The 115,094-nt window shown below is 37.9% G+C and overlaps 5 protein-coding genes across 9 annotated transcripts; all 5 read left to right on the forward strand.

Moving 5' to 3' along the window:
* The first annotated feature begins 263 nt into the window (after window positions 1-263).
* On the forward strand, window positions 264-8,196 carry trabd (TraB domain containing). 3 transcript variants are annotated; one of them, XM_063004765.1, is made up of 10 exons: window positions 264-290; window positions 3,191-3,245; window positions 4,405-4,462; window positions 4,642-4,808; window positions 5,433-5,573; window positions 5,652-5,762; window positions 6,407-6,546; window positions 6,871-7,043; window positions 7,155-7,251; window positions 7,343-8,196. In XM_063004765.1, the coding sequence occupies exons 2-10, from the start codon at window positions 3,222-3,224 to the stop codon at window positions 7,512-7,514; spliced, it is 1,083 nt and encodes a 360-aa protein (XP_062860835.1). In that variant the 5' UTR covers window positions 264-290; window positions 3,191-3,221; the 3' UTR covers window positions 7,515-8,196. The 3 variants fall into 3 exon arrangements, with proteins under 3 accessions (XP_062860835.1, XP_062860836.1, XP_062860834.1); XM_063004766.1 differs by lacking the exon at window positions 264-290 and adding an exon at window positions 291-359; XM_063004764.1 differs by lacking the exon at window positions 264-290 and having other exon boundaries at window positions 3,079-3,245.
* A 5,505-nt stretch (window positions 8,197-13,701) lies between these two features.
* Window positions 13,702-19,522, forward strand: selenoo1 (selenoprotein O1). Its single transcript, XM_063004768.1, has 9 exons — window positions 13,702-14,253; window positions 14,917-15,120; window positions 15,486-15,663; window positions 15,751-15,881; window positions 16,160-16,437; window positions 16,599-16,767; window positions 17,593-17,778; window positions 18,032-18,188; window positions 18,320-19,522. The coding sequence occupies exons 1-9, from the start codon at window positions 13,703-13,705 to the stop codon at window positions 18,548-18,550; spliced, it is 2,085 nt and encodes a 694-aa protein (XP_062860838.1). The 5' UTR covers window position 13,702; the 3' UTR covers window positions 18,551-19,522.
* Window positions 19,523-21,176: 1,654 nt separating this feature from the next.
* Window positions 21,177-29,537, forward strand: mapk12a (mitogen-activated protein kinase 12a). Of its 2 annotated transcripts, none has more exons than XM_063004769.1 (12): window positions 21,177-21,357; window positions 23,443-23,572; window positions 23,677-23,735; window positions 24,316-24,427; window positions 25,140-25,169; window positions 25,355-25,402; window positions 25,484-25,598; window positions 27,187-27,258; window positions 27,535-27,614; window positions 27,729-27,807; window positions 27,937-28,110; window positions 29,035-29,537. In XM_063004769.1, exons 1-12 carry the CDS (start codon window positions 21,239-21,241, stop codon window positions 29,106-29,108), a joined length of 1,092 nt encoding a protein of 363 aa, XP_062860839.1. In that variant the 5' UTR covers window positions 21,177-21,238; the 3' UTR covers window positions 29,109-29,537. The 2 variants fall into 2 exon arrangements, with proteins under 2 accessions (XP_062860839.1, XP_062860840.1); XM_063004770.1 differs by lacking the exon at window positions 21,177-21,357 and adding an exon at window positions 21,616-21,649.
* Window positions 29,538-37,568: 8,031 nt separating this feature from the next.
* On the forward strand, window positions 37,569-72,720 carry mtss1la (MTSS I-BAR domain containing 2a). Of its 2 annotated transcripts, none has more exons than XM_063004213.1 (15): window positions 37,569-38,029; window positions 46,435-46,496; window positions 46,744-46,817; window positions 60,019-60,103; window positions 60,407-60,498; window positions 63,014-63,088; window positions 65,735-65,892; window positions 65,976-66,083; window positions 66,930-67,027; window positions 67,930-68,062; window positions 68,431-68,505; window positions 69,245-69,379; window positions 69,587-69,739; window positions 70,258-70,420; window positions 71,028-72,720. In XM_063004213.1, the coding sequence occupies exons 1-15, from the start codon at window positions 37,961-37,963 to the stop codon at window positions 71,792-71,794; spliced, it is 2,247 nt and encodes a 748-aa protein (XP_062860283.1). In that variant the 5' UTR covers window positions 37,569-37,960; the 3' UTR covers window positions 71,795-72,720. The 2 variants fall into 2 exon arrangements, with proteins under 2 accessions (XP_062860283.1, XP_062860285.1); XM_063004215.1 differs by having other exon boundaries at window positions 69,590-69,739.
* Window positions 72,721-82,259: 9,539 nt separating this feature from the next.
* tshz3a (teashirt zinc finger homeobox 3a) lies at window positions 82,260-100,420 on the forward strand. The gene is made up of 2 exons (XM_063004771.1): window positions 82,260-82,334; window positions 97,364-100,420. Exons 1-2 carry the CDS (start codon window positions 82,295-82,297, stop codon window positions 100,399-100,401), a joined length of 3,078 nt encoding a protein of 1,025 aa, XP_062860841.1. The 5' UTR covers window positions 82,260-82,294; the 3' UTR covers window positions 100,402-100,420.
* The last annotated feature ends 14,674 nt before the right edge of the window (window positions 100,421-115,094 follow it).

Raw genomic sequence — 115,094 nt, forward strand, 5'->3', positions numbered from 1 at the left:
AAAACAATAAAAACAATAAAAGAAATAGATGAAACCAATAAAACGGTAAAAACTAATAGGCAAATAAAACAAGGGCAAAGTCTCATGCTGGATTGAAAGCCAAGGAATAAAAATGGGTTTTAAGACTAGTTTTAAAAATAGCCAGTGAAGAGGCCTGTCTAATATGGAGATAATTATCATACTGGTTTGGGATTATTTGTTTGTTTTATGTTTAGTGTACAGTTTAGGAGTCCAGAATACTACAATACCCATAAACCACTGCAGGACTAGGAGGAACCTGAGAAGCTGCCGTAAGTTTAGTCGTTTCTTCTTTGTTACGGCTTTACATCTGTCATTGGTCGCGTTTTTTCTGTTCATTTGTGAGTGATCTGTCTGTGTAGTATTGTGATTATTAAGTTACAAACTCTGTAATCGGTAGGAAAACTTCGTAAACTCTGAATCTGGATAGCTGGTCTAACTAAGTCTGGTGACTGTGGATAGCTAACCCGCTACAGAGAGAACCATACGCTAGCGTTTACTGTCATAGCAAACTAGCTAAATGGGTGGCAGCAAAAATGTGAATCTAGAATTAGTGATTTTGAACTATGGCAGTAATAAAGCGATGGGTCAGTGTGTTGGCAATAGATAGATATTTTGGTTATTCGGGGCCAGCTGTTAACGAGATTCCAGTTAGCCATGTAGCTACTTTCCTGCTATTGACAGTACTTGGTTGACGCTAATACCAGTGCTATGACTCAACCCAGCCTGAGTCGATTCTCTACTGATAATTCTTTGAGGCAAAATGACACAAATTACATCACAAACAACAATAACACTGAAGAATTTTACTTTAGGGAACAATGGGTATATCTGTACAAGTTACACAAAATTATATAGGCTGTAAATTACAAGCCAGGTGAGGTTAATACATACGAGTTACTGTCATTTAATCTATAAATATTTTGTGTAATCTTGTCCAAATTAAGACATTTTAGCTGGTGATTAATTACAATTAACAGTTTGTTTTTTTTACTTTATGCCATAATGTTTTTGTTTATATACATGGAAAAATACGTAAGTCAAAATAGTGTACATACACTTTTAAGTGACATGAGCATTATGGCAGTTTTAACATTTCTGTAACTCACTCACTGGAGCACATACTTTTGTGCACAACTGTATGTCGTGGTTCATTGTGGGTGAAGAAAGTTCTATAATCCATGTAAATGTTTTGCATGGTCACCTAGTTAGTGATTACATCAAACTATGGTCAAGCAAACTTGACATCACCAAAGGCTCAGAGGCTGCTATGCAGAACTAAGCCCTGATGAGCAATTTGGAAAAACAAAAAACCCATAGTGGTGTAAAGCTGGCTTGATTGTGTCAGCCATGTTCCACTTTCTGGAATCAAATGACCATCCAGAATAATTTTCTTTCAGAATAAGTTACCAGTTTGGGTGGGCGGTACGGTAGCTCAGTGGGTAGCACTGCCGCCTCACAGCAAGAAGGTCCTGGGTTCGATCCCCAGGTGGAGCGTTCCGGGTCCTTTCTGTGTAGAGTTTGCATGTTCTCCCCGTGTCTGTGTGGGTTTCCTTCGGGAGCTCCGGTTTCCTCCCACAGTCCAAAAACATTGTCCATGACTTTGTTTGACTTTAAAAACTTGTGAATTGATGAATCTTGTGTAATGAGTAAATACTGTTTCTGTCATGACTGTAACCAAAGTGTGTAAAACATGACGTTAAAATCGTTAAAATTAATACATAATAAACCAGTTTGGGTTTTCTTTCTGACACTGGCAGGAGATCACTGTTACATGTGCTAATTTAGTTGTTATATATATTTTACCCATCTTATTAAAAAACCTTTATGCTAAAAGTGTTCTAGTTATTTACTAACAGTAAAAAAAACAGTTGCAAAAATAACAAACATTTCAAGACAATGTTGTGTACATAAGTGTATGTAAACTTTATCTGTATACACATACTGTATAAGAACAGTCATGTATGAACATAAAAATTACTTATATAAAGCCATCAAGGGAAAAAAACACAAATATGATACAAAACATGAAAAAGTTCAAAAAATGGAACAGCTGTCAGGACCAAAACCAAAACTGTCACCTTAGCCGGGGACGTAATTTGTCAGTGTGGTCAGATTACTTAAAAACAGGTCTGTCATAATTTAGAAACTGCTTGAACATTGTTAACACCCAAGTGAATTTAATATGAACATGAGCTTGGATCGTGTCTTAGAATGTTTTTGTTTTACATCTAATCATTTAGACAAATTTCCAATAAGCACAGAATAAAGCTGGTCGAAAGAAATAAAGACATCGAGGGAAAAAAAAACACAGATATGATACAAAACATGAAAAAGTTTAATATGATCAACTGTTAAACAATTACGAGTAATACGTAATGTTCTAACTGAGCATAATGAATTGCAAAGATGTCACGACAGTGATTTGTATATATAAAAAAAAAGAAGAAAAAACGTTAAAATAAAGAGTTGAGGATGAACGTAGTTTTTGTTAATGCATGACCATGTAGAATTGTGGAAGCTGCCTGTATCACTATTGTGTCGAATAGTTGCAATAAGGTCATTATGTAATAATTCCCAGTATTTCATGTTATCGCTAATCAGGTAAAAGTTATTTGAATCGACTCAGAAAATTGATTCATATGATTCCTAACACCTGTCTGCAGTCGGATAGCCTCGTAGGTTTTTACATTGGCCAGCCGGTGATAGTCAGTTTTGGTGTTTCTTGTACTTTAAGTACACTAAACTATAAATCAAAGTAATGATTTACAATACATGTACTAAACATTTTGCTTCAAATATTAAAGTGTGAAATGTTGTTTATTACTAACCATATTATTTTAACAGTAGTCAGTTTAACTGTTTATTTACCAAATTAACTTGAATCAGTTATTAGAAAACTTGGCTGTATTAGACGGGACGTTGAGGCTGAATTCCAAATTGCTCTATTTTTCCTATATAGCACACCTAGTGCACCTTATGCAATGTAGAAAGTGGTTTGGAATCCAGCCGTGGCTAAGCATACGTGGGCCTGTCCAAATTCCAGACTCATGAAAGACTTGGCATTACAGTGTTGACTCCTTGCCTGGATGTTTCAGACTTTATAGGTGGTAACTGTAACCATTTAACTTTACGATTTACATTGTGTATTGTGTTTTTTTCTTTGGCACAGAACTGAAGATTACTTGACTTATACTTGGAATATGGACCAAGACAACAATTCAGAGGTAAGACCAAGTGTAAATAGTATTTGTGTAATTAGTGCTCGCACTATGGAACAGGAATGTGACTTAAAATATATATCCAATTTGAAAAAATATAGTATTGTTCACACATGAAAATTTTGTTTTAAATAGCCACATGTATAATTTGACCTGTTTCATTTTTAAGTTCTTGGTTATATATTTTTTAGGTATAATAATTGTAACAGCCACACAGCTGTATTTTTGTACAGACTGCCCTAAATGCCCATGGCATTCTAGTTATTTTTCAAAAAATGGAACAGCTGTTACTGTCAGGACCAAAACCAAAACTGTCACCTTAGCCTGGGACGTAATTTGTCAGTGTGGTCAGATTACTTAAAAACAGGTCTGTCATAATTCAGAAACTGCTTGAACATTGTTAACACCCAAGTGAATTTGACATGAACATGAGCTTGGATTGTGACTTTGTTTTTGAATTACATCCAATCATTTAGACAAATTTCCAATAAGCACAGAATGAAGCTGGTCGAGAGAAATCCAACCAGTTTGCAAAGATAACCATGCAAAGTGGCCATTTAAAACAATTAAAATACAGTACATTTTTTGTCACTACATAATTCCACATTTTTTTGTATTTTGATGTCTTTCATTTTTACTATTTGGGTCTAAATTTTTTAACTGGTAGTCTATGTATTTTGACTCACAATAGACACAACAGAACTTAAGGTTTTTTTATTGAATTCAAACATTTTTTGCAACAAAGAAGTGTGTTGTCCATCCTTCAGCCATGGTTAGCAAAAATCTGCCAAGACATACATGTCCCATAATGGGACAAAAATAATGACAAAAAAACTTGTATACTGCAGCTTTAGCTTTATATAGCATTACATTCAAAATGTTCTTAAACCTTTAAAGAGCCTCCTTGATTAGTACATTGAATATTACTTGGATTCAAGTTTTATTTTGTGGGTGATGAAATACTGATTGATTTTAGGTAAAAATTTTATTTATTTTATGGTGCATATAACATTGTCTACAGTACGGATTTAAGAAAGGCTTTTCTGGTGTAACACTTGCTTAATTCTATTTTGAAATTCATTGTTATTCTGCTATTGCTTAATCCTATTTTATAATTGAATGTAATTTTGCTTTTATCTTTATTCTGTTTTCTTTTTGGTTGTAGGATGAATCTGTTGGCACATCAGAGGATGACACACAGTCTCGGTATTCACTTGGACTCTGTGAGTTTTTTGCGGTTTTAATTGAGGACATTCTATTTGCACACATGCATTAACCAAACTCACAGAGCAGCATTTACTTACAACACAACTACTTACTACACGACCACATTTAATTAAAAAGTACTGGTGTGTGTGCGTGCTGGAATCTCTTAGTGATTGCCTTGTGCTTCTCTGTGTAGCTGACTCGGAGGCGGTGGAGGTGCTGTGGCAAATGCGGGCTAAGCGAAGGCAGCCCCAACCTAATCTGCCTGAAACTGTGACTCGTCTTAGTACACCAGACGGCAGTGTTGTATACTTGGTGGGCACAGCTCACTTCAGTGACAGCAGCAAGAATGATGTAGCAACGGTGGGAGTCTTATTTACAACATATAAGTATTTATTGTAGGTTGGTTGATTACTAGTTAAAGGAAAAGCGCATATAATCTGGTTATACTGAACAAATTGAGTCAAACACAGTTTAGCTTGCTATTTAAACTGTTGAAGCTAAGAGAACACAGATGCTAGTCAACAAAGTTTGCATGTTCTCCCCATGTCTGGGGAGGCCAGTGATAGCTCAGTGGTTAAGGTGCTGGACTAGTAAACAGAAGGTTGCGGGTTCAAGCCCCGCCACCACTAAGTTGCCACTGTTGGGTCCCTGAGCAAGGCCCTTAACCCTCAATTGCTCATCGTGTTCAGCTCATTGTGTAAGTCGCTTTGGATAAAAGCGTCTGTTAAATGCGGAAAATGAAAATGAAATGAAAATGTCTGCGTGGGTTTCCCCCGGGAGCTCTGGTTTCCTTCCACAGCAAAGACATGCAAGTGAGGTGAATTGGAAATACAAAATTGTCCTTGACTGTGTTTGACATTAAAGACTTGAACTGATGAACCTTGTGTAACCAGTAATTACCTGTCCTGTCATGAATGTAACCAAAGTAAGTAAAACATGACGTTAAAATCCTAATAAATAAACAAATTTTGCACAATATCTTAGACAATCAGAGCAGTGCAGCCAGATGTGGTGGTGGTGGAGCTGTGCCAGTACAGAGTGTCCATGCTGAAGATGGATGAAAAAACACTGCTTAGGGAAGCCAAGGACATCAACCTGGAAAAGGTTCAGCAGGCCATCAAACAGGTAAGCCAAACTGCAGAACAGTCAAGACTGTTAATATAAATGACCGCATCTTTCTTATTCTCTACTTTGCTCTATCAGAATGGCATGATGTCTGGCCTCATGCAGATCCTGCTGCTAAAAGTCTCCGCTCACATCACTGAGCAGCTGGGCATGGCACCCGGTGGAGAGTTTAGGGAAGCCTTTAAAGAGGTTGGCATTAACACACTATCATGCACTCATCACTCATTCACATACAAGTTCCTGATTCTGAACATGAAAAAGCAAAGTGTGTTTTGGTATCTTGTTTGCAGCTTTGTGGTTCTTTTAGATTATTTATTATTATATTATAAAGGAGAAATTTGTGTTTCCATTGCAGTGCAGAGATAAGCCATTTGTAACATAACCGAATCAGAGACATTATAATTTAACTGATAACAGAAAAAGTAGCCATTGTTGGTTAAACAGGTTATTCAGATTCATATCCAACGGCTGATTGTTGAATAGAATTGAAAGTAGAGTTGCACTTAACTGTAGGATGTTCAGTACATTTGTTTTCCACTTCAGTATTGTATTGAATTATGTACCATGTCTAGAAACGCTTCCCTTTTGGGAGAGTGTGCTGGAATTCTAACCTGAACAGGAAAGCTATTTTCATTTCAAGAAAACTCATTTCTATTTCATCTATCATGGTCAGAGTCGAGGTGGGACCAAAAAAAGCATTCATGAGTTATATCTGAAAGGCTGTGTGTGGAACTCTGCTACAAAGACTGAAAAAAAGAGTGTAATCAGATACTGTAAAACAATGCACCTCATATCCTCAAAAATAAACTTAAGAATCTTCTTCTGTTCCACAGGCTGGTAAAGTTCCTTTCTGTAAGTTCCACCTTGGGGACAGGCCAATCCCAGTGACGTTCAAACGTGCCATTGCTGCTTTGAGCTTGTGGCAGAAAGCTCGGCTAGCCTGGGGCTTGTGCTTTCTGTCTGATCCCATCAGGTACGTCTAATACATCACTGTGGCTTATTTTAGATATATTTGTTTTGTTTAATAACAGTGATTAATAGTAACACTTTCAAACGTGGTTCTAAACAGCTTGTATACTTAGGTAAAAAAAACCCCAGTCCTTACATCACTGACAGGAGCCTTAATACTTGCTAAATGGATTCATTATCTCTTTTGTTGTCATATTTGTGCATTTTAGTTTCAAATGTTATATTAATAAACATGAATGCATTGGTGCAACCCACAAGACAACAACTGTGTACAACCACTGTGCTAAAACATTTGCTATAAGTGTGTTTATGTTTGTGCACTTGTCAGTAAAGAGGATGTAGAAAAGTGTAAACAGAAGGATCTGCTGGAACAGACCATGTCAGAAATGATTGGAGAGTTTCCTGCATTGCACCGCACCATTGTTGCAGAGAGAGACATCTACCTCACACATACCCTCAGACAGGCTGCCCGCTGTGTGGAGTCTCCACCTAATGGCCAGAGTGAGTAGTGAACAGTAATGAACACTAAAATTGCCAGTATTAAAAGTGTAAGGTACTCTACATTTTGTGGTGGTATTTTTAAGTATTTGATGTCCAAACGTATTTTTTCAGAGGTGCCTGCTGTGGTAGTGGGAGTGGTTGGAATGGGCCATGTTCCTGGTATTGAGAAAAACTGGGACAAGGAGCTCAATATTCATGAGATCATGAGGTGTGTGTTTTCAGCTCTATCGAATTTCTTTCTTGAACACATGTTCATTGCATCACACCTTACCTTATTTCATGTTGTATCTTTTCCTTAGTGTGGCACCACCATCTCAATTTGGCTGGGTGGTGTGTACTGTGTTAAAGGGAGCTGTACTTAGTACTCTGGGATATGCCTGTTACTGTGCTGGAAGACGCGTTGGAAGGGTCTTACTCTCCCTACCTAATGTCCAAACACTGCTGGCAAATATACGACCGCCCCCTGCCTGACCTAGATCCTCAGCAAAGACTTTTATTGGACAGTATGTTACACTGAACACCAGTTGCCTTAAATACAGAAGGATGAGAGCAGATGGCCATGGCTCATGTCTGAACAGAACTGGATTTTGTTTAGAGGTGCTAGGAACATCCGTCTGTCATCTTTTTTTTATTTTATTTTGTGCTCTTGCAGACAAGGAGCTGTACTGCCAAAGAAGTCAGACAGTACTCTTTCACTGTATTAAATTTTCTACAATTTAATACATGACACATTATATTGTAATATAATATAGCATGTGTCTTTATTTAGGTTAGGTTCCATATTTCATATAATATTATATGTAAAAACCCTGAAAAATTTACTGAATGCTTGCTGAATGAAATGTTAAACATCTGCATGTTCTAAAGTACCCCTGAACTCAAACCCATTCATTCGGATAGATGATTCTGGTTATGTAAAGTGGTATGAGTCTGATAACAGTCTAAGCATTATCATTCTTTTTTAGGAACCTCCCTGCTAAAAAATTTTTATTACAGTGTTCATGCTATGGACTGAAGTGATGGATGGTTGTGAACGGTACATTAATACTAAGGATTTTTGTTATTTGGATATCAGTTTTGTTCAATTAACAGTTTTTGAATATCTAGACAATTTATAGTTTCAAAAAATAATAAATAAAACCAGAAAAGATTTTATATTTGTTTATTGGGTGTAGCCAAGTGAGTTTATCATTTAAAACATGGACAATCTTAAGCATTGTCTGAATTTTCAACAGTAATAACTCCTTCAATGTATTAGTTTTAAGTAAAAATAGTCAGTTTATAAAATACTTACACTACTGTTGTATTTCTAAAAAACTGCATGTGCTTAAACATAAGTTCAGGTCACATTTGTCTCTAATTATATAAATATGCAATATTTAAATATGAAATTGGGTAAACAAATACTAGCATCGGTTCACATATTTATTTAGATGAATAAACACCCCCAACCCTACTTAACATGCATTCAGTGAGAGGTTAAGTTATACAGGTCCTTCTCAAAAAATTAGCATATTGTGATAAAGTTCATTATTTTCCATAATGTAATGATAAAAATTAAACTTTCATATATTTTAGATTCATTGCACACCAACTGAAATATTTCAGGTCTTTTATTGTTTTAATACTGATGATTTTGGCATACAGCTCATGAAAACCCAAAATTCCTATCTCAAAAAATTAGCATATTTCATCCGACCAATAAAAGAAAAGTGTTTTTAATACAAAAAAAGTCAACCTTCAAATAATTATGTTCAGTTATGCACTCAATACTTGGTCGGGAATCCTTTTGCAGAAATGACTGCTTCAATGCGGCGTGGCATGGAGGCAATCAGCCTGTGGCACTGCTGAGGTGTTATGGAGGCCCAGGATGCTTCGATAGCGGCCTTAAGCTCATCCAGAGTGTTGGGTCTTGTGTCTCTCAACTTTTTCTTCACAATATCCCACAGATTCTCTATGGGGTTCAGGTCAGGAGAGTTGGCAGGCCAATTGAGCACAGTAATACCATGGTCAGTAAACCATTCACCAGTGGTTTTGGCACTGTGAGCAGGTGCCAGGTCGTGCTGAAAAATGAAATCTTCATCTCCATAAAGCTTTTCAGCAGATGGAAGCATGAAGTGCTCCAAAATCTCCTGATAGCTAGCTGCATTGACCCTGCCCTTGATAAAACACAGTGGACCAACACCAGCAGCTGACATGGCACCCCAGACCATCACTGACTGTGGGTACTTGACACTGGACTTCAGGCATTTTGGCATTTCCTTCTCCCCAGTCTTCCTCCAGACTCTGGCACCTTGATTTCCGAATGACATGCAAAATTTGCTTTCATCCGAAAACAGTACTTTGGACCACTGAGCAACAGTCCAGTGCTGCTGTTTCTGGTTCAAAAGTGGCTTGACCTGGGGAATGCGGCACCTGTAGCCCATTTCCTGCACACGCCTGTGCACGGTGGCTCTGGATGTTTCTACTCCAGACTCAGTCCACTGCTTCCGCAGGTCCCCCAAGGTCTGGAATCGGCCCTTCTCCACAATCTTCCTCAGGGTCCGGTCACCTCTTCTCGTTGTGCAGCGTTTTCTGCCACACTTTTTCCTTCCCACAGACTTCCCACTGAGGTGCCTTGATACAGCACTCTGGGAACAGCCTATTCGTTCAGAAATTTCTTTCTGTGTCTTACCCTCTTGCTTGAGGGTGTCAATGATGGCCTTCTGGACAGCAGTCAGGTCGGCAGTCTTACCCATGATTGCAGTTTTGAGTAATGAACCAGGCTGGGAGTTTTTTAAAGCCTCAGGAATCTTTTGCAGGTGTTTAGAGTTAATTCGTTGATTCAGATGATTAGGTTAATAGCTCGTTTAGAGAACCTTTTCATGATATGCTAATTTTTTGAGATAGGAATTTTGGGTTTTCATGAGCTGTATGCCAAAATCATCAGTATTAAAACAATAAAAGACCTGAAATATTTCAGTTGGTGTGCAATGAATCTAAAATATATGAAAGTTTAATTTTTATCATTACATTATGGAAAATAATGAACTTTATCACAATATGCTAATTTTTTGAGAAGGACCTGTATATGTGGGCTGAAAAGTTGATTTCTTTGTCAATTAGTAAAAGGATTATCTGATACATTTTAGTGTAGTTTTCTTCTAATTTGCTGCTACTTAATTCTTTAACAAAAAAGTTACATACTGCATCTTTATAATAAAGACAATCTTAAAGCTCCCACCTTTTGAATTTGACATACTGCCGTTTGGAACACAAAATCACTGCTGTTCTGGTTGTTCTAAGCGTATTTGTTGAGATAAGACAGTCTACCAAATAACAAATGTACTGTATATGTTTAGTGGCAAATGTAAATACTGTAAAATTAATCTACTAGCTGTGACAAATCCAAGCTAACTGGACTAAAAGCTTGCTACTCAGCCTGTGTTTATTGCAAAAAGGCATGAGAATATTTATATACCCTGGTCTTCTTATTAAGATTTAAGATGTAGATACATTTCTATACCATTTTAGTGGTTTGCTGGGACTACATTATTTATCCCACATAGATTATTTTTATGTTTTATAATGACTTGTTCAGGGGTACTTTAAATCTAGATAGTAGAAACTGAAAGTGCCACAACCTGTTGATCTTCTGTTTATTATTTTCGTACTGTAATAATGAGTAATGCGACAGTGCTGAAGGACAAAACTGGCACATTGAATCCATTTTTCTGATTGCAATAAATTGAGAAAAAATTTAAACTCAGTGTTTTATTTTATAAAGTCCTATCTTAATTCAATTATAATAATATAATATATAATAATCACTGTGCAGTCGAGTGAGCCACTTGAAAGTGTTGGTTTTGAGGATGATATGCTGCCTGTCAGGCTTTCTGGAAGCTCTTACTTTACAGGAAAAAAAGAAATAGCCTTTACCAAGCTTTAATGTCTTTCATATAGTTAGTGTACTGCACACAGTGCACAACAAAGCAGACAACAGAGGATGCCATTTAGATTTATCTGCTTAAACCAGTGGTACTAAGTGCCACAGTGGCTGCAGGTTTTTTAGTGTTACAATAAGTAAAACACCCACTATTAAGTTTCCCTAAGTTTAACACGCTTTTGTACATTCTCAATGAGCTCCCTTCTCTTCAGTCGTCTGAAGGTAGCACGTCTTCTTCTCAAAGTCTGAAGCATTTTCGAGACGCCTTCAAAGTGCTTTTGGCATTCTGCTGATGTAGTTAAACCTGGTATATTTTCCAAATAATTACCACAGCAATAAACAAATGTCATATCTGCCGTTATTTCATGTTTACTTTTATATAAATGTGGGCGGTTTGATTCAAATATCGATAGTATCGATAGTATCCTGCTCTGCTGTGATTTGTTGTGGTACCGTCACGTGACTGAGCGGCACTGAGAGACCAACACATTGAGAGAGAATGACTGAGAGGAGCGCTGTGTGGGGACATTTCACGGCAGTAAATGAAAAAATTAAGATTTTAAGTTTCGGAATACTTTGCACATGCATAAATGGGGGCAATTTATGGAAATTATGGTGTAAATTCTACGTACGTGAAGTACAAACGCACCTTACGCACTTTGCGCAACCTACGCAAATTCACGAAACACGCAAATTACGTAGGTCAGGTTCGTGAATCGGAGCATGCGTAGTGAGGCTCTCATTCCATGTGTTTTGATGATTACATGCTCTTTTATTTTGACTTTGTGCTTATAAATGTAAACAGATGAGCATCTATTTATACATTTAAATAAACAATAACAAATATATTCGGCCTCTATTTAAAATGTACGTATTTATTCACCCAGCAAACACAACTACCTGGTATGAGTAAATCATCCAGAAACAAGTAATCTGATCGCTTTGAACATCTGAATTTATCTACAACTCTACTGAGAGCAGCTACTTACAAAAATGTATGTATTACAAAATTATTATGATGAAAAGTTATAAACACAGAGTGCTTATAGAAACAGAAATCACTGCCATTAGCATAGTAGCTAACACTAGGACTGAGCTAACAAGTACCACTGTTGTTGAGCTTGGATATTAACTCACAGCTGTAATGTGTTAAGTATAGTTAATGTACTGCACACAGTACACAAGTAACGTTTTACCTCAGAAGTGACGAGAAAGTAAAGCATCCAGGAATAAGAAATCTGACCGCTTTAAACACATGGATTTATCTACAACCCTACTGAGAGCAGCTGCTCAGTATAAATACAGAATGCTTTCAGAAACAGAAATCACTGCAAATAGCTTAGCAGCTAACAACTCACAGATGTAATGGCTGCGTCCGGAATCGCATACTTCCATACTCAATAGTACGCGAAATGAGGACGCGAGAGCGGTTAGTATGTCCGAATACATAGTATACACAAAGAGGTACGCGAGAAGTACCCGGATGACCTACTTATTGGGCAGCCATGTTGGCGTATGCAAGCGATGCACACTTGCGGTCCGTTAATGTATCCCATAATGCGTTCGAAGCGTAATAAGAAACAAGAAAGATAGCGGTCCTCTGTTTACAAGTGTAAGTAAGATAAATAAAATAAAACATTTTAAAGACGAATTAATAACAAAAACACGATAAATATCCAAAAGTTTGGCGAGTGGGGTTTGTAATGAGTCTGTAACCATGGTGATATTACGTCATCACGTCCCACGTCTTTGCTCCTGCCTCAGACACATCTGACCAATAAGCGAAGTGAAAGTTGTCACGTGGTGTGTTCCGCAATTTAAGATAAGATAAGATAAGATAGCCTTTTATTATCCCACAGGGGGAAATTTGTAGTGTTACAGCAGCTTTCAAGAATATAAAAAAATAGAAAATTACAAAGTGTTCACACATGTACACAAAAATTAAAAAGTAAGAATATGTAAAAAATATAAACAGTATTTATGAAGAAAGTTAACCAAATATTGCACAGTTATTAAAAAGTATTGCAGCAGGTACAGCAGGTATTGCACATAATTTAAAAGTAATTGCACAGAGAATATTAAAAACCATGTGAATTATTGTAATGGTGATTATCTACTTTTGGGGCGGTGCTGGTTGTACAGCCTGACAGCAGAAGGAAGAAAGGAGCTGTGGTATCTCTCCTTTGAGCAACGCAGGTGAAGAAGCCTGTCGCTAAAGGAGCTGCCCAGTGCAGCCCCAGTTTCATGCAGTGGGTGATCAGTGTTCTCCATTAAGGATGAAAGCTTGGCCATCATTCTTCAAACCAAACAAATTTGGTTTGTTTTTTATTTTTCTCTGAGTACCAAGAACCAAGGGGAAACTAAAAGTTACCGAACTCATCAGCTGATATGAACCGGAGCAAACGAACTGTGAGAGTTAAAAAACAAACAAAAAAAAGCTAATAAAATGGACTAAAGCCTTTAAATGCCTTGGTTCCGTCGTGTGTGCTTCTAGGGGGAACCAAAACAAGGATGCACCAGCTTTAGAAACGTTTGCGACATTTAATCGGCCGCATTACAAATAACAACCTTCTCCCTATACTTAAGTGCACAACATCAGGCATGGATTGACGGCTTATTCGCCCTATTTAGTGCACTCCATGTGGAATGTTAAGCCGTTTGGGCGGGCACGTAATCTGTTTTCTAAATTACGTAAACATAACCGCTGACGGGTTTAGCAGAATGTAAACTTTTGATGGCTACCAGTGTGTTTCGCCTGACTCGAGCTTACATTTCCTCCTCCAGTACAGGCGTGATCAGGTCTTCCTCTACCGTCAGCATGGGCACAGCTATGAAGACGAGCGGTTCCGCGCTGGAGCGGCTGGACTTTGATAATGTAGTGCTGAGGAAGCTGCCGGTTGAGGCCTCGGAGGCTGCGGGGGTGAGGACGGTCCGCGGTGCGTGTTTCTCCAGAGTGCAGCCGCAGCCGCTCCACAGGCCGCACATCGTAGCAGTGTCTGCCCCCGCCGTGGCTCTGCTCGGTCTCGGCGCGGAGGAGCTGCTCAGTGATCCCGTAGCTGCCGATTATCTAAGCGGATCCAGGGTCATGCCAGGCTCCGAGCCCGCTGCCCACTGCTACTGCGGTCACCAGTTTGGCCACTTCGCCGGGCAGCTGGGAGACGGGGCTGCCTGTTATTTAGGTGAAGTGAAAGCTCCGGCTGACCAGAGTCCAGATCTGCTGAAGGAAAACCCCAGCAAGCGCTGGGAGATCCAGCTGAAGGGTGCAGGACTTACCCCTTACTCCAGGTAGACACGCAGACATCCCATATATGCACTAATGGCCAGAAGTATGTGGACACCTCTCCTAATTGTTGATCTCTGGTGTTTTAGCCACACTCCTTGCTAAGTGGTGTTTTAAAATGTTCACATAAATGTATTTTAGGCTTTCAACTTTGTGGCAACAGTTTGAGGAAGGCCCTTTCCTGCTCCAGTTTGACTGTGCCCCTGTGCACAAAGTAAGGTTATTAAAGTCATGGTTTAATTAGTTTGGTGTAAAGAAACTTTGGTGACTTGCATAAAGCCCTGACCTCAATTCTACTAAACACTGTACTAAACACTGAGTAGAAGCTGCTAAACACTGGCTAAAGCTTTTCAAACCAACCAGGCATTAGCACACATGATTACACTTGTTTGGTCAGTTAGTCTTAATATTCCGATATTGCTGTTTAAATGTTTGAATAGTTCATCAGTCGTAGCTCCTACCTGAATAGTATGAAAACCTACTATAAGTCGACTGTGCTGTGTCCTTAATTTTGTCTGCTTTGTAGCAATGAGTGGGGCTGAAACAGCCAAGCTCACTAATTAGAAAGGGTGTCCACATACTTTTAAATATGTTAATAAGTTAATGAGAATGTTCCATGTAGTACATTAGCTTAGTACATGACTACACGTGTCCTCTTTCATCTTTAGGCAAGCGGATGGGCGTAAAGTGTTACGCTCCAGCATTCGTGAGTTCTTGTGCAGTGAAGCAGTCTTCGCTCTGGGGATTCCCACCACACGTGCTGGCTCAGTAGTGACCTCAGACTCCCGGGTCATGAGAGATGTGTTTTACAATGGCAACCCCGGCATGGAGAGATGTTCCGTTGTGTTACGCATTGCTCCGACCTTCATCAGGTAAGCAAAGTCCAGCCTTACTTGAACCACTAAATTTGTTTTTGCATTTTAAACCCCTTGTGACCTTTTTAGTACTGTTATGGTAGAAAATACAAGTAAAACCTTTAATTACAAATTAGCTGCTAGTTTTACCCATGTAAAGTATACCTAGAGTTGTGTTGTGTTGTGTTGGTGACTTGAGTTGGCAACTTGACTGGAAAAGAAACATCAGTAAATGAATGGAGAACATTAAAATGAAAAACTAAATTGTCACAATGTTTTGTTAGTTATGAACAATCACTCTGATCAACATTGACAGCACTACTCTTAATACCAGCAAATCTTTAATTTTTTGTGGGTAATATATCCATGTTGTTCTTTTGCAGATTTGGCTCATTTGAGATCTTTAAAGCAGTTGATGAACTCACTGGCCGGGAAGGACCCAGCTATGGATACAATGAAATTAGAACTCAGATGCTGGATTACGTAATTGAAACTTTTTATCCAGAGATCCAGCAAAGCTACTCTGACCCAGTGGAGAGGAACACTGCATTCTTTAGGGAGGTAAGCTACACCCAAAACAATGAATTTCAGAGATTTATTTTACTTTATATATGTAACCTCAACCCATCATTTCTTTCTGTTTTATAGGTGGTAGTAAGAACAGCCAGACTGGTGGCTCAGTGGCAGTGTGTGGGATTCTGTCATGGTGTACTTAATACTGATAATATGAGTATTCTGGGCCTTACATTGGACTATGGACCGTTTGGCTTTATGGACCGGTAAGTCCTACACAGTGAGGTTGGTAATATGAACCTACATGCTTCTATTTATTATTGGATTTCTCCTCTGATCTGATTATTAAAAGTTTTTTTTTCAAAAAGCCTTGTATACAACATCTACTACTGACATACACAACAACGTTACAGACTTTAAAGTTTTTTAGAGTGCTATTATCAAAATATAAACAGGCAGTTTTGTAATATCTGTGATTGGCTAATATTTATGGTTAACACACTCGGAGACTGACAAACTAATTAAAATATTTCTCCCTCTCCAGTTTTGACCCAGACTTCATTTGCAATGCCTCTGATAATTCTGGCCGGTACTCATATCAAGCTCAGCCGGACATTTGTCGCTGGAACCTGGCTCGGCTAGCTGAAGCTTTAAACCCAGACCTTCCCCCAGATCGGGCACAGGCTGTGCTAGAGGAGTACCAGTCCCTCTACAACAACTTCTACTTAAGCAACATGAGGAGGAAACTAGGCCTGCTGAGGAAAGAGGAGCCAGAGGATGCGGCGCTCATCACAGCCCTTATGCAGACTATGCACAACACAGGTCTGGACTACAAATATATGGGCTGGCTGTGAATCTAATAATTGTTGGAATAATCATTAGCTATAGATACAAAAAGCATTCACCTTTTATGACATAATGTATAAAGTTGAATATTTTGGATTGTCTTCAATAACAGAACATTTTGGTGTATTTTTTACCAGGGGCTGACTTCACCAACACGTTCCGCAGTTTGAGTCAGATCTCCTGTCCTGCAGAGGGAGAGGAGGTGGAGGATGCTGAGGTCGTTAAACAGGCCACAGAGCTCCTTATGCAGCAGTGTGCTTCTCTAGAGGAGCTAAAAGCTGCAAACAAACCTAGTATGGATCCACGGTAAGAAATTTTTTTTACTTGTTAATTCACTTACTCATGAGGTATTTTCTTCACAAAAAATTGACTCAGTCAAAAGAGCGTTGGTGAGATCATGCAGTGTTTTTTTGTGATGATAATATCAACAATCAAAATAGAAATTCTATCCGATATTTTCATTTCATTTTAATTTCTTGCAACCACTTCATCCTGGTCAGTGTTATGGTGGGTCTAGCTTCCTCGAAATCAATGGGCACAATGTAGTAACACACTTCAGATAGAATGCCAATCCATCGCAGGGTCTCACCCATCCCCTCTGTAGAAGCCCAGTCGGCTGATAGCACCACTGGAGGTATGAACACTCAGCAGTAGTGGGCTAGTGTAATTTACTGCGGCACCACCTGAGCGCATACATTTTTTAAAATGATTAATAAATAATTTTCATTAATATCTGAAAAAATTCTGGGGACCTAAAGCCACTTTAGTTTTTTAAAAATTATTTTGTATAATGTGCTAAAAAATACAAATACATTTCATACAGACTTAATCAACATAACAGTTACTTCATTATTGAAAATATATTACTAAAATATGCAAAAAGATTACTTGACTTTTAAAAAGTTCACACTTTAGAAAAAATTATTAAATTCTGGTGCAGTCAACCGATTTTAAATATCCTAAATTTTGTGTTTGCTCAACTGGTTTTAAGCCTAATTTTTAGAACTGTAATAGCATTACATCAAATAATCATAGATGGCTTAATTGATTGTGATCAGGTGAATATGTTATAATTGTAAAGTGTCTAGTGCAAGTCCACTTTTACATTTTCCATCTCTTGTTTCCCCACAGTGAGATAGCAATGCTGCTTTCTATAGCTCAGAGTAACAGTGCACTTTTTGGCATGTTGTCTGATCGGAAGACATTGGCCCGGCAACTGGAGAAGCTTTCTAATTTAAAAGATCTGATGGAAAGCACAGAAGAGCAGCTGAAGGCCAAGCAAACAGAGGACTGGACCGGCTGGATCAAACAGTACAGGTACAGATAAGAATAAGGCCATGTTCAGTCATACACAGCAGGGTTGATGCTAGGCAACAACAAATCGTTTAAAAGCCCAAGTGAAAAACACTTCATTAATTATTTATAGCAGATAGTAAAAAGCTCAAACAAACAAGCTTGTGGTCTTTAGAAAGGTCTCTCCAAGGTCTAACTTTTATACAAATTTTTACCAAGTCTTCTTAAATTGAATAAATATGAAATGCATTTACATGATGTTTGGGTTCGTCTTCAGACAGCGATTGGCTCGTGAATGTGAGGGAGAGTGTGATGTGAAGGCGGTGCAGGAGGAGAGAGTATGTGTAATGGACAGCACCAATCCGCGTGTAGTCCTTCGGAACTACATTGCCCAAAATGCAATAGAAGCAGCAGAGAATGGGGATTTCTCAGAGGTGAAGCATTTTTTAAAAGAAAATATATATATTTATTTTTTATCATATACCATACCATACTGGTATTATTAATAAACCAATTTGCAACATTACTGAAAGTAAACAAATTCTCCTCTCATTGATTTCCCAAGGTTCAGCGGGTTCGGAAAGTGCTGGAGAAACCGTTCTGTTTGCAGGAGGGTTTGGAGCTTCTAGGCTACACTGGAGGACAGAAATCAGCAGACACACGGGAGCGGAATGAAGAAGGAGAACAATTAGTCTCTGAAGAGGATCTTACTGGAGCAGAGAACAGGGTGCCTGTATCTTATGATAGCAAGCCTCCAGGCTGGGCAACTGAGATCTGTGTCACCTGATCATCATAGAGCCTTCACGACATGTTACCTTTCTGGGTTTCTGTCAGTGAAGGCAATTTAAAGTACGAACTCCTGTCAATCAGTTTACTTATATACAGAGGTAATGAAATGGCTGGTTTACACAATAGTCTGAGAGATTGTAACACACAATGATATATGATGTCATGACAATGCCTTTTAGAAACTAAGCTAATCACAGCCTGATACATTATCTATGTATGCTGAACTGGTTATAAATGATGACTTAGACCACCAGTCTTAAAGAGACAGGTCTAAGTCTGAAAGACAGATATTGTAGTACACGCACACAATAAACCAAAACGTGTTTAGTGTATTAGGGCTTGAGATAAAAAAATTTGCCATTTAGTTTTTGTTTTGTAAATGTATATCTTTTTTCAAATAACTTTATATTTTTATTTAATCTCATCGTAGCTTTTTCGAACTGTGGTCTTCAGTGCCTTTCACCACCAAAGACCGGTCATGGGCTCCACAAACACATTTGTTTGTGGTTGAGACATAAAAGATCAGATGGCAGTTTACCTCCTGTACACTGCAAAGACATCTCCTACATTCTGGTCAAGAGGTGGATGAATACAAGCATGCCATGCTTTTCTGTCTGCATAGGGATTGGTGTAGAAATCCGCTGCTATCTGGTTAAAAAGAAGCTGATGGTAGCTGCACATACAAGCATGCAGCAGAGTGCATAGGGGAATTGGATTCATTCAAATTAGAAAAAAGGATGGAGAGGGCAAAAATGTTTGATCTGCAGATGCACAAGTAGTATTTTTAATTATTGGTTACAAAGGTAATAATTGTTGTACTAAATCTAAAAACAATTATTTGAGCACTTAGTCATTGTAAAGTGATTTAGTGGGAGGGTGATTGCCTTTGTAATATTTATCAAATAAAAACTACCATCTGCTAAAGAAAATGCTGTAAATGTATATCAATTCATAAATAAAAAAAATCTAAGTTTTTTAATTCTTTGTTAATGTACATGCACACACTTCACTTAACATTTCTTTAATACTTGCCATGTTGATAGATAGATAGATAGATAGATAGATAGATAGATAGATAGATAGATAGATAGATAGATAGATTAGATTATTAATCCTGAAGGAAATTAAGGAATGCTTTATAAGAGCATTGTGGTTAAAATATTTGAAAAGATCAAGATATTTGTGTCTTTTTAAGCTTCTTTTTTATATTAATGTCATTTTAACTGTTTTAAACCCATTCTATGGAGGGGTGTAATTTTTGAAGCCCGCCCTGAATATACCCCATTAAAAGCAGAAAGGAATGTCTCTGCCTTGAGGCAAATGCATTCTTCACATGTTCACACAAGCCTGCTTGAACATAACATATAAGGTTGTGCATGAAGAAGCTGTATCAGACAGATTCAGTAAAAGATTGTGCTGATTAGAAAAGGAAATAAAATCTGTGGCATTTTAGCTTTTAATTACATGCTTCTTGAAATTCAGTTCTCAATTATGTCACATTTTTCTTTCTTTGTCAGTAAAAGTTTCATACTCCTATTTAAAAACATACAAGCATATGTATAGAACTGTAGCTATACATAGCTAGGATCTGTACTTTTATATCTGCATTTATTTTATTTACTCAAAATAAACTGCTGCTTACCACAGATTTTTCTATTTAAAACCAACCACATTTACATATTTATCCTAGTTTATCATTAATTTTGTAAAATGGTTATTTAAAGATTATATTTAAGACTCTTTGAATAATATGAGATGGGTGTTTGGAACTAAATGCAGGGATTAAAATAGACCCCTATTAGTATGGATTAAAAAAATACCACTTAGCATAAAGTTGGTGCTACCTTACTTTTTCTTTCATAGAAAACACTTAAATCAGGTAGGTTCCAGTCGTTACCCAGAGGCAATTCCAGAATAACAGAGCAGTTGGCTTTATAATCAATGTTACAGCTGACACTGTGAGTCTGTTGTAATGTCCTGGCATTTCACAAATACAAATTCATTATATCATAACAGTTAACATGCAGAATTGCACATGATGATGTTAGTGCAGCGGCTAATTTAGAAAAGGCAAATGTATAAAGCTGTTTACTACCAGTAAGTTTGCTCACATTAATTCCAGAGACACTTGCTATTAAGTGTTGCAACTGGACATTCTAAAAATGCTACATGGACTACAGCTTAAAAACAATTTGTCTAATTCTGGCTTACAAGTTTGGGAAAGTCACATTTTTATCTTTATACAGAAAAATGCAGTTTTATTCATGAATGCTCAGGAACTAGTTTAGTCTGGTCATTGTTGTGGTTGGAAATCTACCTAGTAACATGTTTTGCAACATATTTTGATAAGTGGAAAAATACCTGAGAACATCAGGCAGTCAACGAATTAATATATTTTGTCTATATTTAGCAGGACGAGGTCAAAGAGTTTATGTGTACAATTTTAAATTGGATATATACGCACTGAATGCATAAAATGGTTAAATACTTATTGTGCTGTATAAGCAAGCTACTACATAGTAGGAGAGTATGCGCTCCATGAAGGGCGTGGCTCTGTATTTGCTCACAGCGCAGGCGCGGTAGAGCGCCTCTCAGGTACTCTCACTCAGGTGATTCCTTACAGAGAGCTCAAAATCACGGACGATTTGCTTACAACAACCACTTTAGTTATTTTAGGAAAAACTTTTAACAAATAATGTCACATTACTCCAGGCTCAACTTTCGTCGCCAGGAGGTGAATAAAACCGTGTGGGAGGTAGCTGACCGGTATAAAGATTTGAAACCCGTTGGGTCAGGGGCGTATGGGACTGTGTGGTGAGTGGGTTTACTTTCACACTCCATTATTAATACGCCATGTTATTTCTTCAAAGGCTTTAAACAATTTTGATATTTCACTTTATTGTTAATGAGACTATACAACCTGAAGTGTTAAACGTTTTAAAACAATGCTGCTCTGTTAACTTAAGTATGACATTGATATATTTTTAAGCATGTTATAAAGTCTGCAGTGGTTTCCTGTTTCGACTGTGTGCAGTGTTCTGTCGTAAGCAGCTCAGTAAACCAGAAGTGTGCATAAGAATATACAGGACAGGTCATTGTTTTTATGGTGAGCATTAAGCCTCCAGTTGATGTTTTTAACTAAATGACTTTATTCATAAATTATAAATCAAATTTAATATTTCAATGTACAATAATTTAGTTATTAATAGCTGGCGCAGTGAGTAGGGCTATCCACTTTCAGTATATATATACACACTCACCTAGTACTTTATTGGGTACAGCTACAGAATATGGTCAGAAATTTGTGGACACCCGTCCTTGTTGTTCAGTTCAGGTATTTTAGCCACACCCATTGTAAACACAAAAAAAAAACTGTAAAATTGAGCAAAACCAATAAAGTGCTTCCAACCTTGTGGATACAGTTTGGTGAAGGCCCTTTACCGTTTGACTAGAGTCCTGACTTAAACCCAGTTAAACACGTTTGGCATATCTGTACCAGACCTTAAAATGTTTTTTTTTATTAAATGGTGTCACATTTCTATATACACACTTTTAGAACTTGTAGAAAGCCTTCCCAGAAGAATGGAGGCTTTTATAGCTGCAAATAGGGAACAGGAGATTACTTCATATTAATGTTCATGGTTTTGACATAGTATGTCCAACAAACCCGTGGTCAGGTTTCCACATACGTTTGGCTAAAATAAAAGTGAAAAGTTTGAACCAAATTGTGAGAAAATGGTATATTAGTTTAAAAAGAAGATTTCTCAGTGCAAGATTTCTCAGTGCAAATCATCTAGATTTTACTATCAACTGTACATTATATGGGCCAGCTGTAGCCTAGCGGTTAAGGTACTGGACCAGTAATCAGAGGGTCGCTGGTTCAAGCCCCACCACTGCCAGGTTTGGTTCTTGAGCAAGGTCCTTAACCCTCAATTGCTCAGACTGTATACTGTAACTGTAATGTAAGTCAATTTGGATAAAGGCGTCTGCTAAATGCTGAAAATGTAAATGTAAATTATATTGTAAGCAGATTCAGGAAATCTGGAGAAGTCTCACCCTGTGTATGACAAGTACAGAAACCAATGTTGAATGTGAGTGACTTTCAAGCCCTCGGATGGCATTGCATTAGATACCATTATGTTACTACTTTGCCACATGGGCTTAGAAGTACTTAGGAAACTGTTGTCACCTAAAACCAAAACATTGTTAATGTGCATAGTGTGGAATTGGACATTTAACAGGCAGGTATGGATGTCATGTTAGGGTGTATGCATTTTTTGCCATGTAGTGCATCATTAGTTTACAGATAAAAGTATTTGATCTGACTGTGTATGAACCAATAAAACAGATCCATGCTGTATTTAGATATATAAAATACTGCATAACTATTAGGCTTATTAACTAAATATATTTATGCAGTTAGGCAAACAAACTATGTGTTTAACTAAATTAAATTAGATATATTGAATTTTCATTTTGGCCTTTCGATAACAGGTCATAAATTTGAGAGCTCAAATATTTACTAAATTGTCCTTACCAAAAATAAGTCTAACACTGCAGTGAGTTATTAACAGAAACTCAATAAGGAAATAGACTTCAGGCAAATGTTGCATGGGAAATTAAAACTAAATACTGAGCAGGGAATTTAAAAACATTTTTCTTCTTTACAGAATTTATCCAGATCATACAGGGTCCTGAGTCCACTCTTGTGAACTCTCGTCACCTCACAGGTTTTCTTTAAGGTCTAGATTAGGAGACTGAGTTGGCCATGGTAGAAGCTTGATTTTGTGTTCAGTAAACTGTTTTTGTGCTGATGTGCTGATCTGGACACAATCTTTTGAATCATTGTCCTCTTGGAATATCTTTGTGTTACAATGAGATTTTATGTTCTTTTCCTAGCTCTGCTCAGGACCGTTGGACTGGAGCAAAAGTGGCTATCAAGAAGCTCAACCGGCCATTCCAATCAGAACTATTTGCCAAGAGAGCTTACAGGGAACTCCGACTGCTCAAACACATGAAGCATGACAATGTGAGTAAGTCTAGATGTGTACGGTGTGTTTTATTTAAGCTATGATTTTAATAGGAGGGTTTCGAACCGTATTAACATATCTCTCTTTGTTTTACTGAATTCAGGTTATCGGCCTGCTGGATGTTTTCACTGCAGATATTACAGTGGACAGATTTCAAGACTTGTGAGCTTAGTGTTTAATTTTCCTATTAAGTTTTTGTATGTGATGCTGACGTTGATCCTGTTTGTATTTTTGTTTTGCCTTGTCAAATTTTATACTCAGTTACTCATTTAATGTTTCAACAGAATTTGATTTTACAAAACACAGCTTGTGTAGAAAAGAATAAAAAACTGACCCCGTGGTAGCACTAAGACTTAAAACTCTGTCTAAGCTGTGGTGGGCTCATGCATTAATGTTGTTTACATTGCGAAATAAGTTTACAGGCTTTTTCTGATTTAAAAAAATTGTTGACTGCTCCCTTTTAACTACACCAAACCATGTCTCTCCAAGAAAGAAATAGTTTAATAAGGACAGAACTTCTGTAAATCACTCTGTTGTTTAATGAGGACAGAACTTCTGTAAATCGCTCTGTATTGAAAATATCAATATGTAAATATAAATAATTAACTAATGTACAGCTTAATTGCCTTGTCCTAGTATAAGTGTGTTTTGAATATTGCCAGATATTATCATGAGTTTACAGTATTTGTATATCAATATTTTTGTAGTGTCTTGGTCATTCAGACCTCTCTTTCTTCCACAGTTGCCTGGTAATGCCTTTTATGGGCACTGATCTTGGGAAACTAATGAAAATGGAGAAGCTTTCAGAGGAACGAATTCAGTACCTTGTCTATCAGATACTAAGGGGACTTAAGGTGTGGATCACACAGTTATAATACACATGACTTAATGAATCAATGCATTTTTACCCTTTTGATGTGATTTTAATGCGATTCTAATTTTTATGTTTTCTGTGGCATCAAAATAAAAGAGCAGCAGCGTGTCCCTGAATCACACTTGTTCGACTAGTTGACCCTAAACATGGCAGTTTATTTATTAAGGTTTTTTAACAACCTTCTTAACAGCTACTTTTTTGCCCCTGTGTGTAAGATCTACAGTAGATGTGAATTCCCATTGTGCTTCAGTAACAGCTGAAATTATTGCACTAGCATTAACTAAATACAGTGAGGTCAAGTTATAGGTAATAACTGCTTTAACATTATTTTGATGGTTGTATTACTGCCTAAAGTTAAGACATTATTTCAAAGGTTTTTTTTGGGGGGGCAGGTGAAGGGGGTGGGGGGTGTTGGTGCACGAAGCGGGGCAACCAAAGCTTATAAAAAGCTGTCACATGACCATGTGTGCTTAAAACATTTAATAGGTTTTCAATTAAGGTAATAATCTCCCTTAGATTCCCAGTTCTATTCATGTTTTATCTAAGATTTATTTAGATTTTTTGAATGATTTTGTGGCTCTGTCTGCTCTCCACATTGCCGATTTTAAAAAGCCCTAATAAAGATGTGTATTTCTTGTCGATTTTGCTGATTGTATGGTTGGAACTCACACCGTTTCTTCTTGAATTTACAGTATATTCATGCTGCTGGCATCATTCACAGGGTAAGCTAAATGTTTTTAAACAACTACAGTTGCTATCAAAATTATTTAACCCACATTTAAAAATTAGGTTTATTAGCAAAATGTGCAAACTTTCAGCTGTTTTCAATAAACCAATCAAATTCAACTGTACATAACATTGGACTAATGATTCATTGTTGCTCATTGCTTGTAGTTTTAACTTGCAGGACCTCAAGCCAGGTAATTTAGCCATCAATGAAGACTGTGAGCTCAAGGTAACACCCTACATATATGTGGTTTAGATCTGCCTGAATTAAAGTAGGTCGGAATGTTCATATGTATGTTCTCTGTGCTAGATTCTGGATTTTGGTCTGGCCCGTCAAACTGACAGTGAAATGACAGGATATGTGGTGACACGCTGGTACAGAGCCCCCGAGGTCATCCTCAACTGGATGCACTACACACAGACTGGTGAGTTGTGCAATTGTGGAAGTAATAAATGATCTTCAGACAGCACAGTAACTGCTCTAACGTCTTTATTGGCTGTAATTTGGCTTTATTAAGAACGTTTAGACTGGATATAGACCTAGTCTGTGACCTGGTCTGTCTTAATTAAATAGAGCTATTTGTCTGTACAAATGTATTTAAAGTGATGTTACATGAACAGAGAAAGAAATGGGTGTGTACATGATTTGTAAATTGTTCTCATGCCAAAAAGTTTAATTACGTAATGCACAGCTAGCACTTCCCACACAATAAAAATACTAAACTATTTTATGAGCTGTTATGATTTTGGATATCTGGCTAAATGTCACCTTCACAAGCTATAACTGTAATCCTGTGTTGTATATGCATTGTAAACGGCTTTGATTTGAATTGCATTGAAAATTCTTTTTTAGAACCAGAGTTGCTTGGTTACATGCCTTTAACATATCGTAATCATGCTTGGAACTTAGCAGCTTCAGTAAATATATCATTAATGACAGCCGTTTAACAAGCTCTTTTAAATGACTAGAAATGTTATTGCTCAATGTTATTCGACACATAACTACTTTTACTTTCTGACAAGTTTGACCATGCTGCAGTTAGTTTGAAGTGCTTGTTTTACAATACACCAGAATTGCTTCAGTAATGTGTGTATACAAAGTCACCATTCTTTTTTTAGCTGATCATTGCACACACACACATTCAAAACCACGTTGGGAATGTATGTACTGGTTATCTTTATTATTATTAAATAGCAATAATAAAATAGTATTATTTATAATAAACAATAGTATGTTTAAAACATGTTTTAGGTGCATCTGCACTATATGGCCAAAAATAGGACAGCTAACCATGTCCTTGTTGGACATCGTCTCAAAAACAAATTAAATGAAAATAGAGTTACCTCTATGTGATCTTTGCAGATACAACAGCTTTTCACAAGGTTTTTGAAGAATGTCTGTGGAAATTTTGTGCCCATTCCTCAAAAAAAAAACATGTATATGGCTTGGCAATGATGTTGGTTAAGAAAGCCTTAATTGATGTTACAGTTGTTCAGTAGGGCTGAGGTCAGGACACTGTTCAGGCCACTGGAGATTCTTTACTTTGTGCACAGCGGCACAGTAATGCTGAAACTGGATCAGGAGGCCTTCCCTGTAATGTTGCAACAAAGTTTGAAGCATACCATTTCCTTTGTATAACTGATTTATTACACCTGTTGGCGATTATTGTGGCTAAAACACATGCATTCAGTAATTAGAAGGAGTGTCCCAATACTTTTGTCCATATAGTGTATCTGACATAATGTATCTGGTTGTAAAAAAAATTTCACACTTGCTGGAAAAGGTAATCTAAGTGGCAGTGGTAGCTCAGTGGTTATGATACTGAACAGGTAATTGAAATGTTGCTGGATTGATTTCCATGGCTGTCAGGTTGCCACTGTTGGGCCCCTGAGTAAGGTCTTTAACCCCTAATAGCTTGGATTGTATTCAGTCACAATTGTAAGTCACTGAATAAAAAATGTGTCTGCTAAATGTCAAAAATATAAAATAAGTCTTTCTCTTTCTGTTTTTAGTGGACATCTGGTCTGTTGGCTGTATCATGGCAGAGATGCTCATGGGTAAACCACTTTTCAAGGGAAATGATCGTATCCTTCAATTTAACAACTGTAACATTGAGATCATTCTCTCAAAGGATCTCTACTGTAGGGTCGTAGTCTAGTACAGTCACACAAATTCATCAATGCTTTCTTGTAGTATTTTTTTTTATTTTGGGTTAAATTACTTTTCACCACCAATTTAATAAGCTTTGTAGTAATTCCTACCATATTATTAAATGTATTGACACCTCATTATTATGTTCTTTGATCCAGTCAAATGACAATAGCTTGTACCTTTTGACCCTTGACACACATTTGCTTCAGACCTGGATCAGTTGACAGAAATCATGAAGATCACTGGAACACCCACACAAGAGTTCATCTCTAAACTGCAGTCAGAAGATGTAAGTTATGCTGCGTATGTCAGTCAGATCAGTTGACATGGCCTTTTATTTTCTTATTTATCCATTTACAGAACAGTCCCTGAAAGCTAAATAACCCAGCCTAATTTTTTCCAGGCCAAAAGTTACATTCAGAGGCTGCCGAGACTTAAAAAGAGAGATATTCAAGTTCTGATGCCAGAGGCCAGTCCTCAAGGTACAAGCCCAGCATATGAGACATAATAAATGGTAGTCTGTAGTCACTAAATGTTATCAGTACAATAAATCAGTTGTTGAAGCCCAAAGTTCTTTGAATCTAAGTTGAGTGTTGTCTTATCGTCTGCAGCCATTGCTGTGCTGGAGTCCATGCTGCTTCTGGACCCGGACAGCAGGGTGACGGCTGATAAAGGTCTGGCTCTGCCCTACTTCGCCGACTTTAGGGAGCCAAACGAGGAAACTGAGGCTCAGCCATATGATCACTCGCTGGATAATGCTGTGCAGTCTTTAGAACAGTGGAAACGTAAGTGGTGTGCATTGATCACATGCTTGAGAATACACTGTTTTAAGGTGGCCAGGGCTTCTGAGTGGCACAGTGGAAAAAGCGCTTGTCCTATAAAATAAGCATTACGCGTCTGAGCACTGACCATGTTACAAGCTGTCAATAGCTCGAACATGGGAGCACTTCTTTTGGGCTGTGATGCCAGCCAGTTCCGTTCAACTGTGAGCTTGTGTGATTAAAAGTAAGTAAAAAGTGATCTCTACTATGAGTGTTCACATCCCATGGGTTTTAGCTCATAAAGATGCTATTTCCTGGCTACTGTTTCTAGGACGTTGGCATGATGTGGAGCCAATAACTATAAACCCTGCAAGTTGGCACCGTTTCTGCATTCCTGCTGAACTGTTACACTACCCACAATTCTTAAGTGGTATCTGCAAATTGGAGAAATTCATGGAAATATAAACAGAGACCATATGTTTTATTTAACGTATACAAAGTTCAAAAAGTAGGTCTTTAATTGCTTAGTTTGCTTGCCCTCTAGGTTCGTCTCTGGCAAAAAGCCCCAAGATTAAATTCAGTTCTTTTATATTATAGTTTTGCCTTCAATTTAATATAACTGAGGTGTGAACAGAGGCAATCAAGTGGCATAGCAGCGTATTATGCCAGCTCATCACTGCTGACACCTAAGTTTGAATCTCAGTGTTGCTTTTGGCCAGGCTGGCGTCTACACAGACATGATTGGCTATGTCTGAAGGGGAAGATGGCTGAAGCCTTGCGATGAATTGGCATCCTGTCCAGGGTGTTTTTGTCTTGCGCCTACTGTTTTCTAGTAAAGCTAGTAAAAGCTGCTGTGACCCTGACCAGGATAAAGCAGTTGATGTGTGCATGTCTCTTTTTATTATATCTTATATTTATCTGTTTTTCCACTCTTTCTTTTCTTCCCAGGAGTCACTTTAAAAGAGATTAATAGCTTCCAACCTCCTCCAACAGGACCAATTCCAAAAGAGACATCACTCTAGTGGGAAGGTTCCACATCAATCTCTTCCACATCGCAAACCAAGTGTGCCTTAGCAGTCATTACGTCTTGTGCGGTATAATGCGTAACTACCTGTATGTATGGAATGTGTATGTACTCAGTGCCATTATATGATCTATATGTGTCTTATGTGTATCAGTGTAAACTGCTGTTGTATTGAGTACAATAACAGTCAAAAATACCCGCCATCCACATGCTTTTATTTTTTATGTAGCTAATAAGAAAGAAAGTGTCATGATGCCTGCCATCCACAATAACATTGGCAGCAGTGGGCAGGCAGGATGCTGCAGGGTTAATCCATGTAAATACTGGAGAACTGGACCATAAATACATGCATTTTAAACCATGTCTTTGTGTTTATGCATATATGGTCTCAAGTCATTTTAAGTCCAGTAACATTTGGGACTTTTCATGTAGTAAATCAAACTTTATTTGATTTTTTTTATTAAAGACAGTTTGAATTAGGTGATGCATTGCAATTTTATTTGTGGAGAGATAATGTAAAATGTATTATTTATTTGAGGGATAAAAATTTAATTTGTATTAAATTTTTTCCATTAGAATGTTTAGATGAATTTCAATGCCAGGTCCAAAGGACACTTGTGCTGTTATAATGATAATAATAATGATGATGATAATAATAACTACAATAGCAATAGTAATAATAACTATAATGGTAATAATAATAAGTAATTTACATTTCCTTGTGAGTTTAACATTTTAAGCTTGTTGGCAGTCCGGAAGTATATTCATATTTAGTACCCTACCTCAATGATATATGAATGGAAGCAAATTACTACAGTCATGTTTCAAAATCGTGTAAAGCATTTTTAGTTTAGTTCGTGATTTTAGAGGAGCATGTGGGAGATTAGCAGTAATTATAATGTTTTTTTTTTTTTTTTTTTTTACCCCTTTTCTCCCCTTTTAGCGCATCCAATTGTTCAATTAGCATCATGCTTTCTCTCTGTCTATGCCGAACCCTGCCCTGACGGAGGTGATTGAAGCTAACCCGTATCCCCTCCGTAACACGACCAGCAGCCAGATGCATCTTTGCCACCCACACATTGATGAGTTTGGCGCCACCTAGCGTTGCATGCGGAGAGACACACCCTAAGGGCACCCTCTCCCATCCCTGTAGATTAGCAGTAATTAATTGTTGAAATGATTTTCAGGTGTCTACTTTATTCTGAACATACAGTATGTATCTGCTCATTTTAAATGGAACGTGAGGACCTATTGTGTTGGTGACACATAGTAGTAAGTTGTTTTAATAACCAGTAGAGGGCACAACATGCTCAAGTTCTTTTATACTGTATTGCCAATTTAGTTACAATAGCAGCTTTAGGATCGTTGTCGTGGTGGGCCCAGCACCCTCTGGAAACACGTACTGGAAGGCAGGAATCCATCCTGAGCATGGTGCCACTCTATTGCTCATTCACCCACATATTTAAGATTTGGACATCTGACCATGAGCTTGTTGGTCAGTCCATTTGAAAAACAAATGGTATTAAAATAGAGTGACCTCTAAGTGATCTATTTTAGCTATAACAACAGCCACGGCCACTTTCTTGACCAGACTTCTTAAAATATTTTAAGTATGTCTGTGGGAATTTAATTGACCCTGACTAAAAAGGGAATTTGTTACTATGAATAAATTAATTCCTCTAGATGTTTATTGGTAGGTAGAAGTAAATTAAACTACCAGAAAGAGTTCAGTGTGGACACGGACAGTGACCAAAGATGAGAAACAAACTCGGCACCACCCCTCCAATACCCCATTTCCATTGGACGTCACCCTGTACGTTTATCAATCTGTGATTCCACTTTTGGTAGTTGTTTCTAATGCAAGCCAAGTGACCTGTAATGTACCTGAGTACAGCAGTAAACTCAGCATTTGTTTACCTTTCTTGACCAGGGACCAAGTGTACCTAAGCGGGCTGAATGTGTGGTTTCAGAAACGATACACATGGTTGATTAGACAGATTTAATTAAAGCAGGGCAGGTCAAAAATAAAAAACTAAAACAGAGCTATGGAAAATTAAACAATACAGCAGGGCAAACTGAAAATGTGGCTGGTTTTGCTCTCAGTATTTGTTGGAGAATGCCATCACAGCCTTACCTTAATCTAGCTTTGCAAAGTGTCTTTGTGCAATCAAAAATGGATAATGGCACATACAGTACAGTATGAATAGTCCTGGATTTAAATGGGTACCATCCACATTAAAATGGTGCAAGTGTGCAGATCTGCCTAAAGAAGTAGTGTGCATGTGCTGCATTGCACAAAGAAGGTATTGGCTTCATGTCTCTCAGTAAGTTGTACTAGCCCCCACCGTCACAGGTAGGTAGCTGGCATGTAAAAGGTTTAGTTGTAGGTAACAACTAAATTGGGTACAAGTGGGTTAAAATAGTGCTGGAATAAATAAAATGTAAAGAATGTGTTACTTAAACTCTAGTCTCAGCCTCAGAAACTCTAGTCCCAGAATATTGGCTTTATCAGGGCTCAGTCCAATGAAAAACACGGTATTGTGGTCAGCTCACCTAACATTGCCCTCTTTCTAACATCTGCATACTGTGTCCTGTTACATAACAGGTCCAGAAATTGGTAACAAATCACCCAGTTTGCTTGTGTTTACATATTTTGCAAAGTCTTTGCAGAAGGTCTTTGAACTTTTGTGCTTTTGTATTGAAACTTGAACAAACAGACCCCTCTGTTTTTATCTATTATAGCCCAAGGCTGAGGATATTAGACATTTAGGGCTTTAACTGCACTGAAAGGTTTTAGAATTTGTAGTATTCATATTGAAATTGGCCATGTTCACAACTAAAGTGATGAATAAAATTATTTATATCACCAAGTTGGCCATAAAGCAGCTATTTAACATTCCTTAGCTGGAATTTGCTGGTAAACTGCTCTGTTACAGTCCTACTGTACCTACTTTACATATTAAAGTGTATTATTGTTATTTTCAAGATTAGGAACTAAATTTACAGGGATTTGAACATTCACAAACAGATGTATTAAAAATAGCATGCAACATACAGTATGTTAAGGTGGCAGTGACTAGCAAGGCAACTGTTTAAAATAATTATAGGGCAACTTAAGCAGTAAAGCACTACCCTTAAGATTACAGAAGAGTTTGGATAGATTCTGTTATTTAATGGGTAAAAACAACTAAATAGACAGTGGTTTTTCTGTTTGGTGCTTCATGGTTTCTTTAAATGTACTGTGCAGTAATAAAATTGTCCACAAAATTAATTTTTTTATTTTAAACAGGCCCTATTTGTTGCAATAATAATTTCATGCTGTCCTGCACTGACTTGTCCACTTTTTGTCATATCGTTTGCCTTTATTCCCCCTGCATTTTTTTCCACGTTATTTTCTGTCCATTTATCCTAAAGTAGCCACACATGCTTTCAGACTGTATAGTTTATCTGGAGGAGTCCCAATACTACCAGACAGGTCTAGAGGAAATTCCACCAGCTTAAGTGTTCCTGCTAAAAGTCTCAGTTTAATTCACAGATCATGGATTCATCCAGGTCCTTGATGGAGTAGGAAATATGGAAAATGATGCTTCAAGTCTATGGTAGGTTCCTCTCTAGGCTGGCAGCCAACGTTTGTAAGAGAAGCATTTTAAGTACCATGGTTGGAAAAATAAATGTTTTTCAGAAAGTTACACACATGTACAAATGCTTTAAACATAAGATCATTTGGTTGTTTCCCATCCACCACAGAATGTTATCTCAAAAGTTTAAGGTTTTTTCTTCTAAATATTAGAAACCAGATGAGATTTAATACCACCTGTATCATCCAGCTCAGGAATAGTTTCTGACTCAGCTTCCAAGAATTAGTGTAGTGGTATAAAAACATACCTGATTTATCTGAAATGTGATGAGTTTTGATTTCGACACTATAATGACAGTGGTCCGTTCTTGGCTCCATCTTAATAACGCTTTTGAGGAAAAACGTATTTTATTTTTCATAGCTCAGACATGAAACACCCTTTTTTAATATTAAAGAATAGACAGATGTGGTATTTCAATATGGTGCTAATACACCCTTTGCTGCTAAAAAAGCTTCCACTCTTTTTGCAGCGTTATAAGGCCTGCCTTGCAGATGGTATTTGAATTCATCTGAAAAATGTTGGCTAGGCCAGAACTTAGGGTCAATTTTAATTTACACCAGAGTCTGTATGAAGCAGGTAAGGGCATCCCTAAATGGTCACCACAGTTTTGAAAGCACAAAATTGCCTTTGTCCCAGACCATTACAAATGATATTAAAAGTAAAGTTGATGTAACACAGTTGTAAACATGTCTGTTTTTTGGGTATCCAATTTAAAATTTGTTGATATTAACAAATTATAATAGAGATTGCATAAATTAATTACTAATAAAAAAAATTGCAATTTTAATTGCATAAGTATTTACCCCTAAATTATTTGCCATTAGAGATCACATAGTTTAATGTGGTCCACTTGTGTGCAGTGTCACTTGATCTCAAAGTAAATACAGTGACATTTTTTTTAAATTATAGATCAGGGTTTAATAATAAAAATGCCCAACTTTTAACCTCCCGCAGAGCACTATATAATCCATTGTAAATACTGAAACAATATGGCCCAACAGCAACTCTGCCTTAAGGACAGTCCCACTGGCATTTCTCTTACAAGTGTATGTCAATATTTGACTTCAGCTGCACCTGAAAGGGTTGAAGTTCCTGACCTAAAAGAGTAAATGTTAAACATTTAGAGGGTTTTTCACTGCCTGGAACATAGCTGTTTAAAAGGTTTCCTGCCTTTGTCATTCTAAGATATCCTAACCTATGGTGTTGTGAACAGATTGTTTCAGATGTAAGTGGTGAAATGTGAGAGAAACAACAGCCCACACTTTCTGAATTGGATTATTTTAGCAATTTTCCAGGAAAATGTGGTCACTACAGAGTTTGTGGTCTGTTCACATCTACAGTCTGTTCATTAATCAAAACAGCACATGTTTATTTTAATTTAAAACAAGGGCAGCAACAATAATAATGAACGACTCCTTAATGACTACCTTGGAATTAAAGCAGATTAGTGTTTTTAGTCATTAGTGTTTCTACCACCATCAATACAACAGCTCAATAAATATTAAGTATTTCCAACTCTCTAGTTCAGTTCATGACTAAAGACACTTTATGCTGTTTTCCCCCTTAAATTTGTCACAATTTGTAGATTTAAAGGAAGTCCAGCCATGCAGCAAAGCAAATATGGGCCAACAGTGGGTCTTTGACACCCCTGGAATTTGAACTCAAGTCTTATTAGCGTCACTAACACAAAAAATGAAGCACGGAGCGAGCCCTGTCCAAATAGCTATTTATTACCAAACCTCCATGTGGCAATAGAATAATTCTCTCACCAACAACTAAAAAGCGCATTCTGTTCCTGGTATTAAGTGCTGGACTTGAAACCATGTGATGAAAAACAGGATCTTGTTTAGTTTTAGCCTTGTATACAGATTTAATACAGACTTAGACCTGGAGAATGTGTAGAACATTTTCCTTAATTTGAGGACTTAAGCGAATCAGAACTTCAATAGGTTTTACAGCAACGAGAGCTCTGACCCTGTAGCATCTGTTTTACTGCCTTGTTTGATCTGGATGGAGCACATGGTTGAAGATAGCAGGCCAGTGGGGCCATATGGCTGGAATGCAGAGCAGGTGAGAGGGCATCATGAATCACAGCTTTCAGATTTTCCGCTTTATGCCCAAACTATGATGTCCAATAGTTTACCTATCCAATGCACGGGGAAAATAAAAGAATACAGTTTTCTCCAACCTTCCAAAGCATACCAGTATGTGGATTTGCTGATCTAAATTGCCTCTATGTGTGAATAAGTGGATGGATGAGTGAGTGATGCCTTGCATTGGAGTGCCCACATGTCAAGGCTGCATTCCTCGCCTTCTAGATGACATGATGTTACTTTTAAACATGCCACACTAATAATGTCACTGAGAACTATAATAAGAGCTAGTCTGACTGCATCTATTAAAAAGTACATAAAAGGAAGGTCTCTGCCAAGGTTGAGAAAAGCACCAAACTGTTCAGATCTAATCCAAAAATTACTAGACTCGCCTATAGTAAATTGGAGGCTGCCGGAACATTGGTGACACTGTCCACAGTGAAGCTAGTAATGAGACTGCAGTTTAAAAACAGCTCTAATTCCTTGGCAAAATACCACTGTTCCCTTTGGCCTCGACCGTAATACAAGCATATGTTGATCGAGTAATTTTAAAAGGCGTCTTATTATTAAACAAAGGATTCTCTTTGGCGAGAGAAATGGTCAGTAAGTTAGACCAACACTTTAAACACCAGCTGTGCTATTAAGCTCATCTCTGCCATAAACAAAAGCACTTTCTTGAGCGAATACTTGAACAGAGGAGCGTCGCTCAATTGTCCTCGTCCCATACAAAACCAAGTTGCCATATGTCCACCCCGTAGTCCCTCCCTCCAAGGTTGCCAGAGGGCGTAAAAACCCCGGTTCCACTCTGAAACACTGGTGCAAGGCTGGAATACACCATAAGCAGGGTGCTAGTCCAACGCAGGACACGTGTCTTTTCACTTACTAACTTATCTGGGCTTAAGTGGGTAATCCATCTGCATGTTTTGGTAGGTGGGAGAAAACCCACACAGGCAGTGAAAAAATTTTCCAACAGTAATTATCTAAGGTGAGATTTAAACCCAAGTCCTCATGACAGTGGTACTATAAGGCAGCAAGTTGCATCACTGCCTAGTGGTTAATGTAGTTGATGTTGTTTATCTCCAGGGCCCATTGCTTAAAGGTCCAGGTTTTTATCTGTACCCAAAACACCTTACCAAGCCTTTCATACGCGTAATCATGTGCTGGTCGCAGAGAAAATGGGTCAGAAACCATGGATATAATTTATTTACATGCTGATATATTTATATGTTTACACTACTATCTAGGTGTGTAGTTAAGTATGCAGACTTAATTAATATAAAAGAGCTTTTAGAAAATTACTTTTAGTTTTAGCACAGTGGCACAGTGTGCGTCAGACAGAAGCTTAGGTCCTGTCCCAGTTCTGGGTTTGATCCTCATCTCTAATCACTGTTTCTAATTTGTTTTACATGTTCTTCTGTGCCTGTGCAGGATTCCTCCAGATTCTGCGTTTTTCTCTGGTTCTTTGGTTTCCTCCCTCCTTTCAAACCCCTGCAGAAGATGAACTAGATCCTCTGACCAGGATAATTCGTTTTAGTGAAATAAGTGAATGAATGCATTTAGGTATTAAAAGTTCTTAATGTTTTATTTTTTATCCACACCATCAAAAATCATTTTCAGCATAAAAAGCCAGCAGTCATTTAAAAAGAGTTGCAGGGTGACCTGAAAACAGCACAAACAACAGTTTTGCAATAAACAATAAGCAACAAATGTCATATTAAACTATTAGGCAGGATTAAACAAAAATCTATTTGCTACTAGAAAAAGTGTTAATACCATATTCACAGTAATGTATTTAGAACACAACTTGAAAAAAATGGGCAGCTGTGGTTACCCACAAACAGAACTTTATAATTAATTATAGTATGATAATTATAATTATTAATAATTAATTATTAATTATATCAAACATGCTAAAGATAGAGGCTTTATAAGCATTTTAGAGAAGAATAAAAAAATAACCTTGACCTTAACTTTAACAATATTAACCTTAAAAATACATAAATGTCTAAATAAAACATAATAATAAATCTAGATAATTTTTCATTGTTTATTTATCTACTGTAATTGCTCATTTCTTATCAGGGCTGTGGTGGATTATTAGCCACTTAGAAACACTGGATGCAAAGCGTGTGCATATGTGTTGCCATGCCCTGGATTGCTGCCCTGTACAGGGCATATTTCTCCCTTGACCCCCCACAAACTCAACTAGAATAATGCACTTAGTGAAAATGAATGAATGAAGCATTCTCAGTCACCATCATTAAAACACCAATAAATGTAACATTTTGAGTGATTGAGTAAGTTAATGTCTAAGTGTGAGATGCATTGCATTGAATTTAAGCCTTGTCCAAAGTTTATTACTGCTTAGTGTCTATGCTTAGTGTTTTCAAGTGGCTCTGGGCCAACTGTGACCTTGATGAATGAAGTAGTTATGGAAGGTAAATTATTGTTATTAGATTTACATTTGCTTAGAATTCACATTCACATTGCTTAACGTTCACAACTTTTCCTAAACTTTTTCCAAGCTTAATGTGCACATTTTCTGAAACAGACCCACTGTAAGCCTGACAAGGATAAAGCAGTTCATTAAAATGAACGAATGAATGAATGAATCTAGCGTTTTGCCCAATCAGCTGTATTTTCATCAATCTGGCAACCTGGTGTTCCTAAAGAAGCGCACCAGTCAATCCACCGCCTCCGAGTTTTCCAGTGTCCAATTTCAGCTGCTGCATCACTCAGTTCTGTTTATTATCGGGTAACTGGTAGTGCCTTACTGCTCAAACCTTCTATTCATATCAGGATCGGATTTTATCTTAAAACTGTGCTAATATGACAGAGCTTTTAGTCAGTGTGTCCGTTCACTTAGCCTACTTAGTCTAGACGGGGGGTTGGGAGGGCAGAACCAAATCTTTGACCCCGATCTTCAACATCCTGACAAACCGGAGCAATCGCGAACACACGAGAGCTCGGTTTTCTTTATGGACATCGAATAAAACCTAAATCCAGTCCGAATCCACTGGGTTTTAAACGGGATGTAACACATCAGTACCTGCCAGTGAAATCAGCTCGTTCCGATTCGGGTTTCGCGTCTTTCTCGTCATTCATTTCGCTTTGACAACATGGAGAGCGTGGAGAGAGAGTGTGGAGCTCTGGGTGGATTATTCCAGGCGATTGTGAACGATATGAAGGTAAGAAAATGTCCAAATCATGTCTAACATGCTGGAAACCAGTAGCCGTGTTTTACTGCCTTTGTCTGGCTTTGAGCTCCAGCTGCTGGACCATTGATGCTGAGATTAATGACAAGCAGAGTGGAGGCAGCCTGGCTGGGCTTTGTTATGAACCCTAAATCAGACTCAGCTAATCACAGACCTTATAAAACACTGTTTCTCTTACGGAATATGTGTTTTGATTGAGGCAGGGCACCACCAACCACCCACTGTAGAAGGGTGTATGTGGCTGGTGTCTATAGTGCTGTGAGAACCATGTGGGTGCAGTTATTGCTGATGTTCAGAAGCAGGTTGGATTAAAAGGCCATCCTAAATCTAATCCTACTTTTTTCTCCAAAAAACATCTAAATATGTTCCATATATTACAATAATCTACAGTACTACATTTAAACACACTTTGATGTAGCACAATCCTATTATTTGATACACTTACATGTGTGATGTGAAAGTTTGTCTCTATAGAGGATTTGTTACTTAATTCTCACTTTGAAAAGAATCAAAATCCAGTCCTGCATGAAATGCTGTTGGCGGATTGGTGAACACTAATAGCATCATTGGTGTTTACATACAGGTGGGTTTGTTATCCAGCAATGTGTTCACTGTTTTGGGGTGGTATCAGACACACCAAAACCTTGACCAGCATGAAGTGTTTGATTCAGATACATGTATAAATTAATGCTTTTATGTTTTAAAACCTTTACAGTTTGCTTTTGTCCATACATTCTGGCATGATGTGAAAAAAACACCTAAATGAAAGAATTTTGGTTTGCCTGTAGGAAAAAAGTGGACAGGGTAGCAGAACGAGAAGGCCAAATGGTATGGTATCAGGTGGAATATTTAAAAGTATTTAAAACTAGGAGGAATTTCTATGATACTATGTTTCTGATCTGATTTAGATCAGAAAGGATTAATAAATCAGTAATTACTAATGATACTATTGTACCAATATCTGCATAGTAACAGTGCTGACTCACTCTAAGCAGGTTATGGAAACATAAAATGTATGATGGTGTTATGCGTCATGATAGTTTGGATTCTGTGTTAATGTGGGTAATTTGTATCACACCAGTCTAAATTATACACATTTACAGCCTGAAAAGTGAAATCTAGTCAGATATCTGTCCCACATTTTAAGCTTGTATTGGCTTCAATACAGACACTCTAAATTTCGTTGGAACATCCCTAGTAATATCATGATATTAAATTATACATGTATTATACACTCTATTACTAATGGCCTTTTAGAAACCAAACAATTTACATCTGAGGGAATTTGAGAGATGAGTGAATAGTAGGTTTAGGTACATGTGGGTGATATTGTAATAGTGCGCTAGAATATATACCTGGATTGTTTTTCTGTATTGTTTGCCCACTGCTTTATTGTGGTCTTGTCCACAAAGCTTCAGTAGAAGTTGACATTGGGATTTATATTGTGTAGAGGAAAGATGTATACAAGTATGATAGATTTTTGTCTTATTACTCAAGAGTACAGTCTGTAATGAAAACATTCAATCAGGAGATCCTTATGTTTTATTTTGCATTGGAATTGTTACAGTGGAATAGTGTTGTTTAAATTGCATGTTAAAATCAGGCACATGCCAATTTGAATCTAAAGAAATTCAAATTGGCTACATGAATTCATACTAAAAGCATCTCTAGGTGCAAAAATTACCTTTGTTACCTTGTTGATTTGATGTTCTATTACTTTTAGTTTCATTTATACCAATGAGATGAAGCATTAGCAAATCTATTGATTATTGGACAGTCTGTTGTGACTTAAATTGCCACATAAAAGTAAAGTTGTTGGTCTATATTGTTTAGTATAGCATCAAAAGATACGCTATATGGCCAAAAGTTTGTGGACACATAACCATGAACTTGGTTGACATATTTTAAAACAATGAGCATCAATATTCAAATTGATCCTATTTGTAGCTATATTAGCCTCCAGTCTTTTGGAAAAGCTTTTAAACGATTTTAGAAAATATCTTTTGTGAGATTAGGCAATGCCTGGCTCACAGTTGATGATCCAATTCATCCATATTTCATCGTGTTGAAATCAGGGCTCTATGCAGGCCACTGCAGTTGCTTCAGAGACAAACCCGTCAGACCATGTTTTTTTGGACTTTGTGCTCAAGGGTCCAGTCTTGCTGATACAGAGAACTGCCTTTCCCAAACTGTTTCCACAAAATTGAAAACATAAATTTAGTTTTTTATTAGTTGATTTCCTAGTTAGTGTTGTATGAAGCTAAAAACACCTGAACTCAGTTATCAGTACTTCTTTTCATTTTTTTTACATTATAAAAATGACAAAAAAGTTTACTTTGTCTAAAATGAAGGTGTCTGTTAACAGATTGTTGCGAGTTTGTATTAAATGTCAAGAATTAACAAATACATAAGTAAAAATAGACTATACTGTCAGAGGTAAAAATAACTGTCCACTTGTTTAACTTACTTGTGGTTTGTGTTTGTTTTGTGGTGTTATTGGACTTGGTCAGAGGTCAGTCAGATCAAAATAGAATTAGTGCATCAGTTTTACCAATGATGACAATACGTGGTGATCAGAGGCTCCAAACAGAATGTTTAATAGCAATAGCACGTAGGCGAGTATATTTTAGGTACGAACCAGTATTACTTTGAAATGTTCCTCAAATCTGTGATGAGAGGAAGCCATGGGGGTGGTGTAGTGTATTGAGAGCTTCAGGTTATGGAAAGCTTATAAAAACAGCACTCAAAAGCGCAGACAGCTGCATTTTCCCCCCACTCTCCTCCTACTATCCAATTACATACTCAATACGTTATATTTAGTCATCCCTCCCACATGCCTGACTCTCCTGAGCACTTTTCAACTCTTCCAGTCTTTTGAAATGGTTTTCCCCAGAGCTTGGATCTGTCAGCGTACAGTAGTTTGCAACTTTTTGAAAGAAACTGCCAAGTCACTGCTTGGAGGAGAGTGAACCAACTGTGATCCATGGCTGCGGTTTCTGTACTGTAGATTATTTTTTCTGCTTGCAGAAAATATAGTATATAGAATATAGTAATGACTTTCTTAAACCTGATGGTGGTCCTGGCTCAGGTCCTGTTTTGCGTTTTTTTTACATGTGGCACATGAGTTTCCTGAGAGAAGCGGAGGAAAATTGTGGTGTTTTAAGTGATGCACAATATGTTGAATGCTGTTTCCTCTTTAGGAAGAGGAGTAACCAGTAGGAGATGTTGCCAGCTTCCTCCCCAGACTTATTGTGGTTATGACTGGTATAACATCCTGTCCTTGAAAAGGTTTGTGTTTAAGGCAAACAGTCACATTGCGGGGCCTCGGCCAAAACCCACCGCAGTCATTGCCAATCACGTCTGTATCTAGACGTCTGATATGCCGACAGCACCGCTGGGGTTTCAAGCCCTGGATTCCAACGGTAGTGGGTTAGCATAATTTACTGCTGTGCCACCTAAGCATCCTAAACTGATACTATTTTGTTACTTGCCTGTTGAATGACAGGGATGGTTAAATGTCACAGCAGATAATGCTATAATTGTACAGATAATTGCTCTGGGAAACTTGTTGGCTAATAGCCGCCAGGATGAATTCAAAGTGACTTCACTTGGCTAAAATGTACACTACATAGTGAAGAGAAGCAATAACTATCTAAAGCACAGGAATGCAATTAGGGAAGGAATTTGGCATTTGGACTATGTTAGAAAGACCAAGACAATTCATAAGCAATTGTACATTTAGTTGTGCTAGTATGTATAATATATAATAATATTATATAATAATATATGAGTAAACATATTACTCTGTGTGTTGTGTGTTTAGCTACATTTCTATTAAATACAGTATTTTTCAGGTACATTAAGTAATATTGTAATTATTATTAGCTAGCACACAGCAATAATAAATACTTTTGCCAACTATGTATAAACGTGAAACATGTGCTCTTCAGGACGTCAACACAGCACAACAGTTATTATCAATTAGCTGAGAATTTACAAGGTTTAACAAATTCTGAACACTAAATTCCAACTGGTTTCTCCAATAAATGTTGTTCACTCCAGAAATGGTCTTATTTCTTAAAACCTTTTTAAATAACTGCAGTTTTCCCCACAGGAACCTGGTGTGAGCACGTCTTTAAACTGCCTCAGACTGGCTTAGCATGGCAGGAAGTCTAATTACCCACCTGTGGCTATGCGAAAGGACATGGCACAAGAGGCAGAGTGTGTCTGATTCAAGACATTCTCACACCAAACACAGAGGACTGCCCTAATTAGTATATGGCAGAGAAAAAATAAAGAAATCCTTACAAAGAAATCTTTACAGTATATGGTCAAAAGTGTTTGGACACCTGGACATAGGCTTGTTGAACAGCCCGGATGTTTTCAGTTGGATTGATGTGGAGATGAGGACTCTGTGCAGGACACCAGTTTTTGTACATCAAACGTCACACCCTGTTTATGTATAATTGATTTTGCAGTTGCCGAGCACTTTATTAGGTACACCTATGTGGAATGAACATTCATTGATTATTTTATAAGCTGCACCTACTGTTCAGATGAACTTTATGGACATAGATTTACTGGGTGTAGCCTATCTGGTGCTCTGTACACGTCACCCCCTGTACCCCATCAATCAACGTGACCTCAATGTCAATGCTGGAAAGAGAGTAGTGCTGCAACAAAAGATGTCAATGATTAACTGGTTAACCGATAACCTACAAATAAATCTTTGTTTGATCAATTTATTCATTCATTCGTTCATAATTAATTTATATTATTTTAATAATAAATTATGGGACTATTAGGCAAAAATATGTTGATCTAAATTGAATATAGTAATTTGCTGAATTATTGACTTAGGGTATTTTTGTTTTGTTGTTTTTCCTGCCACTGGTTTCCTAACATCTCCTATAAATAATTTAATAGGTGAGTTGGGTACCCTAATTGCCCATAGGTATAAGTTGTGTAATTGGTACGTTTGGGATGTGTATAAAGTGCTTGTGCTGGTTGTTTTCCTGGCCTTGTGCCTAGTGTTTTTTTCTGGTGCTTTTCAGACCCAGCACAACCCTGTTTAGGATAAATGAATGAAAGGTTCGGATTTTCTTTATCCTACACTGTGAATAATTAATCGGCATAAGCTGGTAGTTTATTGGAAGACGTGTGTTGAGATGAGATCAGTCCAGATGCTGCAGATTCATGCTTTCTAAACCAACCTTTTCTTTTATTATGTAGCAAGTTTTGGCAGGGAACCAGACGATGCCTCTGCGCTTGTTGTTTGTTTGCAATGACCGTAACTGTATATGTATTTGTCAATTATAATGACTTCGACCAAGATGAGATCACATTTTCTGAGTAATTAATACACCCCCAAAAACCCTAAACAAACAAAAAAGAACAACATGTAATTCCCAAGGGCTTGTGAGCTTTTTGTAATGATTGCTTGTCTTCTACATTCACGTCTCCTACTTCACACCCTTTTAAAGCATGGATTAGCTTTGGAAAAACACAAAAAGTGTTTAGTTATGCTCCCAGATGTGTCCACTGCTAAAAAGCACACACATTTTATTTTATGATTTGCTACCATAAATAACTTTATTTCCTGTCTTTTTGGGAGTAACGTGTATGATCATTTATCTACTTAGCTCAACCAGTCTGCTACGGATCCTACAACAATACAAGAAAGTGTCTTTTGTGTATAGTTTCAACAAGGAACTGGGTGTGTTGAGCTTGTTTCCTTTTTCGTCGCCTGCAGGACAGAGATCTTATAAAATCTGCTGAAGATGTGCCACAATGTTCATGGCCAATAGAGAATTATTTCATTTATTTCTTGAATTAGTCACAATTCTCTGTGCCAGCCAGTTTTTTTACTTCTCATGTAAAAAACTTAATTAAAAACATATGTTTACTAACAGACGTGTTAAAACAAACCGCATTTCTAGAAAAAATTGAGGCATTTTGTAAAATGCAGTAAAACAGAAGTCTTGTGATTTGTCATCCTTTTATTTAACCTCCAAAAGTACAAACGTTTCTGGTAATACAAACAATTTTTTTTATTTGACTCCAGCAACACACACAAATTGTTGAGACGGAGGAACTGGGTATCTGTTTTTTCTGAAGACAAGCTGAAACATGGACTCAGTTGAACACAGCACATGTTTCAGCTCTTTCAGTCCATCTCAGATAAGCTTGTGCCCAAAAAAACTGATGTTTCACTTTTTTTTTATGTAATAGTAATTTTAGGATGCAGAAGTAAACTGTGTTACATTTACATTTTCAGCATTTAGCAGACGCTTTTATCCAAAAAAACTTACACAATGAGCAATTGAGGGTTAAGGGCCTTGCTCAGGGACCCAACAGTGGCAACTTGGTGGTGGCGGGGCTTGAACCGGCAACCTTCTGTTTACTAGTCCAGTACCTTAACCACTGAGCTTTCACTGGCCCTTAAGTTAAGTGTTAAGTGACAACGGTTTTCTGAAGTACTTCCAATCACATGTGGTTATACTTATCACTGTAGCATGGCTTTTTAGAAAACGCAAGTGTGTTTCTGCACACTGACTACAAACCAGCCACACACACACACACACACACACACATAAATGCACAGGTAACACACACTTAGGCATACACATAGGCATAGACCCTGAATTTGCACACTCTCTCATACCCATACAAACCGCCCCACCCCACACACACACACGTAGACAGAGTGAATACACACAAACACACACATGTCGTCTCTCTCATACACATGCCCTTACACATATAAGACATTGTCTTGACAGCAGCATGCGCCTCTCCAAAATACCAGTATAAGCCTCTGCATAAATAGTACCTTCACATATATGCAAATCACCCCTGACAGATACTGGTTTTTGCACTTTTTGTTGGTAACAGTCTGGATGGCATGTAGAATCTGACATCCACAAGATAAAATGTGTACTCATCTGACCACAGAACACATTTACACTCTTTTGGTCCATCTCAGATGACTTTGGGCTCAGTGAACTTGTCTGTGCAAAGTTAATATATAGCATTCTCCTTGCGGTAGGCTGTGTTAAGTGACAATGACTTCTCAAAGTACTCTAATACCCATGGGGCTATGTCCATCACAATACCATGACAGTTTCTTAAACAATACTGCATAAGAGCTCGATGGGCTCATGCACATTCAGCAGTGGTTTTCACTCTTGACATTAAAGAACTGAGATTTCCCCTGACTCCCTGAATCTTTTCATTATATTATACACTGTAGATGGTAAAAGATCTAAATTCTTTGCAATCTTTTGCTGAGAAATTGTCTTTCAACTGGCTGACAATTCTCTCAGTTTGGCAAGTCTTTAGTGGACTATGTCTTAATAACCTCACCTGTTACCAGTTTAACTGCTAATTATGGAAACTCCCAGAATAACGTTGCATGTATAATTCATTATTTGAACTCTGTCCCAATTGTTTTTGATTGTGTTACAAGCTTCACATTTGATTGTTTATTTTTACAAAATACCTTTAGATTTGCCAATAAAAACACTGAAAATGTTTTTTTTGTACTTTTATCAGTTGAACTTTTAAAAGTTTAAGCAGTTAAACAAATTTATTATGTTATTATTTTAATAAAGTGTCCAAACTTTTTTTTTTTTTTAGAAATTGAGTTTGTATTTGTCTCTAGATGGATAGGTAGATACTTTATTGATCCCAAAGGAAATTAAAGATTTTTTCTTTAATTTATTTTTCATGAGGGAATTGTCAGTCAGTTCAAAGATGAAAATAATTCTATTTTGACTTCCATCTGGGATCTTAGTCACACCCACAGTGGTTAAGAACCACTGCTTTACACAAGTATTATTTTTAGATCACGATTACTAAAGATATTGTTTCTGGGAAATGCCAGTAATATCTATTTTACCAGCACTGCCACTGTTCAGATGTTTAATCGGTAACTGTCTGTTCTCATCTTCTTGTTCTCTCTGTCTCAAGAGCATCTGCTGAGAAAGCCAGATCTGTTTTTCATTGGAGTCATAAAAGTGTCGTTCATTGCCTGCGGGGTCGGAGTTAAAAAGTATTATGGGAATTATTGGAAAATCTCAAAAAAAAATTTTAAGCAGCTTGGTTTTACTGTGATTTTGGGTGATTGACAGTCTTGGGGACACCGCTTCAAGCTTCAGTCACTTCAGCTGTATGAGATTTGTGTAGAATGTTACGAGTGAAGGTCTGTTTATGCCTGACTAAACATCTGTTCCTCATCTGAGGTGTTTTTATCTTTGTTATTGGGATGAAAGATGAAGTGTGTGCATAAAGGGTGTAAACCTGTGTACATAAAAAGAATTGTGTATGATGGTTTGATGTCTGTGGTGATTCTAACATAATTGTTGTTCTTTCTGTAGAATTCATACCCAGTGTGGGAGGACTTCAGTGCTAAGGCCACTAAGCTACACTCCCAACTTAGGTGAGTAAACTTTGTGGAGGACTTTTTAAAATATCCTTTTAATTTAGCATTATCTTGTAAGATATTACATCTACTATTGTAATGCATAGACATAAAAGGTTGTCTCAAGACCACCATTTACACTCTAATACCATGAATTATTTTGAAGTATATGGTATAGAATTATATATAAAAATATAGAAGTTTTATTTAGTGATTTATAGACTGTAACAAAACAGAACTGGTACATATTTTTGTCACACTTTAGGACCACAGTACTGGCGACAGCTGCTTTCCTGGATGCCTTTCAGAAGGTGGCGGACATGGCGACAAACACAAGAGGTACAGAAGACAAACCTAAAATTATCAATCATAACATCCGCCCCAGTCTCCCCTCTAGTGTTGGCACCTTCATAGCAACGTTCACTCAATTTTTTCCTCGTTCACTCAGTTTTGCTTTTAGTTTCTGTTTCCCCATCTTGTCTATGCCCCTGCTCTTAGTACCTGAGCTGTTGTTTAAGTGTGTGTGTTGCCCTGCAATAGCTTGTCATCCTGTCTTGTGAGAAGTGTTTCCAGATGGGTCCTGACCCATTGCCACACTGGTGATGATAAAGGGGTTCATAAATATGATGGTAAAGGCTGGACTTTTTATAATACTTACTGGAAACATGATCTTTATTATTTGTATTTTATATGGGCCAATTTTAATAGGCAAGCTCATGCTTTAAATGGATGACCTAAAGATGATGACCTCAAAGCTTTACTCAGAAAAAATCTGACCTTGGAGGTAGTTTCAATAGCCTAAATGGTTAACCCAGAAAATATGGAAAGCATAGCTTTTTAGCTTTGGTCTGTATACAGATAACTTTTTAACAGATTATTAGAAGTGATGTCACAGCTGGGATGCAGATTCTGGAAATGTGGCCCAGTTTACGCTTTAAATCCACTGGGGCTAACATGCTCCATCCTGCTTTTGAGTTCATTTCTAAAAATGATCAGCAGCTTGAGAAGCAGTGGATAAAATTCTGCAGATGTATTTGGTTCAAAGTATGTGGACACCCAAACTAACTATTGGGTTCAGGTGTTGTAGCCACACCCATCGCTAACATTGTAAAAGAACAATTCCATTAAATAAACAATCATTAGCTATTTCCTGTTCCAGCATGACTGTTTCCTCCCGTTGTTCTGCACAAAGCCCTGACCTCAACCCCAATAAACATGTCTGGGATGATTGAAAAGCCAGGCCTTCTTGTCAAACATCAGTGCCTGAACACACAAATACTATTTTGACTAAATAGACACACATTTTCCAAAACAATGCAGTAACTTCCCACAACAGTAAAGTCTGTTACAGCCACAAGGGAGGTAAAACTTTATATTAATATCAATGGTTTTAAAATAGGATGTCACTCATGGTCAGGTGTCCACATACTGTTGCTGATTTCCTGTTTCTCTTTCACTCAGCCCTTTTGTTAAATGAGCAAAAATGATTTTTGCTTTGCTTGTCTTTGCTTGCCCCTAGTTTGTGCCCTCCCCAAAGTAATTACCAGACATTGATGAATCAGTTCAGTTGTATTTGTCCTTAGGGAATGGTATACTCAACAGTGTGAATCTAATACATTGAGTGCCTTCACTGATTTTGGTGAGTGTTTGTCATTATAGCCTTTTTACTTATGATCTAAAATGGGCCACTGAAAGTCAGTCTAGTTGAGTAGGCACTCTTTACATGGTGATAGATAGAAAACCACAGAATGTAAATTGATAAGGGAATTCTGTTTTCCCTTGTTTTTATCACTATTAACAAACCCCTTTTCATTCATTTGTGCGCCGGACAGAATTTGCTTGTATGTATGTATGCGGTGGCCTGATTTTAATCTTTATCATAGAAACAGAAGATGATGTTTTCTCTGCTGTCTGCCATTAGAAATTGAGTTGCTAATCCCTGGTGTTATGTGTTAGCAATCAGTCCTTTCTGAAACAGGGGTGGGATGAAAGCGGGCAGCATTGGAGAGTTCACTAAAACACTGCCATCAGGCCAGAGCTTGCTTTTTACAGCTCCCCAGTGACACACATTCAGTATCTGAATTAATCATGCTCTTACTAATCGCACTTTTGAGTTAGTCACTTTGGAACTCACTGTGCTGACACATAATGAGTGGAAGGTGGTTTTTAGAATCTGAATCTGAATCTTTATTTGTCAAGTACCAGATGTACAAGGGATTTCTCTTGGTGCATCCAATAAAATGAAAATACTATATATAGAATAGACAGTACACAATGTACATGAATGTGTGATGGGTGGCAAATTAGAAAACACCTTAATAAATGGTTGGCGGAACTGGTGCAGATACTTTCCAGACAGGCCTAATTGACCTCAGCTATGTGTAAAGATGACAAAAGAGTGGTGCAAAAACCATAAATACTGGTGTACTTAGATGTGGACATGGTTATTACGGTCAGATAAACTGCCATCCACCTTGTTTTTTAACATCTGGATGAATGCATGTGTGGTGTAAATCAGAAAGAACATTACAGACCCTAATATTTTACATCTACAATGAAGTGTGCCATTGCTTTGTTATGCTCAAATTATATAACTTTTTATTTGTCCTACATTATTTCTGAAGATCTCTTTGTGCTGTGTATAAACGCTCGAGGATTTGACTTCGTATTGTGAAAAGCGTTTAAAGTCCGGGTTAAAATCCTCCCTTTCAGTGTTATTACAATTGACCATTCCCACATGTAATGACACATATAATGCTTGCTTGTTCCATAAGTAAGCTCTGGTATAGCACCAGCTATGGCATTGGAACAATAATCAAAGCAGAACTCTGACAGTTTCTGTTAAGCAAAACATGGAGGCCGAAATTTGCATCCCACATTCACTTCCCTGATGTTGGGCATCACACACTGGGAAATGTCTCAGCTAGGGCGATTCCACTTTTTAATTTTGAATTTGACCTTAACACCAATGCATCCCTAGTCTAGTTTATATATACACACAATCATTTGTTCTGACAGCTAGTAAAATAATAAACAGGGATTAGAGCTGAAAGTTAAGTGGATTTTTAAAAATCAATTTAAATAGGTATGGAGCAGGGCAGATGGTCACTGAAAAAGCAGATGATGTGACGTTAAATGAGATAAATTGATGAAAAATGATTTATTGTGACATGACTACGCATTGACTACTTTTACAAAATGATTTTTTGGTCATTGTCCAATATTAAGTGTATAAATTGTATCTCTACATACAGACAACATTGGCTATAGGTTGTGTCTGAGGGAAGGGGGGTGGCTGAGGCCCCGCCATGGATTGGTGTCTTGTCTGAAGTGACACAGTGGTGTAACACAATAGCACACCACTGCAGAATGTTCACACTTGCGTATGTGAATCTCAGCAGAGCCACTGACCTGGCTGGGCGTCCATACTAACCTAACACTGGCAGGTGATAAAAGTGGCTGCAGACTGGACAGTGTCAGAGGGAGCGTGTGGTGATCCGGCTTTCCTTGATCAGATTGGGAGTTGTGCAGGAAAATTAAAAAAATAAATAAATTAGTTCATTGAATGGAAGGCTATGCAAGAAGTAAACAAAAAGGTTGTCTGAACTCTTTAACATGTTTGTAAGGGTCAATCCTGACCGTGATGTAGCTTTACTCATTCTAAAAGTGACACATACTTCAATGGTGTGTTCAAAACCACCCCAGACAACTAAATTCGAGAAACTTGCTGTCTGGTTGGAACTGATCAACTGGCAAACCAGGATCTGTATACTTGAGTGTTATATGTTTATAACGCTCTACACATACAAGTGTTATGTGTTTATGTGACTGTGGCTTAGCTAGGACTAAATGTAAACAACCAGATATACTGAATTTTATAACTTAGCCTTCCATTCCTTGTCTGTCCTCTCTTCTGTCTGGTAAACCGCTGAGCTCCCTGGCATGTCTCTCTGAGCGTTTTGAGCATGACGCGATGGTCAGTGTTTATGGAGCAGATGTGGGAATGCAGACTATTAGAGCATGAGCAAGGCAGCCATTGATCTCTCCGTCTGCCTTGTGTTTGGGAGCCTGAACTCTAAGAATAGCAACATTTGTTTGCATTTCCAAGATGGGTTCAAGTTTCAGGTGGTTATTTCCTCAAAACAGCTTTGTACTGAAAGTGCATTGTTTCTTCTGTGCTGTGTGAAAGCACTTGTAGACCATTGTGTTAGTAAAGCATGGATGGAGAGCAGGCTCTCATTGTGAGAAACATTGTGATGTTGTTTTATGATCTTTAGATCTTAGACTAAAAGAGTGAATATGTATTCTTGTGTGCTTGTATTCTCGGTGGTAATGAGTTTGGGAGGGAGTGTTTGACCTCACTAGGTTGACAGGAGTGTTTGTTATCAGGTACACTGGGGCGTGTGTGTGTCTTCTGTGTTTGTCCTCTGACTTTGCTTGATGTCTTCGTGTGTGTGTGTGTGTGTGTGCGTGTGGCATTGTAGTGTGATCTTGCAGTAGAAAGGTGGAAGTAATCCTCTGTACCTTCCTCTGAAAAACAGGCTTTATGACTGAGCATTTGTGTGTTTGTAAGTGCTTGTAAGTGTGTCAGTGGGGCACAGAGTGCTGCTAATCTTCAGTGCTGCTTCGGACTAGCAGATGGCATGTATCCGTAATGGCCATCTGGAGCGTAGGGCACAAGTGAGAGTTGCCACTGGAAATTACCATCAGATTCACACCTAGAACGATCCACTCAGTTTCGTCATATAGTTACAATACATTACAACACTTGAAAGCATAAACTGCATGACAATTTGAAAAGTTACTTTGCTACATTAGCTAAATTTCATTTAGACGCCCTAAATGTCATGCCATATATTCAAATCTCTTGTTTACGGTATATCATTTCAAAAATATATCATTTCAAAAGTGCTGACTAACGAGCTCCCCATTCCATACCATAGCTTATTAAACTTATCATGCCAGCTAATGTACACAATAACTATGTTTGTAGCTTCAGTCTTGATCCCAATCCAGATACTTACCAGCTATTATGGGATTTTGTGAAATCTGTGTTAGAGCAATGGCTAACAATTCTAGCTGGTAAAACAAATCCAAAATAATTATATATAGAAGTTATATTGCACTACATAATGTGTAAAAGCCATTTCTTTAAATGTAGTTCAGATGTATTGGCGAAGAAACTATGTTGTATTTAGCTCACCTCACCTGATGCGCCTCTAAAACAAACAAGTTGCAAAATTACACTACATGGCTGGAAGCTTGTGAACACCCCTCCTAATTATAACTATGGAGTTCAGGAGATCCAGCAACACCCATTGCTAACAAGTGTATAAAATAAATTATATGCTTCCAACTATAAGGTCCTTTCTTGAGTGCCACTGACTGTGCCACTGTGTACAAAAGGAGGTCCAGGCCTTCTTGTCTAGCATCAGTGTCTGACTTCACGAGTGCTATTTTCATTAAACACAAACTTACCAAGACACACTTAATTAATCTTGTGAAAAGACCTCCCAAAACTTTATGTTATTGTCCTTGGTTTTGGAATTGTTTGTGCAACACACAATTCCACTCATGTCCAAGTGTCCCCATACTTTGGACCATACAGGGTATCTAATAGCAGGCCATGACATAGACACCTCAGCATAATAAGCACGCTGTTTTCTCCTAATTTGCTTTGCATTGTGAACAGGAAACTTTAGAGGGAAAACAGAACATCGGTTTTGGCACTGTTTGGATGAAACAATTTTTTAAGGATGAAGTAGTTGGACAAAATAAAAGAACCACCACATAAAAAGACCACTACTGTAATAAATTGTTACAATATGTTATTGAGGACCAAATCATCCTTTTCCTTCAGAACACTTTTAATCCTTCGCTAATGCCATACAAGTCATACAGGTCCTGAAAGTTAAGTGTTGGGCTGGAGTTATTCTTTAACAGACCATGTTAGCATGTAGTCTAGTGCTCAGGGGTCTTGGTTATTTGCTCCTTAAGCCAAGTAATGTTTCTTTGTGTATTAACCTTACATACAAAAGGTTTCTGAAAAGCTTGTGCTGTAAATTTTTGTTGAGATTGTGTCATAGAGGTATTTTTAAATTTTAGAGTTATTTTTTTGTAATTGTATTTTTTGTAGTATTCGGGACATTTAGCATCTCAACTATTCTGTAAAGTATATGTACCCTGTTATGTCCATGTTTGCTAATATTGTCTGTCCATGTTTGACTTGTTTGACAAAACATAATCATATTTCCGATGAACCTCTGATCTCTGTTAGTTGCATCATGTTACTTTAAAATCACCCACATCAAAGATCTTTTTACTGAGCGCCTTTTAAACTCAACCACATTTTTCATGATGTGTTTTTAGAATTGTATTATAACATTTAAATTAGAGATGCATGAGTACCGATACTGGTATCGGGTATTTGCCCGATACCGCGCTCATTAACTTGTACTCGTACTCGCAAACGAGGCTCCGATACTAAACATCCGATACCGTGTGCCTAGTGCACGTTGCTGCGTTATGCCTAGTTCACACTACACGACTTTTGCCCTGATTTCCACTCGGCGACTGGTCGGCGCTAGATTTGCCGGCTCGGGAGCAACTCGGCGTTCGCTCGGCGATCAAAACTCGCTCGGCGACCGGATCGAGTTTTCTAGCACGTCAGATATCTGTGTGCTATGTCGAACAGCCAATGAGAACGCAGGATACGGTGTGAAGGGAAACGCAGGAGAGGAGTGTAAACAGGTGGGACAGGGGAATAATATAGTTTATATCAGAATACACCGGCACACACACGTTTTACAGTATTTCTGACCTGATCGTTCTCTACAAAACATAACAACAAAACACCAACATTGCAAAAATATTTATTAACCTCCAACTCACTACAGAACAATCCATGCTATTCGTGTTGCCAAATCCACTCAAATTCATTTATTTTTCCTCCTTGATTTCATCACGTCAGCGCACAAACACTTTGATCACTCGCTACTTGTTGACGTGCATTTTTGGACGTGGTATCATTAAACTTCTCGTCACTTCTCACGTGTGTTTTTGTTAAAAAAAAAACGGTATTCTAAATAGGTATTGGTATCGGTATCGGTATCGGCAAGTACAAAAATACATGTACTCGTACTCGGTTGGGAAAAAATGGTATTGATGCATCCCTAATTTAAATATTGTCTTTTTTTCCCTCTTTATCAAAATGGTACTTTATTATGGTGCATTTTTGCATTGTGAATACCATTACATGCCTTGAATCTAATTTTGTAACATTTGTAAAAGATTGTAAACTGGTGGCATGTTACAGGTTATTTTTATAGTTGTATGATCGACGACTCTCTTGAAATTGCTTGCGAACATCAGCTGAAGTTGATCTGTCTACAGTTAAAGGGATACAATAAAGGAACCAACGACCCCCCAACAACCAGCAGTATAATGTCTGTTTGACTACCCCCATCTTTGCACATGTGTTTTTGTCTTAAGAACCTAACACAAAACACATCTGGACAGTGACTAAAGGAGTACAGAGTATTTTTAGCAGCAGTGCTTGATCCCCAAGGCAGGAAGTCTCAGAGTAAACACTCTTTACACAGACACCCCTTAAATTTTCTCCTGCTTACAGACAGTCGTAAGTAATTTATAAGAGGCAGACCATGTGATTCCAGTCAGCTCTGGTCTCTCTCCCTCCCCTGTTCTAATTTTTGATAACTTAGTGTCACTGTTAATTAGAATGTGTGAAACCTTTAACAATCTCAATACGAAGCTTTGTTTACACCACTAGACTTGGGTGTTAAATCTGTATGTAGACTTCTGCAGGGCCAGTTGGCTATTAGGGGCCCAATGGAGGGATGAACAGTAATGCTCTCGTGGATTTTCAGTTTCTGGTTCCATATGTTAATATGTTATGGGTGTAAAATGGCATTTGCTTGAACTTTGACAGATTCTGAAATAGAGTGGCTTTTAGGGCCTTCTAGATATCTGAGCAGGGGAAGAAATTGAAAGGACAGCCCAACCCTATTGTGTAGGTAACCATTCTGCAACACCCTCAGACATAATAGCAGGATACACTCACTTCACACCACTAATGATAACAAATGTGAGAAAACACCAGTGTTACACTTTAAATCACACTGTTTTAATGTGAAGGTGTTTTGAACTATGCACCATGATGGTGAGTGTGTGTGGATCTGTGCAGTTAGAAGGTGAGTCAGACATGATGAGCTATGGAGAGACTAAACTGAGTCGTTACACAAAGAATGTAGTTTGACTCCTTCACACTGATGTGCTGTTGCAGTGCCAGGCATTGATTTGCTCCTCTGCGGGCCGTGGATAGAAACCATGGAGACTGCAGGCTTCCACATTCAGCCCCAGAACGCCTGGAAACCTCGACTGCACCTGTGCACATACACTCCTCTGAGACAGAAAATCATCGCCGGAATAACAGACAGAGAATCAGAAAATAATAAATAAAAAAATAAATCTTGAATGGCAGATATTCATTGTATGGATTAGGTGCATTATGTGCAAAGTTCATGCTTTCAGAATTGTCGTTTGGGTACTTTGTAACATGTCGTCAGTCCAGATAAAGTATTATTACACAGTTTGGTACATTTGAAAATAAAGTGTGGAGGCAGTGGACAACTCTTTATTACACAATATGGCCATTCAAAAACATGAATATAAATTTAGACCCTCTTTGCAGCTATAACAGCCTCTTCTGAAATGGCTTTGCACAAAACTGTCTTTAGGAATTCAACCCTATTCTGTTAAAATAAGATTTGAGTGATCAGGCATGAAGCAAGAAAACCCTAAATATAAATAGAATAGAAAAAATAAATTTTAACTGGCAGCATTAATTAAACATGGACTTTTTTGTTGGTGAATGGTTAACCGATAAACCCTTAACATTTTTAGATCCAACAATTTGTACAGACAGACATAAAAACAGATGTCCAGAAGCCTCCTCTTTAAAATGCAGACGCTTGAGGTTTGTAACGTTAAGGTAGCTTCAGTGGTGTTTATTTGAGCTTTTCCATCTGCATTCTGCATAAGCAAGTTTACATAAGTAAAAAAGTCTTGAGTACTAGAGCAGTAGCATTTATATGAGTTCTCCCTCTGGGTTGACCTTGGCCCCTCACCCTGCTGTAGCCTGACTTAAATGACTTCCCCAGGAATGGGCAGGTGCCTGAGCAAGCTGCAGGCTGCAGGAACAGAGTGTCTTGAGCTGTCGTAAAGCTGTAGGACTTGCGGGCATCCGTTCAGGGCGGTAGGCCAGGGGGATACTGGATGCAGGAAGAGTCTGAACATTTTCAGGATGGAGCTGTCAGCTGATCTCTCAAGGGAGGACAAGGGAAAGGGAAACTGGCAGGTGTGTAGAAGTGTGTGTCTTTGCTTATGTGTGTGTGGTTATAGTTCACTGTGAATTAGGGATGGTCTGTTTTTGAAATAAAAAGATTGACCTCTTTACGTTGATCTAAACTTTATTAGAGAAAAAAAGAAATAAAATACAAGAACGTACATCATGTTCTGGTAAATTACTTAAAGGCAGTCTAACATTTGCTTTTTCCCCTAATATGGTCAATTCAGCAAATGAACAGTAAGTATATTTTAGAATTTAAAAAGTGCGTTGTCTGTAAAGGATATGTGAACTTTTTTATTTTTGCTTAGAAATGTAACAAAGCCAAGGGTGTCTACATTTAGCATTAAACTGCATGTATATATATATATTTATAAATGCTAGTCTGACACTAGACACCTACAAAGATCAGCATTTTGTCTTGCTCGTATGTCTGAGTTCGTTGGGGGCTGTAATGGGTGTGGGTCATTTTTTCCCCATATTGTTTCCTGAACACCAGCCGACTGACCTTTCAGCTTTCCTTCCTCTCACTGTCACCTGAATTGTAAGAGTATTTGTCCCACCAAGCGAAACAAAGGACAAAATAGATTAACATTGTGTATCAAGCATGACGCATTATAACTGACTGTTATATCTTTAAAAATGTTTTGAACTCCTTTACTTCTGCTGAATGAGTTGGCATTGTGCCATGTTAAGAGCTTTGTCCTTCTGCATTGCCATTTTTGCTGGCAGGGGGGGTAGCGAGGCACAGATCAATAATGTGTCATTTTTTTACATTGACAATCATCTGCACCTCATTAAAGCATTAATTTGCTTCAGGTGGAAGTATGTATCAAGGTGTTTCCCAGCTCAAGCAGGGCTTCACCTCGAACTCTACCTATGAGGTGCAACCCGCTTCATTACAGTTTGTGAAAATTCCAAGAGTTAAGCAGTTTCTGACAGTCAGAAACCAGCCTGTTTGGAACTAACAACTTCATTTATTTACATGTTTAATGTGAACATTAACTAAAGCTTTATTGTTTTTGTAAGCAAATCAGTATCACTTTGATCCAACCTTTGTTTGATGTACTTTTGTTTGATGTTAGCGTGCTTTTGTGTTGTAGCATATACTGAACCATACAATATGGAAAACATTGTTACTATAGATCAGGGTGAATGCTTTGTACTTGGGGAGTGTTCCATTGTGAGGGTAACATTTTGGTTGTAATTGTAGTTTGAAGAGCTTTGTTTTAGCTACACAGCGTGGTCAGGGTGTATTCAACTTAACATGCTTTTATAGCTCTGCAGCAGGACAGATTAAGTCCGACCTTTCCCATTCTGTACTGCAATAATGGTATTTAGGAAACCGACCGAACAGGAAAGGCAGACTCAACGGTGAAGAATAGAGGGATATCCCTTTACCAGGTTCCCTCCTTTTCCCTTTGGACCTGTTTGGGGAGAGAAAGAAAGGGAAAACAGGAGGGGCTGGCAACACTTTTCCCCTGACACCATACAATAGATACACTTAACCAAGCCACCCTTACCTTCACCTTCAAAACAGTTTACTTCTACGTGTGAAATGGACTTCAAACATAGACAATTGCATGTGCACACAGATTAAATTTTTATTAACAAAATCACAGAAGCAGAGCATTATGATTATGAAGTCGGTTTAATAGTGCGCAGTTTGCCTCTGTAGGTTTAGGCAATATGACCGTAATTTTGTATTATGGTATTATTCACTGTCCAGTCATGGACAAAAACATATTGCTCTATATTAATATTATTATGATTTTTTAATTTTTTTTTAATTTTTAGTAATGTATTGTTATTAAAATATTATTGCCGGCATGGTAGCTCAGTGGGTAGCACTGCCGCCTCACAGCAAGAGGGTCTTGTGTTTGATCCCCAGGTGGGGTGGTCCAGGTCCTTTCTGTGTGGAGTTGCATGTTCTTCTCGTGTCTGCGTGGGTTTCCCCCGGGAGCTCCGGTTTCCTCCCACAGTACAAAGACATGCAAGTGAGGTGAATTGGAGATACAACATTGCTTGACGTTAAACTTTAACTAATAAATCTTGACCTGATCTTGTCATGAATGTAACCAAAGTGTGTAAAACATGACGTTAAAATCCTACATGAATTTATAAATAATAATAATATTAAAATATCATTACTATTAACAATTGTTTTATTAATTTCAATAAAATGGGGCGCTCAGGTGGCTCACTACCACTGGAATCCAGGGTTTGAATCCCCAGCGGTGCTACTGGTCGCGCCTACATACAGACATGTTTGGCTATGTCTCATCCAAAGGGTGAGAATGCTTGAGGGGATTCTCTATAACTTCTGCTATTACGAACTTTGCTGGATGATTGATGGCGCCTGCAGATGCGAGATTGGTGCGTGACTGTTTGTGCATGACAGGGTCTCCATATGGGCCCGCCTCGTGCAGGTGAAAAAGAAGAGGTCGCCTATTGCACGTGTCGGAGGCACCTTGTGTTAGTCACGGCCTGTCTTGGTCAGAAGTGAAAATCTGCAGCAGGAAAGGTAGCGTGGGAGGGATATAAAAAAAAAGTCATTAAAACTATTAAAGATAATGTTAAATAAATCATGTAGATATGTAAGTAAACCACATTTTGATTTATACTTATATTTGTTCCAGAAACGTGGTCCACAGTGTTGTCCTTGCTCACTTGTGTGGTCTTCTGGCCTTGATAGCATTAGCAATGCTGTAAGTCTTATCAGACTAAAGGAATTCTGTGCTCAAGCCAAATGTGAGAGGGCTCAGTTTAGGTAATCATTTTGTTTTAGTTTTCTAATTTCTTGTTATTTGTCAAAACACATTTTGTGTTATGTGCCAAAACTCATGTGTGTGTATATGCGCTGATGGGAGCGTCCATTATCTTATATTATATTTTCCCCATATTTCTTTCTAATTAATTTCAATCCCTAATTGTAGTTCTCTTGCTGCTTTTACCTCCCCTTCACTGACCAAGAGGAGTTTAGGCTTGTCCTGCTCTGTTCGCCACTTGTGCAGTCACCAGCTGCATCTTTTTACATGCCAATGGCTGAAACTCACAGAGAGCCATACTGCATATGGAGACACATGTTATGAACATGTTATGAACTCTGCAAATACTCCACCACTATTGCAGAGGTTGTAATTGTACAGCACTAATAAAGTCACAGAAATGCCTGTTTGGTGTTGATAGCACTGCCTGAGATTCAAACCTCTCAGTGGTGGTGGGCTAGAGCATTAGACCGCTGCACCACCCAACAAAACAGTATTTATTTTTCTGTCTAATATTAGCATCAGTATTCACTATTGTTAGCTCGCTAAGTCACATGATATTTGTGACTAAGCTTATTGGTTGTAATTGTGTTACTAGTGGAGCCATGCATTACTGTGGGTTTGGACGTGTTCAGACGGTTCTCAACGGGTTACAGCGAAACTAATTTAGTGGGTTACAGGTACAAGTGGCCCGTCAAAGAGCCAGCTCATATAATTTTTCATTTTCATGTTTTATCACCTTATTCTGGTCGGGGTTGTGGTGGGTCTGGCTTCTTCAGAATCAGGACAGGATGCTAATCCATCGTGGGGCCTCGGCGAGAGTACTGCTGTGAATTTAAGCCTTGGATCACATCAGTAGCGGGCTAGCACAATTTACCGCTGGGTTAGAATAAAGTAAATCTCTAAGGAGAAACAAAGCTCTCTAGTTTCCAAGAACAAAGCACCTAGTGAATCTAAGATGGCAGCGGCAGGAATAGTACATTGTACCAGTGAACAAACTAATAAAATAAATTGGGGCTAACACCTAACACCATGCAACATGATAACATGAACTTAAAGATGATTCCTTATCCCGATGTTTATGGGTTTCGCATACTTGAGCCTGCAACTTAAAAAAATGATTACCTTATATTATTTTTAATATAGTATATTTTATTGACAGTCTGCTTATATGTAAGTGTGACAAATATTGCAAAACTTATGACCTAAAAATTGCTGACTGCACCTTTAAATCTGTGTCATTAACAAAATGTTTTGCAATGTTTTAACCTTGTATGATCTTTAGAAGCTCAGGTTGGGTTGAGTGTTCTTCTAATACTATGCTTTTATATCTACCTCTCTTGTTGTGGTCCTGTATTCTGTGGTTGCTGCTTATTTGTTTAACGTTAAGTCTGGCCTGTTTTTCTAGGTGCTACAAGGGACATCGGCTCAGCGCTGACCCGAATGTGCATGCGCCACCGCAGCATTGAGGCCAAACTGCGACACTTCACCAAGTGAGTAACCGATCCAATCATGTCCTTATTACTTTCATCCTTACCTCCCCTTCAATTAAGCACAAGAGGAAAAAAATTGCCGACCAAAGCCAGGCATTGATTTCCCACCGTCCAGAAGCCCTGACACTCCCATCGATCAATCCAGTGCTTAAGGGGTCTGATGGGTTATTTTTGCAGCGAGTGAATTTACACCCACATTAGTGAGAGAGGTCTGATAAATGCTGGCCATGCTTTTATATTTGCACATATTGCTCTTGTATTGTTTTGTTGATGATATTATGCTCTCTGTTCCACCACTTTCAGTGCTCTTATGGAAAAACTGGTTACACCACTTCAGGACAAAATAGAGGAGTGGAAAAAGACTGCTGCCCTTTTAGATAAAGACCATGCCAAAGGTATGTCTGATATTTGCTGAGGTTTGTTATTCAAATGTTCACATTGTTAAAGGAATAATATTCAAATATCTGAAAGCACGGAAGTTTTAATATTTATTTATTGCTTCAGCCGTAAAAATAATGTAAATATTTTAAACTGACTCAAACTTACAACAACATTTATGGTATTTAGCAGACGCTTTACTAAATTGACCTAGAATTGTGACCCAATGCAGTCGAAGCAATTGAGGGTCAGGGGCCTTGCTCAAGGACCCAACAGTGGCAGTAGTGTGGCTTGAACAGGGGGCGATCTGATACTAGTACATTACTACCCATGCATGTTCTCCCCGTGTCTGCATGGGTTTCCTCCAGGCGGCTCTGGTTTCCTCCCACAGTCCGAAGACATGCAAGTGAGGTGAATTGCAGACACTAAATTGTCCACAACTGTGTGTTTGATATAATCTTAAAAAGTGATGAATTTTGTGTAATGAGTAACTACCGTTCCTGCCATGAATGTAACCAAAAGTGTAAAACATGACGTTAAAATCCTAATAAACAAACAAACAAGTAACTTTTAAATACATAATTTCTTGAGTAAAAGAAAATTATTACAACTGCTTTTGCTGAAGCATAAATCTTATCCACTGTAATGCTGGGATATAGCCAATCCTGTCTGTGTAGACACCTGGTGGGCTGATAATAGCAGTAATAGACTATATATAGACTATCTTATATTGTTTTAATACAATAATTGCTATTACTGCTTACTTTTTACTTTTTGCCACTCTACCAACCTCTGAAAATCTTATTTCAATACCAGATTGATTAAATCAACACTTAAATGTGTATGTCTGGATATTTGTTTATCTACAAAGCGGATTCCAAAAAAGTTGGGACACTAAACAAATTGTGAATAAAAACTGAATGTAATGATGAGGAGATAGTAAATGTCAATATTTTATTCGTAATAGAACATAGATGACAGATCAAAAGTTTAATCTGAGTAAATGTAACATTTTAAAGGAAAAATATGTTGATTCAAAATTTCACAGTGTCAACAAATCCCAAAACAGTTGGGACAAGTAGCAATAAGTGGCTGGAAAAAGGAAATTGAGCATATAACGAACAGCTGGAAGACCAATTAACACTAATTAGGTCAATTGACAACATGATTGGGTATAAAAAGAGCTTCTCAGAGTGTCAGTGTCTCTCAGAAGCCAAGATGGTAAGAGGATCACCAATTCCACCATTGTTGCGCAAAAAGATAGTGCAGCAATACCAGAATGGTGTTACCCAGCGTAAAATAGCAAAGACTTTTAAGTTATCATCATCAACCGTGCATAACATCATCAAAAGATTCAGAGAATCTGGAACAATCGCTGTGCGTAAGGGTCAAGGCCGTAAAACTCTACTGGATGCTCGTGATCTCCGGGCCCTTAAACGTCACTGCACCTCAAACAGGAATGCCACTGTCAAGGAAATAACAGAATGGGCTCAGGAATACTTCCAGAAAGCATTGTCAGTGAACACAATCCACCGTGCCATCCGCCGTTGCCAGCTGAAACTCTACAGTGCAAAGAGGAAGCCATTTCTAAGCAAGCTCCACAAGCTCAGACGTTTGCACTGGGCCAGGGGTTATTTAAAATGGAGTGTGGCAAAATGGAAGACTGTTCTGTGGTCAGATGAGTCACGATTTGAAGTTCTTTATGGAACACTGGGACGCCATGTCATCCGGACCAGAGAGGACAAGGATAACCCAAGTTGTTATCAACGCTCCGTTCAGAAGCCTGCATCACTGATGGTATGGGGTTGCATGAGTGCTTGTGGCATGGGCAGCTTGCATGTCTGGAAAGGCACCATTAATGCAGAGAACTATGTTCAGGTTCTAGAACAACATATGCTCCCATCTAGACGTCATCTCTTTCAGGGAAGACCCTGCATTTTTCAACAAGATAATGCCAGACCACATTCTGCAGCAATCACAACATCATGGCTACGTAGGAGAAGGATCCGGGTACTGAAATGGCCAGCCTGCAGTCCAGATCTTTCACCTATAGAGAACATTTGGCGCATCATAAAGAGGAAGGTGCGACAAAGAAGGCCCAAGACGATTGAACAGTTAGAGGCCTGTATTAGACATGAATGGGAGAGCATTCCTATTTCTAAACTTGAGAAACTGGTCTCCTCTGTCCCCAGACGTCTGTTGAGTGTTGTAAGAAGAAGGGGGGATGCCACACAGTGGTAAAAATGGCCTTGTCCCAACTTTTTTGGGATTTGTTGATGCCATGAAATTTTGAAACAACATATTTTTCCCTTAAAATGATACATTCTCTCAGTTTAAACTTTTGATCTGTGATTTGTGTTCTATTCTGAATAAAATATTAGATGTTGGCACCTCAACATCATTGCATTCAGTTTTTATTCACAATTTGTTTAGTGTCCCAACTTTTTTGGAATCCGGTTTGTATATAAACATGTTTATTCTTTAAACAGACAATCCTTATTAACTGCTATGTTTATTCTTTCTGGTTTACAGAGTACAAACGTTCTCGACAAGAGATCAAGAAAAAATCCTCAGACACTCTCAAACTGCAGAAAAAGGCCAGGAAAGGTCTGTCAAACTCTTTTGTTCCCTTCCATCATCACAACTCTTCGTTTCTCTGCAATCTAAGCTGTCTCTGTGCTGTATGAGTCAGAGCTCAGATCCTTTTTATTGTCTGAATAAATCAGATTAAAGTCAGATTAAGGGGTTTCAGAGCTACAACATCCACGTGATCAGTAAAATGGGGACCAGTCGGCTCAATGGTTCCATCTAGTGGAGACACGGTGTAGCTTCATGTCATGTTTTACAACGTAACAAGTCTTTTAATATGTGGCTCAAAACACGTTTTTTAAACTAAATAACTAATAATTGAAGACGGTTATTTGCTCTGCAAATTGCTTATGGCATAATTTGACGAAACAAATATATCTATGTATTTAAATAATATATAGTTATGTGGCAGATATGTGACCCTAGCCATTGGTGGGACACATATCAGTGCACCCTTATTGCTCATCCCAAGCCCAAATAAGTAAAGGGGGTTGTGTCAGCTATAAATCGAAATAATCCAAGAAATTTCACCCAGACCTGGGTGAACTGTACCAGATCAAAAACGCAATTAAATGATCTACTGTGGCAACCCCTAACAGGAGAGTATTAATAAAATGGCATTTACTTTAAAAGCGTCCTTTAAAGCTGTGCCCACAACACACATCCATTTTAACATTAGCAGTAGAAATATATATAGTACATCTAGGGACTGACTGGTTAATTATTGTCTGCCAAATTTGTATTTAGAATTTTGAGAAGAACTCCAATTTATAACTAAAAATCAATGAGTGTTTTATGAAAAGTGCCACCCTTTCATAGAAAGCAAATGAAAAGCCAGGCCTGTAATTTTTTGTGTTTATATAAGCCTGGATTTAGGTTTTTGCTTTGACGTGTTTGGCTGATTTTTAAATGAATATTACGGAAGTCTTAATAACAGAGCAAAATAGACACCCCTTTTTTGGGTCTTTTTTGTTGTAGTTAATTGCTCTTGTCAGGAACAATCCTTCTTGATAAGCCTTATCAGCTCTCTCTATTGTAGTAAGCATAAGTTGACCACTTCGATATAATTTCTAAATTCTAGGAAATATGAGTGTACATTCAGACCAGGATGGTAGATTGTTTTGCAATTTTGCTAACTTGCAATCTTTTGCTAATGCTGATGCTCTTTATCTCACCTGCCTTCTCTGTCTCTCTTTATTTCTCACACTTTTACTTGCTTGTCTTGTTCACCCTGTAAACATTAGAACTGCCAGGTATGTATTTAAGAAAAGCTTTTCTTTAGCTTATGTACCTTAACACAGTCATTTTGTCTCGTCTTAGGGTTTGCTCATTACCACTAATCATTATAGTCCCAGCATGATCCTGTTGAATTTCATTTCATTTCTGTGTTTTCAGTAGATAATTGTCTGTTTTTAGGTGTAATTCGGCTGCAATCGGCTGTATGAAATGTTTTGTTGCTTGTCAGTGCAAAACAGAGTGGGGATGGAGAATTGAAAATGCTTCTCATTTCTATTTCGGTTTGAACAATTCATGTTTGGGCACTTATTGGCTTGTATCATGGCTAATTTATTTCGCCACCCAAAACCAGATGTAAACCATCTGTAGTGGTGTTGCTGGAACATCTGTAATAATACAAAGCTTTTATAGAACTGAAACCAGACTTAATTTGGCAGATTGTGCAGATTCACATCACAGCTTGTCAAATTGTACAATAGGCTTTAAGTGTGTAAAGATTTAACAACTGTTCTCTCAACGTCTGTAGAGCTCCTCTTTAGAGATCCATCACTCTGTTTTGCACTCTAGTATCATATCTGATTTAGTAAACATCTTCATTAGTAGTCTCCCATATATGTTTGTCTATCATAACTACTAGCTGGTTGTAGGCCTGTCACAGTTATTTGATTATTGGCAGATTGCAGTATTTTAGTCCACTAAACTACTTTAATAACATTGGGTTTATTAACATAATCAAATCATGTTAGATTCGGCCCCAGTGTCCTGTCCAGGGTGCTATTGCATTGTGCCTAGTGATTCCAAAAAAGGCCAGACCCACCTCGTCTGACCAGGATAAGCAGTGAAAAAAAAAAAAATTCAGCAAATAAATATAAATTGTGCACTAGAAAAATGTCCATCTTTTAGTTTGTTCTCTGTAGAGGATGTATAAACTGATAAACATATATGCTAAAATTAATACACATTATATGGCAAAAGATTTTTTCCAGCGTGTGCTTCCACCATTGTGCCAACAATTTTGGGAAGGCATTTTCCTGTTCCAGCATAAATGTGCCCCTGACCTAACAAATGGAAGAGTGAATAATGTTATAGCCACAAAAAGGGGATCTCTGTATTAATATAGAGGTTTTGGAATGGGATTTCTAACAAGCTCATGGTGTCAGGTGTGCACATACTTTTGGCCATACAGTTTAGTGTAAAAAGAAAAGACAAGCAACTTTTTAATTACAGTTACATGTATGATATGAATAAATTCTTAGATAAAATTGTATTATAATTGTGACATGCCTAAGTGTTAGCCATTTCATATTCTAGTTTTGTAGCAATTGCCGGTTCATAATATGTTTTGGTTAGTGTTCCATGATGCTTTGTGTGTGTGTGTGTGTGTGTGTGTGTGTTTTCGTTTAATCAATCTTTTTTTGCTCCTTTCAGGTCGAGGAGGGTTGCAGCCTCAGCTGGACAGTGCTATGCAGGATGTGAGTGACATGTACCTGCTGATGGAGGAGACGGAGAAGCAGGCGGTGCGTCGAGCCCTTCTTGAAGAGAGAGGGCGCTATTGCACCTTTATTAGCTTCCTGCAGCCTGTAGTGGTAAGTGAAGAGAATTACTGTTACAGAAATATGGCTGGGTAAGTATGATCATTCTAAATGGATTTTATATTACTGGTTCTCAGAACGGAGAAATTGCTATGCTGGGAGAAGTGACTCATCTCCAAACTATTGTGGATGACCTTACCATGCTGACCACTGACCCACATAAACTTCCTGAGGCCAGTGAACAGGTACTTTCATTATCTTTAAGAATCGTGTGTTATTAATATTACTTTTTATATATTTGTTTTTAGGCAGATTTTATAATGGTAGAAAATATAATAAAAAAATAACTTTCCAGACCTGAGAAAGCCACATTAAATGTTAACATTCGTTCTGATCAGGGTCACGGTGGATCTGGTGCCACCCAGAAATACTAGGCGCAAGTCAGGAATACATCCTGGATAGGGCAACAACTGAGGCAACATGCACTTTTAAATGTACCCACTCACACATAGAGGCGATTTTCAGTAGCCAGTCCACCTAATTGGGGGTGGAGGGAAATCGAAGTATTGGGGAGAACATGCCAAACACACAGTGTTGTTTTTGCTTTTCTGATAGCAAATGGTAGTTGAAATCACAGGTTATAAAGGTTTCTTAGTGGTAGCATATACAGTCGGCCCTCAGTATCCATGGGGATTGTTCCAGGACTCCCTGCAGTTAAGAAATTCTATAGATAGATAGACACAGTATATGGTCAAAAGTATGTGGACACTTCCTCTAATGACTGAATTTAGTTGGTTCTGCCACATCTATTGCTAACAGGTATATAAAAGCTATATAAGGTAAATGATATGCTTTTAACATTGTGGCAACAGTTTGGGGAAACCCCCTTTCTCTTTTGCGGAAACTATCAAAACACATGTAAGTGAATTGTGCATCTACACACTTGCTGTACTCTAAAAACAGGCAGGGTTGTGTGAATCTGTTCTTCAGACTCTTCCACCAACACTGTTCTACAGGCTGTCAGGACTGATGTTTGTGAGTTGGTCTTCCCTCGTTATTTTTTTTTTTCTAACAGTATTGTTCTCTTATAGGTGATCTTGGACTTGAAGGGGTCTGACTACAGCTGGTCCTACCAGACTCCCCCCTCCTCCCCCAGCAGTGCTGGCTCCAGAAAGAGCAGCATGTGCAGGTGCTTACCTCATGGGATCAACCTTTATTAAGAGTTTTACAACATTACAGTAAAAAGTTATAGCAAGTACAATCATTTTTTGTAAGCTATAGCACACACAGTGTTCTAATAATTACTGAACTAAAGTAATTACTACTAAAATTGAAAAAAATATATTTAATGTAACAAATTGTGTAAGATGTACAGTAGTTGTAATATTTGTATAAATGAAGGTATATAAAAGTGTAAAAGTATAGCATTAAAATATAAAAGTATGAGCATATTTTGCATGTTCATGATTGGCTTATGCCCAAGAGGGAACAAATAAACACACGTGTGTACGTGTATATTACCCCCTCGGAGATTAATCATGTCTAAAATGCCTGACCTACAGAAATGACCACTGACTGTATGTAAAACATGTAGCTAACATAACTAAATGTATGTTTCACACGTGTAAAAAGTATACTGTTCCACAATTTTATTTAAAGTGTATTATACTTATATATTGTTTTATTTTTTAAAGTGGAAAAAATAAATACATTCTGTGTAGCAAAGTTAAAAATGAGTTCTTCAAATGTTAATACATAGTAACTTTTTAATTAATTAATTTTCATTAAATGAGTGTTCATTACCATTTGCAGATAATTATATATATATTTTTTTTAAAAAGGGCACAGAGACCTTTAAAAATACTGTCATTTATTATTTATAAACACTTATAAAGATGCCAAAAACATCACTGGTTTTATTGGTGCTCACTGGTGCTCAGTGCAGTTTTGTAGTTGTTTCTGGAGCGAGTCTAGTGCCAACCAGTGGTTAAATAAGTACATTAAATACTGTTCAGACCTTAAAATAAATACAGAGTTGGCTTTATTGTTTAAGAATACTGGACTAAGTTTTAATATGTCTGTGTTTTGTAGTTTGGTGCATTTACCACCAGGTGGAGCTCATCGCCTAAGCAGCGTCTCCTCTCATGATTCTGGATTCATCTCTCATGATGCCAACATGCAGTCCAAACCACCTTCTCCCATGCCATCAGACATTACCAGCCAGGTTATTTATTTATTTTCTTCAACCAGACTGTTTGGATTTATTTGCCGATTTAGCTTCCGAATTGAAGATGCAATACTATCATTGTCCCGAAACAAGTAAATAGGATCTGCTCTATCTGTAGTAGTAGTTGTGTGTGATATTAAATTACATGAGACCTTTAATGTTGTACTGAATTTAGCAACAGAAGCTTGCAGTGTCTGCCTGAATGATGTTAGAAACCTTTACTACAAGTTTACAGTCAATTTTTTTACATTGGTATTGAATAAAGAAACAATAGGACAGGTGTGTCACTATTCACAATGTATTTCTGTAAAAATAGCAATAATCCTGCTTCTAGACTAAATATCTTTAATACCTCTTGTTTACAGAAGTCGTCCAGTTCAGCATCTTCTGAAGCCTCAGAGACGTGCCAGTCTGTAAGCGAGTGTGGTTCACCAACAGCAGTAAGTATTAAACCCCAAAAGAAAAGGAATAGTAAATAAGAATAAATGTTTTACTGTGTATAGCAATCAAAATGCATCTCTTAAAATTAAACAAACGTGCAATTTATTTTAGTGCAAACATTTTGTGCGATGTAACCAGTAGGGCAAGTGTATTCAAAGCATCTCACAAACCCAAAACAATTTACCCACACCCCCTGAAACAAACACACACTCACTTGCATACACAGGGTTCCTCAAAGTCCTGGGAGTCCTGTAGTCCAGCTGAAGTGTTAAGCTAAGCAAGAATAGGGAAAATTACACTTTCAGAGCTCCAAAAACTGATCTCAGTTCCTACACGATTACTGACTTCTGTGTTAGTTTTTTTGCATCATTTAGTCATTTAATTTATTAATACATAAAAAAACCCCAATAAAATTGTTTAGCTAAAACATTTTATATATTGTCTGTATTCTGTTTTTAATTGAACAAAAGGTCAAAATGACAAGACATTTCTTTCTGTATTCATTTACATTTTTTTTGGAATTGGGGTAGTGGTCTATCATTTGATTCTAAACAATATAACACTGCACTTATAACATCTGCTTAAAACTTTCATGCTTTGCCTTAAATTTAGTTTTTGCTGTTATTTATCCTTTTTATCTGATTTTGCTTCATATGTTTAATTTTGCTTTTGTTACACTGCCACAGTGCTCTGTTCAACATTCTGACCGTATGACCAAATGTCATTCCCTTTCCACAGTTTGGCTCATCCATCGCCTCTTTCTACCCTGCTCACATTTATAATGGCACCATCAGACCCCACCCATCCATGTCCTATAATCATTCTTTTGGATCAAACTCCCCCTCACCCACATCAAAAGTTCCCCACTGGAAGGTTTGTTTTCATTTTGACCAGTTGATCTGTTTTTTTTCTTTATTCTTTTTGTTTTGTGCACTTTTTGACTTCTGATTATTGACTCACCAATTTTCACTGTGAACATGCTCAGCTATTGCTTTTTAATAACTGTAATTACAACTGCCCACAGAGGCTGGTTGCACTTTTACTTTCACTCCTATTTATCTAAATTCTCTTACTTTGCAGCAGGACTGGTCTAAAGCAGCTCACTACGAGCAGCAGGGGGTGATGATGCAGCGCAGGGTTGATGCTGTCGAGTCCTCCAGTGGAGCGAGAGGCTCTCTGCACCATGAGGATCCATACAGGACTAGATTGAGCCCTGGGAACATCAGTGCAAAGGTACAAAAAATTCTATAACAGGATACAAAGTGACACAAGAAAAAACAAAAAGAGAAATAAAACAAACACAGATGATAACTTGCTGAATTTTGTCGTTTTAGTTAATCAGACATGGTTTATATTTTTCCAGTTAAGACAAGGATGCAGAAAAGAGTAAATAACATCTTGGCTATTTTATAGCCTTCCAAAATAATATTTCTGATCTAACAAGCTTTTACAATATTTACATAAATATTTTGTTTCCAAAATGTGATAAACTTAAAATTCCAAGTTTTACTTCTGTCAGTAGAAGTGAATGATCATGGATATTAAAAAAATCAATGAGTGTATGTATCACATATCTTAACCAAATAAAGTGTGTGGTCAGTGTATGCGGTAGGTCTGGCCAATAAATGCATGCACCAGATAGGTAAACCTAATAAAGTGGTCAGTGTTCTTTTCATTAGCTGTATGAATCAATCCCTTTTTCCTCTCCCTCTATTTATATTCACTTTCTCTTATCTTTCCTCTTTTCTAAGCACGGGAAGCCGATGCCTGCAGCCAGTGAACTGGCCATGGTTCTTACTCGTGGCCTGAGTCTGGAGCAGCAGAAGAGTAGCTGTGATTCACTGCAGTATTCCAGTGGTTACAGCACCCAGAACACCACCCCGTCCTGCTCTGAGGACACCATTCCCTCACATGGTAATACAAGCCCTTGACATGCATACTCACATATTCACACATAACAAACACACTACATTAAAGGAAGTCTGACTATAGGGTTGTTGTTGTTTTTTTTTTGTTTTTTTTGTTTTTTTATTTCTCAACATGTGTAATTTAAGTAAATGTGATATTTGGATAAATGTTTTACTACTGGTTTATCCTAGTCGGGTGGGTCTAGTTTTCCTAAAAATTAGTAGGGCTGTTAAAATATTGAGAAAGTTTGGAATTAAAATGTTCATTAAATTCCCTGAGAAAGAAGTACATTCTGGGAAACTGTTATTTGTCCTTGAACCCTTATTTAACTGAGAAAAGTACAAGTTAAAGATTTCCAATGTGTTCACTGACTAACTTAATTGTATTTTGTAACTATAAACAAATTTGTAAATTGTTAATGATTTAATTAATTAATGTTTGTCTATATAAAGGGGTGTTTGGCAACCAGCAGGGGTTGCCTGAATCTGCAGGGAAATTGAGCAAATGTGGAAAAATTAATTGATATCTTGAAAACTTGCTTCACATTTGTCTGTCGAACTTAAATGCAATGTTCTAATCATGGCTCATAATTTCTCCTGATGTCTGTTTTTAGGCTCTGACTATGACTGCTACTCTATAAATGGAGATGTTGACTGTGATACTCAAACAGACTTTGATAAATCCTCCACTGTCCCCCGGAACAGCAACCTGGCCCAGAATTACCGTCGTATGATCCAAACCAAGAGACCTGCAAGCACTGCTGGGCTCCCTGGAGGTGTAGGTGCACCTGGATCCAGTAAAGCAGGAGGGACTGTCATATCCTCTGGAACTGCCACCATTCGCCGGACCCCATCCTCCAAAGCTGGTGTGAGGCGCACCCCTTCTAACGTGGGCCCGATTCCCATCCGTCCTCCTATAGTCCCTGTGAAAACACCAACTGTCCCTGACTCGCCTGGTTTCCCCAGTCCTCCCCCAGACCACAACGGCAGTGAGGAGAGCCTGTATTACGAGGAATCTATGGAAAACCTAGAGTACAAAGCTTCACCCAAGCGGATGAGCCTGCCTAACCCGGCAGCTTGGAGAGCAGCTTCTGGGATGAGTTTTCATGCCCAGCAACCTGGCATGATGGGTCTCAGCATAGAAGATGATCAGATGCTGGCTGCTAACCGCCACAGCCTTGTGGAGAAGATTGGCGAACTGGTAGCTAGCGCCCATGCCCTAGGAGATGGCCACTTCCCATTTCCAACAGATGTCCAGGCTAGTCAACATGACCCATCACCCCCTAGAGAGGGAGAGGACATACTGAAGTCTATCCGCAGAGGAGTGCGCCTCAGGAAGACTGTCAGTAATGACAGGTCAGCACCTAGGATCTTGCAGTAGATATGCTTGGATCACACAGCCAAATTGACTCTTACTGATTCTGCACAAGAGAGATGTATGTATGTATGTATGTATGTTGAAATTGTTGAAAACAATAGTTCATAGACGAAAAGTACAAAAAAGAAATTGTTTATAAACTGGTGATGAACCAGTAGCAGGCCTGTGTGATGAAGTCATGTATATGGACACAGTTTGTGTATGGACTATTTTCGGTAGGTATATTGAAAATGTTTTAGTAACATCTAGTGAAAAGCACACTGCTGTGACAGTTTGAGAGACGAGAGTATGTATAAAGTGCAAAAAAAAATTCTAGTTACAGTACATGGTCAAAAGAATGTGGACACCCCTTCAATTGTGAGGCATGTCTAGCCCTGTTACACATATTTGCCACAATTAATATCGTCCAATGATTAAACAAATGTGATCTCGGACACATGCAAGTAATATCTTGTTAATCTGATCAACCACTTAACCAAATTTAATTGGTTAACCGGTTTATTTAATTGAACACAACCAGGCTTTATTTTAGTAAGCTCTGTGGAATATAAATGATTTACAGTTTGGTTGAAATAAGATGATGAATAAGCACATATTACATATAGATGTAATGTTCAGTGTCCACATCTTTTTGACCATGTAGTCTATGTCAGGTGATCCTTTTGGAGTTTTGATTTGTAATTACTATGTTAATCTTATGTTACCTAACTGTAACTGTTATAAGGTGAGTTTGACTAATTTCTTAATCTCCTAGGTGAAGAGGTTTGTGTTAAAACTCTTTACCTCGTGTTGTGTTTTTGTTATTAATCTAAAAGCTGTTGTGTTGAACGCAAATGGCACCGCTGTAGCCTATTCTTACTCAGAGGGACCACACAAAGTACTGTACATACTATAACTGCCAAATAAACCACCCCAAGTGTACCACCTCACAGAGGGTTTCTTTTTTTTAATTAATATGGAGCTCCTTCTGAATACAAACATAAATGTAACACTACATGAGGCAAAACAATACATGACATGAATGTTTTTAATGTTTGTTTGTACATTTAATGAAATTATTATATTGAAATAACTTACTGCTGTGGTGTGAACTACAAGAAGAAGAAAAAATCTAAAAAAAAAAACTAGCCAAAAATGAACTGTTTGCTACTTACTAGATAAAATCTATGTTGTTAGGATAACGATGTTAACCAACAGGAAGCGCTGGAGAGCTTTACTCTGTCATTGTTCATTTACTGTTTTATCCTGGTCAGGGTCCTGGTGGGTCTGATTTATTGGGAAAAAAGATAGGAAACACTCCGGACAAGTCGGCAGTCCATCACAGGGCAGACACATCCTCACACACACTCACACTCAGGGCAATTTCTAGTATCTCAAATTCTAGGCAATTTCTAGTAGCTCCAGTTGGCCTGGCTGCATGTCTTTGGACTTGTGGGAGGAAACTCACAGGGATGGAGGAGGAACATGCAAACTCCACACAGACAGGACCCTGCCTGCCTGGTCGAGAAATCGAACCCAGGCCTTAATGTGACTGCACCACCCAGTTCGGAACTTATGCACGTACAAATTGTGACCATACTGTTTTACATTGTCCAGCCAGAAACATCTGTATACATTTTATTTTACTCAGAATTGATATTATAATGCATATAAGAGTTTTATTTTCACTCATGTGTCTGTTTAATGCGGTTGATGCCAGCAATTGATGTGGCAGCTGGAGATTGTAGGAACGAAGTGCAACAATAAGCCCGATGCCCTCCGTCAGTCACTCACTCTCATCACCGGCTCGTCACAGTGCTGTTGGTCGATGTGTCAGCAGGGAGAGGGGGGCACGCTGCTCACAGCACCCCGGGCCACGCAGCGAAGTGGCGCTGTGTCATTTTAACTGACACACAGGCTTGTCTGTCTATCCGCGCTGCTCGGGCACAAATGTGAGGACATGGCAACATGACAGCACAGCAGGAAATAATAAACTTATCTGATTTGATCTGGGTGAGTGGGGTCAGAGTGCAGCAGTAAAGTGCACAGGAACGAAAGAGCAATCACCTTGTTTACCTGTTTTCTTCCCCCATCTGAAATGGTGCTGCTGGGCTGTCATACTGACCCACTAAAGTAAACTGCAGTGGTGTTCTTATTCAAATTGTAGTATGCTATAAATCAGTAAAAAATATTTTTAGCTATTGATTCATCTTGTTTAGGTCGATAGTGAGTTTGCTCCTGTTTAAAAACACTGTCTGCACGTCAGGAATAAATTCTAGACAAGAATTCTATCACATGGTAGAAGAAAATCTGAATACCTGGAGGAAACCCACGCAGACACAGATCTTGACCAACTACTCACAAACAGTGACCACATGTGACATGTAAACTGCAGTGTTGATTTTCTTTCACCTCTAAAAACATGCCATTAGGCAGACTGGCTTATCCATGTTGTCCTTAAATGTAAGTAAGTGAGTAGATGGGTAAGTATATAATGGCCTGTGATTTGGTCTTGATCTGTTTAATCTGTATCAAACACCAATGAGGCATAACATTATGACCACTTTCCTAATATTGTGTTAGTCCCCCTTTTGCTGCCCCACAAGCAACAAACTGTGATGCACTGTGTATTCTGACACCTTTCTATCAGAACCAGCATTAACTTCTTCAGCAATTTGAGCTACAGTAGTTCGTCTGTTGGATCGGACCACACGGGCCAGCCTTCGCTCCCCACGTGCATCAATGAGCCTTGGCCACTTATGACTCTGTCGCCGGTTTACCACTGTTCCTTCCTTGGACCACTTTTGATAGATACTGACCACTGCAGACCGGGAACACCCCACAAGAGCTGCAGTTTTGGAGATGCTCTGACCCAGTCGTCTAGCCATTACAATCTGGCCCTTGTCAAACTCGCTGAATACTTATGCTCGCTTATTTTTCCTGCTTCTAACACGTCAACTTTGAGGATAAAATGTTCAGTTGCTGCCTAATATATCCCACCCACTAACAGGTGCCGTGATGAAGAGATAATCAGTGTTATTCACTTCTCCTGTCAGTGGTCATAATGTTATGCCTCGTCGGTGTATGTGCAAATAATATGGACCACATTTTCTACAGGTTCTCCCGCAATGTCAAATTAATATAATATTGTGATTTAAACTTGTTATAAAGATAAAATGCTTATTATAAACATCATGCTGATCAGAATCCAGTTTCTGTCTACAAAATACATTTATTCCCTTATTTATTTATTTATACTAACTGTTTATTCATGGTCACCAGTTAATGGCGGGGCAACACACAATTACACAGTCATTTAATTTAGAGCAGTCAGTTTATCTTCTGCATATTTTTGGAAGGTAGGGAATAATCAGAGTACCTGAAAACCCATACAGACAAAGAAAGAACAAGCCAACATCCTCACAAAGAATGACAGCAGGCGAGGTACGAGATAATACAAAAATGGATTGACTTCCTTGTAGTAGGTGCAGAATTGTGCACATTTGTTTCTCACCTAAATATCTCCTCTAAACATTGTGAACACTGATTTACCCTCTTATCAGCCATCAGGTTCACTCCTGTTCCAGTGCGGATTGGCTGAGCCGGGGTAAAACAGTCTGCTATTCTTCTCCCCCTTTAGGAGTAAGTGGTCCGGTTCATGCGCTCCTGATGTGAAATAATTCTTGTGTTCTTTTAAAAACACAGACAGCATTGACAGAAAGCTGCTGACGGATGCTGATGCTTTCAATACTTCAGAGGCTGGTGATGAATTACTGCAGACAAACAGCGCTGAGCATGCAAATATGTCCAACCACAGTCTGATATCACAGCTGGGAGGAGAGGATGCATTCACATCACATCACAAAGCATTTCGCAAAGCTTCCCTCTGTTTCCATTAGAACTGGGTAGTAATTGTAAGTGATAAATATGAACTTTTTGTTAAAGTTAATTATTTTTAATAGTTTAAAGTTAAAAGAACCAGGATTATTCACTGTTGTTTTGTTAAAAGCAAACAGTACATAAATATATCAAATACTGTAATATGTGCTATTATATTATTGTATTATTTTCTACAACAATCTGATTTACATTAATTTGTAGAAGCTCTAATTGGTCTGGTAGCATTTGGACTTGGGCAGGAATCCAGGGCACCCAGAGGAAATCCACAAAGTCACAGGGAGAACATACAAACACTACACAGAAAGGTCCCTGGCTATCCAGCCTGGAAATCAAACCCAGGCTCTTCTTGCTGTGAGGTGACAACACAACCAACTGTGCCACAGTGCCACCCTGCTTGGTTTGCAGGCTAGACAGTTTAGAGGAACACCATCGTTATTAAAGGACATTGTAAGAGGCCACTAAAGTTTCTTCACACTAAATTATTCAAACCAGATCTTTATGGACCTGGCTGAATGCACAGGGCCACAGTCATGTTGGAACAGGAAAGGAAAGGTTTGAAGGCATATAATTTATGTAATATTTGGTTTTATACTCTTGATTGATGTGGGTGTGGCTGAAACACCAGAACTTCAAAATGAAGACATGCTGGAGATTTTTTAAAACTCAATTAATTAATGTATTTTTCTTATGTGGTAAACTTAACTGGCCAGAATGTAGTGGTCTGGAGCTTGGATTCTAGAAATAATCAATGCAGGATGGGAATACACACTGGTCAGGGCACCAGTCCATTTCTCATTAATTTACGCCCATACCTAGAGGCATTGTAAAGTAGCTAGTCTACTTGCTGGCATCTTCAGAAGGTGGGAGGGAACCAGAGCCAGTAAGAACCCTGAATGTACTGTACATTGGGAGAAAATTCTTCACTGATAGTACCTAAAGGTAATGTTGAAATTTAGGTCTCTGGACCTGTTGTGCCAATGGACCACCATATTTGGCAGGTTTTATAAATACTTTACCAGGGTAGCTGCTTTATTGTTAAGCAGACATTTAATACATAAACAGATATCTTTAAATAAGAGTTGCTGAAACAGGTCACTGAAATATTGTGTGCTCTTCTGAACTGGCCAGCTTTCATTTGCCCATTGTTGTCCTAACAGTAGTCACAAATGGTTCCTAAAAGAATTTTAAAAATAGTTTGGGCAGTTTGCCTAAGTGCATCTAAATGCTAAATTACTAAAATGTCATTGTCTTTATCGTTAGCATTTTATTTTTGTGTAGTGTAGTGTTTTGTGTTAGTGTGAAGACTTGTCATATTTCTGACACAGTTAATGCTACTGATCCATCACCACTCAGCCTGATAGAAAATAGGACGAAAATAAATAATTACTCCTCACATTTAATTTGTTATTCATACCCTTGCAGCCCCCCCTCCACTTTTCAGCAGAATTAGCTAAAAAGTGATGTGTGCTGAATGCTTCCCATGGAATTATATGGTTTGCCCTCCAAAATGGTAACAAATCAACTAAATTACCCCATCATAAAGAACATTAATTGCAGAAATGCATTTATGCTGTAGGTGATGAATCGACTGTGAGAATATCCTCCAAATCACAATGCAATCATAACTTTGTGCTATTTTAAAAACAAACACTTGACTTTGAGTATTCAGTCTAGTCAGACTCCAGTCACTGTGTTAAAAAAATGTGGCATTTTCTCCTTGTGTCCATCAAGGTTTCTTAGGGTACTGTGATTTTCTCTTTAAGAAAAAATAATTGAACATTGACTGTGAGGTTGAATGTCCTACACTGTATTCTGGTGCCATCTCTTCCTCAGGTAAACAATTTACACAAGATTCGTCCGGCTGGTTGACTTTTTGCATTGCTCACATGTCCAGGTCAGATGCCTGCATCCCCAACTGTGGTCAGCGGTTTGTCACTTGTCCCTCTGTGAACAACTGTCAGGGTACTCACCACAGCTGCCTGTGAACACCTCTTGCTGTTTTGGAGATATGTCTAAATGAATAGCACATTAGACAGTAAACAATCCAAGCACCTAAGGTGAAACTAACAAGCAATTCAAGCACCTAAGGTGGAACTAACATTTTGTATACAATACATTATTTTACAGGTACAAAAGGTAATATTCATGTGTAAATATACTGTCATATGTAGGTCCAAGTTTCTTAGCATAGGGGTATCTGCAATGATCCCTCAGAATTGCATGTGCAATTACCACTAAGCAACTAAGGAGTTTCTTTTCAAAATGTATTCAAAATGTGTTTTGAATGTATCTTACTTGGGCAGCACAGTGATGCAGCAGGTAGACAAGGTGCCACACAACACCTGTGTGGCAACAGTGTGGTGAAGGCTATTTTGCCCCTGTGCACAAAGCAGGGTTCATGAAGACATATTTTGTTCACTTGGTGTTGAGTAACTTCAGTGGCCAAACAAAGCCCTGACCTTAAACCCACGGAACATCTTTGTGATAAATTGGAACATTAATTGCAGGCCATGCCTCACAGTCTCACAGACACATTCCAATATTTTGTGGAAATCATTCTTAGAGATGTGGATGCAATTATGTAATAGTATGTCCTCATACTTTTGGCCATATAGTTAAGTATATAATTCTTTTAATTAAAAATTTAGGACTGTGTAACTATTCAGCGATAAATTATTTTCAAAGTACTATTTCCCAATCCTACACACACACACACACACACTCACTTCTATTCTTTTATCTCTGGCACGAGCCATCAATGAGTGCAGGGTGGATCTACCTGTAGACGAGCCTGATATGTCTTGGGCGTCATGTCTGCTGTCAAAGTAGGAGTTGAGAGACAGTGATGGCAGGCTTGGTAAAGCCCCAGTGAACAGGAGAGGTCATCCTTCAGCCCACAGACGGCTGAAAGACAGCCACATGGCACACATCTCCCAATGACAGCCTGTCACAGGAAGGAGCTCTACCATACGGCCCTGTCACCCCCTCACCTGCCAGTGCTCAACTTACCATAGGGCCTAACTGAGCCCGATCTCACTTCACTGTCAAATCAAAGCTGGCGAAAGGTGAAGGATCTGCATTTTTATTGCACACTCCATCTGCACATTTATATTTCAAAGGGAATGTGAGGCACCCTAATTTTGACGAGTTTTGCACAGAATTAAGTGTGTTAAAATTTAGGTAAAACAATTACATGATAAATTTTAAAAGTTTTGTAGTCAAATTTGCTTTTACTCGCTGGCTTGTTGCCGCCGTATCAGTGAGTGCATCATGAAGGTCGTTAGTTGGACAAGCAGTAAGTGCTTGCTGCTTTTATGACATTATGGCAGAAAATGAAACTGAAAGGTGTTTTGTTTTATTTATGTTTTTAAGGACATTCAAATAAACCCAATAGCTTATGCATTTAAGCCAGTGAGGAGGAGAGTAGCTGTTTGACCTCAAGTTTGTGCAGAGGAGCAACCATTGGTTCCCCGAAGTGTGGAGAAGGTGGGCATCACCAGCTGGTGCAAGTGTGGTAACTGCACTGAAATGCTTTCAGGAGGTTAATTTGGACCACTTGCTTGGGGATCTTACCTGCATAACCTTGGTTAGCACTTACCAGATGCTCTGCTGTGAAAGGGAAATGTATGAGACTGGAAGGCTTTTGTTTAAGATGGCATAATATTACAGACTTTGCTTTACAAAAACTGATGCAAGTAAACTACCTTGTTTATGGTGTGTATATTTTATGTTACATGAGAACAAAAATAGACACCATAGCTACCTTTTTCAGTCTGTTCAGGTAAAGAGGTAAACAGTGCAGCCAGCCAAAGACAGCCAAGACAACCTACCTTACAAAGCCACAAGCTAGGCACGCTAGGACACGATGGCACAAAATTTATGTAGCTTATTAGTTTTAATCTGTAAGGATTTTTAGAGTGGGAATCTATCTTGTATTTATGCTAACTACATCTAGTGTTTCATGTCCCCTTTAAGACAAAGATTTAATTATCTTCTCGAAGCTATTAGTGACTGTGCCTTGGCTGCTATCCACTCAAAATGAAAAAGGTCACTGCTGTACTTATGAATGTTAGAGGTCATGTTTAAACTTAGCAGTAATAAGATCAAACCACTGAACAATAACAACAGCAACCATAACAACAAAACTTATGCACAACTGCTGGAAAGCCATACATCTGCAACCCTGTCTGTAGCACTATATGTAGCTTCTTACATCTCTTCTTAACAGATTTGTGAGTCTTGTTACCAGTGTCAGAAAAGCTGAAGTACTGTATGTTGCGTTGACATGCTGCAACAGCATGATGTTATAGAGGTCGACACTGGACTCAATTCAAGGAAAAGGTCATCTGCTTGTCATAGATCAAATCATAAGTCTGGAACTCTCAAAACACAGCATGGATGAGGGCAGGAGGACACCAAATGGAGTGTTCATCGGATAACTGATGGACATACGGCTTAAACACACACCCATTGTGAATTCTAGGAAGGGTGGGCATCCTGCTGGCAGGTGTCCCTTCTGATTTAATATGCTGGGCTGACAGGCACTAAAGTGACCTCCTTAGCATTTGGTAAAGTCTTGACACCATTGTTAATAAAGCACAAAACAAAGAAAGGTAGCAACTTGGATAGGACAGTAAATGTAAAAAATCTGTAAATATTAGTAAATACAAGGTGCCATAAGTTACAATCAGAATACACATCAAGCTCATTTGTATCCCTCACCTATAAAAAAAAACAGTATGATACCAATAATAATGCATTTTCTACTTGAATTTCAACATCACAGTAAATAAATTTGCTTTCACATAGAAAGATGAAAAATGCTTTCCATAAGCAGATGTGCATGCCACACATAAATCATTATCTTCCTCTTCCTGTCTGCTTATTTTGTGTATCTCTCAGACAGTTATTAATAACAGCATGGCTGAGATTGTTATTTTCTTTCTCCTCTGTCTTACAATAAGCATAAGAGACAGTAATCATGCTCTTTCCATGGATGTGAGTGAATGTGTTTTTCTAAAGGACAGAAAGTAAATTAATTGGTAAAGTTGCATGACAATTACCAGCATTTCAGCATTAATTACTCATAAACTATGGTAAGAATTTAGCTAAGTAACACATCTGGCCTAAACTAAAACCACACAAATATTTGAATTTTTATTGTCGTTCTTGACCACATGGAGTAATTATTTACTGTTGAGGCTAGAAACAGTAAGAAAACCTAAGTACTTCTCTATCTAAGCAATGTATTTCTGTTAATAAGACAAAATTAGAGGTGTGGATTCTATAATAAGTACATTTTCATGAAATCTGTGTCTGCTCTTATAGGATCTTTTTTATGCTCTATGCTCTTATCAAAACAATTTTACTTCTGTAAAAATGTCGACATTGTAAAGCTAGAAAGGTTACAAAGACAGGGGTTAAGTGGTTATTATTGAATGCTCAGTAAGACTTATTATTTGCAAACAGAGAAAATGTAATATTATTTACTACCTAGTAGAGGTTGTCCAGCAAAGATCACATTATGTGTGATGTAAAGTTAAAAAAGAACACAAAGATTACACCTGCTTTTCTTTGTCAGCCTCTAAGTCTATAGCGAACATGCAATTGAGGTGAATTGGAGATACAAAATTGTACTTGACTGTTTGACATTAAACTTGTGAACTAATGAATCTTGTGTAGTGAATAACTACTGTTTCTGTCATAAATGTTACCAAAGTGTGTAAAACATGATGTTAAAATCCTAATAAATAATAATAATAATAACTTTCCTGTCTTAGCAAAGTGGGTGCACTCAAACTACCCCTTTTTATATGGGCCCAGAGAAGTCACCAGCAACTGTTAAACACAAACCTATAAAAGAAGCTTACCCACCAAGTAAACAAATCTCATTAAATGGAGTCGTATGAATCATATGATTGGACAAAGAAGTATGTGTTTCAATGATCCAGTCTTAGTAAAAGAACATTTTACAAGACCAAAATAAAATACATGGCATTTGCAGTTTTATATCAATGCCCCCAACGTCCTAAAATAGGGACATTGTAGCCTAGTGGTTAAGGCACTGGACTGGTAATCAGAAGTTCGCTGGTTCAAGCTTCACCACTGCCAGGTTGCTGCTGTTGGGCCCTTGAGCAAAGCCCTTAACCCTCAGTGATCCCCTTAATTGCTTAGGCTGTATACTGTCACAGTATTGTCAGTCGCTTTGAATAATGCCAAAAAATGTAAATGTGAACGTCCTATCGTGGGTGTTGGCACTACCATATTCCCAAAGTGCACGAGGTAGATCGGAGCGCGCGGGGCGTTTGTTGGGATCCGGGATGTCGTAGGAGGCGCGTGAGATGGGCGTAACCGACAGCTGAAATCGGCTCGAGCTCTCGCACTTTAGTTTGAGTGACGTGATGAGTTTGGTGCGTCTCAGAAGCGACTGACCGACTCCGCTCGTTTTAACGATCCTTTATGAGTCTTTTAAACACAGGTCAGCAGTTTAATACGGTCCACTTACGTCGTTTTACCCTGCTGAATGTGAGTTAAACCGGGACAGTGCTGTAGCTTGTGGCGGTGTATGAAATTTGTGGAGGAACCGGTGAGGAGCGGAGCAGGAGATCTGAGAACAGTGAGAACATGGCCAGGAGGAAACAGCGAGCACCCAGGCGAGCACCAGGTACTTTTACTTTAAACAGATGTGAGCATTTTAGAGAATTATAATTTCTAACATATATTTGTGTGCTGTACATAATGCAGTTTCGGACGTTTGTTGGTTCTTTTGGTCCCTTTAGTCTGATTTTGTTTTGATTAGGTAATGTCACAGTCTTCCGCACAGCTCACATTTGTCGAGTTTTGTAGTAAATAAAGTAAAAAAAATTACAAAAAATGAGCTGATGCAGTTTGAAGGATGTTTGTATTATTTATTTGAATATAAAGAAATTCATAATCAAATTACTCAGTATGGAAATTCTTAAAATAAAGATACAATGCATAACTTTTTGTTCTGTTGGGATCAGTACTGTTGGGCGACATGGAGTCAAAGCTTGTACTGCAGGTCCCTAAAGACCTGGATTCGGTCCTCATCTCTTGCCACTGTCTCTTGGAGTTTGTCATGTTCTCCCCACATCATTGTGTGATCCCTCCAAACACTCCTGTTTCCACCCACCTTCTTACAACATACAGATATTTGACTGCCTTAGGTGTAAACAAGAGAGTAAATATACGGTATGTGTTGCCCTGTGATGAATTTGCACCCTGTGAAACATTTCTGTTTTGCCCCAAGCCTGTTAGAGTCACTAATATCACTAATAAATACTTAAAATCAATTTTTGTGCTGCCGAAAGTCAAAGCTGTTAGGTTGATACTTGACATGAGTTTTTTTTTTATTGTCTTTGCAAACAAATTACAGGCAGCAGGTAAGGTAACAGTACAACTTATTCCTTACACTTTTACTCACCAGTTTAACAACACAAAATCTGTTTTTAAAATCCAACATTGTTTTTTTTAAATGCCAGGCTAAAGTCTCATCCTAAACATTCTGGTCGGACTATCTCTCTGTATGGAACACTGGTAGTGTTAAGACCAATCCATACAGTGTCATTTAAATAATCATTTCATTTTATTACTGACTGCTTTGTCTTGGATAGGGTCTCTGTTGGTCCAGTGTCACCTGGAAACAATCAGTGGAAAGAAGAAACTCACTAGTTTATTTATTCACTTAAATCAAAGGGAAATTAGGTTAAAAGTCAGATCCCCTTTTGCATGTATTTGTTAGATAAAAGGAAACCAGAGTACATAGAAGAAACCCATCTCTAAGCAAGCCTCACAGACATTGCGCAGAGGCAGGATCAAGCTCAGGACCCATGATGCTGTGTGGTACCCACCCTATCAGCAGCATTACTATACAATTAATCCAAGTCATCGTCTTAATGTGTCTCCCCTGGTGCAATTATTTTATTTAAAAATGCTCCTTCTGTATTTCTTTATTTGCATTATTATACACAACAAAAGGTCATGCACTTGCGTGTGAACGACAAACTAGAATACACTTTGCAGTTTATTTATTTGCTTTAATGACCTGCAACTATATGGCACACTGAGGCAGTCAGAGCGCAGCCTGGAATATCTTCCACAAAAAATATTACAAGACTGATTGTGCTTAAAAACATATGAAATATGAATTGAGTTACTTATGTGGAACTAGCTAAGCCACAACAAAGCTCATATAAATGCAGAAAATGTAAATATAAAACATATTTTATGTAAATATGAATAACATTTTACCAGTGATCTCTGAATCAGTACAAATCAAAGAGCATATTTGATTAAAACATTTAAATGAACTACGGTCACCTTATGTGTCAATTTCAAACAGTTCTAGCATTAATTTCCTTCGGGATCAATAAAGTATCTATCTGTCTGTCTGTCTGTCTGTCTGTCTGTCTGCCTGTCTGTCTGTCTGTCTGTCTATCTATCTATCTATCTATCTATCTATCTATCTATCTATCTATCTATCTATCTATCTAGTGAATGGTCAAAATCTCTCATTTTGTGAGGAAAGCTGTCACTGCTAGTCTTAATTTTCACCCTAACCCTTACTGTTTCTTTCAAAACAAATTGTATGTTTATTATTATTATTATTTTTTTGTAAATCTGCACTTGAAGGATACATTGAAAAGAAGTAATGTGTCCAAATACACATTGTTTTGGACTCTATCTAAACAAAAGTCTAAAACAACTCCTAAACACTGGACTTATTAGAATCAGTCTGACTGAAACACATCGTTAGATGGATTGAAATATACACTAGTATTAAGAACTGTTAGTCTGCTTGTGTGTTGTAAAAGTGAAGCAATGTAGTATTTACCCTGCAATGCTAAAAGACAATATTTAGGGTTCAGCATTGATTTAAACCAATAGGTTCAACAATTCTTTTTTGTCTAATTTAAACCTGCGTCACAAACTATGTAGTACGAACTGAATAGTATTTAATGATAGTGAAGACTTTCTGTATCATTGCTGTACTAATTTGACATGCTGTTAATTCAGTTAGTTTGGTACACAGTGTATTGCCTTAAACACGCTCATTTAATAATAATGCTGAATAAAAGGTTCCGCTCACAACATGTTTTTACTGGTCGGTCTCAGTGGAAGTGGGTGGAGTTTTTAGACCGATTTTCCAAACTGTCTCAACCCCACCTATCTGAAAACTTTGACAGGATCTAAACCAGATCTTGCACAGATAAAAACATGTCACAATACATGCAAATGTAGTAGTAGGAATTGCCAGAATAGCCACAACTGCTTTCAGTGCCCATAACACTACCCTTATTTAAAAATGTATTTAGGTCATGAATCAACTATGAATCATGTTGGTTTTTAAAGGGTGTATCTAATCTTTTTAGTATTGTTCTGGACATATTCACCAGTTTAAACAAAAGTGAAGATCTTGTATCATAATAAATGTGTGAATTATTGCCCACACACATTTGTACAGTTATTGCCTATAAATGTTGAATATAAAGATGAAATAGATACTCCAATAGGCTTATTTGTGTGTGTGTTTGTGTGTGTGTGTGTGTGTGTGTGTGTGTGTGTGTGAGAATAAATGACTGAGGAAGTGTGCATATGGGGGGTGCTTAATGGAGGGCTATGGCTTGCTCCGTTAGTCTGGCCTGTCAGAACAGCTTTGTCTCATGTTGGATTTAATTGTTATCCCTGTGACAGCCTCATCCATCAAAGGCTTTAATGGTCAATCAGAGCGAGGCCATGTGAGCCTGCTCATTCTTTTACCAACTGCTTGCCTGAGCTTTTATTTCACCCCAATGTTTCAGTCTGATCTGCACATTTTCATTGGTATGGAACCACTGGTGACACTGGGTTTATAAGAGGACTGAATTGTTTTTGATATTGAATTATTATTCAGATTTTACTTTTTCTACTCGGTTCAACAGTAGTTTTCCAGAGCCATCATAAAAAAAAAAATTTTTAAGTGTGGAATTGAATTTCTCTTTAATAAGATTTAGAAGTTGCTTAGTAAGTTTGTTCTACTTCTCTTGCTTTTTCCTCTTTTTCCTTTTTTTCATCACCTCTCTCTGTGTCTGCTTTATAAAAGGAAAAGTCATTTTGCCAGCTTCATTAGGGCACACCCAATTATCTGTAACGTGATGGATTGCTGACAGCTATAATGATCGGAGATGACGAGCCGTGCACCCTGTCACTAAGTCAAATTAGGTTTCTGGTGCTTAGACATAATCAAGTAGATATTAGCTGCTATCACTGGCCTTAGCTATTGCCTTAAACTAATTTGAAGCTTCTGGTGAAAAATGGGGTTTGTTATTGGCTTTAAATGAACCTTAAGCTTTCACCATAAACAAACACCTAAAACACAATATAATAAACAGTTTTAAATAAATATTACATAAAGTTTTTCATATTAAGCATTTTAGGCACAGTAGTAAGTTGTGCTAGCTCATTACCACTGGGATCCAGAGTTTTAGAGGAACCCCCAGTGGTGCTGCTAGGCTCAGTGAAAGAACGTTGTTCTGTTCAGGTTGTGTTCTCGCACTGTGCGTAGTGATTACAATAAAACTGGACCCACTGTGGCCCTGATTAGGATAAAGCGGTGGTGAAACATCAGGAACCAATATTTGGTATTCTTGGTATACATTTTTCTATCTATTTGCTTGAAATTTTGTTTGACAGACCAATTTAGTTTGTACTTTGGACTCAATTCTTGGGTGTGTTAGGTACAGCCCTCCTTAGTCAGGTAAGGGGTGTTTAGTAGTGGAGGAGATACAACTGGGTAAATGGATGCCAGTAGATTAAGAAAAAAGGGGGACATACATAAATAGAATACACGTGTCTAAGGTGAATCCTTTCTAAACCTTACTTTGTGATCCCTAAGTGTTTTGGTGTCATATCCAAACTGTCACATCTGTAACCCTGAATTTTGGTCAGTAGTTAACATACAGAACAATAATGTTTTTTTTTATATATAATTGAACATGCATGGAGACTTTTACACTTCACACTGTGAAAACACATTTTTGAGTCTTCCAAAACACTGTCACACTACAACGCTATCCTGACAAACAGCATGTAATATTCTCAGAAGTATCTTGTTTAAGATTAGTGAGGCTTTACCGTAAATAGTCACATATTAAGCTGCAAACTGTGTCACTGGTGCTGACATTTTAAAGGTGATGAAATATTTTGTAAGACATTTGGAATAAACTGTGTCAGAATGAAGAACTCTGGAGTTAAAGCTGTATTCCTGTGTGTAGTTTGTTGTGTAAAGGTGCAGATAAAGGGATAAAAGTACTCCTAGACATAACATACATTTTCCTTTATTGCAGTCCTACAGCCTTGACTGATGCACTAGGTCCATGGTTCCCAACCTGAGGTCTGCCAGACATCACAGGGGGTGGGCAAGGCTTTGTCTGTTCTGAGGTGCTCTAAGTTTGTTAAAATAACACACCCACTGGTTAAAAAATCTGTATATAATATAAGAGTGGGCACGTCTTTGTGACCCTCACTCTCAGTTTCATCAGATTAGCCAGTTGACTAGATCACTCCGGCTCATCCTTGTTTTCCTGCAGTCAGAGAATTACTGTTTTATGAATAAAACATGGACGAGAAACGTAAAAGTGCTGCTGATTCATCAGCATCAAAAAAGAAAGTACACCACGAGAGTAACCTTAACTTTGGTTTTATTGAAGGACAAGACAGAATGTGTTATTTGTGGTGAGCAGCTAGCTAATGACAGTATGAAGCCAAGCAAAATGAGACGACTTCAGGAAACAGCGAAATGTTTAGCTGTCTTAAGAAGAGAAAATGATCAAAAGTGAAAAGAGAAAAAGGCTGTAATTAATGTTAATTTTTGTCACTAAAGATTTGCAATAATTCGCTTTATTCTTTTGGTCTATGTATGAGTGATGAAGGGCTCAAATTTCTTAAATACTCGAAGGGGGGGCTTCAAAGAAAAAAGGTTGGGTACCACTGTGCTATAGCTGTGCTTCATTCTGCTCTCAGATTGAACTCTTATTATGGTCTGGCTTTCCACAGTGATTGACATATGCCTTTTGACTTTTTTATTGAGGGGACCCTTTCTCCAGCTGTGGCACTCTTATAAAAACTGAAGGACAGAATAATGAAAATCTGTATGACAAACCTAATTCCAATACTACTAAAGTAAAAATATTTTATTACTGGTGACATATAGATACATACGACGTGGAAAAAGTATGTGCACACCACTTCTAAATCTAGATGAAGCGTTACTGCATGAATATAATCTTTCACTGGTTGCTGCACAACTGAAATCCAAACTGCTTCTGGAATCGAGTTTGATTTTTCATTGTAAGCCGTTGAACACAAACCTAAGAGCAGCTTGTGTGCAGCACCACTTGACTCTGGAACAGTGGAATCTTTTTTTACAATTCATATGTACAGTGTGATACATGAATCTATTTCATCAATATTAGGAAAAGCAAAACCGGGGCTGATTGGGTTTTTTCTAGACTTTTGGTATGAATTCTCATTGCTGCAGCATTAAGTGACATTCTAGACAATTCAAAGCTTCCAACTTTGTGGCAACAGTTTAGGGAGAGCTCTTTTCTTTTTCAGCATGATCATACCCTTTGTGCAAAAAAAAAAAAGCTTAAGTTTGGTGTAAAAGAACTTTACTGGGCTGACCTTAAACTTTTGGGATCAGTTGAAATGCCTGATCAGTCGTGAGCCATGCCTTACTGCCAATATCAGTACCCGATCCCACAAAGCTGTGACTAAATAGAGGTGAATTCCTGATTTTCAGATTTTTGGCATTCCTATTACTTGAGTCTTTTGAGTTATTCAACATTCACTTTGTGGCCAAATGTATGAGTTTGTGTGTTTCAGAAACATCCATTGTTGACAGGTAAATAAAATCAGTTATATAAAATATTTATTATACAGTAGTTTTGGGTAGGCCCTGTCCTGTTCTAGCAAAAGCAGGGTTTGATGAATTGGATAAGAAGAAGCTCCAGTGGCCTGCACAAAGTTCTTACCTCAAACACCTTTGGAAAGTTTGAGTTGGAAAGTTGATTGTGAGCCAGGCCTTCTTGTCCAACATCAGTGCTGGGCTTGACAAATGTTCTGTTGACTGAAGAGCTACAGATTCCTACAAACACAATTCAGAATCTTGTGAAAAGCCCTCCTGAAGGAGTTATACCTGCAAGGGGACCTCTTATTTTTGTTCACCCCTCAAAAATGCTCAGAACTTGTTTTGGCTACTTTAAAGGTGTAAATAAGGGATGTGTAAAATAAATGTTGCCCTGCAAATGGATTGGTGCTCTGTTCCAGGTGTATGTTTGCTCAGTGTTTCTGTGACTGACACTGCACCCACAACAGCCCTGACCAAGATGAAACAGTTGGTTAAAAGAAATGTGTGAATGAGTAGTGTGTCACTCTCAATGTCAGATCATGAGTGGGAATAAATCAGCTGAATGTGGTTTACGAATAAGGTTTACAAACCTCATCTGGAAATGCTTTAATATAATTTAACTGCTGAGAGCACTGTTTTCCTGTCTGTGAATTACTTGGCTATGGCTAGTGGTGTTTGTTTTATTAAATAATATTTACAAGATTAATTTACATTCCCCTCAACAGTTATTGGCACTCCTGGTAAACAGGATTAAAATGGGTTATAAGAAACCTCACACTGTACAATAAGAAAAAATTCCTATTGAAGAAATGATCATTTTGAATGAAACATCATTTGCCACAATTATGCCTAGAAATTATTAGAAAATAAATCTAAATGAACCATTTATATCCATTTATAATATATTTATATTTTACTTTTTTGTTGATCAGGGTGTCTAGCAACTTTCAAGCAGTAATCCAGTTTCTTGTTTCACTGGGGTATATGTATATTAGGTTATCCATTTATTAACATTTAAGCACTACAAATGTAAGCACCTGAAATTGGCTTAATACAAATGGGACTTTGACTGGAACCATGTTCTATGGTCTGACAAAAGGATGACTATGCTGATTCCCATTATTAAAAATGGTGTAGGGTATGTTATGATATGGGGCTTGTTACGGTACTTGGCATAATGGACTTCATGAAGCACCAAGACATTTTAAATCATAATCTGTCTGCCTTTTGCCAACAAACTAAAAGGGGCTTATCAAGATCTTCCAGGAGGACAGTGATCCAAAACATATGTTCAGATCAGCACAAAATGGTTTACTCAACACAAAATCAAGCTTCTACCATGGCCATCAAAGTGTCTTGATCTAAAACCCACAGAAAACCGGTAAAGTGAACTAAAGAGGAGAGTGCACAAGAGAGGATCTAGGACCCTGGACGATCTAGAGATTCTGAAAAGATGAATGATCTTAAAATCCATGCTCTTTTTTACTGGCAAAGGGAGGTTGTACAAAGTATTTAATGCGTGGCACATGTGGTTTTGTTAAAAATTAATTATTTCTTCATGATGGATTTTTTACACTGAATAAGTTTACTTGAATTAAAGGTTGGATTTTTCTCATTTTGTTAGTGTGAAATTTCTTATAACCCTTATTACTCAGTTTTACCAGGGGTGCAAATAATTGTTGAGCGAACTATAGTTTTAATTTATTTCATTTAATAATTAATGTAGTTCTCAAACAAAGGATTGTGTTTAATGACTGTAGTACTTTAGTTTTTAACTGGTAGAGTTCAACAAGGAGTAAAACTTTACTGGTATTGACTACCAGAACATTAGTATTATGACAGTGAATATACTGATGTTGTAGCGAATTCCAAATCTTCAGCAAAGCATCACTTTTTGTATTGTCTGAACAAGTTTCATCTTTGTGGCAGCAGATTGGCATCTCCTTCCTCTGACAACAATAGAGACATCAATCTTCCTTTGGGGGTAGAGAAAAGTGCCTCCTTTTTCCAAGGAGGTGCTGTTTTGTGCAGACTCCATTTTTGGAATGTGACTCAGAGTATCCCTTAGGGGTCCAGAAACCAAACCCTAGTGAAGAAGATCAGCGCCATGCCAAAGCTTCAATTACCCTCTCAACAGAGTCGTTAATCATGCCTCCACCCTTTATTTCAGACATTCTGACACTTGTCATCTATCACACATGCTTTCCCAGGCACACAGGGCAAATAGGAAGAATAGTACTGTGCCAAGTAGGCACAAGAGGACTTTTTAAAATATAAAGACAATCAGTCGAGAGAGAAAAAGACTGTGTGTAGGTTGTTGAATGCGATGAAGGTGGTGCCAAGTAGAGTCTAGTCAAATGGTGAGAAGAGTTCTGAAAAATGAGTTAATCCTGCTGATAAGGACACAGGAGGCCCATGGGTGGAAAATATCCTGATTAATTGTAGATAGAGATGTATTATATGTTGAATTAATAAGTGAGCAAGTGTGTTCTAATTTAAGGTCATATACACTTATAGATACACTGTGGCTGACCTTGGCTTTTTCTGGATGCCATACCATTTGGAATGTATCATTTCTAACCTGGGTCACAAGAAAGGATTAATATCACTTTGTAGCTGACAGTGTGTGAGGTTTCTGTTGTAGTTTCTTTTCCTTTTCTGGCTGTGCAAGTCTACATTCTCTCCTAAGCATTTGTTCATGCTTGTGCGTTTCTGGCCTATCTCAGAGTGACATGCATCACTCAAGCTTGGCTGGCCTCAGTATGAACCCTTCTGTGCTCTCCCACTGCACATTGATGGATGCTTCTCTAAGGAAAGAGATTAATGAGAAGTAAGAGGCTTGCAGGACCATTCATCACAGTGAATATTATTTAGACGGGCCATGGAAGCCTGTAACCTGAGAGTTAGAAAGGCATAGACAGAGTCTTAGATGTGCGCTCAATGATGGATGGTCTTGCTTTCTTTCTGTTTGTTACAAGACCCCAGCTGTTGCAGGATTGTTGCCAGAGCGCTGTATTTAACAATAAGCTAATCTCAGATCCTCTGCCTATTTGTCGGTTTGCAAATTCAGACTTGATATGAGCTCATCAAGGGAGTGTCACTTGGGGCCAACGCTCTGCTTGAGACAAAGACAACAAGGCAGTTCTGTTTTCTCTTCATTTTTCTACTCCACACCTCTCACCTTTTCCTTCCAGAGGGGAGTTATGATAAAAATCCATCTCATTGAAGTCTTTCTTACTAGGCCATCATCTCAGCAGCTGCTGGCTTTGACTCGTACAGAATTGCTGCCAGTTACTCTTGGCAGCTGAGGCACATCAGACACACCACTGTCAAGGGGAAAAAAGCGAATTAAAAACATGCATAATGAAAATGAGAATGTTGCATAAAAGTGCGTATTGGGTCAGATTTATTTTTTATCTTACACTTGCTATTAATGTTTAGGTGAAAGTGCACTCTGTAGTATTTAATCAGGACATCCCTCCTTTCATGTCACGTAGTGTTGTTACTGGACATGTGGATATTGCCTAGTGATTGCTTTTTTAACATGTAAAGCATTTCATTTATTCATTTTCACTTTTTACCTCTTTATTCTTGTCAGGGTCGCGGTGGGTCCCACTTTTGTGAAATCACTTGGGCACAATGCAGAAACATACCCCAGACAGGACGCCAATCCATCACAGGGTTTCGGCCATCCCCCTTTTTAATCCAGTCATATGTGGACTCCCTAGCAGCCAATAAGGGATTTGAACCCTGGATTCCAGTGGTAGTGGGCTAGCATAATTTACTGCTGCGCCATTCAAGTGCCTGCAAAACAATCATATGTTTCTTATTTCTACTAGGGCTGAGGCAAAAAGTTGTTTTAATTTTCTATTAAAATCATTAAGGTTTGACATACTGATACACCAGAATTTTTATGTGGCTGAACATAATCTGAATGGGAGTTGTGCCCTAGCACCTTGTTGTGGCACATTAATTTGAAGGTTTAGAGAAAGGGTTGTGTCCTAATCTTAATATTAATTTGTCATACTATTTAGTATTGTAGTATATGATTTAGGATGCAGAATGCCTATAGTCTGTGAATAAAATCAACTGTAATCAACTTCTTAATTCTATTTAAACTTTATTGTGCACATTACCATGACTTTAATAGTTATGTTAGTATTAGCTTGGTATGCTAATCTGATCTGATAATCACTGCTGTTTCCAATTTCAATTACAGCACCCAAAACCTAATAATGACCTAAAAACAAATTTTGGTAAAAGGAGAATGTATTCTGCTCTGTGCTAAACCTTCATTACTGTTTGTGCATTCAAGTAAATGTTCTCAAGGATGTATCTCAATTAGCATGATTCCAGTTTTACAGTTTGATACCCACTGTACAGTTGTACTACATTATTTAATGATCACATAGTGAACAATAGTCCTAATCATGTATGAAATGGAAATGAATAAAATGCATAATTTATAATCAGTGTTTCTATTTACATAAAATCATGACATGCTTAAGACTTCCCAGCCCCCAATCTTTACATCTTTGAATGTGCTTAAAAAAATACATTTCAGCAAACATCATACTACCATATTACAGTATTCAGATTATTGAACTATAAGTTAATTTTCAATGTATTTAATTGAACTTTTTACTCAACAGTCAACACAGTCAGCTGTAATGACAAAGTGAAAACATGCACCTGGATTTGGACACTATTGCATTTTTGGCAGTCTATCTAATGGGATTTTAAACAATTAAACTTTTATTAGCTTTTTAAAAACCGTTCACAAAACAATGGCTGTACCAAGAAATACAACATTTTTACTAATTGTCAATGTATAAAACCAGTAAAAAATTTAAACTTTGGAGAAGTGTTACTTTTGGGGGGTGCATTTGTCAGTGCTCTCTCAGTGCTGGTTCAAAGCCCAGAGATAACTAAGAAGGGCTGCTTCGGGAAGGGGGGGGGGGGGGGGGGGGGGGGGGATGGGGTGCTTCCCGAAGCAGCCCTTCTTTTTTGGCATTAATATAATGCCAAATATATTAATTGATTCATTGTCTGTTTTACCACAACTTTTCATTAACTTACTTATTTAGAGTAAAACTAAAGTTGTATGTGTATTAAATGCAACAGTGAATACCTAAAGGCAAATAAAGAAAATAAAGTGCATTTTTGACATGTCTCACATCTAGTAATATAATAGAAAGTGTTTAAGCTGACTTGAATAAATGTCTCTACAGTATTATCATCGCCTCTGGGATAAACAATTTCACAAGTCATTTCCAATAGATATCACTCATTCAGAGACTTTGTAAAATGTAGCTGAGAAACTTTTCTAGATTGTAAAGCCCCTTTAGTCTTGTTTGTATTTTATTAAGGTCCTCTTTTTCACCATGAAAGTGTAACGGAACAGAAATATTTTGGTCAGTATTTAAAATGTTGCTTTGTTCTGCTTTTCCTGAATAAATATATAAATCTTTTCCTGATGATATACAGTGCATACAGTTAATCAGCTGCATGGTAATTAAATATACATTCATGAATGTTTATGTTTAATTCTATATAATTCCACAGTGACCCTAAGTAGGATAAAGCTGTGGTAAAACAATGAATGAATGAATAATTTAATGAATGAATGAATGAAAAATTCCTTCAAAAAGCTTAACTTGGCACCTGACTAGACATAATAGTTTCATAAATCAAAACCGTGGGTGCCTGTAAATCCTCCCTCTAGCTTTTTTGAGGCTTGGTGCACACATCACATTTTATTAACTAAATAAATTATTCTGGTTGTCAGTCAAGTCTGAGAGAGTAATTGGTTATGGTAGTTGTGTCTTGAGAGGGATTATAACTCATCTGCAGTAAAATTATGTTAATAAGGTATTAAGATTCTTTACTGCATGGTTCAGCAGTTTTAAAGTTTTATCAGCAGCATTTCTACAGTATTTATTCGTCTTTGTTTTAAAAAAAAACATCAGTGGTACACAGTGTGTTTGACTAAAAAAGCACTTGCTGTTTCAAACCCTCTCTGTATTATCGTAATTGTCACTATGATATGAGTAGGCAGGAAAATTATCATGTCATTGCTTTTACACCTGGTTCATTCTCTTTATGAGCTTTTTTAGAATCCATGCCAAACCAGGCAGTTTAAATGACGTCTTTTGATCAAGGCTGTCAGGATTGATCAGAGAAGATTGGCAGGTAATGGATACCTAGTGACAATCCAAATCCAGAGGGGAATAAGACTGGCCTTCACCTGCCAATTATCCTTTAAAGACCCAGTCCTACCGATATCCTAGCTGACATGTAGTGAGAAGCTAAATGAGAGGAGCACAGCCTGTGAAGATTGCGTATTATCAGTCGAAATGAGAGCTATTTGTGCTTTAACACTGCATGTCCTGTTAGATCTTGTGGGTACAATCAAATCCAAAAAAGAGAGAGACAGAGTCCATTGGCATTATGATGCATTTTAATTGGTTGTACATTGGAAACAAAATATCAGACAGGTCTCAAAACCTGGTCACACCAGACATTTTGTGTTGCTTTGTAAAGTGGACCTGTTCAAGCTCAGATGTTGGGGGAGTTTAGCTGCTACCACCACTTTTGTAAAGTCAACAATTTATCCATTTTAATTGTAATTCTCCAGTAATTCGGGTAATCCGTTGGGTACACAAAGCTTCTAGTTAGCAAGCTAAGCTAATTGACACAGTGCAATAAACAATAAATACACAACCATAAAATAGATTTACACATTCTGTTCCATCGTGGTTAGATCTACTTGGTTGCTCAAAACTCCCAAAAGTCCCCTGGTGGTCTTAATGGCCATAAGCAAGCTTTGGAAATATTTCAACACTTTAAATACTTGAAACAAAATGTGACCTAATTAAAGCACTGGTTACTTACATGTAAAATATGTAAATAGCACACGATAGTGTTTCATTTAATAATATTTATATAGATTATATGGTTCTATTTTTTTTTTTTTTTTTTTTTTTTTTTTTAGTTGTTTCTCTTGGCTGCTCCTGTACATCTAGGGGTCGCCACAGTGGATCATTCTGGTCCGTGTCCGTGGTTGCCCTTTCTGACTCAACCTTATGTAACTGGAACCTAAAGCACTCTGACAAGTGCATTTTTCAATGGCTAGGCTGTTCAGCAACTCCCCCAGACATAGCCAATCATGTCTGTTTAGACGGCTGATAACACCACTGAAATTCGAACCCCTGGTTCTAGTAGTTCTGGTAGTATTGTTCATATTGTCCCTAAAGGCATTTTTGCTTTTGATTTGGAACTTATCTGATACTAAATATCATCAAATTTGACTGGTATTGGCATTGACCAATATTCATCTCTATACCAACTTTTTAGTATAGAACAACTCTAGATTTAAAAGAATAGTTGCCTAAGTTACACTGCCAGGATAACACTGCTTTAGTAAAAGCAGTAGGTCATGATACTTGTCATTCCCAGCTGATGGTTGGTTGATGGGTGTTTCTGAGTTAAGGGCAGCTGGCAGCAAGAGGGGCGACCATGTCTCAATGAATCTGTCATGTGGAGGTGTTCAGCCAGACACCTTTCTCCCCACATATCACCTGTCTAAGGTGAATAGTTGTCAGGCAAAATTCAAAGTGACAGGTGGCTTATGCATTGCCATCCTTTGTCTATTCTTGTAACATCCCAATATATCTGTCCACATTTTCATTTCCCTTTTCATCCCTTTAGCAGTTCTTGGTTGTGCTGAAGACTATGTAATAGCAGCTGCCTGTTAAATACAGACATTATGCATTTAATCCCTTCTTTTAAACTCTAACAAATAAGTGGCTTAAACTGTTATATTATTACACCCATGACACATTTGTTTATGTATATACACACTGTGTGCATTGAAATGTGAACAGGTGGTTAGAAAAAGAAATAATGTTGTGTCTCTGTGATCTGGGGATTATTAAAAGGTCGACTCTGGCTCAGTTTGAAACCACTGTTTAAACTAAAAAGCTGTTTTTGTACACTAAGCCGTCGTGGTTGCCTTTCTTTAGCCAAAAATGCTCACAATATCCTGGCAGCTTTTTATCCAGCAAAGTATCTGAGAGATTTAAAATGAAAGCCTTCCAGTAAAACATGTCTTTGTTTGGTTTAGCTGTCTTACATTTCCCACTCTTTTGCATCTTTGGTGTATATGCCCCAGAGAGAGTAGTCCACTTTCATTTTAGTGAAATTTAAGTGGTAGTACATTGTCCACATTTAAGTATGGGTCATAATCTTGTTCATGGTGGTTTGCTTCCATGAAACATGGCCCTCTTGTTCTCAGTTTGTCCTGCCTAACTTTATCTCCATAACATCCTGTTTCTCTTACATATGTTCCTCTAATACATTTGTTCCTAATCTTGTCCATCCTTGTCAGTCCCAATTTAAATGCAGCATCTTCCCCCCCAAGCTTTCTCAAGAAATTCAGTTGAACTAATTCATATAAGTTATATAAGAACTAATTAACTTGAATTGTTTAGCTATTAGGATGGGTGTTAAGATTAGGTGTATCATTTTTACAGTATAATAATACCACTGTGTTGTGTTATTGACTATGAGTTACTATGTAACAAGCTTTATCACAATCTGCAACTCTACTGACATTGAAAGTTCTTCTTGGCTCCACCACTGTCTATAGTAGTGGTGAACACATTTCACACAAGAGATCGTACATTTGGATGGGGTTTAAATGTTTTTACTGTATTTCTTAATTTGTCATAAAAAATATGCTTGTGTGGACTAATTTAACATTTTTATTTTTCTCTATTTAGCTTATGATTCAGAGGATGCTGAAGAATCTGCAATGAAAATTGACAGCTTACTAAGAGAAGCCTCAACAACCACAAAAAACCCACTGAGTAAGAGTGACTTTAGCGAAGGGAGCCTCTTTCAAAAAACAGAGACTGATCAGCGCGCCATTGCTGCAGAGCTTTCCGAGACTGACAGCGAAGCTCAAATTCATGAGTCAAATGAGACTGTGTGGGATGTTAAAGGCAGCTCAGTTAATTACATGGATAAAACTATGAAAAACTGTCCTAATGAGGGATCTGAGAAGTCATTGTGCGGTTCAAATAGTCTGGAACAGATAAAAGCCATTTATAATGGTTTTCTTTCTAACTCCTATTGGTCTTCATTGAGTCTCAATCCTTCTCAGTCATGTTCAGAGAAACGATCAGAGACTAGCAGCAGCAGCAGCAGCAGTAGCAGCCCTGGTGCTATTTGCTATGACTGGCACCAGTCTGCAGTTGCAAAGACTTTGCAACAGGCTTCTGAAAAACAGCTTCCACAAAGAGAGCAAAGTCTTTTCAGCACTGTTCAGCTGTACCGTCAAAGTTCTAGGGTATATGGGTCAGTCTTTACTGGTGCAAGCAAGTTTCATTGCAAAAGCTGTAGTGCAGCTTATGACACATTAGTTGACCTTACAGTTCACATGAATGAGACAGGCCATTACCGTGATGACAACCATGAGATGGCTGATAAAGGTGCCAAGAGCTGGTCCAAGCCACGCAAACGCTCTCTACTAGAACTGGAGGGTAAAGAAGACGCTCAGAAGGTGCTGTGCTGTATGTACTGCGGACACTCTTTTGAGTCTTTGCAAGATCTCAGTGTACACATGATCAAGACCAAACACTACCAAAAAGTGCCTCTGAAAGAGCATGAAACATCTGTTACTGCTGTGAAAGTTATCTCCTCTTTTAGTAAGAGAGTACCTGTGGAATTAGACATCACTAAACCAAAGGTCACCCAGCAAAAAGGATCAGCTGATGGGACTCAAGTAAATGTTTCCAAGAATTATGATATTACCAAAAAGGATGGTGTCATAGATAAAAATGTTATAGGCAGCACCCCACAGCCGAAGATGCAGATTTTAAGATGCAAGGATTGTGGAAGTTCCTATGAGACTTGGCAACAACTAAGCGCCCACATCATGCTGACAGGTCACTTTGTGAAAGGCAGCAAAACTATTTTACAAAGTGGTGATTCCACCTTAAAACAAATATACATGCCTAGTAAAACTAAAATAAGAGATAACAAGGCCAAAAAAGTTACAGAAGGTTCTTCTACATCTTCACCAACTCAACCAACTGAGTTGCCAATTACCCCATCATTAAAAAATTACTTAAAGGAAGAAAGCAAAAGTAAAATCTTGCAGAAGGAAATAAAGTGTATAGATCATCATGATAGCAATGCAGATGAAAGATACAACATCTCTTCAAAATGTGAATACCTTACAGAGGAGGACCTAAAAGAGAGTCCAAAAGTAAACCTTGATATTCTCAAGTCCTTGGAGAACACAGTTACTTCTGCCATTAATAATGCACAGAAGGGTACTCCCAGCTGGGGAGGATACCAAAGCATTCATGCTGCGTATCAGTTGCGGAACAACTTGAAGCATTCTCTCCAAACCTCAGGACATGTCTCCTCTGTCAACCAACCAATGCACAGTACAGAAGTTCAGTCCTTAGATGGAAGTCATCATGTTCCGAATCGAGTGTCATCTCCTGAAGACAATCAGCCCACAATGAAGGAATTGGTCAAAGAAGAAACCGAAGAGGCTACTGAGGAATCAAGAAATGACATTGATCAGGAAGGTTCCCCACAAATACAGTGCTTCGACTTCTTCTCTATAAGTGAAGAAAGAAAATCATCATCCAGTTCCCCCAATGTAGAAAGACCAGAGAACAGAGTTTACAAGGCTGATAGCACTGAGAACAACATAGATAAAGGAGATTTTAAAAAATGTGGTAAAAGCACGATAAACTCTTTCTTATCCTTCTGTGATGATGCTGTAATAACTCATCAGGACTCAAAACAACAATTTGAGAGTCCTTTAAATGCCCTACAGTCAGTAATGAATCTGCATCTTGGTAAAGTAGCCAAACCTGTAAGGCCAGTCCAGGACCCTATGAGTATGCTTCTAAAGATGAGCAACAGCATGGCAGAAAAGTCTTCTGTGACGTCATCTTTAATATCAACATCAAAACCAGAGCTGCTATTTCCAGATCCCCATCAAATGGACAAAGACCAACCGATAGATTTATCCAAAGGCAAAAGGATTTCTTCTTTAGCCACTGCCTTTTCTCCAGAAAAAGTGTTGGCCGCTTCTTCATCTTCTACAACCAGGACTGATGTGATAACTGACACATCCGTGTGTCCTTCAGTCAGCCCTGTGCACATGAATGCTCTTTCAGATATTTCAGACATGCTACGAAATTTATCAGACACTCATGTTTCGAAATTACCAACTCCTTCACACAAAGTAGAACATTCAGGAATCGAAGGTGTCCAAACTCCAAACGAGGGAGATGATGCATCTTCGGGGAACAAGCGCAAGGGTCGGCATTCACACTGGAACCCCCAACACTTACTGATTCTACAAGCCCAGTTCACATCTTGCCTCAGAAAAACAGCAGATGGAAAGTATGTCATAACAGACTTGAGCTCCCAGGAAAGGATGGTCATTTCACGTGTTACAGGGCTGTCCATGACAACCATCAGCCACTGGCTGGCCAATGTGAAATATCAGCTGAGGCGAACAGGTAGGACCAAATTTTTGAAAAATGTGGACTCTGGTCACCCAGTTTTCTTCTGTAATGAATGTGCTATTCAAATCCAGACTCGCTCAACATACCTGTGTCACCTTGAGTCACATCTTGGCTTCAAGTTGCGGGACTTGACAAAGTTTACTTGTGAAAATCTCAACAAGATTGCAAGGAAACCTAAGGACTTAGAAACATCTTTCCTGCCTCGTCTTTCAACTGCTGCTGGAGCAGAACAGCTGTACCCAGTCGAAGCTCTAAAATATTAATCTCAAGGTCAACAGCAGACGTGGCACAGCCTTGCTTATTATGTAAGAATGAAAATATATAGAGTTTGATTCATACTGGATGTATTATATGTTGGCAAAAAGCCTGTAAAATATGTAAAATCATTACTGGAGGAATAACACCTCACAGGATTTGGGTATGAAAGATGAAGACACTTGTCTATATTACAGTACCATTGTTGACAATGTCTCTTTTTCACTTGATCTGTAATTGCATTTTTTTAAATACAGATGTTGACCTGTAAAATTCCAGTGTGTGAGAGTATGTAAATTTGTACAGTAATACTTAAAAAATGTTTCTAACTTCATGTATCATATTTGTATTTATTTTAAAGTGTTTGCCTCCCTGTTACATCCATTTTATTGATTCTGCATATAAATCATTGTCTTGCAATTTTCTGAAGATGTGAATTGTAATTTCTGTATTATTAACATACTATAGGGCTTCAGCAAACTGTTTATTTTGGGACAAAAGTACTAGTAAATATATATAAAATTAAAACTTTTTTTTTAGGAAAAAAAAAATAGGTGCAAAACCCGTCTGCGAATTTGACAATTCATGATCATTATAAATAAATGTGTTCATTTTAATAACTGTGGTTGGGTGATAAAGTAATTATCCTGACAGGCCTATTTATAACCTCCAGTGTGAGCAGAACTTAAAATAAGGATTAGTGGTTGTTTTATATGCTCATTGTCCATCATTTCTGGACACAGCAAGAACATTTGAAACTTCTCGCAGTTACCACAAATAAGAAACAAACATTGTTTCTTAGAACCCACAACACATTTTAATCCACAGCATAGCATGGCATGAATATTTATAATCAAGTTTTTTTCAGTTTTAGGAAAGGTAGAATGATGTAAATTGGTAAATAGTTTCTAATACCATGAACTGAATTCATAAAAAGAATGCTATACATTAAATCTTCTTGTTATTCTTTTGTGTTCCTTTGTTATAATCCATTTCCTCCAGTAATGCACTGCTGATGATAAAAATAGTGCTAAAATGAGAGAGAAGTGTCCTTTGTCACAGTTCTATGAGTCAGCGTCAGCACGTTGATGAATATCATCTAAATTGCTTTGTATATTTGAAGAGTGTGGATGTCAATCTAATTTGAGAGCATACACTGATGACAGCAGCTCAGACTAATGAGGAAAAAGGAGGGTTTGACAGCATGATGAGCTTCAACCTGATCAGCCAATTTTAAACATAAATTCTGACAGAAATGCCTATCAAAAAGTTGGAGCTGAAAGACTTGGCTGAATCAAAAATAATTGTTTATGGTACCGATCTTTCTGTCATTTCGGTCCGTGTTACGATGTGCTGTAATACAGCTGATAAACAGCTCGATTCTACACTGCTGCTCCATGTAATTGTGTCGTTGTATACTTCTTTTTGTATAATAAACATTCTCATTTATGATTCTTTTACATTTGTTTTTATGGACAGATTTAGGTAAGTAAATTATTGTGGATTATTTCAGTTTTCATTTCACTGCAGCCTCTGGAAAATGATGCTCGCTCTTTCCTTGGATGTCAGATCTCATAGTAGTTGAAGTTGAAATGACATGACAGTGTATGACAGCTTCAGAGGAGTCATGGAAGAGAGCGGAGGAGGTTGCACTGACTGCCCGCTGAGACCACACTGAGTCTAAGTTACTTTGGAAGCTCTGCGATTGGTAGGTTTACTCATCCTCAAAAATCACTTAAAAGCAACTTTTCAAATAACACTCAACAAGAAACATTGTTTTATTGCGTAAATTCTCTTCAAAGGCTGAATTTTATCATATTCAATGTTTTCTGATGTCACTTTAAAATCCACACATTTGAGTCAGTTGTAGCTGATAGTCAAATTATTAGTAAAGTTTATTTTACTAATCATTTACCTATGACCAATGTGACATAGTAGTAGCAGTTAGCTGGTCTGCTAAGTTGGTTACTGTTTAACATAAGGTTGCATCCAAAAATTCATACTGTGTACTACCTAGTGTATAAAAAACACCAATGTATCACAAATTAGATTCAAGTGATCTTTTATGTCACTACTTGTGGATCACTAGAATCCATCCACCTATCACAAATAAGGTTGGCAAATAAAACTAGATATTAATTTAAAAAAATTCTTGCCAATGCTTTATAGTAAGCTTATGCCAACCTGCTGATTACAACAGTGTTTTTACTTAAACAATAAATGATTGTTTAAGGAAACTAAATTATGCATAATTACATACATTTATATCTGCCCTCAGTACTGACTTTGCTCTGGAAAGTGGGTTTGCCAAATACCATAAATTAAATGCAATTCATGGGCAGCATGGTGTGGGTAGAGCTGTTATCTCATAGCAAGAAGGACCTGGTTTCGATTCACTGGCTGGGCGTCCGGGTTCTTTCTGAGTGGAGTTTACCAGGTTTTCTCTGGATGCTTCAGTTTCCTCCCATACATCCAAAGTCAGGCCAGTTGGAGCTACTACGAATTGCCCTAAATGTGTGTTTGTGTGTCTACCCTGGTGTTTTCTGCCTTTTGCCAGACCCTGAACTGGATAAAGCGGTGATAAGTGAATGAATTAATTAATTAATGAAAATGGAATTCAATAGTTTGTATATTATTAAGTAAACATTTTAACCAAAAATATAACTGTGTTTTTAGTTCATTCTTCTTAAACAGGGTGTTAGAGGGTCTAGTACCACACAAATACTAGGGTCTAGAAATTACACACCTTCATCAGGGTGCCAATCCATCGCTGGGCATCACACAAACCAGTAAGAACACAAAGGAGCTATAGCTACTAGAAGAACAGGCAATGTGTTGATGCAGCTGGGTGGTCTTTCTTAATAGCTGTCAAGATCGTTCAGCATAATAGCTGACATTTTCTAAAGAGATTCATTGCTAAGTACAACTCCATATATTACAAACTTAATGCTTGATGACATGACTAATTACAATCAGCTACATGCTCAAATAATATGTCAGAAGCTGAGCATTAATAAAAAAAAATGCTGACTATAGAATAAAGATTATATATATAGAAACTATATTTTTCATGCGTTTGTTGTAGTAAACAAGAATAGAAAGTGTTTAGTTATCAAGCTTAATATTAAGTATAGAAAATTATTTAAAGTAATTGTTTGTAACAATGTTATTTTGACAACGACTTAGCCTTACATGCTTCTCCATGTTAGGAGTAGCAGCCCTCTGTGAGGCATAGTGACTAACAGTCGCAACAGCTTGTTTTATCATGACATCACTCATTTCTGCACTATTCCTGTACTTTCCACTTTCTCTGTTGCAGGTTGCAGATGTTTTTGTGTCTTACCTTTGTTACTTTGTTTTCTTTGGAATTGTTTCATATTTGTTAGTGGCTTTTTGGTCACAGTATTGTTTTATCTTGTTTAGATGAGGATCTGTCCCTTGCTCTCCTCAGCGAGGCACGTTCCAGCCCTGTCACAAGTATCTTACTTAATTTATTAGCTATTCAGAAAGGAAATGCCTTTTATAGGTCTGAGATGCATTAGAGGTCTAAGACAGTCTTAGCTCTACCACCAGATCAGTTGAAATGGCAGGAGCTTTATGACATTGCGGAGCAGGAGGCTGATGTGACAAGACACCTACTCATGTTCTATCAGAGCCGGGCCAATGTGCCGTCAGTCACGTCACTGTCCTGCTCCCGTCTCTGCCTGCCTGCCTGACTTTCCACACAGGAACCTTTCAAAGACGATGTGCCAGAAATGAGCTGAGCGCATGTTGCGACCTCCTGGGCTGTTCTGTCCATCTGGAGATGGCAGGGGACACAATTCGGCATGACACTCCCGGTTGGAGCTGCCAAAGAGCCACATTCCTGTCCCTTTTATTCACACGTTGTAGGAGTTGAAATCAGGCATTTGGAAGATCATGAGGAAGACGTGTGTCTGCCTGTCCGGACGAGCTGTTTGACTTGTCACTACCGTTTGTGGGAAGCTGCTCATTCAACAGCAGTGGCAGCACTTAGCTGGATTAGATGCACACACAGATGGTGAACAGTGGGTAGCCTACAAACACAGGAACATGGACATCATGTCGGATGGTTGGTGGTAATAAAGGATTTAAAAAATGAGGAATAGACACACTGTCAGGTATACATTTTTATTTAAAATGTTAAACCCTGCTTACTTTAACGAGTTATTAGGGTAAAGTGAGCTTTTAATGCATCTCAGATGTGAGCTCAGACTATATATAATGTTTTTTTCCTCTTTAGCTTCGCAAAGGGTGACAAGGGTTACATTTCTCATAAACAATGAAAGCTTTTAAATAACAAATCAGCTTCAAGTAAATGGTTTAAGTAATTCATATACTAAAATACTATGTTTAAAAAATAAACATGCTAATTGGATTTGCCCTCTTCTGTCTTCTGCTATCTGTAACAGCGGCCAGGCTAGTAAACTAATAAAATATTTACTTACGTTTGTCTTTAAAACAAAGAAGGGGAGAAATTTTATATTGTTATATTATAGCAATTTTTAAACAGTAGCCAAGTAAGTCAAATCTATCATCACATCAATATTGGTAGGTGACAGGTGCCAATGGGTCAACATGTAAAAATAAATTGTTTAAACTTTTATATTTGTAGAAATATCATTAATTATTAATCTTAGGTTTAGTCTCAAGACGTTGGTAAACTGACAATAATTATAAAGTAACTGAGGGACAATTGAGAAAACAATGATGAGTAACATCATAGTACAATAGATTATTATGTACTGCATTCCATTTTATTGGACATTTTGGGGGAAGTTTTAAGAAAAATCCTTTAAAGTTGCCTTAAAAACAATTATGATATGTCTCTGATTCTCTGAATGTTCCGTACACCTTCAATGTGTCAGGTCAGGGTTGAGGAATGACTGTGAGACGTGATAACATGGTGGCACAGACCCTCAGAATACAGACTTGTCAAAGAGGTGTGGAATCTTGTCACAGCTGTGAACATCAGGGTCTTGGCAGGGTGACTTGTTTTCTTAGATAAAAATGGCCCAGTAACGTCAGCAGCTGTAAGACAGAAGTGTCATCTGTGTGTGTCCTACCTGACATGGTTCAAAAGCAAAGGCAATCTTATTGGAAAGTTGCCAAAGCAGCATTAGGAGTATTAGTTATGGGTTTTGTTCCTAGCTTTATTAAGATATTTATTATGATCTTCCTACAGTCAGTGGTTGTCTATGGAGGTGTATTCCATATGCTGGATTTTTTGATGATAAGGAAACTTAAGCTAAACATATTATCAAAAAACACCCCCATAAAAAAGGTTGTAAAATTTGCTATGCAACGTAATCTGCGTCTTTAAAAATGTTGGTCCACAATTGAGTCTAACCTGGTTATTACAGACACAGGCTTCCCCCAAAACTGTTTTTATTATTCATTTAAGCAAACTATGCAAATATAAATGTGTATAGTTATCAAAGATGTAGGTTAAGATGTAAATTAGAACTAAATGAAAACAATATGAAATCAAAATGAAAACCAGATGTGAGAATCCTGTCACTCAGATGAACAATGACACTTGAAAATCTGTACAGATTCCACCAATTATGCTGTCACTTCTGTTTGAAGAATAAATTCATGAAAGGCCTGCTGATTGGTTGATGAGACCCAGGTGTGTTGGAGCGTGGATAATTGTGTTGAGCATGAATCCCTCAGGAGTGAAACAAAGAAAGCTTGGTCTGCTGAATATTGTTTATTCAAAGTGTTTGTAAGGTAGAAAGGTAGAAATACTCATATGTTTATTTTATAAATTATTCCCTATTTGAAAATAGTAAAGTGGCTCAGCATTATAACAGTTAAAAATATAAAGCTCAGGAATTTTCATTTTATTTTGTATTTTTAATATTAAACAATATGCTAAAATATGATTAAAAATAAACAACCACTAAAAACATTGCCTCTGAATTTAAGTTTTTAAATTTGTTAAAAAACACAGTGGAATGATACGTAGAGCAGATAAAACATACCATGAATCAACTGCTTTACTTTCATAAGCCAGATGAAGTGATAGGCCTAGAAACAACACACAACTAAATTAAATTAATGTAAGCATTAAACAAAAACAGTAAACATTTTAACTTTGATAAACATTAAGATTTGTTAATTCATTATGCTCTGGTTCTCTGCTGATCCAGATGCCAGCACGCTTCATTTTTTTGGGGACTCAACCAGCATCACAGCACTTTTTGGCCACCAGGACAAAACCACCCTGGATGAGCGAGCTGCCCTTTCCGGATAAGTGCCCAAATTTTTTTGGACCCAAGCTTACTGTGTGCTACACCAGTTAATGGGTTGCCACATGTTCATTGCCATCACTGGCTTGTTCTCGGTTTCCTTTTTTTACTCGTTTTCAGATAACTTGGTTGTCGCAGGCTGTTAAAATTGTCATAGTTTTCTTACTGTACAATGATTTAATGGGGTAAACAGTTGATCTCAGAGACGACTCCTTTATTAAAGCTTGGATTGGTTATTTTTGGGTAGATTTTTTAGTTTGCTATGCAAAGTGTGGATAACCCCCTCAAACACCCTCCCTCACATCAGTCACAACCAGTGTTGCTATGATAGCAGCATATTGACAACTGTGACAGGACTTTGATTACAGCATCAACCCTGGGGCTGTGGCTCGTCATCTGTCAAATGTAAGCTAAGCTGTGCTAGGATGATGTCAAGCGCAAACATCGAGGAAAGAGGGGGTGGAGGGAGGGAGAGGAGAATCATTAAATCATTAAACTTCACTCTGCATTGCACTGTACACAAGTCAGACTAGTGGCAGCCTCAACATCAGAATGAGCAGTCAAATGGCTTTCACTCAATTTTGTCTACATCATCTCAAATGTTGTGTCAAAGTTTTCATAATTTGCCTTCTTTACCTCAGTGAACTCAGATGTCTACAATAGAGGTGACCTCTAAATTGCAAAAGTAAAGGTGTAACTACCAAAACTCATCACTTATTTAGATTTTTAAGAGGCTATGTTCATATGTTACGACAAATTCTAATCCAAGGGTCTAATACAGTAAACATTAGAATAATTTGGGGGCTTAAGTGTGGGGTATTTCGTTAGCATTTAGGCTGGAGGTAATAACTACAGAAAAAAGAATGTCAACATTTATTTAGTTTCTGTGAGGAAGATATACTGGGAAAGCAGATTGCCGGAGTGATGGTGCAACTGGAATGGAACCACCGGTAAAGCCACTTCATGCAAGGGAGGCGTCAGTGATACGGTAGGGGTTCTGTTCATTCATAGCCAAGCCAGCAGGTACTGTTAATTTTCTCTCCTATTTCTGAGGGCTAGTTTGTCGCAGATGGCCGGAGCAGCCTGTCATCCAATTCTCACTTCTGCACTACCCCTGTTCTATCCACTTTCTCTATTGTGGGTTGTGAATTTTTTTCATGTTCTTCATTTGTTACTTTGTTTCCACAAATTTGGCCAGTTATTTATTTGTCATTGTCACCTTTTGTTAGTAAACTTTTAGTTACGATATTTTTCTACTTTGATAACACATTTGCAAATGAGTTTCATTTCCATTCTTGCAGGTGTACGGGATCTGCTTCACTCTTTCTCTAGCAGGACAAGTGATGGTCTAGCCCCATTACAGTGTAAAACTATTTTAAGATACGAGGTGCACCCTGTTGTGCAATTACTCTTTACTGATGATGTTTACATATTTTATGATTCAAATGCTAACATACATATTATAAAATTATTCTTAAATACTTTGATAAATTACAGTAACAGTGTAACATCAAGTTTAAACATCATAAGATCTTTATGAGAAATCCAACATTTCACCACAAGGCTTTTAGGTCTTGTGTAACAGCATTTCAAAAAGCCTTTTCTGGAGAGAAAAAGAGTTCCTTTCTGTGGCAAAGTGTGACAAATCACTGACATTTAAAGAAAAAAATCACATTATATAACCAGTTCTCTAAATAAGATTTCAAACAGGGAATTTACTTTTGTGGCTTTGATAAAATATTTGTCCAGTCCTTGCACTACTCTGCTAAATGTATGATATGGGAAGGAATCCGTAGATCTGTTATTGTAAGCATGTAGTTAAGCCATAGACAATGCAGTCAATAGATTAAATTTGTTAACAAACATTTCAGATAAACAAAAAGAAAGTTCAGTAATCATTTCTAGTGTCACTTATCATAGAACGTTAATGAGACATGTAAATTCAATTTTTTTTCATGCTTTAGCTTTTACTGACACTCATTGTTAAATTTTAATGTTGTAGTAGAAACACCATCCCTTAAATTTGTGACTTCAAAATAATGAATGAATGAACATATACCACTTGCGCCACCTTCTACTTATTATTATTTTTATTTTGCTGCTCCTGTTAGTAGTTGTCACAGTGGATCACTTGTCTCCATCATGGTTTTATAGTTGTAACCGCCAGTGCTTGAGACTTTTAATGTAAACATGAACAATGTAATATTAATGCAACATGTAATGTTAATCAGTAATAATACAAGTCTCAGTTTTATTTGTTGAAAAATGTAAGTGTAATATCTTATAGTTTTAAGGATGCTAAAAACTTGACCCAATCGTAGCAAAATAACATGCTGCACTTTCAGAAGAAACTTGCAGACAAAAAGTTTACAGTCACACAATCTATCAAATAAGAGAAAAGGGAAGAACAAGACAACTGAAAGTGCAGAAGAAAAAAATATAAACCTTCAGTAGTGTGGGGGGCTTTGACAGACACATCTCACACAGGCTGACAGCTCTGTCAATAGCCCCAGGATGGCACGCTTGATTGACAGCAAGCAGGTGGTGGCTGAATGGAGTTGTCAGGCCAGCTGTCAATCATCAGCTCTACTATTGAAACAGTGGAGGCAGCACAGCTGTCCAAGGTGATCTGTTGTTTTTCAAAGCAATAGCATGCATACATATGCACTGTCATATAACAAAAACCCAGGCTGGGGAAGAAGAGACAGAACAGGTGCACGTGTCTTCTGTACAGTTGGAAATGTCCCAATTTTATTTCAGAGAATTCAGTTTTTGGAACATGCAAAGACGACCACACAAACACAGGAAGTTGAATGTATTGTGGTTTAACTAACAAAGGTTTAAGTTTATTTTTCACAACCACAGACCGTCAGTTTGCCTACTTTTTGCTAAAGTATTGTGCCACCACTATACTTTTGCCTGTCCAGTTAGCTTATTATTTTTTGCATTGCTATAAAGACGTCCTTATTTCACAAAAAATGACCTCAGTCAAATTTTCTGCTATCCCATCAGCATCTCAGGCAAACCAACACGGGGTCCTGACCCCAAGGTTGAGAACCACTGGACAAACAGTGGCAGTGGAATAGGTCATACTGCAAAGCTAAATGCATAAATGCAAGTGGCAGTGCCATTAAATTCGTACAGCAGGTAGTATAAGTTCTGCACAATACCAGGGTTCTGCATGGCTAGGTTTGATTTTTGCTTCCAGTCATAGTCTATAAGTGATTTCTAGTCCAGGTGAGTTTCCTCCTGTTACAGGTCTGAATTAGTGAGTGTAACTATGAGGTCATGTACAGTGTATCACAAAAGTGAGTACACCCCTCACATTTCTGCAAATATTTTATTATATCTTTTCATGGGACAACACTATAGAAACAAAACTTGGATATAACTTAGAGTAGTCAGTGTACAACTTGTATAGCAGTGTAGATTTACTGTCTTCTGAAAATAACTCAACACACAGCCATTAATGTCTAAATGGCTGGCAACATAAGTGAGTACACCCCACAGTGAACATGTCCAAATTGTGCCCAAAGTGTCAATATTTTGTGTGACCACCATTATTATCCAGCACTGCCTTAACCCTCCTGGGCATGGAATTCACCAGAGCTGCACAGGTTGCTACTGGAATCCTCTTCCACTCCTCTGTGATGACATCACGGAGCTGGTGGATGTTCGACACCTTGAACTCCTCCACCTTCCACTTGAGGATGCGCCACAGGTGCTCAATTGGGTTTAGTCCATCACCTTTACCTTCAGCTTCCTCAGCAAGGCAGTTGTCATCTTGGAGGTTGTGTTTGGGGTCGTTATCCTGTTGGAAAACTGCCATGAGGCCCAGTTTTCGAAGGGAGGGGATCATGCTCTGTTTCAGAATGTCACAGTACATGTTGGAATTCATGCTTCCCTCAATGAACTGCAGCTCCCCAGTGCCAGCAACACTCATGCAGCCCAAGACCATGATGCTACCACCACCATGCTTGACTGTAGGCAAGATACAGTTGTCTTGGTACTTCTCACCAGGGCGCCGCCACACATGCTGGACATTATCTGAGCCAAACAAGTTTATCTTGGTCTCGTCAGACCACAGGGCATTCCAGTAATCCATGTTCTTGGACTGCTTGTCTTCAGCAAGCTGTTTGCGGGCTTTCTTGTGCATCAGCTTCCTTCTGGGATGACGACCATGCAGACCGAGTTGATGCAGTGTGCGGCGTATGGTCTGAGCACTGACAGGCTGACCTCCCACGTCTTCAACCTCTGCAGCAATGCTGGCAGCACTCATGTGTCTATTTTTTAAAGCCAACCTCTGGATATGACGCCGAACACGTGAACTCAACTTCTTTGGTCGACCCTGGCGAAGCCTGTTCCGAGTGGAACCTGTCCTGGAAAACCGCTGTATGACCGCAACCACCATGCTGTAGCTCAGTTTCAGGGTGTTAGCAATCTTCTTATAGCCCAGGCCATCTTTGTGGAGAGCAACAATTCTATTTCTCACATCCTCAGAGAGTTCTTTGCCATGAGGTGCCATGTTGAATATCCAGTGGCCAGTATTAGAGAATTGTACCCAAAACACCAAATTTAACAGCCCTGCTCCCCATTTACACCTGGGACCTTGACACATGACACCAGGAAGGGACAACGACACATTTGGGCACAATTTGGACATGTTCACTGTGGGGTGTACTCACTTATGTTGCCAGCTGTTTAGACATTAATGGCTGTGTGTTGAGTTATTTTCAGAAGACAGTAAATCTACACTGCTATACAAGCTGAACACTGACTACTCTAAGTTATATCCAAGTTTCATGTCTATAGTGTTGTCCCATGAAAAGATATAATGAAATATTTGCAGAAATGTGAGGGGTGTACTCACTTTTGTGATACACTGTACTTAATATACATTTTGTAAAGGGCCTCACTAAATTCACGGGAAAATGGTTTAATTTCCAGGATCTTGAAAGAAAAGTGCCACATTTCACAGCAGTTATTAAATAACACTTATCAATTGAATAATAGAATAAATGGAGGCTACAATACACAGCACAGCTCACCTTAACAGTTGAATGTAAATCTAGAACATTCAGCGACGGTGTGAGACTTCATGTTTTATGTCTCAAATATGAAAATACTGTCCATGTTTTGACGTGCCCCCTGCTGCGTCCATACAATTGGTTGGCAGTTTGCCAAACTCAGTTACTTGAGTCGTGTTTTTAGCTGCTTTAGATTTCAACATCTTGGACATTTTGACTAAGCGATTGCTAAATGAATTGGCATGGAATTGCTTGGACCGCCTTATAGTGCAAATTAAGCAGTAAACGTGAGGCACTTGAATGTTACGCAAATTAAAAATGTTAAATCACTAAATGCAAAACTTTACAGCAAATTGCATATTACACTTGAAAAGACTCATTTTACGGTCTGTGACACGATTTTTATGGCTGTGAATTAAGTAAAGCCTTAATTATGTATATAAACTGGTAATATAAACTATGGATTGTACATAAAATCAGGATGAGAAACATGTTACTGTTTTGTTAATCAGTACTGATTTTAATATACAAGGTGTTGTGATAAATAAAGACTGAGAACTCATCTGATAAATGCATGTTGATACCCTTCATTAGACGCGTTATGCACTTTGCTAATTAGTATCTAATTTAATGGTTGCTCCTTCTAGATGAGTATCGAATGTTTCAATTAACTTCATGAGAAAATAGCCTGTAAAGTGCCTGCTACAGTTCATGAGGTAGGACATCAGGCATATAACACATTCACTGTAAATGGGCAAGACAACACTCATAAAAGCCTAACACGCTGCATGTCATCAGCACAGTGGTATGCAGACAAAGAGCTCACAGGCAGGCAGAGGATCATTAGTGTAATCGTCATTGCTTTGACAGCATTAGCTACAAATGGCCTTGGAGCCTACAAGAAAAAAATAGAGTCTAACAAAGTGGCTCTTAACATCCTACTAAACCACATCAGCCACATCTGTTATGTGACAAAATATAGTTGTGGAAAATAGTATGTAACCTATTGAAAGAACCTGGATTTCTGCATTACTGTGGTCTGAGCTTCTTCATCTTTATCACAGACACATTATTCTTTCCCTTTTTTGTCTTTAAAAAATAAATTAAAAAAAATAAATATTTGGACATGTTCAATTCCCACACTGCATTTGTCAACCTTCGGGCTAATTCACAACATTCATGCCGACTGAGGGGGATCACAGACTAGCACATTCCCCCTCTGACACGGGTGAAGCCACAGTGATGGGCACCTTGACCAGACAGTAGAAGTCACTGTTGCAGCAGCAGTGAGGTGATAACCCATCTGACCTTATCTCAGATGCAGCCAATTGTGTCTGTAGTGTGCTTGAAAGGTGGTAGGCAGGTGGTGCTGAGACACATTAATTACACAACAATTCCGTTTGTCATTGCTTGACTAAAGGTGGCATTGTGGTGCAGCCTGTAGAGTGAGCAACATGAGATCGAAACCCTGGGTTCAGTACTTATCTTTGGTAAGTACTAATGCATTACCCTAGAATTGAGTAAGTGAATCTGTAAGTGTCTTGCAATAGAATGTCTCACTATCCAAGATATTCCTGCCTTGCACCAAGCGTTTACAGTTAGCACCAGACTCACAGCAACCCTGAACAAGGTACAGTAAGTTGTGGAAATAAATAAATGGCTTCGTTAAACACAATGATTAATCATTTTTAGCATATGTATACTAATGTTTAGTAACTAGTTAAGACTTTCCACCAAGTAACATTTCCTTTACTTACTGATCAGCCTTGCACAGCTTTTGTAGGGAATTTTTGACTATTTTTTAAAAAGCTTTTATTAGATCCACATCTTGATTGGGCTAATGTCCAGACTCAGACATAACAATTCAAATAATTCTGGTGGTGATTTATTTGTGTGTCTCAAGTTATTGTCTTTTTGCATCATTCGACTTCCATTGAACTCCAGGTGATGTAATGCTACTGTCATTATCCTGTAAAATTTGTTGAAGCTATGAGGTCTATTTTTCCCCCATTGATTTCAAGCTGCTCAGGTCATAACAACAAATCATTCACAAACTATGAAACTATTATTTATTAACCTCTATTTGCATTGCACACTGTGAATTTAGTGTAATGAAGTGGAGAGCATCATTACTGAACATTCCTAATTTTAAGACAATTTGCCAAATGATGGATTGGAAAAAAAAAAACAGGACTTTTTTGTGTAGACTTTTCCAGCTTTTTAATGTATAGTACAGAGTAAACACCTCTTAATCATTTATTTATTTTCATAAATCAGTCAGGGTGACAGTGAATGCAAAGACTAGAAAATTGGGATCACTTCCATGTTTTTGTGAGGTGGGAAAAAATTTAAATAACCAAAGGTAACCCACTTTAATGTAAGAAAATCATGCTAAACTCCACATGGGAAAGAGGGGCGAAGCAAATTTCAGGACACTAAAGCTGTTTGGCACCAGTAATACTTCCAATGTTTTGCCTGCACTTCCAGTCTAATCACATAAACTTTTTTGGAGAAGTTGTTACAATACATACATTTCCAGCCTGGACTGTGAATGATTAATAAAAACAATAAATATATGAAATATACAGTTGTCTATGTGTTATCAGTTTAGACAGAATGTGTTTGTGACAATCAAAGTTCAGACCACAAATACATCAACACAACAATAAAAAAAAGCTTTTGAAAGTTCATAAATTGTTTTTTTTTCTGTTCAAGTCAGGTTCAGTTTAACAGAAGTTGTGCATGGTTTGGGACATTCAGTCCAGCTGCTGACTCAGATCCTGTCCCAGTCTAAATGTCAATGAGCTGAAGGGCTGATTGATAAACCCACCAAACCATCGGTACAGAAGAAAACCGATAGATTGATAAAGACGGCAGAGCTGCTCAAAGTACTCAATACTTATATAACTTCTAAATGTTAAACATGATGCCAATCCCACTTGACATATTGTTCAACGTTTGAATGACTTGTCTTTTAATTGTTCACAAATTTACTTTAGTTTCTTTTTTTTAAGATAAAAATCTGCAATGCTTAAATTACTTCGCAAAAGTGTTGGGAAAAGTGAGCCTGTTTTTATATGTAGTTTAATGCTTGATTTGATCTGAACTCAAACTTTCTGCAAAGAACTGAGATTCATATTACTTTGTGATATTACAGTAGATTAAAAGTGACAACAATTTTCCAAAGTACTTCAGGGGCTATGTGGCAATACTTCTTACAATTATTTATCATGGTTACATGATTTCTCATTCATTGCCATCTTAGGGTACAAATGTCATGCCCATTCAACAGTGGTTTCTGGCTTTGCCCTAAAAAGCCTTTGATTTCTTTGGATTTTCTGAACCTTTTACAATATTATGTGTGGCAAATAGCGAAAGAACTAAATCATTTGCAAATGTGCA

Source organism: Trichomycterus rosablanca, chromosome 11 (assembly GCF_030014385.1).
Source record: "Trichomycterus rosablanca isolate fTriRos1 chromosome 11, fTriRos1.hap1, whole genome shotgun sequence".
Lineage (NCBI taxonomy): Eukaryota > Metazoa > Chordata > Actinopteri > Siluriformes > Trichomycteridae > Trichomycterus > Trichomycterus rosablanca.

Coding starts and splice junctions, on each gene's coding strand:
- mtss1la (XM_063004213.1), top strand. CDS start 37,961: ATGGAGAGCGTGGAGAGAGAGTGTGGAGCTCTGGGTGGATTATTCCAG. Junction 63,089..65,734: donor GCAGAAAAAGGCCAGGAAAG/GTCTGTCAAACT, acceptor TGCTCCTTTCAG/GTCGAGGAGGGTTGCAGCCT. Junction 69,740..70,257: donor CTGGGAACATCAGTGCAAAG/GTACAAAAAATT, acceptor CTCTTTTCTAAG/CACGGGAAGCCGATGCCTGC.
- mapk12a (XM_063004769.1), top strand. CDS start 21,239: ATGTCACATTACTCCAGGCTCAACTTTCGTCGCCAGGAGGTGAATAAA. Junction 25,170..25,354: donor CTGCTGGCATCATTCACAGG/GTAAGCTAAATG, acceptor TTTAACTTGCAG/GACCTCAAGCCAGGTAATTT. Junction 28,111..29,034: donor GTCTTTAGAACAGTGGAAAC/GTAAGTGGTGTG, acceptor TTTTCTTCCCAG/GAGTCACTTTAAAAGAGATT.
- trabd (XM_063004765.1), top strand. CDS start 3,222: ATGGACCAAGACAACAATTCAGAG. Junction 4,463..4,641: donor TCGGTATTCACTTGGACTCT/GTGAGTTTTTTG, acceptor TTCTCTGTGTAG/CTGACTCGGAGGCGGTGGAG. Junction 7,252..7,342: donor AATATTCATGAGATCATGAG/GTGTGTGTTTTC, acceptor TCTTTTCCTTAG/TGTGGCACCACCATCTCAAT.
- tshz3a (XM_063004771.1), top strand. CDS start 82,295: ATGGCCAGGAGGAAACAGCGAGCACCCAGGCGAGCACCAG. Junction 82,335..97,363: donor AGCACCCAGGCGAGCACCAG/GTACTTTTACTT, acceptor TTCTCTATTTAG/CTTATGATTCAGAGGATGCT.